This window comes from Phyllobates terribilis, unplaced genomic scaffold, assembly GCF_046119375.1.
Source record: "Phyllobates terribilis strain yellow unplaced genomic scaffold, ASM4611937v1 Scaffold_11__3_contigs__length_659146591, whole genome shotgun sequence".
Classification (NCBI taxonomy): Eukaryota; Metazoa; Chordata; class Amphibia; order Anura; family Dendrobatidae; genus Phyllobates; species Phyllobates terribilis.
In genome coordinates, this window is record NW_027362771.1 from 166,111,942 (window position 1) to 166,256,120 (window position 144,179).

Consider the following 144,179-nt stretch of genomic DNA (forward strand, 5'->3'; position numbering starts at 1 on the left):
TGAATGGTTGCTTTAAAATCACACTATGTTGATTGATTAGGGATTAATTTACTAAAAAAATACATATATATATTTTTTTGTGTGTGTGTATTTATTTTCTTTATATGATTGGAAGCCTTGCCTGTATTAATATAAGTGAAATCTTCAAATGATCAAGTAACATTGACAAAGAGATACAAGCCAGACACTTGCATGCTTGAGTTACCCTGTAATACCACTTGTCATCTCCCCAAGAAGTTCTAAAGACTTTTAAATGAAATTACTCCAGCTTCCATATACAAACACTTATCACTTTCTTTTCTTGCTATACATTTTCCATTTTACTAATTACACTTGAAGCTATCAGGAGCCTTTCCTTTTTCTCTTTCTTTTCTTTGATTTTCTGCACTGTTCTCGAGGAACTGCCGTTCCTCCAACCTATTCAATTAGTGATAACAAATCTGCTTCTTACTATTACTGCACATATTATACAGCATCAGACTGAAATGGAAACTTATCGATAAAAAATAATTATATACAGTGTTTACCAACTGAGCTCTCTGCCCTAGAATATTAGATTACCAAAGGCTTTAGAAAAAAACATACTATGTTATAGTCACAGTAGAGCAAAAGTCAATCTTATCTGTACTCCATTCCCACAAATTATATCTGTTCTCAAGCCAAAGTGCAAGCTAATCAAGAGTGTTCAGGGATAACAGCCTAGATGATTATGTGATTAGCTATAGTACCCCTTTACAACTTATTAGGTCCACCAATACTTGGTGGGCCCAGACCTAAGTATTTTATTATGAACGCATTGGTATCTGGAGAACATATATATATATATATATATATATATATACATACATATATATGTGTGTGTGTGTGTGACAGGGTCACTGGCGATGTATGTGAGGGGAGATATGTATCACGAAGATTGCTATCTTCCGTGATGTGAAACCCAGGAGTTTCTCTCCAGCATGTTATGTGCTGAGAGAGGTTAATCAACCATGATAGGCTTGAGTTTTTTGTGAGTGGCTGTAACAGATGGGTGGGATGGCTACTCACCATATCTCCTCCTCAAGGGTGTGGTTGGGGAAGTTAAATGTCCAGCTACTGAGTTATTTTTCTCTGTTGTGTGTTTGGAGACAAGTAAGTCTCCAGTCTGTGTGTCTAGAGGCAAGAGAGCTCCATAGAAGTGTTTAGGTGAACTTTGTTGTTGTACCCGGAGCAGGCGGAACCCTGCTGGCCTTTGGACTGTGCTATTCATTATTTTTTGTTTCTCGTTATGCCAGAAAGCCCATGTTTATTTTGTTGAATCCTGAGTTGGTTTATGCCATGTCCTAATAAACCAGCAGGAGACTAACCCAAGAAGCGCTCCTGTGTCTACCTCTGTGAGAGCCGAGTGAGTTGCATTACCCAATACATATAGATAAATATATAAATATACACTGCTCAAAAAAATAAAGGGAACACTTAAACAACAGAATATAACTCCAAGGAAATATAACTCCAAGTAAATAAAACTTCTGTGAAATCAAACTGTCCACTTAGGAAGCAACACTGATTGACAATCAATTTCACATGCTGTTGTGCAAATGGAATAGACCATAAATGGAAATTATTGGCAATTAACAAGACACCCTCAATAAAGGAGTTGTTCTGCAGGTGGGGACCACAGACCACATCTCAGTACCAATGCTTTCTGGGTGCTGTTTTGGTCACTTTTGGTAGCATGAGACGGACTCCACAACCCACAGAAGTTGCTCAGGTAGTGCAGCTCATCCAGGATGGCACATCAATGCGAGCTGTGGCAAGAAGGTTTGCTGTGTCTGTCAGCGTAGTGTCCAGAGGCTGGAGGCACTACCAGGAGATAGGCCAGTACACCAGGAGGCGTGGAGGGGGCCGTAGGAGGGCAACATCCCAGCAGCAGGACCCCTACCTCTGCCTTTGTGCAAGGATGAACAGGAGGAGCACTGCTAGAGCCCTGCAAAATGGCCTCCAGCAAGCCACAAATGTGCATGTGTCTGCACAAACGTTTATAAACCGACTCCATGAGGGTGGTATGAGGGCCCGACGTCCACAGATGGGGGTTGTGCTCACAGCCCAACACCGTGCAGGACGCTTGGCATTTGCCACAGAACACCAGGATTGGCAAGGTCGCCTCTGGCGCCCTGTACTCTTCACAGATGAAAGCAGGTTAATACTGAGCACATGTGACAGACGTGATAGAGTCTGGAGACTCCGTGGAGAGCGATCTGCTGCCTGCAACATCCTTCAACATGACCGGTTTGGCAGTGGGTCAGTAATGGTGTGGGGAGGCATTTCTTTGGAGGGTCCTCCATGTGCTCGCCAGAGATACCCTGACAGCCATTAGGTGGCATGAGATCCTCAGACCCCTTGTGAGACCATATGCTGGTGCAGTTGGCCCTGGTTTCCTCCTAATGTAGGATAATGCCAGACCTCATGTGGCTGGAGTGTGTCAGCAGTTCTTGCAAGATGAAGGCATTGAAGCTATGGACTGGCCCGCCCGTTCCTCAGACCTGAATACGATTGAGCACATCTGGGACATCATGTCTCGTTCCATCCACCACCACAGAAAGTCTCGCTCCATTGCACTACAGACTGTCCAGGAGTTGGCGGATGCTTTAGTCCAGGTCTGGGAGGAATTCCCACAGGAGACCATCCGAAACCTCATCAGGGGCATGCCCAGGCATTGTAGGGAGGTCATACAGGCACGTGGAGGCCACACACAATACTGAGCCTCATTTTGACTTGTTTTAAGAACATTACATCAAAGTTGGATCAGCCTGTAGTGTGTTTTTCCACTTTAATTTTGGGGGTGACTCCAAATCCAGGCCTCCATTGGTTAATAAATTTGATTTCCATTGAAGATTTGTGTGATTTTGTAGTCAGCACATTCAACTTTGTACAGAACAAAGTATTCAATGAGAATATTTCATTCATTCAGGATTAGGTAACAGGAGGCAGATAATTAACTCCTAGGTCCAGGTCGAGGAGTCTATCAGCACAAAATGACTGTTCAAACCAAACACATGCTCACGGTGCAGCTTTGGAATGACCAAACAGTTCAGTGCATCTTAATACCTACTTATTTTTAATCTATCTTTGCCCTCCTATGGATCCTTTAACCCCTTTCCGGCCAAGGCATACTAATACGTATCTGTGTCTTGGGCCTTATGGGCCAGATATGTATTAGTACGCCTTGGCAATTTCACCCCACACAAGCACATTAACCCCCGAAATACTGTGATCGAAATCGATCGCAGCATTCCGGTGGCAAGAGTAGGTAAGCGCGATTCTTACCTTCTCTGCCAGCGTCCCGCGGCGTCTGAGTCCGGTAACGGATGCTGTCATGGTGACCCGATGTCATCATGACAACATCTGTGTCACCAGGAGGCAGGAAGTTACTTTCGTCATGTGCAGTGCACGACCAAAGTAACTTCTCCATATGCAGCGCTGACAGGCTGCATAGCATAGGGAGCTGCTGCTCTCTATGCTATACAGCCGATCAGGCTGCTAAAAGTGAAAGTCCCATAGTGGGACAATGTGCAAAAGTTATAAAAATGTCAGAAAGTGAAAAAAAAATTGCAAAAATATTTTAAAAAAAAATGAAAAAAAATAATCAAAAAAGAATATATATATATTGTACCCATAAATAAATAATCTTATGGAAATAGAAATAAACCAATAAAAGTACACATATTTGGTATCGCCGCATCCACAACAACCTGACCTATAAAACTGTCCCACTAGTTAACCCCTTTAGTGAACACGGTAAAATAAAAAATGAAAAACTAAACTTAAAACGATGCTTTATCATCATACCGCCAAACAAAAAATGGAATAAAACGTGATCAAAAAGACGAATGTAAATAAAAATGGTACCGCTGAAAATGTCATCTTGTCCCACAAAAAAATAAGCTGCCATACAGCTCCAACGGCCGAAAAATAAAAAAGTTATAGCTCTCAGAATAAAAAAAATTCTTATTTCCATAAAATAGTTTTTATTGTGTAAAAGCGCCAAAACATAAAAAAAAAATATAAATGTGGTAACGCTGTAAATGTACTGACCTGAAGAATAAGACTGCATTATCAATTTTACCACACGCAGAACGGCATAAAAAAATAAAAAAATCAATTCCTGAATTGTTGGTTTTTGTTTATTCTGCCTCCCAAAAATCGGAATAGAAAGCGATCAAAAAATGTCACGTGCCCAAAAATGGTACCAATAAAAAACGTCAACTTGTCCCGCAAAAAACAAGCTGTCGCATGACTCTGTCAGCCGAAATATGGAAAAATGATAGCTCTCAAAATATGGCGAAGCAAAAACTAGTCTTTACAAAAACAAAAAGCGTTTTTTAATGTGTGACAGCTGTCAACCATAAAAACCCCATATGAATCTAGTATCACTGTAATTGCACCGACCCGAGGAATAAAGTTGTCTAATCACTTATACCGCAGGAGGAATGGCGTAAAAAATAAACTCTAGGGTTAGGGTTATGATAGTGTTAGGGTTGTACTAGGGTTAGGGTTGTGCTAGGGTTAGGGTTGGGCTAGGGTTAAGGTTGAGCTAGGGTTAGGGTTGAGCTAGGGTTAGGGTTGGGCTAGGATGAGGGTTGAGCTAAGGTTAGGGTTGGTCTAGGGTTAGGGTTGGGCTAGGGTTAGGGTCGGACTAGGGTTGGGCTAAGGTTGGGTTGGGCTAGGGTTTGGTTAGGGTTGGGGTTATATTAGGGTTGGGGTTAGGCTCGTGTTGGGGTTGGGATTTGTTCAGAAGTAAAGAAAAAAAATGATGACGATATGGCAACTAATGTTGAGCGCAAGTGCTCGTACTTGAGTTTGCATCGGGTGCATAGCGGGTGCTCGAGTAACATGCTCGAGTCTCCGCCCCAAATGTTTTGCTTGCAGCTGTTATACAGCCCAAAAAAACTTGCGGGGATTGCCTGCCATGCATGAGCGATAGCCGCATGGTTTTTTTGGGTGTCTAATAACCGTGAAACATGTGGGCGGGGACTCGAGCATGTCACTTGAGCACCCGCGATACTTGGTGTATGCCCGAGTACCCGATGCAAACTCAAGTAGCGAGCACTTGCACTCAATACTAATGACAACTTATTGAATATGATGACCTAATGTTATCAAATTCTGTGTCGTACCTCTAGGTTCAAAATGTTCACTATACCCCTTGATAAAATCCTTGAGGGGTGCAGTTTCCAAAATGGAGTCACTTGGGGGGGTTTCCACTGTTTAGGCAAATCAGGGACTCCCCAAACGCAACATGGCGTCCGCTAATTATTCAAGCAAATTTTAAATTCAAAAAGTCAAATGGTGCTCCTTCCCTTCCGAACTCTGCCATGCTCCCAAACAGTGGATTTCCACCACATATTGGGTATTGGCTTACTCAGGAGAAATTGCACAACAAATTGCATGGTGCAATTTCTCCTGTTACCCTTATGAAAATGCAAAATTGGGGGCTGAAAAACATTTTTGTTGGAAAAATGTGAAAATTTTATTTTTACAGCTCAATGTTCTAAACTTCTGTGAAGCACCTGGGGGTTCAGTGTGCTCACCACACATCTAGATAAGTTCCCTCGGGGGTCTAGTTTCCAAAATGGAGTCACTTGAGGAGGTTTCCACTGTTTAGGCACATCAGGGGCTCCCCAAATGCAACATGGCATCCGCTAATTATTCAAGCAAATTTTACATTTAAAAAGTCAAATGGCGCTCCTTCCCTTCTAAATGCTGCCGTGCGCCCAAACAGTGGTTTTCCCCCACATATGGGGTATCAGCGTGCTCAGGAGGAATTGCACAACAAATTTTGGGGTTCATTTTTTAATGATACCCTTGCGAAAACAAAAAATTGGGGTCTAAAGAAACATTTTTGTGAAAAAAAATAAATGTTAATTTTTTTCTTCCACATTACAAAAATTCCTGTGAAGCACCTGAAGGATTAATAAACTTCTTGAATGTGGTTTTGAGCACCTTGAGGGGTGCAGTTTTTAGAATGGCACCACTTTTGGGTATTTTCTGGCATAAAGGCCCCTCAAAGTCATTTCAAATGTGATGTGGTCCCTCAAAAATTGGTTTTGTAAATTTTGTTGTAAAAATGAGAAATCACTGGTCAATTTTTAACCCTTATAGCTCCCTAACAAAAAAAAATTGGTTCCAAAATTGTGCTGATGTAAAGTAGACATGTGGTAAATGTTATTTATTAACTATTTTGTGTGACATATCTCTCTGATTTAAGGGCATGGAAATTCAAAGTTTGAAAATTGCAAAATTTTCACAATTTTTACCAAATTTCCATTTTTTTCACAAATAAACGCAAGTGATGTCGAAGAAATTTTACCACTATCATGAAGTACAATATGTCACAAAAAAACAATCTCAGAATCAGGGGAATCCGTTGAAGCGTTCCAGAGTAATTACCTCATAAAATGAAAGTGGTCAGAATTGTAAAAATTGGCCTGGTCATCAATGTAGAAAACTTGCAAGAAAAAATATACGACGTATAATACCACAATATAAAAATATAAATCTTTATTAAATATTTATGAATAAAAATCCATGAAATTACATACAGAGTATGAAGACACAAGAAGTCATGTGCACGATTGAAAAAACAAGGAACACCACACAAATCATGCCCCCTGAAGAAGGTTCGCCGAAACGCGCGTTGGGGTGGACACCTATCCTCTGGCCCTCTGCTGGTACTGTATACCAAGGTATCGATGTGTGTTAATATAACCTTTCTTATATATGCTGCCTAGATTGTGTAGCCCCTATCTCACAGGAACATGTGCTCTGATTAAATAGACTTTGTATTCATTGTTGTACTTAGCACTTTTTCAGTACAACTTATATGATCCTGAGCCTTGTCCAAACTAGCCCTAGGTTTATTTCTTGCCTGCGTTAGTTTCCCTTGGTAATTCAACTATCAGCCATAATAAATTATATATTAATTGATGATCATGTTTTGGGAATTGTCCCTTTCTGATACAAATAATTATATAAAATGATGACTTTGTCACATGATCTCATCTAGTACTTTTACTCAATTTTTGTTGGGTTATACCTATTGGGGATTTTTGTGGTGTCCCTTGTTTTTTCAATCGTGCACATGACTTCATGTGTCTTCATACTCTGTATGTAATTTCATGGATTTTTATTCATATATATTTAATAAAGATTTATATTTTTATATTGTCGAATTATACGTCGTATATTTTTTCTTGCAAGTTTTCTATGTTTAGTTTGCGATGCCCACCCTCTGACTTTCCATAAGTCCTCCTACTGTGGCCTGACACCAATGATATGATGTGGACTTCTCTGTGGTATAGTATTTGTTCTGGTCATTAATGTGCAAAACACCCTCGGGGGTAAAGGGGTTAAAGTAAAATCTGTAAATCAAGGAAGAGGAGGATGGAGATAGATGGAAAACAAGTCGTTGTGCAATTACACTAAACCGCTTGGGTGCACTGAGCGCCTGTGCTTGGTTTGAACTGTCATTTCATGCTGACAGACTCTCTTTACATTGGTATTCCTTTCAAAAAACATTCATCACCTTTCCACTTGAAGTAGTGATTTTAGATTATTGTGGGTGCAATAACTTAACCCTCAGTTAAGTTTCTAGATTGGATTGACTCCATAATAACCCCTCAGCTGCTCAGGCATGGAAAGGAGGCATATAAATGAAGTGGCGGTTGAGCATGTCTGCTGCCACCCTATATCAACAAAAAAATAAGATAACTATCCATAAAACTGCGTTACTGCCAAGTACATTTTAAAGATGAACTCCCCAAAGTCACTTTCTTTCATTTTACCGATGGTTAAATTAATGGTGGTCAGCCTACAATGGGTCTAATTTATTGAACCAGTCTAATAGAGAAACTCCCCTTGTTGCCCTCAGAATCTACACAAAGTACATAAGTCGAGGACATGAAAGATGAGCCCTGATTGGCTTCTATGGTGAACAGGGCCATATTTGATTAGTCTCCCCCATATGTTTTCTGAATGGGCAAACCTTTAAAGACCATACATGCCATTTGTAACTTACCCTATGTCCTATGTTAGAGTCATTCTTTCCTGCATGCTTTATTTCTTGGAAAGTTTCTGGGAGACCAATGTTTTAGGAAATTTTTATAAACCAGGAAGGATTCGATTTCTTTGTATAGAATAAGTTTTCCCATTTCAGCGTTTCCCACAACACTGATATTTTCAGAATAGTCATGAACTAGACACACTTTTCACATTTCTGTCTACAGATTATTTTGATTATTGGATTCAGGACCACACAAGTTGTCTGTTTGTTATTATGACTTCAGTCACATTCACTTCATGCAAATTCACTTGCTAATTAGATGAAAACCAGTTCATTCCTGTTAATTTTATATATATATATATAATGCATCTTATCACAATGTTGCAATATTTTTTTTTTAATCAATTGAAAGACATAAGTTATTTTAAGAGATGTGTATTCTTTGAGAATTACACTCATAATTAGGAGCTGTTCATATCCTGGAATATCCTATTTTATAGCACTTTATTCCCCCGGTAGGTAATGAATGTTGGATTGATTGGGCTCCACCACTGAGTACAGTGCACTCCAGTCCCTCATTTCTCAAAGCCAGCAAGTTCAACCTGCGCTCCATAAATCACCTTCTTACCATGGTGGTGCTACTGCAGAAGGGGGACTATAGACTATTGGTCACGTGAATGTGGGGGGCTCAGTGGTGGGGACTGCAGTGAACCTCAAAATGATACATTTTGTTGGGGAAACCTCTTTAAAATAATAAATGTTACCTCTACTTTTTCAATCTAACCTTTTGTATTGCCTGTTATAAAATGTCAGAGTGACCATTTCTTTTTCTAGCATTATGTAGTGCATATATGTTAAAAAAAATCCCTGATAATACAAAATATTATAAATTTTGCTCAATCATTTATATCTGTTTCTAGGATGGTGAGATGGCTGCAAATATTGGCACCAAAATAACTACCAATAGGTTTATCATTTATCTATGTTATAAGGAGGGGGAGGAAGGGTGCTGGAGAAAATACAGTCCAATTTGCAGGCAGCATGTTAAAGAGCAGGGGAGCTGAACAGATTGATATATAGAGAAAAGATTCAGGAGAACTTGTGTTTTATTCATTAACCTTCTGCTCTTTCTGGGATCTTCAGTCCAGTTGGCGGTCCCATCAGTGATTGACAGCTTTCTATGTATAAATGTACATCCACAGGTAGCTGTCAATCACTGATATAGTAGTTCTCCTGACACATGTACAATGCCAAGCAAGCATTACAATTACCAGTACAGCTCAATTTCTATTCGGTGACATCATATTAAAACCAGTGCTCTAGCCCCCATAAGGATGTGTGTATTCTAGTGATGTCTGCTGTCAAAGCATCACACCAATTTTGCACTTAGTTTCCACATACTGTATGATAGGTAGAAGCATTCTCTTATTTGGCATTGTAAGACATTCTCAAGGACAAACTGGGCCCCTTCATTCCTTCATGACATCATTGTTTATAGGCCATGCTTTAAACTGTAAAATGTCTGCATTAGTAAAGGTTCACTTGCAAAGCATATTTATCAAACACATTTACATTAGAAATCCCTTGGTGTGAATCACTTATCCATATTTCTTCACGTTCCCTAGTTTTCTGTGGAGCATAAAGTATATATTTGTATGTGATTGAAATGCAATGTATATTTTGGTATAGGTTTTATCTGCATAATCTGTTTTTACAGAGAGAATATCATGTCATGTCCATTATAAATATTTTCTCAGTGGTAGTTTAGACCTTATGAGACGAAGCAGGCAATCAGTACAAGTTTAGGATGCATCAAAAATGCAGTAAATATGAACTATTTAAAGGGAACCTATCAGGTCATATATTGCCACTATAGCATTATATATGCCAATTTCTATATTTTAATAAGTAATTTTTATTCCTTACTAATGCTGCTGTCTTTTAAAAATAAACTTTTATTCCGCAACTCAGTATATGCAATGAATCAGGATTAGTTTGGTGAAGTATAGCTTACACAAGACTAGTTCTGCCTTTTCGTCCTCTAATCACGCCTCCCTTGTCCCCCTACACACGCACGCGTGCAAGGAGATGCCGCTGGGGTCCGAGGCACACAGGAGACTAGTTGCATAGGAAGATATTTGGCTTTTAAACTATGCTTTATTCTGACTTTGGGAGTAAATGAACCTGGCTGAAACTATGCAGTGTCTGATACATGCTGCCCGTGACTAGGGCAGCATGTATCTGCTCTCAGATTCCCTTTAAGTAGGTCAATCATATACATCTGTACATTGCGATGGGTCAGTAGCAAAGAAACTTGGACACTTTACATACTAAAACCTACAAACCAAGGGTTACCTAAATAATTACCCAATGATGACCCCATACATAACTTACAGAACCCTGATACATAAATCACCACACTACATTCATATTTATATTACTAATATGAATGCTTCCATTATAACTACAAGCTGTCTAATGTTATAAAAAAAATGTATAAAAACAGCAAGGCTGGAGGAGGGAAGCCAATGTGAAAAATAAAAAAGGAAACATACCATATACAGCATAATACTTACAGTAGACATGGTGCCACTGGAACTCAAGCAGATTAGCCAGAAGTGGAACACGGTTCAAATTCAAGTAATTACACAAATACTGTAAAAACATAAATTAGCACAAGACAGTGGTCACCAACTCAGATCCTGACATGAGATTTGCCGGATGACTCCTGTGTACCAGATGGCTATGCAAGGCATGGTGATGAAGGTCAACCCTGTCTAAGGTGTTAAGCCTGTAAAGGTTATAATACTTAAACAAATCAATACTGACTGTATTAAAATAGGAACATTTTCAATATTTGTTTCACAGACTGGTTCAATTCTATCTGCCAAGAGTAAAAATGAATATACAGAAAGCCTCTCATCTCTATAATCCAAAACTGAAACCCAACTCAAATATTGGAAAAAATAGGGTCGTAGGTGGTAAAACATGTACTGGTGGTAGGTCTCACGTCTGGTCAAAATCTGGATGTCATCCATGAAGGTTCCTAAGGAGCTCTCCAGTTTGTCTATGGATTTTCTTAAATCAGGCTCATTGCAAAAGTTGTACAGTAAAAGTATTTTATCAGGTAATGAACAGGGGAGGTCCAGGTATGTGTCTGTCCAGTAGCTTGCCCAGTCATGTGATTCTTTGGAGTATATTTAATGAAAATAAAAACAGATCATGGTTTATTAGTTGTTGTATTAGTAGCAGAAATATTATTTACCTCTCCCTGAGCCGGCAACGATTTCCTGGCAATTGTGCATCTCCTGTTTCTAGTCGTAACTGGATGCTGTTGCAACTGGTGCACACAAATGATAGTAATCCCAGCAGCCTATTTTAAATGGAATCCACCCTGATAGCAATTTACTATTGTATTTGTAGTTCATCTCCTAGTCTTGACCTCTGACCTGTCTTTTGAGTATGCCTCTGTCGGATCATTTAGCTTGTTATATCCTGACCCCATTCCTAGTGATGAACTCTGGCTTTAATCCCAGCTTTGTCTACTTTTCTGTGAAATTTGACTTAGAAAATCCATACCTTTCTTGGTCAGGGTTTCAGAGATTCCACAGGCTACACACCTCAGTTTAGTTAGTGTCACACAAGGTACGTTTCAAGGGTCTGCCTTTCTAATACGAATTGTAAGAGGTACAATTTCACAATGAACATTCAGAGACAAAATATATGCATATTCGGGATCAAAGTGCTCCCTACCCTCAATAAGTCCAGTCCACATTGCCACAATATCTCCACACTAGCAAAATCTACAAGGTTAATTAATATAGGTGTATGTAAATACAGTATATGCCAGGATACATGTAAACTAGCTATAACTGAGCCACCAGTCTTTATGGAATTGTTGTGGAGTCCCCATCAAACAAATCCAGAGAAAAACTGTTCTGGACACTGGTTGGAAGTATTAAAGGGGTGGTCCAAAGTCCAAAGTAATTTTCATCCTAAATCCCTATCTATTTAGTGCCAAAATCTCAACTATTTTCTAATCAATAACTGCATTATATAACTGCTCCTTTTTCACCTTTTTTTACTCAGTGCATGCTGGGATACTCAAACGAAGCATCATAAGAGCACAGAGGCTTCGGTCACTGATGCAGCCCCTGCTCACTCCCTGAAACAAAGTGTCATCGGAGACACTTGTTTCAGGAGCTGGGCTAGCCCCATGTGCACTATGCAGTGTGCACAATGACAGTACGCTCTCTGTTACCGGCTCAGATCAGTAGTAATGAGTCAGTAACAGAGCGTATTGTAAGAAAACTCAGCGTGCAGAGACCAGTGACGTCACATGTGGTGGTAGTGCTGGTCTCTACATGCTGGGTATTCTGACAATGCACTGTGTTGCCGCTTCATTACTGATGATCTGAGCCAGCAACAGAGAGTGCGCTGTCATTGTGCACATTGCGCTGGGACAACCAGCCCCTGAAAAGAGAGTCACTGATGACAGTTCATCTCAGGGAGGGTTCAGGAGCTGCAATGGACCTATGACCGCAGCCTCTGCCCCCTGATGACTCTTCATTTGAGTATCCTAGCATGCACTGGGAGTCTGAAATGAACCGTCATCAAAAAGGAAGTGAAAAAAGCTAGAAAAACAGTTAAATAGTGTAGTGAGGGAAGGATAGTGAATTTTTAATTCAAGTATATTAGAAAATAGTTTAGATTATGGCACAACATAGATAAAGATTTAGGAGGAAAATTACGGAATTCGGACCTGCGCTTTAAGTATTGAACAATAAGTATGTAGAAGGCACAAAAGCTAATTTAGGATATATTAACACACAAAACATAAGATGGCACATTACATAATACAACCTATTCATTTCATTTCATGTAAATGTGGAGCACTTAATCCAGAGAAGGCATGGGCCAAGATCACCAAGCATAAAGATGCAAATCTGTTAAAATGAGCTATTTTGACATTTTGTAATGCTGCTCCACAAAAGAAAATTCAGCCATTGGCAAAATGTCAACTAAGCAAACTTTCACTGATTTGCTAAAAAAAATGAAAAGGGTTGTTTCATAAAAACAACTCATGCCCATATGCATTATAAAGGAAAATGAACATCATGGAGAGAAGTCCTTTGCCCATGACCCCACTCGATGAGCCAGGATGGAGAGCTGAATGGACAGTGCCCGATAATTCAACAACTGCCTTGTGCGACAACCCGTTTAAAGAAAAAATATATGCAGAAAAGGCAGGAAAAAGCACGAAAAAAATCTTCTTGATTACAGCATGTCCAAAAAGAACCATATATTCGTCAAAATTCCACAAATATTGAGGAAATACAGTTAATTAATAAAAATCATGTGTTTGTTGCTTGCTAATACAATTAATGTAGCTGGAAATCTTCTAGGATATGATGACAAACGGCTTATATCCGCAGTGGTGTTGGTGTGAATTGATGGGAACCATTGGCATCCCAGTGATGTAACGCTCAGTGAGTGATTAGAGTACACGATCTTGCCTGCCATGTCCATTACAAAGGAAAACAGTTGATACATTAAACACAGTTGTTACATTCTTCCCTGAGTGAGCATTCAAGAAGTCTCTTTGATGTGCTGAAATCAATTGAGCAATCTTTACATATCGTCAAAGGAAAAAATATGAATTGTAGAAATGAATGAGCATATATTACTATGTCAGATTTGTACAGTTGACCTCTTTTGCACTAACAGAGGAGAATCCTATATAAAGCTTTACTAGATTCAGCATTTTTAAGTAAAATTATTACATCATTCTTGTACTATTTATTAGTTGGCAATAAGGAGTATGTGCTAAGGATGAGGCAAAATGCTGAGTTGCCAAAAACTATATAAGTGCCCTAATCCGTAATCAAATGACAAAGCTGATGGTAAAATAAAAAACTTATGGACATGCATCACAAAGAAATAACCTATTGTGCCATATTCACAATAGTAATAACCTGATCAGTCCAATAGTAAAATAATAAAAATACTTTTGAAGCATTTATTGATTAAAAATAATAACACAATAATATTCATCTTTCAGAGCCCCAACATATCCAGCTCAGGCCACACGCGAGATCTGCAATGACTCCAAATGCAGTGTTCGGCCCCATTTAGTAGACACAGAATTGATTCAACCTGCAATTGGCCACAGCGAAAGGGGCGCACCGTCAATGGCGGCAGGCCATGCCACTGCTATGGGGTCCGTGAGCCGGAGGGCCCGCACCAAGCCCTCACCGCACTGGGCCCTCACCGCACTGGGCCCTCACCGCACCAGGCCTCGCCTCCGCCCGTTAGCATGCGCACTGCCCAGCCGCCCACACAGAATGATGGGGGTCAAAGGAACCATTGATGCTCCCTCCTCCATCATCATTGCTTGCGCTGACGGCCGGAGGAGGGGCCCAGTGCGAGCAATGATGATGCAGGATGGAGCGTCAGCAGACTCTTCCACCCCCATCATTCTTCCTCGGCACCTGATGTGTCAGAGTAGTGTGCCCGATGATGTCATTACAGGGTGCCCACTGCTTTGAGATGTCTGGCGCTTCATACCGCATGCTGAGGGGACTGGAGCATCAGGTGGAGCCAGGAGAGGTGAGTACTGTACTTATTTTTTTTAAATCAGTGACCGGTGGCCATAATACAGTATGGGAGATGCATTATATTGGGTTGAGGACCATGGGGGAGTGCATTATACTGTATGGAGGATCATGGGGGTGCATTATACTGTATGGAGGACCGTGGGGGTATATTATACTGTATGTAAGACCATGGGGGTGTATTATGCTGTATGGAGAAACATGGGGGTGCATTATACTGTATGGAGGACCATGGGGTGCATTATGCTGTATGGAAGACCATGGGGTGCATTATACTGTATGGAGGACCATAGGGGTGCATTATGTTGTATGGACGACCATGGGGGTGCATTATGCTGTATGGAGGACCAATGGGGTGCAGTATGTTGTATGTAGAACCATGGGGGTGCATAATACTGTATGGAGGATCATTGGGAGTGCATTATATTGTTTGAAGGACCATGGGGAGAGCATTTTATTATGTGGAGGACCATGGGGAGTGCATTATATTTTATGGAGGACCATGGGGAATGCATTATACTATATGGAGGATTATGGGGGTGTATTATACTATATGGAAGGCTATGTGGGGCCATTATACTGTATGCAAACAATTATACAGTGTGAAGGTTTGTGTGGGTCTATCATACTGTGTGGGGGCCATTATACTGTTTGGAGGGCTAGTGCGGGCCATTATACTGTACGTAGGCCCATTAATGTGCATAGAGAGCTGTGTGGAGGTCACAGTTGGGGGATCATACTGTGTTGGGGTCACCATACTTTGCCTTGGGAGTTGAGGTGGGGTACAGTAGGGTCATTATACTGTGCATGTGGAGGTTAATGTGGAGGAATTCACCATGGGGGTATCATACTGTGTTTGGGTGGGGAGCACTTTTGTTTGCACAATACTTTATGGGGGCAATGAAAAAGGAATCTTGGACTTCAAAATTACTATGTAAAGGCTGGAAAGTTGTGAGATTTGCTCTTCTGTGACCCCGTCAATTTTTTTTTTTTGGGGGGGGAGAGGGCAATTAAAACTTCTGCTATGGGACCCCATGATTTCTATGTACACCCCTGCTGCAGCGGTCAGATTAGGAGAGCACATGATGGTATGTTCCTCTGGTGACATGTTCTTCTAGTCATCTGACTGCTGCAGCCAGTAGGTGCTGTGACTTCTAAAAGGGGTAGACAACGCTTCCAGAGCTGGGGCATAACTCTGGAGTAGATACACGACTCAGTGATTCAGAGCTGTTTTACCAGCACAAGGAGGACCCAACATAGTTTTAGGCAGATTTTGATTGCTGATCAGTGGTAGTACTGGTCAAGAGTTTGGACACCTGATCATTCTTTGGTTTTACTGCTTCCTATTGGAAAATGTGCATTGTAGATTCAGAGTGAAAGCAGCAAAACCACAACTGAAGACATATGGAAACAAGGAGTAAAGAAACATATGTGAAACAAGCCAAAATATATGTTAAACCTTAGATTTCTCAAAGTACCCCCTTTTTACTCAGATAGCTTTACGCACCATTGTCTCAAGCAGATTCATCAGGTAGTCACCTGGAGTGGCTTCCAACGAACAGGTATGCATTCTCAAGATTTCACTTCTGGAATCACTGGCCTTCAGAGAGTGTTTGCGACTATCAGGTGTGTTTTGCAGAATCAGTGTTGGTATACAGATCCATACAATGGTATGCCCTATTCTACAAGTGTTCTAAACCAGAATGCGACATGAACTACTCAACTGAAAAATGACACTCCACCATTACTTTTAGACATTAAGGTCAGTCAATCTGGAAAATTGCTAGAACCTTGAAGGTATCCTCAAATACAGTCATAGAAACCATAAATCACAATGATTAAACTAGCTCTCATGAAGACCACCATAGGAAAGGAAGACCAAGACTTACCTCTGCTGCAGAGGATAAGTTCATCATAGTTACCAGCCTCGGAAACTGCAAATTGACAACACCTCAGATAACAGCCCTCATAAATAATGGATAAACAGCAAGTTGCAGACATACATCAACAATGTATGGTCATATTGTTGCAAAAAAGGCAATAGTGAGGACCTCAAACAAGAAGAAGAAACTTCTTTAGGCCAAACAACACAAGTATTGCACATTAGATCAGTTAAAATCTGTACTGTGGTCTGATGAGTCAAAATTTAGTATTTTTGGTATCAAGAGCCATGTATTTATGACACCCATAAAAAATGTGCAAATAGTTTTTACATTTGTCGTGTTAACTTTGAAGCAAGGCGGGAGGAGAGGGAGGGGGTGACGGACTGGGGGTGCTTTGCTGATGACACTGCTGGTGATTTTTTCCAAATTGAAAGCACAGTTACACAGCATAGCTGGCACAGCATTCTGCAATAACATGCCATCCCATTTGGTTTCCACTTAGAGGGACAATCATCTATGTTGCTACAGGAGAATGACCCAAAACACACCTCCATGTTATTTAAGAGTTATGTGACTAAGTAGGAGAGGGATGGAGTGCTGCTTCAGATGACATGGCCGCAATCACCCAGCCTCAAACCTAATTGACATAGTTTGGGAGAAGTTGGACAGCAGAGTAAAGAGAAAACAGCCAAGTGCTCAGCACCTCTGGAAATGCTTTGAAGACTGTTGGAAAGCCCATTCATGTTACATGAAGTTGCTAGAGAGAATGCCAAGGGTGTGTAAAGCTGTCATAAGAATAAAAGGTGGGGACTTTGATCAATATAAGATTATAAGATGTTAAGCTAGTTTGTTCTGGAGGAAAAGAGCTGAATTAACAACTGCATCAAAAACTGTCGGAATCCAGTCGTAATCAAACACACACCATGTGAAAACAAGAACCTTAAGTAAGTAATGTAATTATTTTCTGTAGTCAAGATTTTTCCCTTAAAGGGGATTGCACAGGGATTTGAATATGAATTTAGTACGGTTGTGTGCCACAGTGAAGTATCAGTTGAGACAAATTAGGTGTGTGTAAATGGAGATAAGTGAAGAACATCTAAAGACTTTCAGTCCTTAGAAGCTCCTCGCATATCCCCATTGAAGAAAGAGCATATGGAAAAATAGAAAATATTTGTCTGATGAAGTGGGAGAATATACAAAAGAGAAATGTATTGGCAAGCATCTGGTAGCTGCATGGAAAGAATGAAGTCTTATGCTGATAAAAATATGAAAACTGACACCAAAGAAGTGTTTGAGAATAGCGCCATCGACATGAAAAATTATTTCAAGCAGTAGTCACTTATATCGTATAAAAATATATATTACTGAAACAAGCATACTAAAAGAAATGAAAACACACTGGCCACTCAAAGAAGAGAAGACGTGGATGGACAACCTGGTATTAGGGGTACAAGTAAAGAAATACAGGATAAATCACAATAATAGAGAATAGAAGGACAAATCCACACAATGCTACAATAGTAAGGAAGTAACATAACTAGTAATAACCAGGTAATATCCAGATTACAGCCCATTTCTTTACTCATTTTGAGTAAACTTGTTCTTTAATATATTTGTTTAAAAAAATAAATACTTTTGATAGATTTTTCATGGTTGTTGGTGTTTTGTTCTATGCATATTAGGCTAGTTATGTTGCAAGGCTATTTAATTGATTGGATTCATGCTGTCAAACCACAGAACCTGGCGGCACGACTGCAGCCATGTACATTTTTCTCTGAAATGCTGGAGCATGTTATAATATATTTCAGAGACCTGGCCGGGGACTAAAGTCAGAGATGAGAGTAGTCCGTCTGACTTCTCGCAGCCCCACTCAAGGTCTCTCTCATAGCAAGAGACCTGTCAATCACCTCTAGTGGTGCTGGGAAATGGGAACAGTACTGGAGTAGTCTCATCTCAATAGTCTCCGGTCAGATCTCCTAAATGTACCTTATCTGAAATGCCAGAGCATTTTAGAGAAAAATATACATGGCTGCAATCAGTTATTCGGGCTCTGAGTCATGCTGCCCATGGTTTGGGGCCGGGCAGCATGAATAAAGTGACAGATTGCTTTATATGGTGTTTGAGCATGCTTTTTATCAGCCTAAATTTGTGGCCAGATGGCAACATTTCTGCCCAACTAACAGCACTTTCTCCACTGTTGAGAGCACTGTTTCTTGGAAGATTGCTCTCTATCCTATATAACTGAGATCATTGGGGACAAAGCAATGAAATCCATACATCTTACTGTAGTATATTCAACCTTCGAGGTCATTTCTGTCTTTTTACAGCTTTGATCTAGTACAGTTGTAAAGTGAAAAGAAACATTATGTGTGGTGGAAAAATGAAGGGAGTGGACTAAAATGTAACATATTATGAATGATAAGCCTCCTGCCATACAGATAATTTTTGCTGGATGTTTTCAATGAGCTCTTTGTTTGAAACAGAAGAAAAAAACAACTCAGCTCTCCAATGTGTTAATCTTTACAGCACATGAACTGCAGGTACAGTGGAGTTTAAAACAATATAATTACCATTAACTCCCAGATTTCCAAATAAATGTCAGCGTATTACCCATAAATACTAAGTTATTCTACATTCATTAGGAAAATCTGCTTTCAGATGGCCATACACCTTAGATAGCTGTTAGCAGAACAAGCTCGCTCAGCCAACTGACTCCCTCCTGCACATGAACACTTTGATGGGCATGTGTTTTCACGAGGGAAAGGGACTAAAGCCGCCTCCAGAAACCTGTCAGTAGTCCATCACCCATGAAAACAAAAGGATGGCACATTTACATTTTAGCCTACTGACCCTTCTCAGCCCGACATAATTGGGAAGGCCCCCATACTCATCAGATGGTTGACTGGGAACTACCAACATTTACTTTATACCCAACGCTTATCTGGTAGTTCAAGATCTCAGTAAATATTACTCAATTGCATTTTGGTTTAACTTTTTTTACAGGGAGAAACGGCCCTTTTATGAGCCTTGTGACTCATAAAAGAAGTAGGTACAAACATCACTGAGGACGCCTGCTAACACCCTATTAACATTGTAATGCGATGCATTGGTAAATATACTGTAGCTTGGAAGCATTTTTGATTTTCCTTTTTAGCCACTAGGTGGTGTAGAGTTATTGCAGTGTAATACCATCTGACGACACATAGCATGGTAGGTAGGCATCTGGAAGAAAATTATTTAGACATTTTCCTATGAGAATAGCTGTTTCTACTGCTTTGGATGTGGAGAGTGACATCTGACAGAAGTCATCCACCTAGACATCCTATTAGGCCCTGCTCCTGGAAAAGTCTAATAAGTACATTAAAGTGGCAGCCAGGTTAGCCATTGGTATAACCATGACGTCATGGGGAAGGGGGCGCAATGGAATGACAGAAAGAGTCCACCTCTCTCTATGTAACCATTTAGATACCGCTATTGACTTAGGATTGAAGCTTGCTTTGTTCTCGGCAGTGGCATCAGGAATAGAGCTTCATATAGCAGTCCTGATCCTGCCTTGGAACCTTAAGGCACCTGCTATGTCAGTATGATGAAAATTTGGGAACCATCAACCATGACTTACATTTTTGGCACAGATTGGAAAAGGGTTAATTTCCATTTACTATAGAACTTTCTATTATACATATTCCTAAAAGGGGTTGTTTAGTGCCAAAAATCTATCTCAAAGTTCCCATTTGTTAAAACTATTCATATAAACTAATGTTATTTAAAATTCCCTGCAGTTCCCCAAATATCCCCATTTCTGTTTTTATTAATTATTTTCAGGTTCATTTAATGTTTTATTTGAAAATCCCTGCATGCATAGCGGAGTCTCAAATAGAACGTCATGAATGACATCTTCTCCATTGGCTGCTGTTTCTTCTGCTCCTCCTTCCTCTTAAAGGAGTTGTCCCCTATTCAGACAAATCCTTCTCAATCATCATGCTTTTCCCTTTGCAAAATAATAACACTTATACTCACCTCTGGTGTCGGCGCCGTTCCAGCGATGTCAGCAGCGGCTCTCCCCGGGTTTGAGTATTCCATATATCCAGAGGATGTGAGCACTGCTGCTCTCATATTTCCTTTGGATTTCTGTGATACGTCCAAAGATGGGGAGAGTGAAGCGAGCTCCGAATGGCCGCAGGGATCGCGTGACATAACAATGTTACATAATCCTGGGGAGAGCCTGTGCTGACACCGCTGGAACAGTGCTGGTATCAGAGATGAATATATGTTATTTTTATTATTTTATTATTTACTGTTATTTTATTAATTTACAAGTGGAAAACATGAGGATTGAGAAGGGGTTACCCGAGTAGTGGATAACCCCTTTAATAGTCGACTTTTCTTTACTGAGGATGCGGGGGTAAATGCCATTGCAGCATGTGTAAGGTGCGCAGAGTGGTAGTGATGGGCGAGGGGCTGCTGTGTTCTCATACCCTGGCACCCTCAAGTAGATAATGTCCCGTTTCCCTGGAGATGTGTGTACGTGATAACACTCAAGGTTTGGCTTGAAGCCTTCGCTGACTCCTCAATTTCGGATTCTGGATTAGCCACACATTGAACAGGAGACACGATCATTTTCAAACAAATTAACTTTACTGAACAGTTCAAACTCCATCTTAGTCACAGCAAAGTAAAATATTGCAGACACTTCTTTTTCAGCCTGAGTTATCCTTTTCTGGTCTGGCACCCCTTGCCCTTGAAATAATTTATCCAGCTCTCCAGCTCCCATGGGTTCCGACCCGGCTTTCTGACATGGTTTCCCATCCAGCTTCCCATTCTGGAAGGTGAACAAGGCACTCTCTTCTGTACCTAATTCGGGCCATAGGTCCCTGATGTTCAGGGAGGGCCCACTGAAGTTAGTGGAGGCCGTTGGCATGCTGCCCAAAAGTTCATACTTTCCTGTGCTTCTCAGCCCTCTGGCCTAATCACTTTTTCCATCTAATCTCTCATCTCTATCTGACTAAAACCAAGAAGTCCTCTTTCTTTTAATTACCCCTGACCCTCCCATACTGGGGCTGTTCCTGAATATTTTAACTGTTTCTGTGTTATACTTATCTATTTCCTGATTATATTGTGCCCTCCACTACACTAAACCTATATCCTATGTCCTATACTTTCCCTATACTTACTACAATAACACTTTATACCTTTATCAAAATATATTTGAGTCATCCACATATTAAATACTTATAATATCCTATAAAATTGTACGTACTATGTCATTCACATTACTACACTTGAACTGTTCACATTAGTGTTCGTAATGTTCTATGCACTAGAAATACACAAAAAGTTCACCCGTTTTAGTAGTGAGGGAAGAAGAGTATGTTTGTCCCCGACCTACTCTTACACATGCTCAGCAAAGAAAAGTACTCTGATTGCCATGCCAGCTCACTGAGAATCGATGGGCGGAAAAAACATCAGGAAGTGGATATCATTGATAACGTTCCATTTAAGAATTTTCTTTGTTCATTTGGGGAATCGTAGGGAATTTTAACCCCTTGGTGACATCCGTCATACATTTAGGCAGATATACACATTTGCTGTATACAGTTGGCTCAAGAGATGTTTAATACACCCAACAAGAACTTTACAGAGGGCCAAATTCAAAAGATAAAAAATAAATTTTTATTGAAATATTTAAAACACATAATCAAAACATATAAAAAGTGAGATAAAATACACAAAAAGGCACATGGTGGGCATACCCAGCTAGGGAGGCAGAAAGTGATCAGAAATAGCTACAACAAAGTAATTTAAGTCAAAGCAAGTCAAGAGACTGAGAATAATTAGTGCTGCTATCACTGTGCATACAAAAAATCTCAATCAATGTATTTTACAACTTGGTATAAGTCACGTAGAAATCACCAGCATGTTGTAAACATAAGGATACATGAATTCCACATTACCTCTCTTATGGTTTCTGTGGTCCCACCACACCCGACGCGCGTTTCGCTTGAAATGCTTCGTCCAGGGATTATTTATTCAAGAGCTGTTTAAGCCAAGAGGAACTGTTGGTGTTCTGGACTTCATAGAGGATTGTCAACTGTCAATTATACAATATGCTACCACTCAACAGTATTGCAGAGAAGTGTATAGGCAATCAAGTCTATGGCAATAGGAAATCAAGCCAACGGTTCAAAACCATTCAGGGAACTAATTAAAAATGTTAAAAAAAGCATGCATAATAAAAATCTTTATAAAAAACAAAAAAATATATAGAAAATATATTTTCCCAAATGTAAATAGCAAAATCTAATTTAAAAAAATAATATATTTGGTATTGTTGTGTGAGTAAATGTCCAAGTAGTTATCCCATATAGAGAATGCTGTATTATCACACTCAGTGAGTGCTTTCATTTTTAATCCACTATATGGTAAAATGAATTATATCATTCAAAACTGCAACAAACAAGCCCTCAATGTCAACAAAAATAATAAAAACTATCGATTTTGAAAGGCAAGAAAAATGAAAGCGAAAAAATAAAAAGAGAATAAACAAATTCTAAAAATGCATAGTTTTAACAAATGGGAAGTTAGAGATATCAGACAACCCCTTTAATAAAACATAAAATCTAGTGATAACAAACATATATGATGAGGGTTCAACTTCTGGGATCCTCATGGATCATGGAAATGAAGGGGAAGTAGCCTTGATTCAGCACTGAAGCCCCTTTTCCCCAAGTGGTAGTCCCAGAGGCCAGGCCATCACTTTATAAAATGGGAATAAACATTTAGGCCCCATTCAGACGTCACTGTTTTTTACGTACGCAAAAAAAAATGGTGCGGGTGTCATCAGTGTTTTGGATCCATGTGTCATCAGTGTTTTGTCAGTGTGCCATCAGTGTTTTGTCAGTGTGCCATCAGTGCTTCACGTATGGATAAATAAATAAGTTAATGAATAAATAAATTACAAAGCTTCTCCTATCCTTTGCAATGTTAATCATGGACGGCACACTGATTACACACTGATGTCACCCATGTGTTGTCTGTGATTTTCACGGACCTGTAGACTTATATTGGTACTTTTCATCCAAGCTGCCATTAAAAATCGAACATGTCTCCAAGAGTTTGCTTATCACGCACTCTTAGAAAGACCTGCACTGATGTATTCACATTTGCAATAAAGACCACTTGACCAAACCTACATCATATCAAATATCAACAAAACAAGCAAAGCAAGCAGAATTTTTCACTTATTTCAAGAGCACAGATTAAAAAATAATTGAATTTCTCAAACACATTCCAAGTTATGCCTGAGTGACAACAGATTTTGCCTCCTGAAATTTATTTTAACAATCATCCATACTCTCAATGTAAGGATTTTTATTTTCTCGTTACATGAAGAAAAAACATACAGCATAGATTGTATATATAAAAAAGTTTTCCAACAATTATTTCATTTCTCTGCAGCACCAATTACGATACTGTTTAAACATGGTTTTAAAAATACAACATCTTTGGCTCATTGGCAAAATTAAACAGTCATCTGTATCGCACTGTTAAAGAGTAATGGGGCGTACAGCAATTATAGCAGAGATCTGAAAACAAGCTAGAATAGAAAGAAAATGTAGATTTACACCTATGGGTGAAGGCTAGCCTAAGGTAAAATCCGTTTTAGTGACACTGCTTCACTGAAAACAAACTAACTTAATATACAGATGTTTCTAAATGATTTATATAATCAAGTGACGCAATTACAGTGGGTACGGAAAGTATTCAGACCCCTTTACATTTTTCACTCTTTGTTTCATTGCAGCCATTTGGTAAATTCTAAAAAGTTCATTATTTTTCTCATTAAAGTACACTCTGCACCCCATCTTGACCGAAAAAAAACAGAAATGTAGAAATTTTTGCAAATTTATTAAAAAAGAAAAACTGAAATATCACATGGTCATAAGTATTCAGATCCTTTGCTCAGTATTGAGTAGAAGCACCCTTTGAGCTAGTACAGCCATGAGTCTTCTTGGGAATGATGCAACAAGTTTTTCATACCTGGATTTGGGGGTCCTCTGCCATTCTTCCTTGGAGATCCTCTCCAGTTCCGTCAGGTTGGATGGTGAACGTTGGTGGACAGCCATTTTCAGGTCTCTCCAGAGATGCTCAATTGGGTTTAGGTCGGGGGTCTGGCTGGGCCAGTCAAGAATGGTCACAGAGTTGTTCTGAAGCCACTCCTTTGTTATTTTAGCTGTATGATTAGGGTCATTGTCTTGTTGGAAGGTGAACCTTCGGCCAAGTCTGAGATCAATTGCAACTAGTCGTCCTGTCCCTGCAGATGAAAAACACCCTCATAGCATGATGCTGCCACGACTATGTTTTACTGTTGGGATTGTATTGGGCAGGTGATGAGCAGTGCATGGTTTTCTCCACACATACCGCTTAGAATTATCACCAAAAAGTTCTATCTTCGTCTCTTCAGACGAGAGAATCTTATTTCTCATAGTCTGGGAGACCTTCATGTGTTTTTGAGCAAACTCTATGTGGGCTTTCATATGTCTTGCACTGAGGAGAGGCTTCTGTCGGGCCACTCTGCAATAAAGTCCCGACTGATGGAGGGCTGCAGTGATAGTTGACTTTGTGGAACTTTCTCCCATCTCCCTACTGCATCTCTGGAGCTCAGCCACAGTGATCTTGGGGTTCTTCTTTACCTCTCTCACCAAGGCTCTTCTCCCATGATTGCTCAGTTTGGCTGGACGGCCAGGTCTAGGAAGACTTCTGGTTGTCCCAAACTTCTTCCATTAAAGGATTATGAAGGCCACTATGCTCTTAGGAACAGTGAGTAAGGCAGAAATTCTTTTGTAACCTTGGCCAGATCTGTGCCTTGCCACAATTCTGTCTCTGAGCTCCTTGGGCAGTTCCTTTGAGCTCATGATTCTCATTTGGTCTGACATGCACTGTGAGCTGTGAGGTCTTATGTAGACAGTTGTGTGCCTTTCCAAATCAAGTCCTATCAGTTTAATTAAACACAGCTGGACTCCAATGAAGGAGTAGAAAAATTTCAAGGAGGATAACAAGAAAATAGACAACATGTGACTTAAATATGAGTGTCTGAGCAAAGGGTCTGAATACTTATGACCATGTGATATTTCAGTTTTTCTTTTTTAATAAATTTGCAAAAATGTTTACATTTCTGTCTTTTTACAGTCAAGATGGGTTACAGTATACTTTAATGAGAAAAAAAAATAACTTTTTAGAATCTACTAAATGGCTGCAATGAAACAAAGAGTGAAAAATGTAAAGTCTGAATACTTTCCATACCCACTGTATATAAAAACCACACCAATCTGCCATGGTGGAACAATGACTTTGTGCATATTTTCAGTTAAATTGTATCTTATATTTGTGTTTAATAATTTAGACTTAATATCAAATTAATATTATTTTAATTTATTTAGCGCAGATTTATGGGTATGCTGAATTTTTTTTTTACATTTTACATGCTCTGTAAGTTGCATTTTTCTTTTTACCATGGATATCACCTATTGTACTTCAATGTAACACTTTTGGTGAGAAATCCATGGCAAAATCCACATCAGACTAGACCAGGGATGTCAAACTGAAATACACAGAGGGTCAAAATTTTAAATTTGGATAAAGTTGCAGGTCAACCTTGATATTTATTAAAATATATGGACCCCACATAGTCCTCCATACAATAGAATGGGCCCCACAATGACTCCCATGCAGTATAAAGGGCCTCACATAGTCCTCCATACAGAATAACTGGCCCACACATAGTCATCCATACAGTATAATGGGCCCCACATAGTGCTCCATACAGTATAAAGGGCCACACATAGTCCTCCATACAGTATAAAGGGCAACACATAGTCCTCAGTACAGAATAATAGCCCCACATAATCCTCCATACAGTATAAAGGGCCCCACATAGTCCTCAGTACAGAATAATGGCCCCACATAGTCCTCCATACAGTATAAAGGGCCCCATATAGTCCTCCATACAGAATAATGGCCCCACATAGTCCTCCATACAGAATAATGGGTCCCACATAGTCCTCCATGCAGAATAACAGGCCCTATATAGTCCTCCTCACAGAATAGCGGGCCCCACATAGTCTTCCATACAGTATAATGGGCCCACATAGTCCTCCAAACAATATAATAGAACCCATATAGTCCTCCATAGAGTATAATAGGCCCCACATAGTCATCCATACGAAATAATGGTTTCACATAGTCCTCCATACAGAATAATGGCCCCACATAGTCCTCCATACAGTAAAATGGGCCCAACATAGTCCTCCATAAAGTATAATGCATCCTACAGTCCTCCATACAGTATAATGCACCCCATTATCCAGCATGCCGATACAGTTGAAAGGCAACGTGGGCCAAATAAAATGCAATTTGTATAGCCTGAATGTGCTACAATGGGGTACAGAGTCTTCCATCATCGATAATATCTGGGACGTCATTGATTGGCAATTGCAAACATAGCTGCCAGCAGCGGATCTTGATGATTTACGTATCCAATTGCATTCAGTGTGGCAGAACTTTATTAATAACCTATTATGCAAACAAACCAATGCAAGTTAATGTGATAGTTGACATGAACATTTATACACACAGACCAATGATCCGCATGTAAATCGCAGCATGGTCTACTTTTATCTGTATTCTGGATCAGACTCACCCATTAAAAGTCAATTGGTGCATAAAAAAGTGATCACATGTGGTTTACTATCCATACGTCATGTGTTTTTCATGGCTACATTACAATTATTACCAGAGGAAGCTGTATTTGATCTTTATTATTTGTTGAATGTAACAAATGTAAAAACTAGTGATGAGCGAGCATACTCACAAGTACTCGGTACTCGCCCAAGCATCTTAGTACTCGAGATGCTCGGGCGGATGCTCGGGTCACTTCCCTGCATGTTTGGTGCTCTTTAGTGCACCAATCAACATGCAGGGATTGCCTGCCACTCACTGGTGGTGCCAGCCATGGTGGTTGCGGCATTACAGTGATTGGCTGGCCGCACAGCTTCATCAGGTCTATATCAGACCTGGCGCCGCCATGCTCGTCACAGTCACTCCGGAATCAGGCAGTGTAGGGAGAGGTGCTGCTGAGCTAGGGAGAGATTTGGTTGTTTATTAGGTAGTGTAGGGAGAAAACCTGTACATTACACATATCCATCTTAACAAACAGTCCTTCTGAGGACTAATCCATCTGCAGAGATATCAGGCAGGCAGGGTGTATAGGCAGGCAGGGTATATAGCAGACTGCAGTGCATATAGCACAAGAGGCTCCATTCCAATTCTGCCTTCTGCTGCTGTTAGATATTTCTAGACAAAGGCCCAGGTCTCAGGGGCCAGGAATACATTTTTTTGGATCTTAATCCTCATTATTTGCTTAAAAAGCAATCCAGAGAACACCGTTTTTCTGCGCTTTTTGCTTGTTGGCACTGCAGAATACAGCCAGGTCCTTTCCATATTACAGCGCTAAAAATCCAGCTATTTAAAACTGCGTTTTCTCTGTCTCACAGATCACATATACGTTTTCAGAAAATATTGCCATTTCTAACCTCCATTAAAAATTTGTTTCAGTGTGTCAGTGAAGCAATTGACACCAGTTTGCTGTTCAAAATAGTTACCTACAGGCCAGGTATTTAAAACTGTGGTTTCTCCGTCACACGGATCACATATAAGTTCGCTCCAAATTCAGTCATTTGTAGTAAGCGTGGAAGATATTGTCCTCCATTTAAAATGGGCAAGGCATGTGGCAAGGGATGGGGAACTGGACGTGATGGTGATGGTGCATGCAGAGGCCGAGGACAAGGCAGTGGGCAAGCTGAAATTGTGCCACAACAAACACCCACATCTTCTCGCCCGACCTTCCTGTCCCAATTCCTAGGGGACCGCAGCACACCACTATTGAACCCAGAGCAGTGTCCAAAGGTTGTTGGTTGGATAGTGGATAATGCATCCAGTCACTTAGCCACCACCACCACCACCACCACCCTGTCTTCCACACGGTCAAGTCTCAGTAGCCGTGAGTCTGGACCGCATATTCCTCACCCTGATCCTCCTTCCTCCCACCATGCCGAGTGCCCGGAGACAAATGATCCCACACTTGGACACTCTGAAGAGCTGTTCACTTTTCCATTTATGGATTCGGGCCTCTCGCCCGGTCCACTTGAAGCGGGGCAAGAGGGGATCGCACGTAGCGATGTCCAAATATTTGAGCAGCCACAGTCATACAAAGGTGATGGTGGGAAAGTGTCACAAGAGGTGGATGATGATGAGACACAATTGCCAGAAAGTCAGGAGGAGGACCAGGGTGCGGAAGTGGAAGACTAGGTGGTGGATGATATAGTAACTGACCCAACCTGGCAGGAAGACATGCAGAGCGAGGACAGCAGCACACAGGGGGAGGGAGGCAGAGCACCCCAACAGGCAGGAAGAAGCAGTGTGGTAGCTGCAGACAGAAGGCAGGCAACCATTCCCCTTAACACCAACACGAAGGGAGTTGCCAGTGCAACTGTTCGGTCTTCCCGAGTCTGGTTGTTTTTGAAAGACTCTGCCGATAACCCCAAAAAGGCCATTTGCACCACCTGCCAGGTCAGCATCAGCAGGGGTGGTAAAACTAGCAGCCTGACCACCACCAGCATGATCAGGCACATGGCAGCAAAGCACCCGACTTTGTGGGCCGAACCCCAGTGTCTGCGGGTGGCACCATTGCTTCTTCCGCTGTTGTGCATGCAAGCCAATCTCCTGTCCATGGTGCATGCGAAGATGCCTCCTGCCCTGCACCTGTCATTGCACATTCTCAAGTAGCAGCATCAGGAAGCACCTCCACGTCATTGTCCCAGTGCAGCGTTCAGTTGTCCATACCCCAGTCCTTGGAATGCAAGCGCAAATACGCAGCCAACCCCCCACAGGCCACACTACTAAATTCTCATATTTCAGGACTGCTTGCGCTCGAAATGTTGCCTTTTAGGCTCGTGGAGACGGAAGCATTCCGAAACCTGATGGCGGTGGCCGTCCCTCGGTACTCGGTCCCCAGCCGCCACTATTTCTCCCAATGTGCAGTCCCCGCATTACACAAGCACGTGTCCCAAAACATTAGCCGTGCCCTCAACAATGCAGTTACCGGGAAAGTCCACCTAACCACGGACACGTGGACAAGTGCTTGTGGGCAGGACGGTACATCTCGCTGATGGCACACTGGGTTAACATAGTGGAAACCGGGACCCAGTCGGACCTTGGACCTTGGGACGGAACACGTCCTCCCGACTCCAAGGATTGCGGGACCTAGGTCAATTAGGGGTGCCCCCATGGTCTACAGCTCCTGCACCTCATCCTCCTCAGCCTCCTCCTATTCAGCCTCCATCTCTGAAATGACCACATCAGTCACAAGCTGGAAGCACTGCAGCACTGCGGCCAAGCGGCAACAGGCTGTGCTGAAGCTAATATGTTTAGGTGACAAACCACACAATGCTGACGAGATGTGGACAGCTCTAAAAGAGCAGGCAGATCTGTGGCTCACACCGCTGAACCTACAGCCAGAAATGATCGTGTGTGACAATTGCCGGAACCTGGTGGCGGCTCTGAGGCGAGACGAGTTCACACTCGCACCATGCCTGGCCCATGTGTTTAACCTCGTGGTTCAGCGGTTTCTCAAATCTGACCTGGAGCTGCCGGATCTGCTTGTTAAAGTACGCCGCCTGTGTGCCTATTTTAGAAAGTCACCTACAGCTTCCGCCGCCCTTGCCGTGTTTCAGCAGCGTTTGCAGCTTCCGGCTCAGAGACTGGTGTGTGATGTCCCCACGCGTTGAAACTCTACACTGCAGATGTTAGGAAGGATTTGCGAGCAGAAGAGGGCAGTTGTTGAGTACCAGCATCAACAAGGCCATCGGTATTCAGTTCAGACTCCACACATAAGACCTCAGGAGTGGACATGGATGTCAGACTTATGTATCATCCTCCAAAATTTTGAGGTCTCCACCAAGATGGTGAGCGGCGATGACGCCATAGTTAGCGTCACCATCCCGCTTCTCTGTCTTCTGAAATGCTCTCTGCTCACAATCAAAGAGGATGCATTGCAGGCGGAGCACAATGAGATGGAGCAAGGAACCATACATGGTGATTACACACAGCCCAGCCTCATCTCATCCCAACGTGGATTGGGTGACAATGAGGAAGAGGAGGAGGAGGAAGACCAGGAGCTAGTTTCATGCGCTATAGACGGTACTACCTGCACAGCTGTCATACTGTCTGTTCAGCGTGGATGGCCAGAGGACAGAGAGGAGGAGGAGGAGGAGAGCATGGTCAGTCATCCTCTTGGTCAGGACACGGAAGTCTTGCCTGTTAGTAGTCTGGCACGCATGGCTGAGTTTATGTTGCGCTTCCTTTCCCATGACCCTCGCATTCTCAAAATTTGGGGTGACAGTCATTACTGGTTGGTGACACTTCTAGACCCACGCTACAAGGAGAACTTTATATCTCTTATTCCTGAGGCGGACAGGTCTGCAAAAATGGGGCTGTACCATGAGGCCCTTGTTGAGGAACTATTAAAAAAAATTCTGAAAACGCTAGCGGCAGAGGTCACACTTCTTTGGACAACCAAGGAGTACAGGCGAGAGAGACACAACTTCAATCGAGCAGAGGCAGGGAAACACTGTCAAAGTTCTGGGAAAATTTTCTCAACCCCTCCCATCGCAGAAGCCCTGAGGCGTGGGGTACTCTCACAAGGAGTGCAAAGTTTGGGAAGATGCTGAGGGAGTCTTTGCCAACCGTACCAACGTCCTCCGCGATTCCTTTGTGCCTTATAATTATTGGGTATCCAAGCTGGATACGTGGAATGAACTGACTCTCTATGCCTTGGAGGTCCTGGCCTGCCCTGCCGCCAGCGTTTTATCAGAGCGGGTTTTTAGTGCCACTGGTTCAATTATAACTGATAAGTAGTGTTGAGCGAGCACTAAAATGCTCGGGTGCTTGAAGCTCGGGCCGAGCTCACCGTGATACTTCGGTGCTCGACCCGAACAACGAGCCCAATGTTAGTCTATGGGAGACCTGAGCATTTTTGCGACGGCACCCCCGCAGTCTGTAGAAAGCCTAAAAAGTGCCCAAAACGATAGTGACAGTGCTCAAAAGACATAGGGACAGCATGGGGATCACCCCAGGAAGCATTTATCACCCCCAGGTCACTGCTGTCAACAATGTGGTCAGAGGTATTAAGCCACTTTTACGGGCTCACAATAAAACGTTCAAAAACGAAACTGAAACGGTTTTCCTGTGAAATATGTTAAGGAATTTCCTTTCCAGGGTAAAGACTTGTGTATAAGGTAAAATAAATAACCAAAAACAAAAATACTCCTCTACACCTTGGGCTATGTTCACAAGTAGCATTTTTTATGCATTTTTGCACTTTTGTATTGCTTTCAACCGTGACAAATGCATTCACCGGGAAATGTCATTTTAACATTTTACAACCTTATCTGGCCATGTGCTGTGTGACACATGCATACAGCGCTGAAAAGACATGGGAACAGCATGGGGAAGACCCCTGGAAGCATCTCTAACTCCCAGGTCACTGCCTAAAAGTGTGCCCATCAGAAGTGATCCTTGCCGCATCAGAAGATGCAGACTTGCAACTATCCCCGTGCAAGTCCTTGTCCCAGGGAAGTGTTCAATTGTACCTCCCCCATTCCTTGTAATGCAAGCGCAAATATGCAGCCAACCACCCACCCGCAGGCTGCAATACCATATTGCTAGCTTGCACTTGAAATGGGGCCTTTTAGTTTGGAGGAGGCCGAAGCTGGCCACTACCTCATGGCTGCTTCGGCAGCGAGGTATCCATACTCAGTCCCCAGCCGCCCGGCGACCGGGTGTCCACGCTCGGTCCCCAGCCGCCAGGAGGCGGCCGAGTGTCCATACTTGGTCCCCAGCCGCCCCGTGGCCAGGTGTCCACAGGTCGCAGTAGCTTAACAAGACGGTTTTAATGCCCCTTGGAAAAGTGGTGGAGGTCGCAGTAGCTTAAAAGATGGTTTTAATGCCCCTTGGAAAAGTGGTGGAGGTCACAGTAGCTTAACAGGATGGTTTTAATGCCCCTTTGAAGAGATGTGAAGGTCACAGTAGCTTAACAAGGCGGTTTCAATGCCCCTTGGAAAAGTGGTGGAGGTCACAATAGCTTAACAAGACGGTTTTAATGCCCCTCGGAAGAGACGTGGAGGTCGCAGTAGCTTAACAAGACTGTTTTAATGCCCCTTTGAAGAGATGTGGAGGTCACAGTAGCTTAACAAGACGGTTTCAATGCCCCTTGGAAAAGTGGTGGAGGTCGCAGTAGCTTAACAAGACGGTTTCAATGCCCCTCGGAAGAGACGTGGAGGTCGCAGTAGCTTAACAAGACGGTTTTAATGCCCCTTGGAAAAGTGGTGGAGGTCGCAGTAGCTTAAAAGACGGTTTTAATGCCCCTCGGAAGAGACGTGGAGATCGCAGTAGCTTAACAAGATGGTTTTAATGCCCCTTGGAAAAGTGGTGGGGGTCACAGTAGCTTAACCAGACGGTTTTAATGCCCCTTGGAAAAGTGGTGGAGGTCACAGTAGCTTAACAAGACGGTTTTAATGCCCCTTGGAAGAGACATGGAGGTCACAGTAGCTTAACAAGATGGTTTTAATGCCCCTTGGAAGAGACGTGGAGGTCGCAGTAGCTTAACAAGACGGTTTTAATGCCCCTCGGAAGAGATGTGGAGGTCGCAGTAGCTTAACAAGATGGTTTTAATGCCCCTTGGAAGAGATGTGGAGGTCGCAGTAGCTTAACAAGACGGTTTTAATGCCCCTTGGAAGAGACGTGGAGGTCACAGTAGCTTGACAAGACGGTTTTAATGCCCATTGGAAAAGACATGGAGGTCACAGTAGGTTAACAAGATGGTTTTAATGCCCCTTGGAAAAGTGGTGGAGGTCGCAGTAGCTTAACAAGATGGTTTTAATGGCCCTTGGAAAAGTGGTGGAGGTCATAGTAGCTTAACATTATTCCCATTATTGGGGAATGGGTCTCCCATAGTCTTTTCTTACGCCTTCCAAGCAAAAGCTGCCAAAAATTAGGACGGAGTAACTTGCAATGCCCCTTACAAGAGCCATGCAGTACAGCATATAACAAACATTATTCCCATTATTGGGGAGTGGGTCTCCCATAGTCTTTGCTTATGACTTCCAAGCAAAAGCTGCCAAAAATTAGGATGGAGGAACTTGCAATGCCCCTTACAAGAGCCATGCAGTACAGCATATTACAAACATTATTCCCATTATTGGGGAGTTGGTCTGCCATATTCTTTGTTTATGCCTTCCAAGCAAAAGCTGCCAAAAATTAGGACGGAGGATCTTGCAATGCCCTTACAAGAGCCATGCAGTACAGCATATTACAAACATTATTCCCATTATTGGGGAGTGGGTCTCCCATAGTCTTTGCTTATGCCTTCCAAGCAAAAGCTGCCAAAAATTAGGACGGAGGAACTTGCAATGCCCCTTACAAGAGCCATGCAGTACAGCATATTGCAAACATTATTCCCATTATTGGGGAGTGGGTCTCCCATAGTCTTTGCTTATGCCTTCCAAGCAAAAGCTGCCAAAAATTAGGAGGAAATGCAATGCCCGTTGGAAGAGTCGTGGAGGTTAGAGTTAAATAAAAACAACAACTCAATGCCCCTTGGAAGAGCTGTGGAGTTCAGAGTGGTTTAACAAGACGCTTTTAATACCCCTTGGAAGAGACGTGGAGGTCGCAGTAGCTTAACAAGACGGTTTTAATGCCCCTCTGAAGAGACGTGGAGGTCGCAGTAGCTTAACAAGACGGTTTTAATGCCCCTCAGAAGAGACGTGGAGGTCGCAGTAGCTTAACAAGACGGCTTTAATGCCCCTTGGAAAAGTGGTGGAGGTCGCAGTAGCTTAACTAGACGATTTTAATGCCCCTTGGAAAAGTGGTGGAGGTCACAGTAGCTTAACAAGACGGTTTTAATGCCCCTTACAAGAGCCATACAGTACAGCATCTTAAAAACATTATTCCCATTATTGGGGAGTGGGTCTCCCATAGTCTTTGCTTATGCCTTCCAAGCAAAAGCTGCCAAAAATTAGGACGGAGGAACTTGCAATGCCCCTTACAAGAGCCATGCAGTACAGCATATTACAAACATTATTCCCATTATTGGGGAGTGGGTCTCCCATAGTCTTTGCTTATGCCTTCCAAGCAAAAGCTGCCAAAAATTAGGACGGAGAAACTTGCAATGCCCCTTACAAGAACCATGCAGTACAGCATATAACAAACATTATTCCCATTATTGGGGAGTGGGTCTCCCATAGTCTTTGCTTATGCCTTCCAAGCAAAAGCTGCCAAAAATTAGGACGGAGGAACTTGCAATGCCCATTACAAGAGCCATGCAGTACAGCATATTACAAACATTATTCCCATTATTGGGGAGTGGGTCTCCCATAGTCTTTGCTTATGACTTCCAAGCAAAAGCTGCCAAAAATTAGGAGGAAATGCAATGCCCATTGGAAGAGTGGTGGAGGTTAGAGTTAATTAAAAACAACATTTCAATGCCCTTTGGAAGAGCTGTGGAGGTCGCAGTAGCTTAACAAGTCGGTTTTAATGCCCATTGGAAGAGACGTGGAGGTCACAGTAGCTTAACAAGATGGTTTTAATGCCCCTTGGAAAAGTGGTGGAGGTCGCAGTAGCTTAACAAGATGGTTTTAATGCCCCTTGGAAAAGTGGCGGAGGTCACAGTAGCTTAACATTATTCCCATTATTGGGGAGTGGGTCTTCCATAGTCTTTTCTTACGTCTTCCAAGCAAAAGCTGCCAAAAATTAGGACGGAGTAACTTGCAATGCCCCTTACAAGAGCCATGCAGTACAGCATATTACAAACATTATTCCCATTATTGGGGAGTGGGTCTCCCATAGTCTTTGCTTATGACTTCCAAGCAAAAGCTGCCAAAAATTAGGACGGAGGAACTTGCAATGCCCCTTACAAGAGCCATGCAGTACAGCATATTACAAACATTATTCCCATTATTGGGGAGTTGGTCTCCCATATTCTTTGTTTATGCCTTCCAAGCAAAAGCTGCCAAAAATTAGGACGGAGGAACTTGCAATGCCCCTTACAAGAGCCATGCAGTACAGCATATTACAAACATTATTCCCATTATTGGGGAGTGGGTCTCCCATAGTCTTTGCTTATGTCTTCCAAGCAAAAGCTGCCAAAAATTAGGAGGAAATGCAATGCCCGTTGGAAGAGTCTTGGAGGTTAGAGTTAAATAAAAACAACATTTCAATGCCCCTTGGAAGAGCTGTGGAGTTCAGAGTGGTTTAACAAGACGCTTTTAATGCTCCTTGGAAGAGACGTGGAGGTCGCAGTAGCTTAACAAGACGGTTTTAATGCCCCTCGGAAGAGACGTGGAAGTCGCAGTAGCTTAACAAGACGGTTTTAATGCCCCTCAGAAGAGACGTGGAGGTCGCAGTAGCTTAACAAGATGGCTTTAATGCCCCTTGGAAAAGTGGTGGAGGTCGCAGTAGCTTAACTAGATGATTTTAATGCCCCTTGGAAAAGTGGTGAAGGTCTCAGTAGCTTAACAAGACGGTTTTAATGCCCCTTACAAGAGCCATACAGTACAGCATCTTAAAAACATTATTCCCATTATTGGGGAGTGGGTCTCCCATAGTCTTTGCTTATGCCTTCTAAGCAAAAGCTGCCAAAAATTAGGACGGAGGATCTTGCAATGCCCTTACAAGAGCCATGCAGTACAGCATATTACAAACATTATTCCCATTATTGGGGAGTGGGTCTCCCATAGTCTTTGCTTATGCCTTCCAAGCAAAAGCTGCCAAAAATTAGGACGGAGAAACTTGCAATGCCCCTTACAAGAGCCATGCAGTACAGCATATAACAAACATTATTCCCATTATTGGGGAGTGGGTCTCCCATAGTCTTTGCTTATGCCTTCCAAGCAAAAGCTGCCAAAAATTAGGACGGAAGAACTTGCAATGCCCATTACAAGAGCCATGCAGTACAGCATATTACAAACATTATTCCCATTATTGGGGAGTGGGTCTCCCATAGTCTTTGCTTATGACTTCCAAGCAAAAGCTGCCAAAATTTAGGAGGAAATGCAATGCCCGTTGGAAGAGACGTGGAGGTTAGAGTTAATTAAAAACAACATTTCAATGCCCCTTGGAAGAGCTGTGGAGGTCGCAGTAGCTTAACAAGACAGTTTTAATGCCCCTCGGAAGAGACGTGGAGGTCGCAGTAGCTTAACAAGACGGTTTAGTGCATGTGAATACTAGTGTTGAGCCACCCCGTAGTGTTCGGGTTCGGTTCGGTTCGTCGAACACCGGGATGTTCGAGGAACTGTTCGTCGAACACCTTAGAACACCGTCGAACACCGTTAAAACCAATGGCAGGCAAACAAAAACACATAGGAACACATAGAAAACACCTTCAAAGGTGTCCAAAAGCTGACAAACTGCTCAGAAGACGCTTTCTTTAAAAAAGCAAGCCGGCAATTCAGCAGCGGCATACACCGGTACCCGACAATTTAGACATGAAGGAATAGAGCATCACACATAGATTAGATAGATAGAAACATGTCAGTCACATATATATGAAGTACAGTGACAGTGTTGCTTACTGTACTTGTCATTTAGTGTAAAGGATTTATTAAAAAATATAATAGTGTTTTCGTGCACCGTCTCTTTAAAAAAGCCGGCCGGCAATTCAGCAGCGGTACCCGACAATTTATAACAGACAGAATAGAGCTTCACACATAGATTAGATAGATAGAAACATGTCAGTCACATATATATGAAGTACTGTGACAGTGTTGCTTACTGTACTTGTCATTTACTGCAAAGAATTTATTTAAAAAAATAATAGTGTTTTCATGCACCGTCTCTTTAAAAAAGCCGGCCGGCAATTCAGCATCTGTACCCGACAATTTAGAATAGAAGGAATAGAGAATCACACATAGATTAGATAGATAGAAACATGTCAGCCACATATATACGAAGTACAGTGACAGTGTTGCTTACTGTACTTGTCATTTAGTGTAAAGGATTTATTAAAAAATATAATAGTGTTTTCGTGCACCGTCTCTTTAAAAAAGCCGGCCGGCAATTCAGCATCTGTACCCGACAATTTATAACAGACAGAATAGAGCTTCACACATAGATTAGATAGATAGAAACATGTCAGTCACATATATAATAAGTACAGTGACAGTGTTGGTTACTGTACTTGTCATTTAGTATTAAAATAAAGGATTTATTATTAAAAAAAATTGGCGTGGGGTTCCCCGTAATTTTAGTCTCTAGCGGAGGTTAAGCAGACAGCTGGGGCAGATGTTTGAAGCCTGGGAAGGGGGTAATACCCACGGAGCTTCCCAGGCTACTAATATCAGCCCCCAGCTGAATACCTAGCCTTTACTAGCTATTAAAATGGAGGACCCCCCCAAAAAAATGACGTGGGGTCCCCCCTAATTTAATAGCTAGCAAAGGCTAGGCAGACAGCTGGGGGCTGATATTAATAGCCCAGGAAGGGAGTCATGAATATTGGCCCCCTCCCAGGCTAGAAACACCAGCCCTCAGCCGCCCCAGAAATGGCGCATCCATAGGATGCGCCAATTCTGGCACTTAGCCTCGCTCTTCCACGCTGCCCTGGTGCGGTGGCAGGGGGTAATAGGGTTGGGGTTGATGTCAGCTTATAATGCCAGCTGACATCAAGCCCAGGTTAGTAATGGAGAGGCGTCTATAAGACACCCCCATTACTAACCCCATAGTCAAAGTTAAAAAAAAAACACAAACACCCAGAATAAAGTCCTTTAATTGAAATAAAGACACAATTCTTTATTGTTCTAAATTAAACCATACTTACCATCACGCCCATTCCAGCTGAAGCCAACGATCTCCTGCAATAAAAGAAAAATAATAAAGCAACCTCATCCTTACCTTTCCATGGTTCCCAGGACAGCTCCAGCTCTGCTACATCGAGATGACAGGCTGGACCGCAGCAGAACGCTGCCATCCAGCTTGCCATGCCGCACACACTGAGAAGCGCAGGCATGCTTGCGCTCCTCAGTGTCTGACTGTGACGGCATCCAGATGAGCCGACAATGAACTCGGCTCACCTCATGTACGTCACTGACAGCGTGGGAAAATTCTCCTGCACTCAGCGCTTCAGCGTGAGAATTTTCCCACGCTGTCAGTGACGTGTATGAGGTGAGCCGAGTTCATTGGACATGACCTCGGCTCATCTGGATGCCGTCACAGCCAGACACTGAGTAGCGCAAGCATGCCTGCGCTTCTCAGTGTCTGCGGGATGACAGGCTGGATGGCAGCGTTCTGCTGCGGTCCAGCCTGTCATCTCGATGTAGCAGAGCTGAAGCTGTCGTGGGAGCCATGGAAAGGTAAGGATGATGTTGCTTTATTATTTTACTTTTATTGCAGGAGATCATTGGCTTCAGCTGGAATGGGCGTGGCGGTAAGTATGGTTTAATTTAGAACAATAAAGAATTGTGTGTTTATTTCAATTAAAGGACTTTTTTCTGGGTGTTTGTGTTTTTTTTAAATACTTTACTAGAAATTCATGGTGGTCATGTCTAATATTGGCGTGACCCCATGAATTTCGGGCTTAGGGCCAGCTGATAATGCCAAGCTGGCCTTAACCCCTTTATTACCCAGTGAGCCACCGCACCAGGGCCCTGGATGAGTTGGGTACAGCGCCAGAAGATGGCGCTTCTATGAACGCGCCATTTTCCGGGGCGACTGCGGACTGCAATTTGCAGCGGGTGGGGCCCAGAAAGCTTGGGCCTCCCTGCGCTGCAGATTCCAGCCCCCAGCTGCCTAGTTGTACCTGGCTGGACACAAAAATAGGGCGAAGCTCCACGTATTTTTTTTTTAAATTCATGAAATTCATGGAATAATTAAGAAAAAAAGGGCTTCCCTATATTGTTGTGTCCAACCAGGTACAAATAGGCAGCTGGTGGTTGGGCGCAGCCCGTTCCTGCCTGCTGTACCTGACTGGACACAAATATAGGGCGAAGCCCCACATCAATTTTTTTTTCATTATTTCATGAATTTCCTGAAATAATTTAAAAAAAATTGACGTGGGGCTTCACCCTATATTTGTGTCCAGTCAGGTACAGCAGGCAGGAACGGGCTGCCCCCAACCACCAGCTGCCTATTTGTACCTGGCCAGACACAACAATATAGGGAAGCCCTTTTTTAAAAAAATTATTTCATGAAATAATTAAAAAAAAATTGACGTGGGGCTTCGCACTATATTTGTGTCCAGCCAGGTACAGCAGGCAGGGACGGGCTGCCCCCAACCACCAGCTGCCTATTTGTACCTGGTTGGACACAACAATATAGGGAAGCCCTTTTTTTCTTAATTATTCCATGAATTTCATGAAATAATTTAAAAAAAAAATGCGTGGGGCTTCGCCCTATTTTTGTGCCCAGCCAGGTACAACTAGGCAGCTGGGGGCTGGAATCTGCAGCGCAGGGAGGCCCAAGCTTTCTGGACCCCACCCGCTGCATATTGCAGTCCGCAGCCGCCCCGGAAAATGGCGCGTTCATAGAAGCGCCATCTTCTGGCGCTGTATCCAACTCATCCAGCGCCCTGGTGCGGTGGCTCACTGGGTAATAAAGGGGTTAAGGCCAGCTTGGCATTATCAGCTGGCCCTAAGCCCGAAATTCATAGGGTCACGCCAATATTAGACATGACCACCATGAATTTCTAGTAAAGTATTTAAAAAAACACAACACCCAGAATAAAGTCCTTTAATTGAAATAAACACACAATTCTTTATTGTTCTAAATTAAACCATACTTACCGTCACGCCCATTCCAGCTGAAGCCAATGTCTTCTGCAATAAAAGTAAAATAATAAAGCAACCTCATCCTTACCTTTCCATGGTTCCCATGACAGCTTCAGCTCTGCTACATCGAGATGACAGGCTGGACCGCAGCAGAACGCTGCCATCCAGCCTGTCATCCCGCGGACACTCAGAAGCGCAGGCATGCTTGCGCTCCTCAGTGTCTTGCTGTGACGGCATAAAGATGAGACAAGCTCATGTCCAATGAACTCGGCGCACCTCATGCACGTCACTGACAGCGTGGGAGAATTCTCCTGCACTCAGCACTTCAGCGTGAAAATTCTCCCACGCTGTCAGTGACGTACATGAGGTCAGCTGAGTTCATTGGACATGAATGAGCTCACCTCATGCACGTCACTGACAGCGTGGGAAAATTCTCACGCTGAAGCGCTGAGTGCAGGAGAATTTTCCCACGCTGTCAGTGACGTGCATGAGGTGAGCTCATTCATGTCCAATGATCTCAGCTCACCTCATGCACGTCACTGACAGCGTGGGAAAATTCTCCTGCACTCAGCGCTACAGCGTGAGAATTCTCCCACGCTGTCAGTGACGTGCATGAGGTGAGCTCATTCATGTCCAATGAACTCAGCTGACCTCATGCACGTCACTGACAGCGTGGGAGAATTCTCACGCTGAAGTGCTGAGTGCAGGAGAATTCTCCCACGCTGTCAGTGACGTGCATGAGGTGCGCCGAGTTCATTGGACATGAACTCGTCTCATCTTTATGCCGTCACAGCCAGACACTGCAGAGCGCAAGCATGCCTGGGCTTCTCAGTGTCTGCGGGATGACAGGCTGGATGGCAGCGTTCTGCTGCGGTCCAGCCTGTTATCTCGATGTAGCAGAGCTGAAGCTGTCGTGGGAACCATGGAAAGGTAAGGATGAGGTTGCTTTATTATTTTTCTTTTCTTGCAGGAGATCGTTGGCTTCAGCTGGAATGGGCGTGACGGTAAGTATGGTTTAATTTAGAACAATAAAGGAATGTGTCTTTATTTCAATTAAAGGACTTTATTCTGGGTGTTTGTGTTTTCTTTTAACTTTGACTATGGGGTTAGTAATGGGGGTGTCTTATAGACGCCTCTCCATTACTAACCTGGGCTTGATGTCAGCTGGCATTATAAGCTGACATCAACCCCAACCCTATTACCCCCTGCCATCCTATGGATGCGCCATTTCTGGGGCGGCTGACGGCTGGTGTTTCTAGCCTGGGAGGGGGCCAATATTCATGGTTCCCTTCCTGGGCTATTAATATCAGCCCCCAGCTGTCTGCCTAGCCTTTGCTAGCTATTAAATTAGGGGGGACCCCACGTCATTTTTTGGGGGGGTCCCCCATTTTAATAGCTAGTAAAGGCTAGGTATTCAGCTGGGGGCTGATATTAGTAGTCTGGGAAGCTCCGTGGGTATTACCCCCTTCCCAGGCTTCAAACATCTGCCCCAGCTGTCTGCTTAACCTCCGCTAGAGACTAAAATTACGGGGAACCCCACGCCAATTTTTTTTAATAATAAATCCTTTATTTTAATACTAAATGACAAGTACAGTAACCAACACTGTCACTGTACTTATTATATATGTGACTGACATGTTTCTATCTATCTAATCTATGTGTGAAGCTCTATTCTGTCTGTTATAAATTGTCGGGTACAGATGCTGAATTGCCGGCCGGCTTTTTTAAAGAGACGGTGCATGAAAACACTATTATTTTTTTTAATAAATCCTTTGCAGTAAATGACAAGTACAGTAAGCAACACTGTCACAGTACTTCATATATATGTGACTGACATGTTTCTATCTATCTAATCTATGTGTTAAGCTCTATTCTGTCTGTTATAAATTGTCGGGTACCGCTGCTGAATTGCCGGCCGGCTTTTTTAAAGAGACGGTGCACGAAAACACTATTATATTTTTTAATAAATCCTTTACACTAAATGACAAGTACAGTAAGCAACACTGTCACTGTACTTCGTATATATGTGGCTGACATGTTTCTATCTATCTAATCTATGTGTGATTCTCTATTCTTTCTGTTCTAAATTGTCGGGTACCGGTGTATGCCGCTGCTGAATTGCCGGCTTTTCATGTTTCACTGTGAGCACTGTTCCCATCGATTTGGGCAATTACTGTAATGCCACAACCACCATGGCTGTGGCATTACAATGAGTGGCAGACAATCCCTGCATGATTGGTGCTCTAAATAGCGCCAGACATGCAGGACACGCTTTTGGTGCACGAACAGTTATCGAACATAACCTCGAACAGCCGAATTTTTTGCAAATCGTTCGGGTTCGTCGAACAACTCGAACACCGCCCAAAACAGCTCGAATTTGAGATTGGCGAACAGTTCTAGTCGAACACCGCTCATCTCTAGTGAATACACCTCCCGAAATAACACAGTGGATTTGACTTTATGTTACTCTGCTGTCAATTGGTGGTAATGAGAAGTCTGGCCCAATCCAGCCCTTGTTCATTTTGATAAGTGTCAGCTTGTCAGCATTGTCAGTTGACAGGCGAGTGCGCTTATCAGTTATAATTCCCCCAGCGGCACTAAAAACACGCTAGCGGCAGGGCAGGCCAGGACCTCCAAGGCGTACAGAGCGAGTTCATTCCAAGTGTCCAGCTTGGATACCCAAAAATTAAAAGGCACAGAGGAATCACGGAGGACGCTGGTACGTTCGGCAAGGTAATCCCTCACCATCTTTTGAAACTTTCCACTCCTTGTGAGAGTACCCCGCGCCTCAGGGCCTATACGCTGGGCGGGTCTCAGAAAACTGTCCCAGAACATTGACAGTGTTCCCCTGCCTCTGCTGGACTGGAGTTGCATCTCTCTCGCATGTACGCCTTGGTTGGGCAACGAACTGTGACCTCTGCCGCTAGCGTGTTCAGATGGGAATTTTTTTAACAGTTCTGCAGCAAGGGCCTTCTGGTACTGCCCCATTTTTGTAGACCTCTCCACCTCAGGAATAAGAGAGTGAAAGTTCTCCTTGTAGCGGGGGTCTAAAAGTGTCAACAACCAGTAATGACTGTCACCCAACATTTTGACAATGCGAGGGTCACGATTAAGGCAGCATAACATAAAGTCAGCCATGCGTGCCAGACTGGTAACAGGCAAGACTTCCGTGTCCTCACCAAAATGACGACGGACCATGCTCTCCTCCTCCTCCTCCTTCTCCCCCCTGTCCTCAGGCCACCCACGCTGAACCAACGGTATGACAGTTGTACAGGTACTACCGTCTACAGCGCATGATACCAGCTCCTGTTCTTCCTCCTCCTCCTCCTCTCCCTCATTGTCCCCCAATGCACGTTGGGATGAGATGAGGCTGGACTGTGTGTAATCGACCACTACGGCTTCTTGATCAATCTCATCATACTCTGGCTGCAATGCCTCCTCTTTAATTCTCTGCAGAGAGCGTTGCAAAAGACAGACAAGTGGAATGCTGACGCTAATGATGGCGTCATCGCCACTCACCATCTTGGTGGACTCCTCAAAGTTAGTCAAGATGGTACATATGTCAGACATCCAGGTCCACTCCTGAGGTCTTATGTGTGGAGTCTGACCTGAATATCGACGGCCTTGTTGCAGCTGGTACTCTACAACTGCTCTCTTCTGCTCACAAATCCTTTGCAACATGTGGAGGGTAGAGTTCCAACGTGTGGGGACATTACACACCAGTCGGTGTGCCGGAAGCTGCAAACGCTGCTGCAACACAGCAAGGGCGGCGGAAGCTGTAGCCGACTTGCAAAAATGAGCTGACAGGCGGCGTACTTTGACGAGCAGATCTGGCAACTCGGGGTACGATTTAAGAAACCGCTGAACCACGACGATAAGCTCATGAGCCAGGCATGGTACGTGTGTGATCTCGCCTCGCCTCAGAGCCGCCACCAGGTTACGGCCATTGTCACACACGACCATGCCGGGATGTAGGTTCAGCGGTCTCAGCCACAGATCTGCCTGCTCTTTCACAGCTGTCCACAACTCACAAGCAGTGTGAGGTTTATCACCTAAGCTTATGAGTTTCAGCACAACCTGTTGCTGCTTGGCGGAGGCAGTACTGCAGTGCTTCAAGCTTGTGACTGATGTGGTAATATCTGAGTTGGAGGCTGAACATGAGAAGGAGGAGGAGGATGATGCGCAGGAGCAGTACACTGTGGAGGCAACTCTGACTGACATAGGGCCCGCAATCCTCGGTGTGGGGAGGATGTGTTCGGTCCCAAGGTCCGACTGAGTCCGGCTTCAACTATGTTTACCCAGTGTGCCGTCAGGGAGATGTACCGTCCCTGGCCACAAGCACTTGTCCACATGTCTGTTGTCAGGTGGACTCTCCCAGTAACTGCGTTGTTGAGGTCACGGCAGATGTTTTGGGACACGTGCTTGTGTAGTGCGGGGATGGCACACCGGGCAAAATAGTGTCATCTGGGGACCGAGTACTGAGGGACGGCCACCGCCATAAGATTGCGGAAGGATTCCGTCTCCACCAGCCTAAAATGTAGCATTTCCAACGCAAGCAGTCGTGAAATGTGCGAATTTAGGACTGTGACCTGTGGGGCGTTGGCTGCGAATTTCCGCTTTCGTTCAAAGGTCTGGGATATGGACAATTGAATGCTGCGGTGGGACGTGGACGTGGACGTTGATGCTGTTTCTTGAGAAACTGCCATAACAAGTGAAGACTGAGAGGAGGGGGCATCTTTGCGTGCAATATGGACAGAGGATTGCCTTGCACACACAACAGGGGGTTCTATTGCCCGCACAACAGCGGAAGAAGCAGTGGTGACACCTGCTGACACTGGTCGTGGACCCTGGGGTTCACCCCACAAAGTCGGGTGCTTTGCTGCCATGTGCCTGATCATGCTGGTGGTGGTCAGGCTGGTAGTTTTGTCACCCCTGCTGATGCTGGCATGGCAGGTGGTACAAATGGCCTTTTTGTGGTTATCAGCAGAGTCTTTTAAAAAATTCCAGACTCTGGAAGACCTACAGGTTGTACTGGCAACGTCCCTCGTGTTGGTGTTACGGGGAACTGTTGCCTGCCTTCTGTCTGTGGCCACCACACTGCTTCTTCCTGCCTGTTTGGGTACTCTGCCTCCCTCACCCTGTGTGCTGCTGGCCTTGCTCTGCATGTCCTCCTGCCACGTTGGGTCAGTTACTAGATCATCCACCACCTCCTCCTCTTCCACTTGCGCACCACGATCCTCCTCCTCACTTCCTGGCAATTGTGTCTCGTCATCGTCCACCTCTTGTGACAAATTGCCAGCGTCGACTTCTTGTGGCCGTGGCTGTTCAAATATTTGGGCATCGCTACATGGGATCTCCTCTTCCACCACTTCAAGCGGAGCAGGCGAGGGGCACAAATCTAGAAATGGACCAGTGAACAGCTCTTCAGAGTGTCCAAGTGTGGGATCAGTTGCTGTCTGATTACACTCGGCATAGTGGGAGGAAGGAGCATCAGGGTGAGGAGGAGCATGCGGTCGAGACTCACGGCTACTAAGATTTAACAGTGTGGAAGACAGACCGGAGGTGGTGGTGCCCATGTAACTGGAAGTATTATCTGCTATCCAATTAATAACCTGTTCACACTGATCAGTTCGCAATACTGGTGTTGTTCTGTGCTTCCCTAGTAATTCGGTCAAGAACTGGGAGTGAGAAGATGTGGCTGTTGGTTGTTGCACACTTTCACCTTGGCCACGGCAACGTCCTCTGCACTCACCATCACCAGAATATCCAGTTACACTTCCCTTGCCACGCGCCTTGCCCATTGTAAATGAAGTAAAATAGCTTACACTCGCACTATCAATAGAAAAAGGGTAATAAAAAGGAGATTAGAACCGTGGAAGAGGAAAACCACAGTTCTATTTCTCTGGCCTACACCAGACTCTTTTAAACAGATATATTTGTGTCTGAACTGTCACAGACACACTTTTTTTTGTGTGGGGGGGGGGGGCGGGGACACCAAAAGGTTAATAAGATGGGTATTTGTACAGTGTGAAGGAGTAAAAAAAAAAAAAGAGGATTTAGATGGAAATAAAAGGATTTTTGCTGGCCCCCGAGACCTGGAGCTAATTCTAGCAATTTAAGCAGCACCACACAGGACTGTGATGCAGCGTTTGCTGGTATAACCACTGCGTCTCCTATACAGCCTGCCTGCCTGATATCTGGGATGGATATTAGTCCTGAGAAGTACTGTTTGTTTGATTTGGCAGGCTTTAGAGACCCTACACTACCTATTTTGCACTATAAATCTCTCCCTAGCTCAGCAGCACTTTCCCTACACTAGCTGATCCCGGCCGTCTGTGTCCAAGATGGCGGCGCCTGGTTTTAAATACTCGAGGTGACGCTGTGCGGACAGCCAATCAATGCAATGCCCACAACCAACATGGCTGCGGCATTACAGTGACTGGCTGCCAATCCCTGCATGTTCATTGGCTCTGTAAAGAGCGCCAAACATGCAGGGCGGAGACCCGAGCTCCCGCCCGAGTAACCCGGAAATGCTCGGTGCTCGCCGAACATCCTGAGTAGCGTGATGCTTGGGAGAGTACCGAGCAGTGTCGAGCATGCTCGCTCAACACTACTGATAAGTGCATCCGCCTGTCAACTGAAAATGCTGACAGGCTGACTCTTATAAAAATGAACAAGGGCTGGATTGGGCCAGACTTCTCAACACCACCGAATGATAGCAGCGTAACATAAACTCAAATCCAGTGTCTTTTCTTGGGAGGTGTATTCCCATGCACCTTTTCACAACCACACATGGGTATACGCTTCCTGATTTTGTCTATTTGCTTTTGTCCTCCTCCTTCTCCTCATCCTCCACCACCATATCACCAGGGTGACCGTGGTCCGTGATGCAAAACCCACATAATTTTTTTAAAGGGTGTTTATTATGCCCGTAAAAAAAAATGTATACAGTATGTTCATGTATACCCCCCAGGGGTAAATGTTTGTCAGCCCATACACTTAGTGCATGGGCATTAAAAGTATAGGAGGCCCGCTCCTTTCTAATGGGAACATTTTTTATGAGGTCCTCCTCCACATCTCTTCCAAGGAGCATTGGAGTGCCTCCAAATTTTTGGCAACCTTTGCATTCACTGCATAGGTAAACACTATGGGAGACCCACTTCCTAATAATGGGAACATTTTTTCATGAGGCCCTCTACGTTTCTTCCAAGGGGCATTGGAGTACCTCCAAATTTTTGTCAATACTTGCATTCACTGCATAGGCAAACACAATGGGAGACCCACTTCCTAATAATGGGAACATTGTTTTCAGGAGGCCCTCCTCTAAGTCTCTTCAAAGGGGTATTGGGGTGCATCTAAATTTTCAAAGTGGTATTGGGGTGCTTCCAAATTTTGGGCAGCCCTGCCACTCACTGCATACCCAATAACAGTATAGGAGACCCACTCTTTAGTAATGGGAACAATAAAACATAGCCGGCTGATGGCTCTCTAAGAATAGTGAGGGCCAACTGCTGGCCCTTTAAGAATAGTAAAGGTCACCTGATGGCCCTATAAAAATAGGCTTTGTGACTTTCAGAGTGTCTCCATCATAAATGAAACACGATGTGTCTGATAATATCTCACACACCACATGGCCAGATAAGGTTGCAAAATGTTTAAATGACATTTCCTTGTGAATGCATTTGTCACGGTTGAAAGCAATGCAAAAGTGAAAAAAAACGCATCAAAAACGCTACGTGTGAACATAGCCCAAGGTGTGGAGGAGCATTTTTGTTTTGGGTTATTTATTTTGCTTTATATACAAGTCATTACCCTGGAAAGCATGTTCCTTAACATATTTCCCAGGAAAATCCATTTTGGTTTCATTTTGGTATGTTTTATTGTGAGTCCGTAAAAGTGGCGTAATAACTCTGACAACGTTGTTAACAGAAGTGACCTGGGAGTCAGAAATGCTTCCAGGAGTTTTCCCCATGCTGTCCCCATTTCATTTGAGCACTGTTCCCATCGATTTGGGCAATTTTTAGGCCCTCTGCAGACCGCCGGGGGGAGCCGCCTGAAAAATGCTCGAGTTTCCCATAGACTTACAGTACATTGGGCTCGTTGCTCGGGTCGAGCACCCGAGTATTCCAATGTGCTCGACCCGAGCATCGAGCACCAGATGCCTTAAGGATGTACAAAATGGATACACAGATGGACAACATGGATTGCACATGGATGTAAAAAACGGACACACACATGGCATACGGATTGCATATGGTTGACAATACGAATAAAAAATTGTCATTTTTTTTGTGGACATAAAAAAAATGAATTTGCGTATGCTCGTGCGAATTCAGTCTTAATGGGGTTTCCCCACGAACAAAAGTTCATTTTAATCAGTAGATCTTGGAATAATAATAATTTCCACAATTGGATGTGTTTAAATAAAATGTTCCTGTGCTGAGATAATCTTATAAATGTGCCCCTGCTGTGTACTGTGTAATGGCTGTGTCTGACCATGCAGGAACATGGTCTGATCATACCACATCTCCTGGGCAGGGGAGGAAGCAAAAGAATATACAGACATTACAGCACGGGATCACAGCTTATTCTTTTTGTGAGATGAAGCATTTAACTACCTGTTTTTTAGCAATGTTTTACTTCAAAGAAAGAATCAGCTGCAATCCACTGCTGTAATGTCTGTATAGTCTTTTCCTTCCTCCCCTGCCCAGGAGATGTGGTATGATCAGACCATGTTCCTGTATGTTACAGACTCCCTAAGGAATATCTAAAAAAGCCCAACTGCTATATGACATATGACGCGCCCCTGGGCCTGTGTCGCGCTGCGTTGCGCACGCGGGAGCTTACCCGGAGCCAGATCTCTTGAGGGTTGTAGTCTCGTGGCGGTGATCCGGTCCGTGCCCAGGGAGTCAGACTAAGTGGCGCTGTATTAGCGGTAGATGTTGGACGACTACGCCACCCGTTGAGTACAGCTAAGGAGCTGCTGCTGCAGGGCAGACCGCTGAGGCCGGTGGTGGGATTGTGCAGCGTGATAGTATAACCCCCAACGGGAGGGGTATGGCCTCAGGGCAGCCGACGTGGATGATGGGGGTAGCAGGAACCACTCGGAGACGGTACGGTGTAGTTCAGGGTCTTTACTGGTGACAAAGATAGACCCTCCCGGAGTACTGGCTAGCGATTGGGGTCTGGTCAGTCCTTGAGCAGATGGGATCTCCCCTGGCCAGGCGGAGTTGTAGGCCTCCCAAACTAACGATACTCTTCCGGCTACCTTGCTAGAGGCGGGTATAAGTAGCCCACGTCCCTGAGTGTACCGTGTGGTGCTCACCCGTATGGCCGGTGACTCGGGGCCTTTTAGTAGCTTCCGCTCCACGACGGCGGTGCTGGTCCCACGCGTGTGACCGTGCCTTCGGGTTTCTGGGCCAGAGGACCTGCAATCCCCTGCCGGTCGGTTTCTGCTGCTGGGCCTGGGTTAATCCCCACAGCCTCGGACTCCGGGTCCGGTGATAACTTCTCAGTCAGGGCGAGCTCTGCAGCTGCCAGCCCCTGACTCCTTGTAGCACTGCTCCCACAGAGCTCCTGATGTTCTTTTCCTATATCTGCTTCTCTGTCTCTACTTCTTCTCTACTCACTCACCCTGCCTCAGCCCTAGGTTTATATAGGGGAAGTTCTTCCCCTCCCAGGACTGGGCAGGAGGTGTGGCATGCACAGGATCCCTGACCAAGAGACCTCCCACCTGCTCTCAGACATAACATTGCCGTTACTGTGGAAACCAGACCCCTGGGGTGCCACATTCCCCCCTAGTGAAATTTAGTACTCCGGGACTAAACATATTTTTAAACATAACAAGGTATAAACAATAATGGTACAATAAGAAAAACACATAAAGATGGTTACGGCGTGTCCGCAACCGGGTGCAGTTTTTGAAGAAAAGCAAGGTGTCCATTTCACCAAAACAGGGAGACGTAACCAGGTAGGGGTCTGTCCTGCCCCGAGTCCTTAACAGTCTTTAGTCCATTCCTAGGTTACGCTCCAACCATGTACAAGGATTCCCGGTAAATCCACCAAGGACTCCTAAAAATAACTAGAAACACATAATTATACACAAGCAACAAGAAAAACAGGTAACCACAAATAAAACAATTTATACACTTCAAATCCTCCAACGTGCGGGTAACTGGCCTCTAGTGGCCCTAGTGGACCTACGGAGCTGACTGTCTAGCCCTGAACTACAGGGTGTAGGAGCTGTCAAGGGTAAACTGGGCAGCTGTCTACCGGCTCTTTGACTCACTAGGGGTACGGCAGGCTCACTATAAGCAGAGGGTTGATCCTCCTCTTCTGCTTGTGTGGAGTCTTCTGCCTCCTGGACCGGCTGCTCTTCCAGCTCTACCTGTTGCTCCGTAGGCACTTGGGATGCTGGTTGGAGGAACGTGAGGACGGGTACCACAACTGCACCATTGACTTGAGTCCAGGACCGAGGGAAGTCTCCGAGCACAGTACTAACCATATCTTCCCTTTCCTCTACGGGTCGATGGTCTTCCTGTTCCTCTTCAGGGTTCCGTAGCTGTTCAGGACACTTCTTCAGGTGATCCCGGGATACAATGGCTATGGTCTCCCCTCCGTCTTTACTGATGGTACAGACTTTCGGGTTCTCGTGGCTTGAGGGCAGTACGGTGTACGGGTCCTTCTCCCACTGGTCGTCCAACTTGTGGAGCCGTCTTTTCCTCTTCAAGACCTGCTCTCCGGGTACCAGGGGAACAGCGGGAGCATACTGGTTGTAAGTTTTCTCTTGTCTTTCCCTAGCCTGACAGAGACTTCGCTCCACGCTCTCCTGTACTTTCCGGTACTGCTGCTGCCTCTCTGTGTCCCAGTCTGCTTCTGGTGAAGTGTCCTCGGGTGTCAGGACTCCCATTTCCAGGTCAACAGGTAACTTACCAGGTCTCGCCCTCATTAGGTAAGCCGGGGTACAGTTGGTGGAACCTACCGGGATGTGGTTGTATAGGTCCACTAGATCGGGCAGCTTCTCAGGCCACAGACTGCGTTCTTCCAGGGGCAACGTTTTCAGGAGATCCATTACCACCTGGTTCATTTTCTCACAAAGTCCATTAGTTTGCGGATGATAGGGTGTCGTCCTTATCTTCCGGCAGCCATACAGATTGCAGAATTCCTGGAAGACCTCCGCTTCAAAGGCAGGTCCCTGGTCCGTCAGCACTTGGTCCGGGTACCCGTGTGGACGGCAGAAGTGCTGCTGGAAGGCTCTAGCTGCTGTTTGAGCCGTTAAGTCCTTAACGGGGACGACAACCAAGAACCGGGAGTAATGATCCACAATGGTTAACGCGTAGACGTAGCCACTTCTGCTTGGGGTCAGTTTTACATGATCCAAGGCTACCAGTTCCAACGGCTGCCGGGTGACGATGGACTGCAGGGGAGTCTTCTGGCTGGCACGGTCCTTCCTTCTTAGGTTGCACGGGCCACAGTCTCTGCACCACCTCTCGATGGTTCCCCTCATGCCTACCCAGTGGAACCGCCCACGCAGCAGGAACTCCAGCTTCTTCCATCCGAAGTGTCCAGCCCCGTCGTGGTATGCCTCCATCACCATGGCTGCGTCTCTCCGTGGCACCACTACTTGCCAGATTAGTTCATGCGTCCGGGAGTTAACCATTCTGCGGCACAACTTCCCCTTGTAAAGGAACAGTCGACTCTTCTCAGCCCACAGTTGCTTGGCTTCCTCCGGAGCGTCTGGGTCAAGGCGAGCCTCTGGCCGAGTCAGCATCTCTTTTACCAGCCGGACGGCAGGGTCACTGTCTTGCGTTTCCTCCCAGTTGTAGTGAGGCAAGGGGTTAAACGTAGCGGCTTGCTTACTCCTTACCCGATGGGAATACTGGATAGTCCCATGACGGTGGAACGCGGGGAGTTCGACTTCTTCCAGTCCCTCTGGATCTTCTCCTACGTCCGGTAGGTTTGGCATCCTGGACAGGGCGTCCGCGTTGGTATTGGAGCGTCCTGCCTGGTATTTGATTGTAAACTCGTAGTTGGACAGACGGGCCATCCATCTCTGCTCTAGGGCACCGAGTCGTGCCGTGTCCAGGTGTGTCAACGGGTTGTTATCCGTGTACACGGTGAACCGGGAAGAAGCGAGGTAGTGCTTAAAGCGTTCGGTGACTGCCCACACCACTGCCAGGAACTCTAGCTTAAATGAGCTGTAATTCTCAGGGTTTCTTTCGGTGGGTCGCAGTTTTCGGCTAGCGTAAGCGATTACTCGTTCTTTCCCCTGCTGGATCTGGGACAGTACGGCTCCTAGCCCGATGTTACTTGCGTCGGTGTAGAGGATAAAGGGCTGGCTGTAATCAGGGTACGCCAGGATTTCATCCCCCGTGAGGGCCATCTTCAGCTGGCGGAAGGACTCTTCTTCTAACTTCTCCCATTTGAAGGGCGGCTTCTGGTTCTTGGCCTTCCGGGACTGGCCTATCAGGAGGTCCTGCATAGGAGCTGCCTTTTTGGTGAAACCGGGGATGAATCTGCGGTAATAGCCTACCAACCCGAGGAACTGCCGCACTTCCTTTACACTGGAGGGACTTGGCCATTCCTTAATTGCGGTGATCTTATCAGGGTCGGGAGCCACTCCATCAGCGCTCACCACGTGTCCCAGGTACTGCACCTTTGGTTTCAGGAGGTGACACTTGGAGGGTTTCACCTTTAGGCCGTAGCTTGCCAGAGCTTCGAACACTTCCGCCAGGTGTTTCAGGTGGTCCTCATACGTCTTGGAATATACGATGACATCGTCCAGGTACAGCAGGACCGTCTCGAAGTTTCTGTGGCCCAGACAGCACTCCATTAATCGTTGGAAGGTTCCTGGTGCGTTGCAGAGTCCGAATGGCATGCAGGTAAACTCGCTAAGTCCCATCGGGGTGGTGAATGCGGTCTTCTCCCGGTCCGCCTCTGCTACAGGAACCTGCCAGTACCCACTAGTGAGATCCAAGGTAGAGAAGAAGTTAGCAGATCTTAAAGCAGCCAAAGACTCCTCTATCCTTGGTAAGGGGTACGCATCCTTGTGTGTGATACGGTTGATTTTCCGGTAATCTACACACATCCTCATGGTGTTGTCTTTCTTTTTGACTAAGACTAGTGGAGCTGCCCAGGGGCTACAGCTATCCCTGATCACCCCAGCCTCCTTCATGTCTCTAAGCATCCCCTTGGCGTGTTGGTAGTGTGCAGGGGGTACGGGTCGATACCTCTCTTTTATGGGAGGATGGTCTCCCGTGGGGATGTGGTGTTCTACCCCCTTGACTCGCCCGAAGTCTAACGGGTGTTTACTAAACACTCTCTCGTACTCTTGAACCACCCGATAGACTCCCTGTTTCTGGTGTGAGGGAGTGGAGTCAGTACCCAAATGTAGTTGCTGACACCAGTCCTCCATTGTTTTCTGAGAGCCGTTACCTTCCTCCGGGGAAGATGGAGGCAAGGGTTCTACGGACTGTATGGAATCTTGATTGATGGTATACAATTTGGCTAGCGTGGCATACCGGGGCAGGTACACTTCCCTCTTCCCGATATTTATTATGCGAACGGGCACCCTCCCATGGCGTACATTGACCACCCCCCGTGCTGTCAAAATGGTGGGCCTACTGTCTGAGTAAACTGGTTCTACCATTGCCTGGTAATCTCTACCTCTCAGACCAATAGCTGCCCGGCACCAAATCATCATTTCACTTTTCGGGGGCATGGCAATAGGGAAAGGGTCACACATTCGCACACTACCAATCTCACCACCGGAGAGTTCTAGCTGTTGCCGTCGCATCAGTGCCCGGATCTCTTTCTGGAGCACTCGCTGCTGGCCGGAGCTGGCGTTCTTGGCAACCTGCTGTAAAAGGAAAATCACCTCTGCAAGACAATTTTCAATTACATTAGTTCCTAGAGTTATCTTTGGGTGACTCTCGTGTTTGTCAATGTCTACAATGATCAGTCCCTGTGCTGCCAGTTCGACTCTACCGATTTTAATGGTCACCTCTTTAAATCCAATCTGTGGCACGGGCTGACCATTGCTGGCGATGATACTCAAGTCGTCGTCAGGGTAGCGGGTGATATCCGAGTCATTCCAGTACTGCTTGAAGAGCACGTACGGGATAGTGGTGACCTGTGACCCGGTGTCCAATAGGGCACTCATAGGGATGCCATCCAGTACCACAGGCAAGACTGGACGTCCTCCCACATATCTGTCGCGCCAGTTCGATGGGCCTGATGATCTTTTTCCTGGGGGTTGGCCCTCTACCCCAGGTTGTGCCAGTTTAAAGGACAGTACCTTGCCATATGTCCGGGTTGATTGCAGCGGCGGCAGATGGGTTGTCCGTCCTCGTTGTATCGGTCGCTGGGTCTTCCTCTGGCCGGTGGGGTCCTCCTTGGTCGACGCCACGGGATGTCCTCCGGTCCGGATGCCAGCTGGATCTTCCCTGGAGTGGAAACCTGTAAAGACTGCACAGTTCGGGTTAGCGCAGCAACGCTTTTAGCTAGCTCTTGGACCTGATGGTGCAGGTCTGGAGCCGGGTCATTGTTCAAAGCCTGCGCATCAGCTCCCACAGGCCCTGCCGACAAGGGCGCCGCCTCCTGGTGGTAAGTGGTAGTGGGGCATCTGTGGGTCACAACGCCACCTGGTGCTGGTTCTCGGAGCACCCGGATGGCTCTGTCCTTGAACTGTGCAAATCCCAGATGAGGGTCCTGTAAGGCCATTGCCCGCAACTGGGTTCGGTGGGCATTGCAATATAGTCCCTCTATAAATTGTTCGGTCAACAGCCTGTCCTCGTTTCCCACGCCGTCAGGGTCGGTCTGCTTAATGGCTCTCAGGGCCTCTTGTAGGTTCAGGGCATAGTCCCTTATACTCTCATGTGCCCGCTGTTTGCACCCGTAGAATCTAAGCTTGATCTCGGCTGAGGTGCGGGTATCAAAGGTGTCCCTCAGCCGGGTTAGTATCCCTGCGACAGTCCTCCCCCCAGGTGGCCAGGACTTTACCTCCCTTTGGGCTGCCCCGGTTAATTGGGCCACCAGGATGCTCACTTTTTGCTCCTCTGTGAGGGGGTACACCTGGAAGAGGCTATCCAGCTTTTCTCTAAAGTCATGCAGGGTATGTGACTCCCCTGAGTACTGGGGTAGCCAGGCTGCCCCCGGGATATAGGGCATGGTGAAAGGCATGACCGCAACAGCGGTGGCGCTGGCGGGGGTTGAAGCGGTGAAGCTCTCCTCCGTATCCGACATCCTTCTCCCCCCTAGTGGACCGTGGCCTACCTTGCGATGATCCTCTTCCGTAGGCCGCGGCTCCGCAGTGGATCGTCAGGGTTGAGGACCTTCCGTCGCGCTCCTGTGACGTCGGCGTCTGCTGGGCTCCTTCCAGGACCTTACGCAACGTCCGGACGTGAGGCGGGGCTTCAGTTTCTCGCGCGCTTTTGGAGTCCACGCCCCTCTTCTTCCCGCGCGGCGTCCTCAAGATGGCGTCCAATGGCGGGAAAACTCCACGGCTGGCGGGAAGAAGGCCGAAGATGGCGCCGAATGGCGGGAAAACTCCACCGATGGCGGGAAGGAAGCGGAAGGTGGCGCCGGATGGCGGGAATCTTCACCACAGGTAAGTTTGAACAGTCTTTTTCAGGCACGCAGTACCCGGTGGTTGCGGGCACGAAATCCTGCCGACTACGCCAAAAGTTGACGCGCCCCTGGGCCTGTGTCGCGCTGCGTTGCGCACGCGGGAGCTTACCCGGAGCCGGATCTCTTGAGGGTTGTAGTCTCGTGGCGGTGATCCGGTCCGTGCCCAGGGAGTCAGACTAAGTGGCGCTGTATTAGCGGTAGATGTTGGACGACTACGCCACCCGTTGAGTACAGCTAAGGAGCTGCTGCTGCAGGGCAGACCGCTGAGGCCGGTGGTAGGATTGTGCAGCGTGATAGTATAACCCCCAACGGGAGGGGTATGGCCTCAGGGCAGCCGACGTGGATGATGGGGGTAGCAGGAACCACTCGGAGACGGTACGGTGTAGTTCAGGGTCTTTACTGGTGACAAAGATAGACCCTCCCGGAGTACTGGCTAGCGATTGGGGCCTGGTCAGTCCTTGAGCAGATGGGATCTCCCCTGGCCAGGCGGAGTTGTAGGCCTCCCAAACTAACGATACTCTTCCGGCTACCTTGCTAGAGGCGGGTATAAGTAGCCCACGTCCCTGAGTGTACCGTGTGGTGCTCACCCGTATGGCCGGTGACTCGGGGCCTTTTAGTAGCTTCCGCTCCACGACGGCGGTGCTGGTCCCACGCGTATGACCGTGCCTTCGGGTTTCTGGGCCAGAGGACCTGCAATCCCCTGCCGGTCGGTTTCTGCTGCTGGGCCTGGGTTAATCCCCACAGCCTCGGACTCCGGGTCCGGTGATAACTTCTCAGTCAGGGCGAGCTCTGCAACTGCCAGCCCCTGACTCCTTGTAGCACTGCTCCCACAGAGCTCCTGATGTTCTTTTCCTATATCTGCTTCTCTGTCTCTACTTCTTCTCTACTCACTCACCCTGCCTCAGCCCTAGGTTTATATAGGGGAAGTTCTTCCCCTCCCAGGACTGGGCAGGAGGTGTGGCATGCACAGGATCCCTGACCAAGAGACCTCCCACCTGCTCTCAGACATAACATTGCCGTTACTGTGGAAACCAGACCCCTGGGGTGCCACACATACTATGACAAACCTCAGTATGTATATATGTACATGAATCGCCCTACGTACATACATTACTAAGAATATATAAAATAGTAATTAAGTGGTTAAAACATAACTAGTGTAACTAATTAAATAATAGTCTACAATATTAACATACTTTCTAGACATGAAATTAACTTATAGATTAACTAAAGGCCCATACATCTGTTTACATGACATCCATCTTTAGGCCTGATGTGAGCGCATACCGCGCATGCGCTGCTACGTCTCCTGGGGAGAAGTGCTCCGACACTGAGACGCGTCGCCACGGCAACGGTTCTGATCACATGACCGTGTCACGTGGACGTGGTGACGCGGGCAGAGCGCGTGACTCCCCGGGATGACGCGGCAACATGGCGGGGATGCGCTGCCAATACATATCAGACCAATCACAAGTAAGCCACACATATAAAACCCTGACACCATGCATTCAACACCTCCTGACGAAACTGCGGCAGCGGTGAAACGCGCGTCGAGGGAGCAAGTGAGCCCACTAGCTAAGGCTACACCTAATGTCTACAGGTAATGTACCTTTCTAATTGTATCTTTGAGACACCTATAGACCTAACCAAATATACTCCTACAGCCGACTATTAAAATTAGACCTATTATATTAACTATAAGGTAGTCTCTTATATCTATTCCATGTCCATTATTATAGAACTTAGACTTAGGGGAGAAGTAATCTTGTAGTCCAGCCCACTGGTCTCTCATAAACTCTTGTACAAAGTTATATCCTATTTCTATGTATATGTAAAAAAATCTATGTTATTACCTTTTTAAAACTCTTTGATATAATAAATTTCTGAAATATAAATCACTTTGATCTATTGCTCCCTCCATTTTTTTTATTATTGGTGATGTTTATGCTGGAGGGGATCTTTCCCACCATTTAAGGCAGCCTCTCTTAGTACATTACACAGTACACAGCAGGGGTACATTTATAAGATTATCTCAGCACCGGGACATTTTATTTAAACACATCCAATTGTGGAACTTATTATTATTCCAAGATCTATTGATTAAAATTAACTTTTGTTGGTGAGAAAACCCCTTTAACCCCTTTAAAGCCCATGACGTACTAATACGCGTCAGTGCCCTGGGCTTTAAGAGCCTGACCCGTATTAGTACGTCATCGCGATCGCGCGCGCACACAGGCTGTGCGGGCGCGATCGCCGCCGGGTGTCAGCTGATTGTCACAGCTGACACCCGGTACTATGTGCAGGGAGTACATCGTAGATCCAAGTCGATCGCAGCATTGCTGTGGCAAGGGGAGGTGATCGCAATACTCACCTCCTCTTCCGGCCTCCAGCGCTGTCTGCCGCGGCTTCCCGGGTGTTGCCATGACGACCCGATGTCGTCATGAGAACATCCGGGTCACCAGACAGCAGGAAGATTGTTTGGACATGCGCAGTGCATCTCCAAACTATCTTCTCCCTGTCCAGCGCTGACTGCCTGCATGGCACAGGGATGGTGCTCCATCCCTATGCTGTGCAGACGATCAGAATAAAAAAATTGAAAGTCCCATAGTGGGACAAAGTAAAAAAGTAAAAAAAGTCCCAAAAAGTGAAAAAAAAAATTTAAAAAAATTGTAAAAATATTTTAAAAAAAATAATCCACTAAAAATAAAAATATAATGTACCCATCAATAAATATTATTACGAAAAAAAACAAACAAACAATAAAAGTACACATATTTGGTATCGCCGCGTCCGTAACGACCTGGCCTATAAAACTGTTCCACTAGTTAACCCCTTCAGTGAACACGGTAAAAAATAAAAATAAAAAACAAAGCAAAAAACAATGCTTTATCATCATACCACAAAAAATGGAATAACACGCGATCAAAAAGACGAATATAAATAAAAATTGTACCGCTGAAAATGTCATCTTGTCCCTCAAAAAACAAGCCGCTATACAGCTCCATCATCCGAAAAATCAAAAAGTTACAGCTCTCAGAATAAAGCGATGCAAAAGAATAATTTTTTCTATAAAATAGCTTTTACTGTGTAAAAGCGCCAAAACATAAAAAACTATATAAATGTGGTACCGCTGTAAACGTACTGACCCAAAGAATAAAGCTACTCCATCAATTTTACCACACCCGGAGCAGAATAAAAAAATGTAAAAAAAACAATTCCTGAATTGTTGGTTTTTGTTTATTCTGCCTCCCAAAAATTGGAATAGAAAGCGATCAAAAAATGTCACGTGCCTGAAAATGGCACCAATAAAAACGTCAACTCATCCCGCAAAAAACAAGCCATCACATGACTCTGTCGGCCAAAATATGGTGATGCAAAAACTAGATTTTACAAAATATGTGTCTTTTAGTGTGTGACAGCTGTCAACCATAAAAACCCGATATGATTCTGGTATCGCTGTAATCGCACCGACCCGAAGAATAAAGTAATCTCATCACTAATACCAAACGAGGAACGGCGTAAAAAATAAACGTTAGGGCTGGGGTTGGGGTTGTGCTAATGTTAGGGTTGGGGTTGTTTTTCTTTTTCAAAAGTAAAAAAAAAAAAAAAAAAAAGATGACGATATGGCGACTAGTGTTGAGCGCAAGTGCTCGCTACTTGAGTTTGCATCGGGTGATCGGGTATGCACTGAGTATCGCAGGTGCTCAAGTCTCCGCCCCATATGCTTCGCGGCCAAAAAAAACTCGCGGGGATTGCCTGCCATGCACGAGCGATCCCCGTATGTTTTTTTTGGGGTGTCTAATAACCGTGAAACATGCGGGCGGGGACTCGAGCATTTCACTTGAGCACCCGTGATACATGGTGCATACCTGAGTACCCGATGCAAACTCAAGTAGCGAGCACTTGCGCTCAAGAGTAATGACAACTTATTCAATATGATGACCTAATGTTAACAAATTCTGTGTCGTACCTCTGGGTTCACAAATGTTCACTATACCCCTTAATAAAATCCTTGAGGGGTATAGTTTCCAAAATGGGGTCACTTGTGGGGGAGCTCCACTGTTTAGGCACATCAGGGGCTCTCCAAACGCGACATGGTGTCTGCTAACAAATTGAATGGAAAATCAGCTAACAATTTGAGCCGATTTTCCATTCAATTTGTTAGCGGACACCATGTTGCGTTTGGAGAGCCCCTGATGTGCCTAAACAGTGGATCTCCCCCACAAGTGACCCCATTGTGGAAACTAGACCCCCCAAGGCACCAATCTAGATTCATAGTGAGCACTTGGAACCCTCAGGTGCTTCACAAATTGATTCGTAAAAATGAAAAAGTGGAAAAAAAAATACTTTTTCATTTTTACGAATCAATTTGTGAAGCACCTAGGGGTTCCAAGTTCTCACTATGCATCTAGATAGGTGCCTTGGGGGGTCTAGTTTCCAAATGGGGTCACTTGTGGGGGGTTTCCACTGTTTAGGCACATCAGGGGCTCTCCAAACGCAGCATGGCGTCCGCTAATTATTCAAGCAAATTTTACAATCAAAAAGTCAAATGGCGCTCCTTCCCTTCCGAGCCCTGCCGTGCGCCCAAACAGTGGTTTTTCCCCACATATGGGGTATCTGCGTGCCCAGGGGAAATTGCACAACAAATTTTGCGGTCCATTTTTTCCTGTTACCCCTGCGAAAATAAAAAAAATTGGGTCTAAAGTAACATTTTTGTGAAAAAAATTAAAAGTTCATTTTTTTCTTCCACATTCCAAAAATTCCTGTGAAGCACCTGAAGGGTTAATAAAGTTCTTGAATGTGGTTTTGAGCACATTGAGGGGTGCAGTTTTTAGAATGGTGTCACTTTTGTGTATTTTCTGTCATAAAGGCCTCTCAAAGTGACTTCAAATGTGATGTGGTCCCTAAAAAAATGGTTTTGTAAATTTTGTTGGAAAAATGAGAAATCGCTGGTCAACTTTTAACCCTTATAGCTCCCTAACAAAAAAAAAATGTTGGTTCCACAATTGTGCTGATGTAAAGTAGACATGTGGGAAATGTTATTTATTAACTCTTTTTTGTGACATATCTCTCTGATTTAAGGGCATAAATATTCAAATTTTGAAAATTGCAAAATTTTCAAAATTTTTGCCAAATTTCCGTTTTTTTCACAAATAAACGCAAGTGATATCGAAGAAATTTTACCACAGTCATGAAGTACAATATGTCTCGAAAAAAACAGTCTCAGAATCAGCGGAATCCGTTGAAGCGTTCCAGAGTAATTGCCTCATAAAGTGACAGTGGTCAGAATTGTAAAAATTGGCCTGGTCATTAACGTGCAAACCACCCTCGGGGGTAAAGGGGTTAAGGTTTGTGAAATAGTCAAAGCTAAGAGAAGTTCCTAAATCACGAAAAGTAAGGTTTGACTTAAATGTCTACAATTTTTTAATTCAGTCCTGGGTTTGGATAAAATAAAATATCTGTATAAATAAAGGCACCAAACATTGCATGTGTAAATCTTAGTTTATGCTCTTGATAATCCGATAGTTTGTGTACAAAAAAAAAAGCGTGCTAGAGAGAGAGTAAAAAACTAAATTCCAAGTTCATTTTCCCACCCGGATTCCATTACTCATGACTGACGTATGGAAAAGATATCCCATCTATCACTAGAGAGATCCATGTCTGCCTCCTGTGCCTGCACACATAGCACGCCACAGACAGAGAGCATGTCAGTACATACTATTCTCCTACATGAAACAGTCAACTTGAATGCTACCATCCATGACATCATGAAGGGTAGTAACATGGTGTGGTTGGTTTATTTGTTGATACACTGTGTGAAGAAGACGTTCAAACCTGGCAGTGTCACGCTATGTCATAGCAGTTTAACTTTCAGCCTAGAACCAGTGAAACAATTTGTTTCATAAAAATGGAAACCGTGGTGATCCACACAAATATTCACTATAATCCTTTGAAGTTTTATTTGCTTAGTTTACAAGTAAATTTTTCTATTAGTTTTGGCTACTGCGAGGCCATTCAAGCAAATGAAAAGGTTTCTTTTTTACTTGCATATATCATCAACAAAAGTAAACATTGCGAGATGGGAATCACATTTCCTGTGTTTGAAGATGGAGATTGGGAATGCTGGTTGGTTACCAATGTACTGTATATATACATACAATTGTTTGACTTCAAACAAAGCCTTTCTTTTGATTGATTTTGCTCTGTTATGTTCGAAACTAATTCACTGAGCGTTTATAAAAAATTAATTCAGACAAGGACGGCAAAAAGCGAGTTTGAAAGATATGACATGTCCAAACTTCGTCAGAAAAATAGTAACTAAATATGAAATGTGGTTAGTTACTCATATCAAAAATTCCTGATGTTAAAATGGATTCAGACGTACCAGTTGATGTGTTTTATTTCAGGTATCACATAATCCTATACTCAATAAACAGGGCAGCACAATACTCAGGACACTAGATTTAACTCTCACCTATGGCAACAATTCCTCCACAACTTCAAAACTCACTGAAAAGTTAATTAAGGTGATAGTCTGGAGTCAGATGCTCCTGATTCATTAACGAGAATCAATAGTGCCTTTTTTACAGCATACTGGAAGGCTTTACTTCTGGGTCATTGGCGTTCTTTGGCCTTTCCCAGCACATGCGCACTACAGTACTTTGCTCTGCCCACGGCAGGGAAAAGCAGAGTCCGCCAGTGCAGGAGTGCGATGGGGGACATTACGTGGATGATGTAGGATGTGTCATCGATACGAAGGAGAGAAGAAGGACAGAGAGAGGAGGTGTCTGATCAAGACCAGAGACGCCCTTCGGACCGCACTGCCCTGTCTGTAAGTAGTATAAAAGCTATTTTTTGGGATCTGCAGATTGGATTGGGCAGTTCTTTACAGCATTCCAATATGCTGCTTAAAAGGCCCTAATGGTGGTGGCCGTACGTTATACAGACAAAACCTGGTGACATTTTCCCTTTAAAAGGCGTTTGCCTCTTAATCAATCAGGAGCATCCAAGAAGTGGCGTGTGCCACTACACAATTCTTACTACGGTAAGGATGTAGAGTAAGATTTTTGGTACAAGGTACGTCATGAATTAGACAAGTTGTGGTGTCAAGCTCCCGTCCTAGCCCAGCTTCATCCGTTTTGGCATAGTTGGGTGAAACTGGCATGAAATCGCCAACAGTCACAATGTTTTTGAGTGACTAGCTATAGCACAAAAAGTTTGTGAGTTTTCAAAGCAATTTATGCCAGAATTCTGGCATTATTGCTTTGAAAAATTAGACCTATGAGCCAGGTTCATGATTTGCAATTTTTTAAGGCACTTTTCTTTTTTAGTTTTGGTGTATTGGATTCTGTTTTTAGCACAAAATTCTTCAAAATGGAGCACCTAGGTTGATGAATTTTGTGCAAATTTAAAAAGGCTCTTTATTTTTGTCTCTAACTATTTTTGCAACGTTTTAGAGCAAAAAATTTGAATGACGTGTTAAAATGTCACACACAACTATCACATTTTCCTAAAAATTTCTGGAATACAAAAAAATCATTTCAACGGAGGACTGCAGGACATTTGTGCAAAAATATAGCGATTTTTAAAAAGTTGCAAATAATGAATCGTCTGTAAATATCTGGATTACAAATACCATGCCTACAAAGGCGAAAAGAGAAAAAAAGACAGACATGTAGAAGAAAAACTGCAAAATAAGCACAACTTAAACAAAGAATTTTAGCACAAAAATCAACAAAAAATAAGTGTAAATGCATTATAAATCAAGTCCTATATTAGGGTGACAATGCGTTCTATAGAAAAAAATAAAAATTAGTTTTATTCAAAGTCTCACCCTCTATAATTGTTACACACAATGATCTGTAATATCCATTAAAACATTGCTTCTATTGGTTGTGTTTAAAAGGTGTCTCAATGTCAGCCCTTGAACACTTAATAGTCCTTACAATAGGATTTGGGTAGTTTTAATATAGAGAAGCAATAACGGCTCCACCACTCCTTGAAACTCCCTCCAATTTACTTATTTGTAATTTGTACAGAATATTTAATATAATTAATATTAGTTTATATTTCCTGTTCCAAAGTAAATTTGCCAGATTACAGACAGCATTCAGTATTATTCACTATTTTAGGTCAATTTAATCTCTAAATATTACCACAGCAGCCTACACCATTCCCATTGTATCTTTTAGTGCCTAATTTAATTTTTGCTTGAAATTCCCTTGCTTTAATTTATAATAGTAATTTACAAATTTTGATGAGCGATATTAGGGTGATTTGCAGCAACTAGGGTAGGGATGAGCGAATCCCTGTGTATACAACTTCCACCACATTCGGCCGCTGTCCAGCCTGCTCTGGAAGTGAATGGTGCGAAGGGCAAGCTTGCGCAGTAGCTCACTCGCGCTCCGTTCACCGTCCCAGACAATAAAGTTTGTTGAAAGGCTGAGTGCAGGGCGGCCAATCAACAAACTTTGCATCGGTAGCCCCTCCTCCAGTCATTAGCATAGGTTGCAAATGGCGAAGGAGAAGGTGCAGAGCCGAATACACAGGGATTCACTCATCACTAGCAGCAATATATCAAATGTTATTGCAATGTGGTTTTATGTTTGCTATTTAGGCCTGCCACAGATTTAGTCACTGTTGTCAGAAAAAATGGCGTCTTCAAATTGCAGTGTTAGAGGAATGTGGTTAATGGGAGGGACAGCAGGCAGTATTACCGGTTCTAAGCGGCAGTTCAATAGGCTGGTGTTTCCTGCATTGTACATGTTTTATTTCCTGCACTGTCCAGTATCGCAACCAATATGTACCATTACTACCGTCGCAGCCAAAGAAGTACTTCTGGGGAAAAGCGAGAATCTGAAAAGGCAACAATATCACGTGATCAATAAGGTGATCAATCGTGAATGATGCCTCCGAACACTCCATTGCACTCATGAGTACATTCAATTCATCACTGAGCACTCAAGAAGACCAGAAAAAATGTATTCTCCAGTGTGTGGAGAAGCATCGCCATGACTATCCTGAACCAAATAAAGCGTGTTTCATTAAAAAAAATGAAACTACTGTAAAATTGTACATTTACTTTACTGCAAGACATTTATTACAAATAATTGTTAGTTTTGTGATGATTGAGCCACCAGTAAACAATGTTGCAATGTTACGAAATTTTGTGTATGTTACAATCACACCAAAGGGAATTATTCCCAAGGGTGAGACCTAAAAATTTGCACAAAAATTTTTGACTGTCATCCTATCCTATCTGCACCACATTCAATTAAAAGTCTGTTTGCAAAGGGTGATATTCAGCAAATGAATATTCATAAGAATGTTCATTGACAGTCACCAGTCCTTTTAAATATAGAACTTTTTCCACTTTTAATATCACCCATAATCTGCACAATTCAATTAAAAATGAACTGAAATATTTTTGGGTGGAAAAATAAACATGTGAAGATATGATATGAAGATAAAACTAAAATATTGTGGTGGCATAAATATGCACATCCTTAAACTAATTCTTTGTTGAAGCACCCTTTGAATTTATGACAGCATTCAAAGTCCATACAGAGTCTATCAGCATGGCATAGCTAGAATAGTCAATCTTTGCCCACTCTTCCAATTCTGTCAGATTGCAAGGGCATCTCCTTTGTACAGCCCTCTTGTGGTCATCCACAGATTTTCAATTCAATTCAGGTCTTGGCTCTGGCTGGGCTATTCACAAAACTTTAATCTTCTCGTGGCAAAACCTTTCTTTTGTTGATTTAGAGGTATGTTTAGGGTTGTTGCCATGCTGAAAGGAAAAATTCTTCTTATTTTCCAGCTGAAGCCTCAAGGTTTTGTTGCAAAATTGACTGATATTAGGAACTGTTAATTATTCCCTGGCACATTGACTAAAGCTCCAGTTCCAACTGACAAAAACAGCCCTAAAGCATAATGCTGCTTTCGCTATGCTTCTGTTATAATCTGCAACGAGGACTAAGGAAAGATAGGGGAAAGCTGTCCCTACAGTAAGACTAAGCTGAATCCCTACGATGTAGCGGGCTGCCTGTTGCTAGTGAACAGACCCGCCTTCGTCCTCGGCTAGTCTGAATGAAGACCTATAGCATAAAGGGAGGGGTCCCTAAATGAACTAAAGACTGGGACAAAAATGGGACACCGCCTAAACAGAGAAGTTGTTGCAGAACACATAAAGACAAACTGACAAAAATGTACTACAGGTCCCAGAAGGACCAAGCGAACTGACAGAGATAGGCACCGAAGCACCAGGCTAGAGAAACAGTCAAACACTGAAGTCCAGCACAGCCACAAGGGCGGAGCTGGAATATAAAGGCAGATGGTCACGTGACCGTAAAACACAAGATGGAAAAAACAAACAGGAGGGTTCTAACAGCTTCACTGCGGCTTTGGTATTCTTTTGCGATGCGCAGTGTTGGCTTTGTGCCAAACATACATTTTGGAATTATGGTCAAAAAGTTCCACTTTGGTCTCATCAGAACATGTTTTCCCACATGCTTTTTGAAGACTTGATGTAGATTTTGGCAAAACAAAGCCAAACTTGGATGTTTTTCTTTGCAAGAAAAGGCTTACATCTTGTCACTATTCCCCCCAAGCCAGACATTTCAAGAATACAGGAGATTGTTATCACATGCAGTACCCAACCAGTACTTGCCACAAATTCATGTAGGTTTTTTACTGTTACTGTATGCCTCTTGGCGGCCTCCAGGACCAATTATCTTCAGGCATATGTGGAAAAAATTGTGACAAAGTCAGAATAATTTCAAAAATAGAAATGTTAATGCTTTATTTTTATAGACTGAGCACAGCTAACAGGACACATGGTAGTTATAGTATATCAGCAAGGTCTCTCCCAGGCAATGATTTTATAACAGATTAAGCTCTTTTGAAGACGCACCAAGAAAAGGGCAATATTGAGGAACGTAGATGCAGTGTTCTGCAAAGGTAATTCAGTGTAGCAGACGAAAAACACAATATGCTTACTTGCCTTCGAAATAGGAAGATACCCTGCAGTGCCATAAGCTCAGATCTGGCAGCAACCAGTGGTACTTAAGCACACCCATCCACTGTTCAGAGAAATTTGGCCAAAAAGCCATTCCTTTGACACAGAAACAAAGCCAAGTGACTTAACTATGCATGAAAACATAGGAACTGGGGAAAGGGTGACAGAAAAATTGCTATAGGTGCTTTGGACTGATGAATGAAAATTTGAAATATTTAGCCAAAGAAGAAGACAGTTTGTTCACTGAAAGACCGGAGAGGGATATATTAAAAACTGTCTGCAGGCACCTGTGAAGCATGGTGAAGGTTCCTTGAAAGTTTGGGACTGCATTGCAATTTTTGTCAGCATTCATGATGGTTTTTATGCTGAGATATACAGGTAGGTACATATCCATCATGCAATACCATCAGGGAGGCAAACAACTTTACTTAGTTGACTGGTTCTTGCCATATTCTGACTTAGAACAATTGTGGAATAGGGCTCATCATTGAATGGAACTGTGTGTCAACACTGCCTCTGCAAAACACAAGGGTTGCAAACACTTTCCACAAATAAATAAAGCTAAATACAAGGCAATCCTGGAAGAAATCCTGTTAGCGGCTTCAAAAGACTTGAGACTGGGTGGTAGCTTCAACCTTCCAGCAAGACAATGACCCTAAACAAACTGCCAGAGCTACAACGGGTGGTTTTGATCAAATCATATTCATGTGTGTGAATGACTCAGTCAAAGTCCAGGCCTAAATCCCATTGAGAATCTGTGGCAATACTTGAAAATTGGTGAAAATTGGTGTTCACAGACTCCTCCATCCAATCTCTCTGAGCTAGAGCTAGTTTGCAAGGAAAAATGGGCAAAAAATTTCAGCCTCTATATGTGCAAAGCTGGTAGAGACATACCCCAAAAGACTTGCAGCAGGAATTACAGTGAAAGATGGTCCTACAAAGTATTGACTCTGGGGGGCTAAATACAAATGCATGTCATCACAATTTTCAGATTCTTAGTTTTAAAATATTTAGAAAACCATGTATCATTTCCGTTATACTTCAAAAGTAATGATAATCGGTTATTTCTATTGCACACAGAAATTAAAATAAAATGTTTTCTTCTCTCTTAGGTACCCACTAGTCCAGGAAAAAAAAATCACTTAAATAGGCCACGATTCCCGGGAGCTACATTCATTTGAATAGGAACTGCCGAGGAGTGAACATCAAAATGGAAAAAAACGAGCTCAGAGCTGTCATCAAATACCTCTGCTTGAAAAAAATGACTACCAAAGACATACACAGCGACTTGGTGGAAACATTGGGGGACTCTTCTCCTCCATATTCTACAGTTGCACGCTGGGCCAAGGAATTTAAGATGGGAAGAACATCGACGGAAGATGAACATCGTGAAGAACGCCCATCCACGTCCCTCAATGAAGAAAACGTGAAAAAAGTTGAAGAACTTGTATTGGCCGATCGAAGAGTGACTATCAGGCATGTAGCTGAGGTCACAGGGATCTCATATGGCAGTATTCAAAGAATCCTTGCAAAAGAATTACATATGAGAAAGGTCTCGGTGCGTTGGGTGCCAAAAATGTTAACCGACATGCAAAAGAAGAAACGAGTTGACATTTCAATAGCAAATCTCGAAAAGTTCCAAGCAGACAAGGAGAATTTTTTGTCACATTTTTTGACCATGGACGAGACCTGGATCCACCACTTTGATCCCGAAACGAAACGACAATCAATGACATGGAAACGACCCAGCGAACCGACGCCGAAGAAATTCAAAGTGTGAAGCTCAGCAAGGAAGGTTATGGCGTCCGTTTTTTGGGACGCTGAAGGAATTATTATGGTGGACTATTTGGAGAAGGGAGCCACTATTACGGGCTCCTACTAAGCAGAACAAATAAGAAGATTGCGGGAGGCTATCAGGGAGAAAAGGCGCGGCAAACTGCGGGCTGGAGTGCTGTTTCACCAAGATAACGCGCCGGCTCACAAAGCTGCAGTTGCCATGGCTACCATTCAAGAAGCGGGCTTTGAACTGGTGGAACACCCCCCCTATTCGCCAGATCTAGCCCCCAGTGACTTCTTTCTCTTTCCTCGGCTCAAGGAACACCTCCGGGGCAAGAAATTTGACGACAATAGCGACATGATAACCGCTGTTGGGGATTTTTTTGAGGGTCAAGATCAAGAATTTTTTTCGAAGGGAATTCTAAGTTTAGAAAAGAGATGGACTAAATGTATAGACTTGTTAGGAGACTATGTAGAAAAATAAAATTTTTGTTTGACTATATTCATTGTGTTTAGTATTGATTATCAATACTTTTGGATCGCCCCTCGTATATATGATTCACACAACAAAAGAGATGAGAAGTAATAATCATAAAGCAATTTTTTTTTAATATTTGATCTCTACATTTATTATCCATAACTGATCAAAAACGAACAAGCCAATTGTAAATTGTAGTAAAGCCCTTGTAGAAGGACTCTTAACAAGATTAAAAAGATAGTATAAGAACATTTTCAAGATTAGATAAGATACTTCAACTCAAGCGCAGGAAAATGAATTGCGAAATGGGACACCTGTTCAAGTAAAATAGATTAGTTATTACACATGGATAAGTGGCTCATGGTCAGAAAACAGCAATGCAAACTTCTAGGAAAGAAAAAAGGGAAAAAAATACTTTAAATACCTTTGACAGGAGCTGATCTGCTGGACCGGCCACTGACAGCTGCGGTGTTTTGTTCTGTTATTCCTCATATATACACATTGCAGTATATTTTGAAAAGTTACCAGAAATGACAGGTACACTTTAAAGAGGTTATCCTTTTAATATTGATGGCTTATCCATTACATAGGCTATTGATATGCACGTTCCACAATATGCTGTTTGACGAGACGTATGTGAGAGCTGCAGCCTCTTCAAAGTTTATAGCAACTCGCAGGCTACATTGTACTTTTCTGCATCATACAATTTTTAGTGGTTGTTAAAGATATTAGAGTGTAGTTCCATTGAAGTGAATAGGGAAACATTGCAATACCTTGCATCACCAATGTAAAAAGTACAGTGTGAACGATCCTGCAAGCTGCTATAAACATTGAAGAGGCTAATATTGATGGTCCATCCAAGGGTGGTCCATCCTAGGGATAAGTTGTAAGGGAGTGAATGGAACGGTCAGGTGCCTCTCTTCATCCTTGAGTGTGCACATGTTAAGGTATTTTGTGTTTATCTGGTAAACATGTACATGACCTACTAACGGACATGTTAGTTACAGGGAGAGGGTAGTTATAAGTATAGATAGGATTTGGGCAGTGCAGAAGTGGGCACTTTAAAATAGGAGATAGTTAGGAAATAGTTAAAAAATCAGAAGTTGCTTAGTGTGGGAGGAGCAGGACATTGTGGACTGGGGGAAGTTCCTGTTTGAGAGGAGTAGTTGCAGGACCAGGAAAAGAGCAGCAGCACAGTCGGTCCAGCAGCAGCCTGTAAATCGGACAAAGGCTTTCCCATCACGTTCGGGACCTACGGTCTAGAAGAGGTGGCAGTGTGGCTTCCTCCAGGGGCGTACGTAGGAATCATGGGGCCCCATAGCAGATGTTCTAATTGGGCCCCCCCCCCCAAAAAAAAAGAAAATAATTGTCCGGGTCACAGAAGAGCAGATCTCACAACTTTCCAGCCTTTACATAGTAATTTTTCTCCTGCTGAAGTCCTAGATTCCTTTTTCATTGCCCCACAAAGTGTGATGCCAACAATGCCAACCAAAGTGTCCCCAAACACAGTATGATACCACCATGGTGAATTCCTCCACATTCACAGTATAATGACCCTATTGTACCCCACCTCAACTCCCAAGGCAAAGTATGGTGACGCCAACACAGTATGATCCCCCAACTATGACCCCCACACAGCCCTCCATGCAGTATAATGGGCCTACATACAATATAATGGCCCCACACCTCTCCACACTCCACATAGTATAATGCTCTCGCCATGGTCCTCCATACAGTATAAGGCACTCGCCATGGTCCTCCACACAGTATAATGCACTCACCATGGTCCTCCACAGAGTATAAGACACTCGCCATGGTCCTCCACACAGTATAAGACACTCGCCATGGTCCTCCACACAGTATAATGCACTCGCCATGGTCCTCCACACAGTATAAGACACTCGCCATGGTCCTCCACACAGTATAACACACTCGCCATGGTCCTCAACACACTATAAGACACTCGCCATGGTCCTCCACACAGTATAATGCACTCGCCATGGTCCTCCACGCATTATAATGCTCTCGCCATGGTCGTCTACGCAGTATAATGCTCTCTCCATGGTCCTGTATGCAGTATAATGCATTCGCCATGGTCCTCCACACAGTATAATGAACTCCCCATGGTCCTCCACACAGTATAATGCACTCCCCATGGTCCTCCACGCAGTATAATGCACTCCCAATGGTCCTCAACACAGTATTATGCACCCCATGGTCCTGTACGCAGTATAATGCAGCCCCCCATAGGGTAAAATGCAGCTAACCCCCACCATAGGGTAAAATGCAGCCCCCAGTCCTCCAGTTTTATCAGTACTCATTGATTTATAAATAAATACATACTTACCGCTCCTCGTTCCCCGCTGCTTCAGTCTCTGCAGCGCGTCTCTGTCATCACCTCTGCAGCTGCCAGCTCCACTGTCTGACAGAGCGTGGAGCGTCATCATGCTGCTGCGTCAGATGCAGAGGAAGAATGATGGGAGAGAGAGTGTCACATGACGTTCCCTCCTCCATCATTGCTATCAACAAGGGCCGCGGGCAAAATAGTCTCAGTGGGCCCTTTAATACATACCAACATTCATGATGCACAGATACGGTGGAGAAATATAGATATAGATACACAGGGCCCAGGCTGTCCCCTCATCCTTCATATATGCAGACATGCACACAGTTCGCAGACACGCACACACACACATTACACAGACACGCACACACACAGTACTCAGACACGCACACACACAGTGTGCAGACATGCACACCGACACAGTACGCAGACATGCATACACACACATTACGCAGACATGCACACACACAGTATGCAGACACGCACACACACAGTACGCAGACATGCGCGCACACACAGTATGCAGAGATGCGCACACACAGTACGCAGACATGCGCACACAGTACGCAGACATGCACACACACAGTACGCAGACACGCACACACACAGTACGCAGACACGCACACACAGTACGCAGAGATGCGCACACACAGTACGCAGACATGCGCACACACAGTACGCAGACATGCACACACACAGTACACAGGCACGCGCACACACAGTACACAGACATGCGCACACACACAGTACGCAGACATGCGAACACACACAGTACGCAGACATGCACACACACAGTATGCAAACATGCACACACACAGTTTGCAGACATGCACATGTGGCACCCTGCTGCGCATTGGTGCCACAGAACCCAGAAGGGTGCATGGATGGACTTCTCCACAAGAGGCCCTCACTACATTCATACACCTCCACCTTCCACCTCAGATCAGCAGAGGGAGCCCGTTAGGGACATACATAGGGAAGGTGGAGCTAGGCAGCCCAGTTGTCTTTAGTCACAGTCAGTGTTGAGATAGGAACAGAGCATGTGTGTTGAGTGTGGTCGACGGCGAGAGGAAAAGGAAAGTGGAGCTAAGGGGGCAGAGGAGCATAGTAAGCTCACCCCGATTTATATACCGGACACCGGGTCCGTGCCTACAGGGACTCCTTATACCCAGTAGGAACCACTGGAAACCCTGGAGTACTACAAGTCCCAGGTTCACCAAACACTGACTAAAGTACAAGGGCTAGGAGTCACGGAGGTCCCAGCATCCAGGGAGAGTGATCTCCAAAGAGAAGGCCCTACCACCAGGTCAGCAGGTGCAGAGAGAAAGAGAGTAACCAAGCTAGGCCCAGCTCCAGGCAGGCCAGACGCTTAGAGAAATAAGCAACAGATCAGGAAGCCCTATACCCACTCACTGGGGAGAGTCCCGAAGTGCGCCCTGCACCTGGAGTACCCTGGACCGTGCCAGCAGCATCACCAGTAAAGGTACTGAAGTTTACCCCCATGTGAGTGTCCGTCCTTCCTCCGGGACCGTCCTGCTGTCTCTCCCCTGCACCGCCATCCAATACATCCCCCACGCTGCCCTGAGGCCCGCTCCACCTGTGGGGAGCCATTCCATCACAAGTTGCCCTACCATCTGCCTCAGAGGACTGCTGCAGCACTGGTGATCCTCACCAGACACCACAGGTGGCGTCACGACAAATCCCCTATAAATATATCCCCCCTTTTTGCACTGACCGCCCGGGGTCACGGACCAGGCCAGCCACCGTGATCTCCCCCTAAAGCAGCCATAAGGCCCGGCTGCCGAGTACCCCATGGCCCTGGGGGCGCGTCAGCTTTCCTGGCATCACGAACAGGATCGCGTGCCCATTGCCACCGGGTACTGTGCGCCTTAAAAGACTGTGTTACTTACTGTGGTGAAGTTTTCCCGCCATATCCGCCATTTTTCCTGTTGCCGCGCGGGAAGAAGAGGGGCGTAACTGCTGGAAGCGCGCGAAGTCCAGGACACGCCCCGCCCCTGACGTCGAATCAGGAAGCGTCAGGTCCTGGAAGGAGCCGGAGGACGCTCTGACGTCAGACGCGAGCGATGCAAGGTCCTGGAAGAAGACCGTCGCCCGCGGAGCTGCGGCCTAACTGTTGAAGAAGGTAGGCTCCGGTTCACTAGGGGGGCGCAACAATGGCCGACGACCAGCAAGCCGCCGGAGCACCGGTTAACGCTCCTGATGTCCAACCTGCGCCCGGCACTGCACAGGCCGGAGCGGTCCCTCCACCAGCAGGGGTCATAACTCCGTTGATACCTATGGCCCTGCCATATATCCCTGGAGCAAAGTGGTTCCCCCAGTATAATGGTAAACCGGACACACTGTCCGGATTCAAGAGGAAAATATGCGGCATACTGGATATGTATTCTATGACTGGCAAGCAGAGAGCCGCTGTAGTGTTAGGACAATTGACTGGTGCCGCTGAACGAGAAGTTGAATCCTGGCCAGCCGCAGACCAAGAATCAGTGTCCATCATCTTTAAAAGATTGCAAACAGCGTTTGAAAACCGCACTGAGACAGATCTCCGGATGAGGTTCTACCAGTGTGTCCAGAAACCCGAGGACAGTATCCGGGACTATGCCTGGCGCTTACAGGAGGCCCTGCGGGCCCTGAAACAGGTTAGTCCAGCCAGCATCCATAAGGAAAATAAAATGCTGATGGAACAATTCATCCGGGGGTTGAAGTCCCAAGAAGAGAGCAGAACTGTACGGTGGTGGGCCTTGGACCATCCAGATGCCACCTTTGACACCGTTAAGGACATGGCTATAAAGGGCCTGCAGCCCCTGGAAACAACAGACACTGCTATCCAGCGTTACCAGGGTGGGGCGACCCCAGTGCCCGCAGCACCCACTGCTCCTCCATTGACGGCTGAAACAAGGATGCAAACAGTGCCCCCTAACGAGCTGGACAGCTTACGCTCTGAAGTGCGCCAGTTAAGTAAAACCCTGGCCACTGTCATGAGCACCCTGCAGCTACGGACGGAGCCTGAGCCGGAAGGAAGGATCCTGCTAGCTGATAGCCCTGAGGATGTCCCCTGGATGAGAAGAAGAAGGATGACAACGCCACCCCGTAGGAGGACAACGCCACCCCGGAGGAGGACAACGCCACCCCGTGGGAGGACCAACGACCAACGGCGCCCTCCAGAAGACTTCATCTGCTACCGCTGCCATAAAGCAGGCCACACCACACGGACCTGCCATTTAAACGAGGAAACCCTGGGGCTGAGGGCCGACACCCAGGAGTAGACCAACCAGGCCCATCAAACTGGTACCGCCGGTTCGTGGGAGGAAGACCTTTGCTGTCCATTGTGCTGGACGGCATCGCGACATCTGCCCTGCTGGACACAGGATCTCAGGTAACCATCATGCCTGATGTCCTCTACAAAAGGTTCTGGTCCATAGACGAACTTCACCCGCTAGATCCAAACCTTTCCGTGTATGCCTCTAATGGCCTCCCCCTTAACCTAGTCGGGGTTAAGGATGTGGCAGTAAAGGTTGGAAAAGTGGAACTGAAGGACCAGGGACTAATTGTAGTAGAGACTAATCCTGATGATACAGACTTGTATATGGTACTTGGCACAAATATTGTTAGTAACTGTTTGGGAGAAGTGTTGTTCTTGCTCCAACAGATGGCTGACACCGCCAGACCAGGGCAGCGGAGGGTGCTCCAGAAAGAGATCCGAGTCCTTATGTACCAGCAACAGGTGGTGAAATTGGTAATGTACGGGTGACAGACCCGATACCCATTGTGATTCCCCCGATGAGTGAGATGCTGATCTGGTGTAGAGCAGCAATAGGTCTCAAAGGACGGAGCTACCAGGCGGTAGTAGAGCCCCTTAGCTCGGAGCATAGACCTACACTCTTGACTGCCAGAGGGGTAGTGGATGTACGCAATGGGAGGGTGTCCATACGCCTCCTAAACTATGGGGAGGACGAGATTAGATTACCACGCTATGCCACTGTTGCCAAACTGTACACAGTAGATAACAACTCCATACACACGGCGGAGTCCTTAACCTCACCAGACGAAGTGGAGGATAATGACCCGGGAACCCAGGTGGAGGATTGGTGTCCACAGCTCCATGTTGGGACAGACACCACTCCTGCCCTTTAGAAGCAGGGTGTACACCGGGTGGTTCAGGAATATGAGCAGGTATTCAGTAAACACCCACTTGACTTTGGTAAGATTAAAGGGGTACAACACCATATACCCACAGGTGACCATCCACCCATCAAAGAACGTTACAGGCCTATACCACCAGCACACTACCAGAAGGCGAAGGAGATGTTGCACGACATGAAGAAGGCAGGGGTAGTAAGGGATAGCTGTAGTCCCTGGGCAGCTCCCCTGGTCCTAGTCAGGAAAAAGGACAGAAGCATGAGAATGTGTGTAGATTACAGACAGGTAAATCGCATAACACACAAAGATGCATACCCTTTGCCCCGTATAGAGGAATCCCTGGCTGCATTAAAGTCTGCAAATTACTTCTCCACCCTTGACCTCACTAGTGGGTACTGGCAAGTAGCTGTTGCTGAGGAGGATCTGGAGAAGACGGCCTTCACTACCCCGATGGGACTCTGCGAGTTCAATAGTATGCCGTTTGAACTCTGCAACGCCCCTGGAATGTTCCAGAGATTGATGGAGTGCTGTTTGGGACACCGAAACTTCGAGACCATATTGCTGTACCTGGATGACGTGATAGTGTACTCCAAAACGTACGAGGACCATTTGAAGCACCTGGCAGAGGTATTTGAGTCGCTGTCCCGGTATGGGATGAAGCTGAAGTCCTCCAAGTACCACCTGCTCAAGCGAAAGGTACAGTACCTGGGGCACATCGTCAGTCCAGAAGGAGTAGCAACGGACCCGGAGAAGGTCACTGCCATCCAGAAATGGCCGGAGCCGAAGAGCCTCAAGGAGGTACGTCAGTTCCTGGGACTAGTCGGGTATTACCAGAGGTTTGTGAAGGACTATACCAAAAAAGCGGCGCCTTTGCAAGATCTCCTGGTAGGACAGTACGGGAGAGGCAGAAACCCCCCGTTCCAGTGGGGTAAGGAGCAAGCTGACTCCTTTGAGGTGATGAAGGAGATCCTGACCGGCGAAGAGATCCTAGCCTACCCTGACTACAGCCAACCGTTCCTGCTGTACACTGAGGCCAGCAACGAGGGATTAGGAGCTGTGTTAAGTCAGAAGCAGAATGGCAGAGAGAAAGTGATCGCCTATGCAAGCAGGAAGCTCCGCCCGCCCGAGAGGAACCCAGAGAACTATAGCAGCTTCAAGTTGGAGTTCCTGGCCCTGGTCTGGGCCACCACCGAGCGGTTCAAGCACTACCTAGCCTCCAGTAAGTTCACTGCCTACACTGATAATAACCCCTTGACTCATCTAGAAACAGCCAAGTTAGGAGCCATGGAACAACGTTGGATGGCTCGGCTGTCAAACTACCAGTTCACCATTAAGTACCGGGCGGGCCGCAAGAATGCCAACGCCGATGCCCTATCCAGGATGCCTCACCTGTCGGACACTGAAGAAGAAGTGGATGACCTGGAGGAGATTGAGCTACCTGCCTTCCACCGTAATGGAGTGGTCCACGAGCAACGAGCCTCCAGGAGGCATCGCGGTAAGACGTTAAACCCTTTGCCTCAGCACAGCTGGAAGGAGATCCAGGACAGCGACCCGGTTGTCAGTCATATCAAAGAACTGATAACCCAGGAAGATTCCTCCCTGGAGAAGGACGCGTCTCCACAAGCCAAGCAACTGTGGAATGAGAGAAGCCGGCTGTTTATCTATAGAGAGAAGCTGTGCCGAAGGTATGTCAACCTGAAGACCCATGAGATGGTATGGCAGATCGTAGTGCCTAGGACGGACATCCAGATGGTGTTGTAGGCCTACCATGATCAAGCAGGGTACTTTGGCTGGAAAAAGCTAGAAACCCTGCTGAAAGGTCGGTTTTATTGGGTTGGAATGCGCGGTTCCATAGAGAGATGGTGCCGGGATTGTGGACCCTGTAGCCTCAGAAGAAAAGACTACAGCAGCCAGAAGGCACCCCTGCAACCCATCAAGACAACTCGACCCTTGGAGATCGTGGCCCTGGATCATGTCAAGCTGTCACCCAGCAGGTCAGGATATTCCTATGCCCTGACCATGGTGGATCACTACTCCCAGTTCCTGGTGGTCGCCCCCGTCAAGGATCTGACGGCAGAAACTGCGGCGAAGACGTTTCAGGCGTACTTCTGCAGGCCCCATGGATACCCGGAGCAGGTGCTGACAGATCAAGGCACTGCCTTCGAAGCCGAATTGTTCAAGGAGTTCTGCCATCTGTACGGGTGTAAGAAGATCCGAACTACACCGTACTACCCCCAAACCAATGGGTTATGTCATTGACCTGTTGAAGACCTTACCGCTAGAAGAAAGAAACCAGTGGCCCGACAAGCTACCTGACCTGGTAGATTTGTACAACCACATACCTGTGAGTTCCACCAATTGTACTCCAGCATATCTCATGCGAGCAAGACCCAGAAAGTTGCCCATGGACCTGGAGCTTGGTGTAGTAGAACTCAAAGCAGATATGTCCACTGAGGACTGGGACACGGCGCGACATGAGCAGTACAGGAGAGTACAGGCCTGTGTCGAAGACAGTCTGAATAGGGTAAGAGACAAGCAGGAAGCACAGTGCAACAACAGTGCACCAGCAGAACCATTTTCACCTGGAGAAGTTGTGCTAAAAAGAAAGAGAAGAAACCACAAACTTGATGACCAGTGGGAGAAGGAACCCTACACTGTGTTAAATTCAAGATTTGATAACAGGAAGACCTGTTTGATTACCAAGGACGGAGGAAGAACAACTGCAACGGTATCTAGAGACCATCTGAAGTTGTGTCCAGCTCTGCCAAAGCCCCAGGAAGAAGTGCCTCTCATCGTACCGGAGGAGCCTAAAGAAGCAGTGATACATACTGAATTAGGAGATTTCCCGGTAGATTGGCCCCAACTAGGAGGAGCAGTAATAATACCTGTGATGCATTTCTACCAGCAGCCAGAAGACCCTCCACAGCAAGTAGAACCTGTAAGTGCCCCAGAAGAGCCTGCTCAAGAAGAATCCCCGTAAGAAGGATCCCCGGCTGGAGCAGAGCAAGAAGGCCCAGCCAATGGTACACTTGCCAGTCCTATAGAGAGGTTAAGGCAGTTTTACAATCTACCCACACGTAGAACTGACAGGGTAGCAGACGGTGCAGACACAGATACCATCCACACTCCCGTACTACCCAGATCAACACGTAGCACCAAAGGCCAGGCCCCTGTCAGGTTCAGTGAATAAGTAGAAATACCTATAGTATAAATAGTTGCCCCTGGGGTATGTCCCTGTGTTATTTATGTATTTATTTATTGGTTTTAGCTTATAGTGGACAATTTATATGAACATTAGTTATCCGTAAGGGTATATATATAAAGGACTCAGTGGCTGAGGACTGTGAGCAGCCCAAAAACAATCCTGTACATAGTTGCACTCCCTGGAGTGCCCTTTTAAGTGACTACTGAACAAAAACCCGTTTGGCGTGGCCGAAGACGTGGTCCAGCACCTGGATCACCTATGCCATGTAGCCACGCCCAGGGCCTACGTTGAGGGTTTTCAGGCGGGTCCCTCATGTGCCTCATGTTCTTTCACTGGTGAGATGGACACCATTAACTTGTAAGACTCTGAGGACGCTCAATATTTGTATATATTTATTATGTTTTTACACCTGTAACGTTCAAGAGATGTGCCTCCCATAAAGGGAAGAGTTATTGTTTAACCTGTTTTTGAAAAATGCTTCAGTCCAGGAGTACTGAGTTTTACTAGGGGGGAACTTGGCGCCCAACTGCGCATTGGTGCCACAGAACCCAGAAGGGTGCATGGATGGACTTCTCCACAAGAGGCCCTCACTACATTCATACACCTCCACCTTCCACCTCAGACCAGCAGAGGGAGCCCGTTAGGGACATATATAGGGAAGGTGGAGCCAGGCAGCTAAGTTGTCTTTAGTCACAGTCAGTGTTGAGATAGGAACACAGCTCTGAGTGAGCAGAGAGCGTGCCGACGCTCAGAGAGTGGTGAAAACGCAGCACGCCAGCTGCCAAGTAGTGAGGGCCCCGAGTGTGGTCGACGGCGAGAGGAAAAGGAGAGTGGAGCTAAGGGGGCAGAGGAGCATAGTAAGCTCACCCCGATTTATATACCGGACACCGGGTCCGCGCCTACAGGGACTCCTTATACTCAGTAGGAACCACCGGAACCCCTGGAGAACTACAGGTCCCAGGTTCACCAAACACTGACTAAAGTACCAGGGCTAGGAGTCACGGAGGTCCCAGCATCCAGGGAGAGTGATCTCCAAAGAGAAGGCCCTACCACCAGGTCAGCAGGTGCAGAGAGAAAGAGAGTAACCAAGCTAGGCCCAGCTCCAGGCAGGCCAGACGCTTAGAGAAATAAGCAACAGATCAGGAAGCCCTATACCCACTCACTGGGGAGAGTCCCGAAGTGCGCCCTGCACCTGGAGTACCCTGGACCGTGCCAGCAGCATCACCAGTATTTATTATGCAACTTTGCTTTACATTTATATATAATTATGGTAGGGTATGAGATATATTTTTGTCTTGCTTCTTTTTTGCTAGTGTGAACATGCCTCTGTTTCTTCTATGTCTGCCATCTTAGACCTCAGTTCACATTGTCTGGTTTTTTGACTTGTTTGCATTCTGTGCAATTTAAGGGTGTGGCATGCCCTTTGTTGAGCTGATTGGTATATATGTAGCTTACCACGGGCCTAGGTGGTCTGGAGTTGGGACCCGGTCCTATTTGTCTACCCTTTTATATGCATTACTTCAACTTTGATATACAGTAAGGTTTTTAATATAGGCAGTATAGGTACCGTCCCAATTTAGGGTCACCTTGCCGCTGGTGGGACGGCTTGTATACTTTTTTTGATCAAAAATAGTTCACTAAGTACCCTATATTTATTATGCAACTTTGCTTTACATTTATATATAATTATGGTAGGGTATGAGATATATTTTTGTCTTGCTTCTTTTTTGCTAGTGTGAACATGCCTCTGTTTCTTCTATGTCTGCCATCTTAGACCTCAGTTCACATTGTCTGGTTTTTTGACTTGTTTGCATTCTGTGCAATTTAAGGGTGTGGCATGCCCTTTGTTGAGCTGATTGGTATATATGTAGCTTACCACGGGCCTAGGTGGTCTGGAGTTGGGACCCGGTCCTATTTGTCTACCCTTTTATATGCATTACTTCAACTTTGATATACAGTAAGGTTTTTAATATAGGCAGTATAGGTACCGTCCCAATTTAGGGTCACCTTGCCGCTGGTGGGACGGCTTGTATACTTTTTTTGATCAAAAATAGTTCACTAAGTACCCTATATTTATTATGCAACTTTGCTTTACATTTATATATAATTATGGTAGGGTATGAGATATATTTTTGTCTTGCTTCTTTTTTGCCAGGTCAGCAGGTGCAGAGAGAAAGAGAGTAACCAAGCTAGGCCCAGCTCCAGGCAGGCCAGAAGCTTAGAGAAATAAGCAATGGATCAAGAGGCCCTATACCCACTCACTGGGGAGAGTCCCGAAGTGCGCCCTTCACCTGGAGTACCCTGGACCGTGCCAGCAGCATCACCAGTAAAGGTACTGAAGCTTACCCCCATGTGAGTGTCCGTCCTTCCTCCGGGACCGTCCTGCTGTCTCTCCCCTGCACCGCCATCTAATACATCCCCCACGCTGCCCTGTGGCCCGCTCCACCTGTGGGGAGCCATTCCATCACAAGCTGCCCTACCATCTGCCTCAGAGGACTGTTGCAGCGCTGGTGATCCTCACCAGATATCACAGGTGGCGTCACGACAAATCCCCTATAAATATATCCCCCCTTTTTGCACTGACCGCCCTGGGTCACAGACTGGGCCAGCCACCATGATCTCCCCCTAAAGCAGCCATAAGGATCGGCTGTCGAGTACCCCACGGCCCTCGGGGGAGCGTCACACACACACAAAGTACGCAGACATGCACACACACACAGTACGCAGACATGCACACACAGTTTGCAGACATGCGCACACACACAGTACGCAGACATCCACGCACACACAGTACGCAGACATGCACACACACGGTACACAGACATGCACGCATATGGTACGCAGACATGCACGCACTTGGTACGCAGACATGCACGCACACGGTAAGCAGACATGCACGGACATGGTAAGCAGACATGCACGCACATGGTAAGCAGACATGCACATGGTACACAGATATGCACATACACAAACAGATACACAGATAAGTACACATATAGGCATACGTTTATATTTGAACACATTCTTAAAAACACATAAAACAGACATAAATATATATATATACACAGTCATACACACTGACATACACACAAGACACACTAGAAATATATTTAATATGGGGATTGGGGAATCTGGCGACAAGCCTCACTCACCTGCCCCTTGGCCTGTGTCCGGTCCAGCTGTGCAGGGCCGCCGGCTTGTCTGATGGCCATCACAGGCCCTGGACCATCAGAGGGGCCACTCCTGCCAGTCCTGCAGAACATATAAGAGATCAGAGCACGGTTATATATGGTGATTTACAGCTGACGTTGTTTCTGATTAAATTGTTCACTTTTCCCGTCTTTTCCATCTGGCCCAGACTGTCACGGCGACTTCTCCAGCCAGGACTCAGACTCTCAGGTCTGCAGAGATCACAACAAAGACACATTTGGCTCCTTACATTTCAGACCCTGTTCCCATCTATTTCCATCCTGCACAAACACCTCATTCTGCTGATAATCCAATACTGAGGCTCTGCTGCCGTATGTGTCCCTATTACTGCACCTACTGTGTGCCCTCTAGATGGTAAAACAACCCTCTAGAATAAAGTAATGCCGTGTGCAAGTGCCCTAGAAAACAGAGCCCACATTTTGCCCCCTAGAATGTAATAGTGCCCTCTGTGTGCCCCTTTGACAGTCATAATAACCTGAGTTCCCCATAACAATAAGTGCCCACTTAACATTTAATAATGTCCTGAATCTCCCCCCCCATGTACAGCTCCCCTCTACACAGTATGATGCCCTCTTATACACAGTATAATTCCCTCTCACTATATAGTACCCCCCACACACAGTATACTGACCCTTTAGCAGCCTCCAAACTGAAGGCTCCCACACTGTATGATGGCCCCCACACTGTGCAAAGACCCCACATTATCTCCCACACTCTATGATGGCCCCCACACTGTGCAAAGACTCCACATTATCTCCCACACTGTATGATGGCCCCCACACTGTGCAAAGACATATTATCTCCCACACTGTATGACCCTAACTGTAATCCCCACACTGTATAAATAGCCTACATATAGTATAATGCACCAGATAGTCCTTCATATAGTATAATGCACCCCCATAGTCCTTCATATAGTATAAAGCACCCCCATAGGCAGAGTCTGTAGTATAATGCACCCCCATAGGCAGAGTCTGTAGTATAATCCCCCCCATAGGCAGAGTCTGTAGTATAATGCTCCCCCCCATAGGCAGAGTCTGTAGTATAATGCTCCCCCCATAGGCAGAGTCTGTAGTATAATGCTCCCCCCATAGGCAGAGCCAGTAGTATAATGCTCCCCCCATAGGCAGAGTCTGTAGTATAATGCTCCCCCATAGGCAGAGTCTGTAGTATAATGCTCCCCCCCATAGGCAGACTCTGTAGTATAATGCTCCCCCCATAGGCATGCCGATACAGTTACACTGGGGTAGCTCCAGGTGGTCCCCCTCAGAGCCTCTGACCCTCCAGTAGCTACGCTACTGGAGTAAGGGTTTACAACTCTTTAATATATAGCTGCCTTTTTGTTTAAGGGACCAAAACTAATTGAACAACTATATCAAAAGCACTGGGGTGCATGGACTATTCCCTCATTAATCCATCATCAATTAAGCAGGTAAAAGGTCTGGAGTTGATTCCAGATGTGGCATTTGCAGTTTTAAGCCATTGCCGTGAACCTATGAAATGGAGTCAAAGGAGCTCTCAATGGAAGAGGAACAGACCATCATTAGGCTGAATAAATAGAAGAAATCCATCAGAGAGAGAGCAGAAATGTTAGGAGTGGCCAAATCAACAGTACATTCTGCAAAAAAAAATGGAGTGCACTGGTAAGCTTGGGAACTCAAAAAGGCCCGGAAGACAACAGTGGTGGATTCTTTCCATTGTGAAGAAAATCCCTTTTACAACATCCACCCAAGTGAAGAACACTCTCCAGTAAGTAGGTGTCTCAGTATCTAAGTCTACAATAAAAAGAAGACTTCATCAGAGCAAATACAGAGGGTTCACCACAAGGTGCAAACCATTAATCAGCCTTAAAAATAGAAAGGCCAGAATAATCTTTGCCAAAAGAGCATCTAAAGAAGCCAGCCCAGTTCTGGAAAAGCATCTTTAGACAGATGAAACTAAGATCAACCTGTACCAGAATGATGGGAAGAAGAAAGTATGGAGAAGATTTGGAACGACTCATGTTCCAAAGCACACCACATCATCTGTAAAACATGGTGGAGGCAGTGTGATCATGGACATGCATGGCTTCCAGTGGCATTTTTTGTCTCTTTTGTCATGTTTAAATAAAACTGCTTTGTTTTTACTTTCTGCTATTTGACTTTGACAAAATGTTATTGACACAGTCTTGTGAGGACTACATACGTTCTTTTACCTGTGGGTTTTCCATATCTAATGCAATTCTATGGGGAAAATTTGCACCTAAATCTCAGCGTACCCACAAGAAAAACTGATATGTTGCAGATTTCAAACACGCACCACAGGTTTGTTTACGCAACGTAAAAAAAAAGCACAGTGGGCATAAAATTTGCATAAATCTCAAGCCATTGAAGTGAAGATGACACTCTCAACATCATGAAAAAATCTTTATTATTTCATCACAAGCAATAAGATGGGGAGAGCAGGCTACGACCATTTTGTGTCTACTGACTCTTCTTTTGAGGCCCACAGAAGTGTTCAGTGACTTTTTGTATAATGACAGAGCACCACTGATTATCACAATAGCTAACTATGTGTATGGACTATACATATGTATATCATTGTGCATTTATGGGAGGAAGATGGTAGTGCCAAGTGTTTTTTTCTTTTTTTTTTGCATGTTTCTATAAATCTCATCTACTTTGCTGGAACTGTAAGGCACTACGTTTTCACAAAGAAAAAATACCCAGAGTCAAAAACATACCAAAAACTCAACAGAGGAACTTCAAATTACCATTAGACCATGGTGCTGTCCACAACTGTGTTTTTTTAATGGCCACACAATGATGAAGATCAAAATCACCCATATAATTCTATGGGTCTATGAAAATCACTCACAGCACAAATTGTTACCTGTGTTCTGTCTGTTTTTAGAATTGTAATGTGTAGGAAAAGTGTTGCAATTTTTTTTTAGCATTGGAGAAATTACTGATGGCAAAAACTGACACACTAACTAAAGACCAATCAATAACTTATCCAGCACCCTGATAACAATCAGTTCATTTGTTTCATGTCTGAATGAGGCCTATGTCTAATACAATGACTACTGTTGTATACATCAGTCTTAATGAAGGGACTTAGTGAGGTATAATGTTGCAAATTCATTAAGAGGTGCACATCACTTAAATGTGTTGTCCAGGTTTGGCACAAAAGTCTGCACTCCGTGACTGCTGACTTGTGAATCTTCACAGCACGCCTGGCGCGCACTGTCAGTATTCTGCGGTGGCGGTGGCAAGACCGGACAGTCATTTGACCACAAGTATGTGATATGCATACTTCCGGCTACATTCCGAATAAATGTGTGTGGACATTTTGAATAATTCTAGTAATGGTAGGGGTAGGATAACTAATGACTTGTCTATTAGTAGAGCTGTTGCCTTTTTTTGCAAAGGATTTGATAAAAAATTATTTGGAGCACTGTGTCCAGTGGATGAATCGCTCCCCGAGCTAGTGAAATTGTGATATTTGTAAGTGTAAGTGGGACCTCTGCTCTCATTAGAATAATTTTGCCATCTGAAAACCATGTTATTTATGTAGTATTCTGTGTACCGCCTGAATTTTCTCTTTTTTATGTTGTTAAATAAGCTTTTATTGTTCTTGAGTGATCTTATCGGTTTTGGATTTGAGGTTGTCCTAGTCCGATGGTGCCAAATATGTGGATAATTAGGTCTCACTCGCTGTGATCTTCTGCTTGGTCTTGGAGATGGATGTCTGCAGAAATTCAATAATAAGTAAGATGATATCTAGGGAACATTTGTTCAGAATCTTCTGGAAGCTGTCATAGTTTTGCAAATTATCGGAGAAAAAAATAGTCTGTAGGTGGCTTCTTAATCTTTGGGAATCTGGCTTTGTTTATGGTATTCTGCTAATGTAGCACAGTGGAGATTATGAGAAAAAAGCTGATGTCTTGTACTTTCATAGTCTCTTGTGCGAATATCGTTCGCTGGAGTTTAGAAATTCACCGGAAATGGTCACTTGCGAAAAGATTATACAATCTTACAAAGCAAATGATTATAAAATCTTTTCTTTGACACCTTGTAATTTGTGTGTATATTGTATATACATGTTGTCCCTGTAGGTCTGTTTGTAACCTCAATCTGTATGTAAATTGGAGCAGGTACACAGCAAAAAAAAAACAAATAATAATACTCACCTCAGTGCTGACCTCTTTGTCCGCCCCGCTGCTTGCTGCCTGTCAAGTCATATTCTCTCCACCGCCACCACGTGCTGCATCTTCAGCCTCTTCATTATAAACTGAGACCTGGATGCGGCTGGAAGTCCTAGCCTACAGTGAAGCCCAGAGATACGGCATGTGATGGCGGAAGAAGAAGACCCGATGGCAGGCATCAAACAGCAGGGCAGCCGGAGAGGTGGTTATTAGTTTTTTTTTTTACCAATACTCACCTCACCATTCACCTTTCCAGGAGCTGCGTCGCGGTTTTCATCTTTCCTCCTTCATGAAATCCATCTCTGACTTCTTCACTATCGCCCAGGACTTCTGGCTAAATCCAGGCCTCAAAGGTCACTGCACAGCCTAAGGTCGCGACACACATCTTGACATTGTGACCTGACAATGCGCAAAGACTTTCGAGGCCAAGATGCAGCCGGAAGTCACGGCCTATACTAAAGAGGCCAGATGTATGGCATGTGAGGGCGGAAAGAAGAAAACCTGATGACACACAGCAAGTAGTGGGGCAGGTGAAGAGGTGAATGATTAGGTGAGTATTTGTGTTTTTTTGTTTGTGGTAGACATCTTAGGTTCATAACTATGAGTCGGATGTTTGTAAGTCTCGGACTGCCTTTATGTATATATAGCTATATATGACAGCTTTTATACAGTACATTCATCCATTACTGCATATTGTTACTATATAGCGATTCCCATGAGCAAGATCCCTGAGGCTCAAAACGCCAAGTTTTTGTTGGTCACTGAGAATACCGATCATTTGCTGAAGTATTCATTTATGGGCACGACTGTGAAGTGAAGTATTTTACAATATAACATCTAACACTTTTTGCATCAAACTATAAAGTATGCAGTAAATCTTAGCAATAGCTACTTTGGGTCAGGGATGTCAAATTCAAATACAGAGAGGGCCAAAATTAAAATCTAGGACAAAGTCGCAAGCCATCCTTGAAATTTATAAAAAAAACATGTCTACCATTGAGGAAGTTTTTCCTTACCATCAAATATAATGATGAACCTTTTCATATGGAAACAATTTTAATGGGGTCGTTCCACGAACAAAGTACATTTTAATTAATAGATCTTGGAATAAAATAAACACATAATCACAAAAGGGGCATACTGGAATACTGGAATAATATAATATGTTATGTATGAGCACTAAAAGCATTTGGCTCAATGACCTAATTTAAATATATAATAACAAAGGATGAAAAACCCTGCATAATACAGATAATAAAGTATGATGCCAACAAAAGAGCCTCCACAGTACCTTTTGCACACACAGTATTACGACCTTACTGTACCCCCCATGTACAGTATAATGGCCCCACAGTTCTCCATACTTTATAATGGATCCACATAGTCCTCCATACAGTATAATGAGCCCCACATAGTCCTCCATACAGTATAATGGGCCCCACATAGTCCTCCATACAGTATAATGAGCCCTACATTACCTTCCATATGATATAATGGCCCCACATAGTCCTCCATACAGTATAATGGATCCACATAGTCCTCTATACAGTATAATGGATCCACATAGTCCTCCATACAGAAAAATGGCCCCATATAGTCCTCCATACAGAATAATGGCCCCACATAGTCCTCCATACAGTATAATAATAATAATATTTATTTTTATATAATGCTAACATATTCCGCAGCGCTTTACATACATTATTGTCGCTGTCCCCATCGGGGCTCACAATCTAGATTCCCTATCAGTATGTCTTTGGAGTGTGAGAGGAAACCGGAGAACCCGGAGGAAACTCACGCAAACACAGGGAGAACATACAAACTCCTTGCAGGTGTTGTCCTTGCTGGGATTTGAATCCAGGACCCCAGCGCTGCAAGGCTGCAGTGCTAACCACTGCGCCACCGTGCCGCCCGTATAATGTATAATGAGCCCTACATTACCTTCCATATGATATAATGGCCCCACAAAGTCCTCCATACAGTATAATGGATCCACGTAGTCCTCTATACAGTATAATGGATCCACATAGTCCTCCATACAGTATAATGGATCCACATAGTCCTCCAGACAGTATAATGGATTCACATAGTCCTCCATACAGTATAATGGATTCAGATAGTCCTCCATACAGTATAATGAGTAGTGTTGAGCCACCCCCGTAGTGTTCGGGTTCGGTTCGTCGAACACCGGGATGTTCGTGGAACTGTTCGTCGAACACCTTAGAACACTGTCGAACGCCGTCGAACACCGTTAAAACCAATGGCAGGCAAATAAAAACACATAGAAAACACCTTCAAAGGTGTCCAAAAGCTGACAAACTGCTCAGAAGACACTCTCTTTAAAAAAGCCGGCCGGCAATTCAGCATCGGTACCCAACAATTTAGAACAGAAAGAATAGAGCATCACACATAGATTAGATAGATAGAAACATGTCAGTCACATACACAGTACAGACCAAATGTTTGGACACACCTTCTCATTTAAAGATTTTTCTGCATTTTCATGACTATGAAAATTGTACATTCACACTGAAGGCATCAAAACTATGAATTAACACATGTGGAATTATATACTTAACAAAAAAGTGTGAAACAACTGAAAATATGTCTTATATTCTAGGTTCTTCAAAGTAGCCACCTTTTGCTTTGATGACTGCTTTGCACACTCTTGGCATTCTCTTGATGAGCTTCAAGAGGTAGTCACCGGAAATGGTTTTCACTTCACAGGTGTGCCCCTCAGGTTTAATAAGTGGGATTTCTTGCCTTATAAATGGGGTTGGGACCATCAGTTGTGTTGTGCAGAAGTCTGGTTGATACACAGCTGATAGTCCTACTGAATAGACTGTTAGAATTTGTATTATGGCAAGAAAAAAGCAGCTAAGTAAAGAAAAACGAGTGGCCATCATTACTTTAAGAAATGAAGGTCAGCCAGTCTGAAAAATTGGGAAAACTTTGAAAGTGTTCCCAAGTGCAGTTGCAAAAACCATCAAGCGCTACAAAGAAACTGGCTCACATGAGGACCGCCCCAGGAAAGGAAGATCAAGAGTCACCTCTGCTTCTGAGGATAAGTTTATCCGAGTCACCAGCCTCAGAAATCGCAGGTTAACAGCAGCTCAGATTAGAGACCAGGTCAATGCCGCACAGAGTTCTAGCAGCAGACTCATCTCTTCAACAACTGTTAAAAGGAGACTTTGTGCAGCAGGCCTTCATGGTAAAATAGCTGCTAGGAAACTACTGCTAAGGACAGGCAACAAGCAGAAGAGACTTGTTTGGGCTAAAGAACACAAGGAATGGACATTAGACCAGTGGAAATTTGTGCTTTGGTCTGATGAGTCCAAATTTGAGATCTTTGGTTCCAACCACCGTGTCTTTGTGCGACGCAGAAAAGGTGAACGGATGGACTCTACATGCCTGGTTCCCACCGTGAAGCATGGAGGAGGAGGTGTGATGGTGTGGGGGTGCTTTGCTGGTGACACTGTTGGGGATTTATTCAAAATTGAAGGCATACTGAACCAGCATGGCTACCACAGCATCTTGCAGCGGCATGCTATTCCATCCGGTTTGCGTTTAGTTGGACCATCATTTATTTTTCAACAGGACAATGACCCCAAACACACCTCCAGGCTGTGTAAGGGCTATTTGACCAAGAAGGAGAGTGATGGGGTGCTACGTCAGATGACCTGGCCTCCACAGTCACCAGACCTGAACCCAATCGAGATGGTTTGGGGTGAGCTGGACCGCAGAGTGAAGGCAAAAGGGCCAACAAGTGCTAAGCATCTCTGGGAACTCCTTCAAGATTGTTGGAAGACCATTTCCAATGACTACCTCTTGAAGCTCATCAAGAGAATTGCAAGAGTGTGCAAAGCAGTCATCAAAGCAAAAGGTGGCTACTTTGAAGAACCTAGAATATAAGACATATTTTCAGTTGTTTCACACTTTTTTGTTAAGTATATAATTCCACATATGTTAATTCATAGTTTTGATGCCTTCAGTGTGAATGTACAATTTTCATAGTCATGAAAATACAGAAAAATCTTTAAATGAGAAGGTGTGTCCAAACTTTTGGTCTGTACTGTATAAGAAGTACAGTGACAGTGTTGGTTACTGTACTTGTCATTTAGTGTTAAAGGATTTATTAAAAAAAATAATAGTGTTTTCATGCACCGTCTCTTTAAAAAAGCCGGCCGGCAATTCAGCATCAGTACCCGACAATTTAGAACAGAAAGAATAGAGCATCACACATAGATTAGATAGATAGAAACATGTCAGTCACATATATAATAAGTACAGTGATAGTGTTGATTACTGTACTTGTCATTTAGTGTTAAAATAAAGGATTTATTTAAAAAAAATTGGCGTGGGGTTCCTTGTAATTTTAGTCTCTAGCGGAGGTTAAGCAGATGGCTGGGGCAGATGTTTGAAGCCTGGGAAGGGGGTAATACCCACGGAGCTTCCCAGGCTACTAATATCAGCCCCCAGCTGAATACCTAGCCTTTACTAGCTATTAAAATGGGGGACCCCCAAATAAATGACGTGGGGTCCCCCCTATTTTAATAGCTAGCAAAGGCTAGGCAGACAGCTGGGGGCTAATATTAATAGCCCAGGAAGGGTGCCATGAATATTGGCCCCCTCCCCGGCTTGAAACACCAGCCGTCAGCCGCCCCAGAAATGGCGCATCCATAGGATGCGCCAATTCTGGCGCTTAGCCTCACTCTTCCCACTGCCCTGTAGTGAGTCCAATGAACTCAGCTCACCTCACGCACGTCACTGACAGCGTGGGAGAATTCTCCTGCGTATGCGGTGAGCATGAGAGAATGCTCCTGCGCTCACGGCAAGCGCAAGCACAGGAGAATTTTCCCACGCTGTCAGTGATGTGCATGAGGTGAGCCGAGTTCATTGGACATGAACTCGGCTCATCTGGATGCCGTCATAGCCAGACACTGAGGAGCGCAAGCATGCCTGCGCTTCTCAGTGTCTGCGGCATGGCAAGCTGGATGGCAGTTTTCGGCTGCGATCCAGCCTGTCATGTGAATGTAGCATAGCTGGAGCCATCCTGGGAACCATGGAAAGGTAAGGATGATGTTGGTTTATTATTTTACTTTTATTGCAGAAGACATTGGCTTCAGCTGGAATGGGCGTGATGGTAAGTATGGTTTAATTTAGAACAATAAAAAATTGTGTGTTTATTTCAATTAAAGGACTTTATTCTGGGTGTTGTGTTTTTTTTAAATACTTTACTAGAAATTCATGGCGGTCATGTGTAATATTGGCATGACCCCATGAATTTTGGGCTTAGGGCCAGCTGATAATACCAAGCTGGCCTTAACCCCTTTATTACCCAGTGAGCCACCGCACCAGGGCCCTGGATAAGTTGGGTACAGCTCCAGAAGATGGCTCTTCTACGAGCGCGCCATTTTCTGGGGTGGCTGCGGAATGCAATTTGCAGCGGGGGGGGCCCAGAAAGCTTGGGCCTCCCTGCGCTGCGGATTCCAGCCCCCAGCTGCCTAGTTGTACCTGGCTGGACACAAAAATAGGGTGAAGCCCCACGTATTTTTTTTTTAATTATTTCATGAAATTCATGAAATAATTTAAAAAGAAAGGGCTTCCCTATATTGTTGTGTCCGGCCAGGTACAAATAGGCAGCTCGTGGTAGGGTGCAGCATCATTTTTTTTGGGGTCCCCATTTTAATAGCTAGTAAAGGCTAGGTATTCAGCTGGGGGCTGATATTAGTAGCCTGGGAAGCTCCGATTTTAGCTATGTATCACTTACTGGGCTGCTTGCTACTTTTTATTAAAATCCCTGTTTTTTCTGCTGCAGATCTACCAGTTCTCTGAATGCTGAGCTCTATATAACCCCAACCACAATACTGATAGACTGCCTTCTGTGTGTGCAGTGCATAGGCAGAAAGCTATAAGTGGTGGGGGTGGGGTCACACAAAGCTTATGAATATGAAGAATTACCTAGCAGTGCGTTTATTAGGTCTCTAGTGAAAATCTCCCACTGATAAAAGTGATTTTATCAAAACTACAGCAAGCAGCCAAGTAAGTGACATATCACTGGAATCAGGGTCTCTGTCTTTACACTATGCTGCTCTCAGGGGGGGGGGTAGCAAAAACCTGGTGACAGATTCTCTACAAATGCTTAGTGTAAGAATTATGTGCCAAATTTAAGAGAATAAATTTTATATTACTGAATATCTGAAATATCTACCTAGCCTGTTGAAATAAAACAACATTTTTAGAATGCCCTTTTTAACCCCTACATCAGCAAAGCCATACAGCAGATGTGGATAAAAATTAATAGCTGGATGTGATTATAGGTATTATTTTTAAATGCATTTAGGATGTTTTGAAGACTTCCCTGGTGAAATTACAGCCCAAAGTGGCCTGACATAATTTTAGCAGAGTTGACAGAGTACGATTCAAGATGCATGCAATCCCTTGTACTATAATTACAAGTGAGGTCATGGAACTTTAGAAAGACATTTATTTGTGATTTAATGATAAATTGAAAGACAGAAACATTTTGACAATTGCCTCAGACCAGGTATATTTTCACTCATAGGCTCTTGTTTTGGCTCAAATAGCATTTATTCGTGCATTTAAAAACTCTAGATAAGAACACTGTATGAAGAAGAACTGTGCACATTACTTTTCAACATTCTTTTACAGTAATTTTCAATATAGTTTCAAGTGTAATTTTTTTCCCTTTCAATGGCGTTACTCTCCAGTAGCCTACCAGTCCTTTGTGTGTGTCCATGTATTATAGCTAACAAATAAAGTAGCACTATAACATGCGAACATGAAATATGACATTTGAAATGCATTACTGTTCTAGAAAATAGGAAAAAATTGAGAATACTTAGCGCATAAATTGGCCAATTCATGTGTACCCAGCAGCCACAATAAGGCGATTCTTATTGCTGTGAACCTATGTAATGTGAATCCTCTCTTAGGCTAAAGTCTACATTTATATGGGAAGGTAGGATCCTGCTGTAATTAAAACCGCCTGAAGCTGAGGGGTGGAGTGCTCGGTCAGAGAGTCTATGTATACAAATATCAAAAGACTTACCGTCACGTCCAAGCAGAAAACAGGTGTGTACAGGTGCTTACTAACAGTAGCTTTGTCATTTTGCTGTAATTATTATACGTTATGTATTCGACTGATTTTGATTTTATTGCATGTTTACTATTCTTTATGTGTATTTTAAATGGCTGGTCCATTTGCTCACCAACCACCCATGACGAAATATTTGCGAAACGTGCGTCGGGTGTGGTGGGTGAGTTTTCCTCACTAGTCATTATACTCTGCATACGATATTGTTCGTTATGTGTATCTGTAGGCTATACTGTACATAATTCTTCTTTGTCCACCTCCATATGGTCATAGTCGCAGGGTGACTATTTGTATACTATATACTCTACTTAATCAATATATTTTAACTATATAACTATATATTCATATATGTCATAAATGTGAATCTTTACATCACTGGGTCTCCTACAGCAGCTCCTCCACCATTTTGTTTGTGTGTCTGTAACTTGGGATTTTATTATGTTTTTACGTACCTGTATTCAATAAAGTTTGTCAATTTTTTAATCAATTATGTTATTATTTAGTTCTGGCACATTTTTTTTTTGCCATTTTTATGGCAATGGTGACCATGACCTCGAGAGAACCAGGAAAAGCCCTTTAGAGCATTTTTATTGAAACCATATTATTGTCAATGGAATTAGACATTGTATCATTGTATCTTACATATGGTGTAGTAGATCTTGCGGAGCTGAATTTCTTCATTTCAGCCCCCCTAATCCTTAGCATGTGTGAAACTCTTAGCATGTCTGAGAATAAATGCAAGATCATTGCTCAACCAGGTTTTTGACCTGGGTAGAATGATATTCTCATATGTTCTTCATTACTTAATATCATTACAAACAATTACCTTATCACACCGAATAGACTGATCATATTAATATCTCAAGGCTCCTTTATATTGTTCTAGGCTTCCAGCATAGTTTGGATCTTTTTCCCATCTTGGGTAATGAGAAGCTTTGACTAATGATTGTTACCAACATTCCTATATCAGCCCCTGAGAAATAAGTGCATAACACACAAAAAGTTTAATTCCATGAAGTCATATATGCAATTTATCAAAGTCTTATAAAGTTCTGTAAAGTAAATGTGTGGTTTTGATATGCAGCAACAAATTCCAAACCTTGTCACAGGATCCTGCAAATATATGTATTTTGATCACACTACATTGCGTAATTAAATATTTAGGCCATTGGTATGTACTGGGATTCACAGCAATAGAGAAAGTGCATACAGAATTTTACTATTGGTCCATTTACATTGGCCAACTACCAACATTTTCTAATTTTTAAGCAATCAAAACCATAATAGGCCAGTGTGATTGCAGGAAAAGAGCAGTAATAAGTATTAAAGGGAACCTGTCAACTTCAAAACTTGATTAAAACTACTTATACCAAGGGTGCCCAACCTGTGGTCTGGGAGACATAAGCGGTCGTCCATGCTATTCTGTGCAGCCCCTAAACATCTGGCCACAGACATGCTTGTCTATTTCTATTGGCTTCTGGCATGTATATTACTTACCAGAGAGAAGAGTTGTGGTGTAGTACAGAGCAAGTACCAGTGGTATAACTAGAGTCCTATGTGCCCAAGTGCAAAATTTGGACCTGGGCACCCACCACCATGTTGGTCAGATGTATGAGCCCCTATAATAATTTCCTTTGTTCTGGCCCCTTGCCTATAACAATAATAATGTCACCCAACCTGGAATGTTCCCCTTACTGGCAACTTTCTTTAATAATTTCCCCTGTCCTGGCCCCTATTCTGTAATAATGTCCTCCGTCCCGGCCCCCTTCTTGTAATAATGTCCCCCCATGCTGTAATAATGGCCCATGTCCTATAATAGCATCCGCCCATCCTGGTCTCCATCCTGCAATAATGTCCCCCATTTTGGCCTCTATACTGTAATAATGAAGAGAGGATCCTCCAGCAATGATGGCTAGGTATAAAACTTGACGTATATTCCATATAACATTCAAAGCACGAACAGCACAAGCAAAACCACAAGGATCTAGCAAGACCTATGCGTTTCGGCGTAATGCCTTATTCGGCATAGATTTTGCTTGTTCCTTGCGGATTTGCCTGTGTTGTTCGTGCTTTTCATCCTATATGAACACTCCTATACCCTATTTCCTCATAGATTGTAAACTTGCAAGCAGGGCTCTCACTCCTTTTGGCATCTGTTGAGTTATGTGTTATTCTGTAATTTCTTTATTGTCTGTACAAGTCCCCTATAAAAAGTGCTATGGAATAGGTTTGCGCTATAGAAATAAAAATGATTATTATTATTATTATTATTATCATTATTATACCCGCAATCCATCAAATTAAGCCAAAAAGCATATTTATAAACAAGTCCCTAAAGAATAAAGACTTTTCTTTATGACTAAAAAGATATTTATTAATATCAAATATATTAAAAAACATATACAGTACATGAAAGTATATAAAAGTAAAAACGTAATATTTAGGGGTTTTTTTTAGTAATAAAGTACTAATTGGTAAGACACAGATATATGCTGCAAACAAGTAATACGTATAAAAATACACATGACCCGTGTGTATTTTTATATATTACTTGTTTGTAGCATATATCTGTGTCTTACCAATAAGTACTTTATTATACTATTTTCCAGGTATACCTACCCTTAACCTTATCTGTGTTGTGCTATTTTACTTTTATATACTTTAATGTATTTGATATTAAAGATCTTTTTAGCCATAAAGAAAAGTCTTGTTTCTTTAGGGATTTCTTTTTAATGTTATATGGAATAAACGTCAAGTTTTATACTTACCTATCATCGCTGGAGGATCCTTTCTTCAATGCTCTTCTTATTACAGCCCTGACCAGGGCGTCTCCATGTGATTTTCTTCAGCTGCAGCTTTAGCTGTTTATTATTTCAGTGAGCAGACTCTCCTGTCCCATTCCCCTGCTGTTTGACTTATACTGTAATAATATCCCCTATCTTGGCCACCATTCTGTAATAATGTCCCACATCCTGGTATAATGTCTTTGATCCTGGCCCCCATCTTATAATAATGGCCCCCATACTGTTATAATGTCCCCCATACTGTTATAATGTCCTTCGTCCTGGTCAATATCCTATAATAATGTTCCCCTTCTTGGCCCCTTCCTGTAATAATATCCACAGGCCTGGATCCCTTCACAAATAATATTCTGTCCTGGGCTCCTCTTCTGTAACAATGTCGCTGCCCAGGGCCCCTTCCAGCATTAATATCCCTAGGCCTGAGTCCCTTCCCGTAATAATATCCTGTCCTGGGCTCCTCTTCTGTAACAATGTCCCTGCCCAGGGCCCTTTCCAGTAATAATATCCCATATTCTGGGCCCATTTCTGTAACAATATCCCCTGTTCTAGCACTTTTCTGTAATAATGTCCTCTGTCCTTATACTCTTCTCCAACACTTTTTAGAAAAAAAAAAAATCTTCTTACCTTCCACGCTCCCACGGCGAGCAGCTGGGGCAGAGGGCAGGCAGTGCATGACAGTAACATCATGATCTGCCCGTAACAGGAAAAGAGTCGTCAACTGCCAGCCACTGATTGGCCCGATGGCTTGTATAGCTATTGGAGGGAGGACGCACATTCAGCTGGAAACAGTGCTGGCATTGGTGGGTCACCTGATTCCACGTGCCTGGAGATACCCTTGATCATTTTGCCCCTAGCAAGTACCTATGGTTCACCATGTGCCCCTCTCTGGAACCCCCAAATTTTAGCAGAATTGGGGTCTCCTGACCAATGTGTAACATTCCAGAAAGGAGTTGATGACTTGGAGAGGTTTCCATGCATGAATAAGGTTCCCTTCACACAGCTCATCCTACTGCATGTCCTCTGAGATCTAGGATAGGGTGTGATTGAGGATAACTGTCATCTTGGATTCCTGACAGAGTATAGTAGATAAATTAAACCTTTTTGCTATATAAAGGTATTATGAAAAATGTTTAATATTTAAATATGTATTATTTATTATATTTATTCATTTTAATACATTTCTCGGAGAACTTCATTAACCCCTGTAAAAATAATCGTGTGTTATAATTTCTATTTGCTTAATTTTTCAGTAAAAGCATTTTATTTGTTGTGCAAATGAGGGAGCTTGGGTGCATCTTTGGCCTCCTTGGAGGCCAAGTGCTCGTTGAACTATTCTGCTCACTCAATCACTATGCCGTTCACCTTCCCTTATGCTGACTGAAAGTGCTCACTTGTCCAAAACAAGTGTTGCTGGAACTGAACCCATGACCTTGTGTGTGCACTCTGACACTGCAGAAGCCCAGTGAGAGTGTGCAGTGTAGCATACTCTCATCCCTATCTCCTGTCTTCTGCTGCCACTTATTACAGATACATTGAGCGGCCGCTGCAGACAGTAGAGAGGGATGAGAGTGTACCCGCACTGATACTGTGTGCATGCGCTCATTGGGCTCTTTCAGTGTCAGTGCGCACATGCAGGGTCATGGATTCAGTTCAGGCAGTGCTCACTGTCATTTAACATAAAGGAGGCACGTGGCATGGTGACTGAGGTGGTGGAACGATGCACGGAAAATTTGATCAGGCAAAAAGCGCATTGAAGCTCCCATATTTATATGACAAATAAAACACTTTTACTAAAAATATAAGCAAGTAAAAGTATACTTCAGGGATGATTTTTATTAAAATTAGTTTAAATCAAGTTTTGGGAGTGGTGTGAAAAAGTATTTGCCCCCTTCCTGATTTCTTAATCTTTTGCATGTTTGTCACACTTAAATGTTTCAGATAAAAAAACAACTTCAATATTTGACAAAGATGACACAAGTAAACACAAAATGCAGTTTTTAAATGAAGGGCTTTATTAAGGGAAATAAATCCAAACCTACAGGACTCTGTGTGAAAAAGCTATGTAGATTTCCCTTGTTTGTTCTCAAGAGTTAAAATCTCCAGCTTCCACAATCATCTTCACAAGGTCTTTTGCTTTTGTCCTTGGGTTGATATGCACATGTAGGACCAAATCACGTTCATCTCTGGGACACAGAACCCGTCTCCTTCCTGAGCAGTATGATGGCTGGACATTCCCATCTTGTTTGTACAGATGAACAAGGCACCTTCAGGTATCTTGAAATTGTACCCAAGGATGAGCCAGACTTGTGCGAGTCCACAATTTTCTTCCTGGTATCTTGGCTGATTTCTTTAGACTTTCCCATGATGCTACACAAAGAAGCAGTGTGTTTCAGGTGTGCATTAAAATACATCCACAGGTGTGTCTCTAATTAACACAGATGTTGCCAAAAAACCTATCAGAAGCTTCCAAACACATGACATCATCATATGGGCAGTCGAGAATTGTTTAAAGGCATAGTAATCTTAGTGTATGTAAACTTTTGACTTTGCAGTAAGTAATTATTCTGGCATTTGGCAAATACTAAAAATTATGGTAATCCTAATTGACCTAAAACAGTAAAAGTTTATTCTGATTTCATGTCAGATATTGAGAAAACATTCATATGTGTCTTTTTATATAGTGTACGTAAACTTCTAGTTTCAACTGTATGTCTATTATCCATGCTGATAAAGTTTAGTGCACTACCCTTTGCTTTCTATGGGTGAAAAATGCTAAAAAAACGCTGACAGAAGTGACATGCTACATTTTCAAAAATGCAGCTCTTTAACAAAACAGTTAGGAAAAAAAACAAGGTGTGTGTATGAGATTTCTGAAACCTCAGACTTTGCTGGTACTGTAAAACACAGCTGAAAAATTGCATAAAAAAAAAGCATAAAAAAACCAGCAAAAACGCAACGTGTAGACATAGCCTTAATTTGAATGCTTGGGTTTTTTCATTGTGTTTTTGAGTGCATTTTTTTACATGCATTCTTATCACCTTTTTGACTCTGCCATCTCTTGTTGGTGTGTTATGTTTTAAACAAAGCTGTTTAGTTTTTGATACTTCCTGGTATTTGGCTCTGATTATTAAACATTATTGATAGTCATTTGCCCATTACATGCATTTCTTATGATTTTCCTCTGTGTTCTTTCCGCATCAGAATATCTATGGGAAAAATCTGCACATAAAACTCAGCGAATCCTGCAAGAGAAATTGACATGTTGGGAATTTGAAACACATCGAGAGCAAGAAAAGCACAGTGGACATGAGATTTCTATAAATCCCATCCACTTTACTGGAACTGGAAGACGCTGCGTTTTTGATGCAGCAAAAATCCGCAGCATCAAAAACTCATCAAGAACTCATCATGGGAACGTAACATTAAATCCAGAACAAACAAGGTAAGCAGGGATACATTTTTAACCCCTTTAAAACCCAAGGTGGTTTGCACGTTAGTGACCAGGCCAATTTTTACAATTCTGACTACTGTCACTTTATGAGGTAATTACTCTGGAACGCTTCAACGGATCCCCCTGATTCTGAGACTGAATTTTCGTGACATATTGTACTTCATGATTGTGGTAAAATTTCTTTGATATCACTTGCGTTTATTTGTGAAAAAAACTGAAATTTGGCGAAAATTTTGAAAATTTTGCAATTTTCTAAATTTTAATTTTTATGCCCTTAAATCAGAGAGATATGTCACACAAAATAGTTAACATTTCCCACATGTCTACTTTACATCAGCACAATTTTGGAGCCAATTATTTTTTTATTAGGGAGCTATAAGGGTTAAAAGTTGACCAGCGATTTCTCATTTTTCCAACAAAATTTACAAAACCATTTTTTTTAAGGACCACATCACATTTGAAGTCACTTTGAGGGGTCTTTATGACAAAAATACCCAAAAGTGACACCATTCTAAAAACTGCATCGTTCAAGGTGCTCAAAACCACATTCAAGAACTATATTAACCCTTCAGGTGCTTCACAGGAATTTTTGGAATGTGGAAGAAAAAAATGAACAATTAACTTTTTTCACAAAAATGTTACTTTACACCCAATTTTTTTTATTTTCGCAGGGGTAACAGTAAAAAATAGACCCCAAAATTTGTTGTGCAATTTCCCCTGGGCACGCTGATACCCCATATGTGGGGAAAAAACACTGTTTGGGGGCACGGCAGGGTTCAGAAGGGAAGGAGCGCCATTTGACTTTTTGAATGTAAAATTTGCTTGAATAATTAGTGGACGCCATGTTGCATTTGGGGAGCCTGTGATGTGCCTAAACAGTGGAAACCCCCCACAAGTGACACCATTTTGGAAACTAGACCCCTCATGGAACTTATCTAGATGTGTGGTGAGCTCCTTGAACCCCCAGGTGCTTCACAGAAGTTTATAACATTGAGCCGTAAAAATAAAATTTTCACATTTTTCCCACAAAAATGTTTTTCATCCCCCAATTTTGCATTTGCATAAGGGTAACAGGACAAAATTGCACCATGCAATTTGTTGTTCAATTTCTCCTGAGTAAGCAGATGACCCATATGTGGGGGAAAACTACTGCTTGGGCACACGGCAGGGTTCAGAAGGGAAGGAACACTATTTGACTTTTTGAATGTAAAATTTGCTTGAATAATTAGCGGATCTGCCACTGATGTGCCTAAACAGTGGAAACCCCCCACAAGTGACACCATTTTGGAAACTAGACCCCTCAGGGAACTTATGTAGATGTGTAGTGAGCACCCTGAACGCCCAAGTTCTTTACAGAACTTTATAACATGGAGCCGTGAAAATAAAAAAATCTAACTTTTTCCACAAAAATTATGTTTTAGCCCCAGTTTTTTTATTTTTACAAGGGTAAGAGGAGAAAATGGACCCCAAAAACTGTTGTGCAATTTCTCCTGAGTACGCCAATACCCCATATGTGGGGAAAATACAGTGTTTGGGTGCACGGCAGAGTTCAGAAGGGAAGGACTGTGTGGCTTTTTGAACGCAAAATTGTCTGGAATCTAGAGCGGACGCCATGTCGCGTTTGGAGAGCCCCTGATGTGCCTAAATAGTGGAAACCCCCACAAGTGACCTCATTTTGGAAACTACACCGCTCAAGGATTTTATCAAGGGGTATAGTGAACATTTTGAACCTAGAGGAACGACACAGAATTTGATAACTTTAGGTCATCATATTGAATAAGTTGTCATTAGTCTTGAGCGCAAGTGCTCGCTACTTGAGTTTGCATCGGGTACTCAGGTATGCACCATGTATCGCGGGTGCTCGCCCGCATGTTTCACGGTTATTAGACACCCAAAAAAAAACATGCGGGGATCGCTCATGCATGGCAGGCAATCTCCATAAGGTTTTTTTGGCCGCAAAGCCTATGGGGCGGAGACTCGAGCACCCGCGATACTCAATGCATACCTGAGCACCCGATGCAAACTCAAGTAGCGAGCACTTGCGCTCAACACTAGTTGCCATATCGTCATTTTTTTTTTTTTTTTTTTACTATTGAAAAAAATCCCAAACCTAACCCTAGCCCAACCCTAGCCGAACCATAGCCCAACCCTAGCCCAACCCTAACCCAACCCTAACCCTAACCCTAGCACAACCCTAACCCGAGAGTTTATTTTTTACGCCGTTCCTCGTGCGGTATAAGTGATTAGACGACTTTATTCTTCGGGTCGGTGCGACTACAGAGATACCAGAATCATATCAGGTTTTTATGATTGACAGCTGTAGCACACTAAAAGACGCATTTTTTTGTAAAATCTAGTTTTTGCATCGCCATATTTTGAGAGCTATAATTTTTCCATATTTTGGCTGACAGAGTCATGTGATGGCTTGTTTTTTGCAGGATGAGTTGACGTTTTTATTGGTACAATTTTCAGGCATGTGACATTTTTTGATCGCTATCTATTCTGATTTTTGGGAGGCAGAATAAACAAAAACCAACAATTCAGGAATTGTTTTTTTTTTTTTTTTTTCATTCTGTTCCGCGTGTGGTAAAATTGATAAGGCAGCTTTATACTTCGGGTCAGTACGTTTACAGCAGTACCACATTTATATAGTTTTTCTATGTTTTGTCGCTTTTACATAATAAAAGCAATTTTATAGAAAAAAATATTTTTTTGCATTGCTTTATTCTGAGAGCTATAACTTTTTTATTTTTCGGCTGATGGAGCTGTATGGTGGTTTGATTTTTTGCGGGATGAGATGACGTTTTCAGCGGTACCATTTTTATTTATATTTGTCTTTTTGATCGCGTGTTATTCCATTTTTTGTTTGGCGGTATGATGATAAAGCATTGTTTTTTGCTTTGTTTCTTTTTTTGTTTTTTTACCGTGTTCACTGAAGGGGTTAACTAGTGGGATAATTTTATAGGTCAGGTCGTTCCGGATGCGGCGATACCAAATATGTGTACTTTTATTGTTTTTTTTTCATAATTATATTTATTGATGGGTACATTATATTTTATATACATTTATATTTTTATTTTTCGTGGATTATTTTTTTTTATTTTTTTTATTTTTTTCCAATTTTTTATTTATTTTTTTGCAGTTTCTGACATTTTTTTTTTACTTTTTTACTTTGTCCCACTATGGGACTTTCACGTTTTTTATTCTGATCGCCTGCATAGCACAGGAATGGAGCACCATCCCTGTGCTATGCAGGCTGTCAGCGCTGTACAGGGAGAAGATAGTTTGGTCATGCTCTGCGCATGACCAAACTATCTTACTGCTGTCTGGTGACCCGGATGTTGTCATGATGACTTCGGCAGACAGCGCTGGAGGCCGGAAGAGGAGGTGAGTATTGCGATCACCTCCCCTTTCCACCGCAATGCTGCGATCGACTTCGATCGCAGCATTGTGGGGGTTAATGTGCCGGGAGCGGTGTGGGACCGCTCCCTGCACATGGTACTGGGTGTCAGCTGTGACAATCAACTGACACCCGGCGGCAATCGCGCTCGCAAAGCCTGTGTGCGGGCGCGATCGCAAAGACGTCCTAATATGTATCAGGCTCTTAAAGCCCAGGGCGCAGATACGTATTAATACATCTTGGGCTTTAAAGGGGTTAAGTTACCTTTTCATTTTTCTTTCATTTTTCTTTTATTACATCTTTGAAGATATAAGTTTCCTTAAAATATGCAAATTAAAAGCACAGAGCATGACATTAGCATCCACCCTACTTCTTAAATTTGCATTTATAATTGACATGTATAATGTGCTTTTCAGCTCTGACATTTGCCCATTATGTTTGAGAATTTTGAACTCTTTGGATTCTTGGTTTTACATATCTGCCAATGGATGCTTCTGATGTTAAAAAAAGGAAAGATTCCAGCCACCACACTATAAACACATGTTCAAAAATGTCAATTCATATTTTAGTCTACTTAGAAAATATTTTATTGCCATATGGATTGATTTTCGTTCGTAGCAGTTTAGTGTGTGCTTGGACAAACTTGTTTTATCTTTTATTTTTGATGTCTTGTGGTTTCAGCACTGGCAGTACCCTTAGTCAGAATTTTTTCACAACAGATTTTTTTATTTTTTTATATTTTCTCTAACTCCTCTTACCCTCAAGAGTTACAATCCAAAATATGTTCAAATTATACTTTTTGCATCTTTGTAAGTTAATGAGTGACAGAAAGAATCATTTTTATTTTACTGATTTCTCTTTTCCTAGTTAATGAGCAAAAAATTCTGACCCCTCAAAAAAATCACAGTACCCCACACATCTAACAGACTTTACCTACAACCTAAATGCTAAAGTAATAATATTATCTACTAATGGTAAATATTCTTAATATTCATATATTTGACACGCACAAATTAAAAACTGTTGTTCAAATTCAATAAAAATTTCCGATTATTGTCAAAAATGTCCCAGACTAGAGAAAAAGCTGGGACGTCCTTTCTAAACAGTGACATTGTTAAACCCTGTGGCCCCGATTCATTAAGACTAGCGTTTTTCACACCAGTCTTGATTAGGGGGACGGGTGGGTTGAGAGGCACCTGATTCATTAAGAGGAGGACGAGGCTTAATGAATCAGGTGAGGAACTACCGTAATTGGCGTGCACATCCGTATGCACCTCTCCACAAATTTTACTCCAGTAAGGGACTGGAGTAAGATTTAGGGCTCGCTCAAACTAATATATAAATCGGACGAGTGCAATGCGAGAAAAAAATCGGATTGACCTCGGACAAATGTTATTAAATGAGGCAATGCAGGTCTGCATATTTTTTTTCAACTGTATTTGGCATGAGAGAAATCCGAAATCTGAAGGGTGTGAGAAAAAAATCGGATGCCATATGGACCATCATTCTTACGGATACATTACAGTTCTGTAACATAGGAAACTGCAAATTGTCTTGTAAGTGATTATTAGCTGCTGAGTAAAAAAAACGGATTGTATACGGACAGCACACAGATGACAAATGAAAATAATCCTAACACTTTTCTAGATGAGAATGGGACCCATTTTTTATACCCTCATGTGAGTGTACTCTAATGGTGTAAGGAACGCTTCTGGTTATCATGAATTTAACCAGCAGGGGCCACTACGCCCCATCTGGATGAAAATGGCATGAAAATGCCAAAAGTCTAAAAATGTTGGTGCTTTTTCAAAGTATTTTACACATGAAAAGTTTGATGAATCGAGGCCTAAGAATATATGGTAAAAATTATTTAAAGATTATTTTTATAGGATATTAATAATGTAATCAATATTAAAATGAACTCTGTTTTTAGAGAAAAATACACTATAGTGTGTTGTATTCTTTAGCAACCCTGTTTATTAGACCAGTGACAAGCATACCATATTCCCTTTGGTGCAGACAAACAATATTTTTTTAATTAGGGTTATAATTATATTTATTTGATGCTTCATTATGACTTCCCATGAATAAATACATTTGTCCCAATAGGATGAATAAATCATAACGTTTAATTATTTATTGTTCATGTTTGAAACTCCTGGACTGATATTCAACACTATGGTTCCGATTCATCATTTCCTTTGCACCTATTTTTTGTGTGCTTTGTGCTCAATTTATTATTTTATTTGTGCTTGCCTGTGTGTTTTTTCTGCTTTGTGGGCAGTGATTCCAGATGTTTTTGCTATTTATCAATTGAGACTTTTTAAAAAGTTGCAAATCTTTACTCCAGCCTTCACCCTCCACAATGTATTTTCAAATCCGCTCAAATTTTGGTGCAATTTCAATGACTTTTGGTGACAAATTGCGACTCTTGGCACCAAAAGTTGCAAAAACAGGTCAAGACAGAAAAAAAGCACAATTGTGACTTTGCACCAAATTCATTAATATCGTGCACCGTTTTAATGAATTTTGCTCCAAAAATGGCAATTAATATCAAAGATCAAAAAAGTAACGTAACTTAAAAAGAAACTGCAAATAATGAATCGGAGCCTAAAAGCCTTAAAAGACAATCTGTCACTAGGTTTTTTCTCAGAGCAGCATGGTGTAGGTGCAGAGACCCTGATTCCAGCAATGTATAACTTACTGGGTTACTTGCTGCAGTTTTGCTGTTTTATCTGTTGTGAATCAACCAGTCTTCTGAATACTGAGCTCTTTATAACCCCACCCACACCACTGATTGACAGTTTTCTGTGTACACTGTGCATAGGACGAGAGCTGCCAATCAGTTGTGGGGGTGGTGTTATACAGAGCTCATAAATATGAAGGACTACCTGGCAGCAGGTTTACTAGTCTTCTACTGATAATCTCCTGTTAATAAAACTGTTATTTTATCAAAACTCTAACAAGCAGCCCACTAAGTGATACATCGCTGGAATCAGGGTCTCTTTCTCTACATTATGCTGCACTCAGATTAGGTGTAAAAAACCTAGTGACAAATTAACTTTAACCCCTTCACCACCCGGCCTGTTTTCACCTTTCTGACCAGTCCATTTTTTTCAATTCTGACCAGTGTCACTGTTGTAAAACTATGTAACGCTTAAACATATCCCAGTGATTCTGAGAATGTTTTATCATGACATATTGTACTTCATGTTAGTGGTAAATATTAGTTGATATAATTTGCGTTTATTTATAAAAATATCCAAAATTTGACATTTTTTAAAATTTTTACATTTTTAAACTTTGAATTTTTATGCCCTTAAACCAGATAGTTATATCAGACAAAATGGTTAATAAATAACATTTACCACATGTCTCATTTACATCAGCATCATTTTTGAAACATAATATTTTTTGTTAGGAAGTTAGAAAGGTTAAATGTTTTGCAGCAATTTGTCAATTTTCCAACAAATTTTACAAAATCTATTTTTTAGGGACCACATCACATTTGAAGTGACTTTGAGGGGTCTATGTGACAGAAAATACCCCAAAGTGACACCATTTTAAAAACTACACCCCTCAAAGAGCTCAAAACCACATTCAAGAAGTTTATTAACCTGTTGCTTTAACCCCAAATTTTGCATTTTCAAAATTCCGAGGTGCGTCACAGAAGTTTATAACATAGAGCCGTGGAAATAAAAAATCCAATTTTTCGCACAAAAATGTTCTTTTAGCCCTAAATGTTTTATGTTCACAAGGGAAACAGAAGAAAATGGACCCCAAAATTTGTTATGCAATTTATCCTGCGTACACCGATACCCCATATGTGGTGGAAAATTACTGCTTGGTTGCATGACAGGGCTCGAAAGGGAAGAAGCAACATTCCACTTTTAGAGTGCAAAATTGGCTGTAATAGCATGTCACGTTTGGAGAACCCCTGATGTGCCTAAACAGTGGAAACCCCCCACCAGTGACCCCATTTTGGAAACTACACCCCTCAAGGAATTTATCTACAGGTGTGGTGAGCACCTTGAACCCGCAGGTGCTTCACAGAATTTTATACGTTGAGCCGTGAAAATGGAAAAAAAAATATTTTTCCCACAAAAATGTTGCTTCAGCCTCAAATTTTTACTTTTCACAAGGGTAAAGGGGAAAACGGAAGGTACAATTTGTTGTTCAGTTTCGACTAACTACACTGATAACTCATCTGATGTGGAAAACTACTGTTTAGGTGCTAGGAAAGGAAGGAAAGGAACACCGTTTGACTTTTGGAGTGCAAAATTGACTTGAATAGATAGCAGATGCCATGTCGCATTTGCAGAGCCGCTGATGTGCCTAAATAGTGGAAACCCCCACAAGTGACCCCATTTCTACACCCCTCAAGTAACTTATCTAGAGGTGTAGTGAGTACCTTGAAGCCACAGGTGCGTCTCAGAATTTTATAATGTTGAGCCATAAAAATGAAAAAATACGTTTTCCCTCAAAAATGTTGTTTTAGCCCCAAATTTTTCAGGCACAGTGCAAAGCTCAGAAGGTAAGGAGCGCCATATTGGAGTTCAGATTTTGCTGTAATGGTTTATGGGTGGTATGTCACATTGGCAGAGACCCTGAGGTGCCAGAACAGCAGAAACCCTGCATAAGTGACCCCATTTTACAAACTACACGTCTCAATGAATTCATCTAGGGGCACAGTGAGCATATTAACACCACATGTGCCTCACAGAATTTTATACCATTGGGCATTGAAGAAAGAATAATTACATTTTTACAACTAAAATGTTGTTTTAGCCCCAAGTTTTTAATTTTTATAAGGGCTAATAGGAAAAAATGAGCCTGACAATTTGTTTTGCACACCGTGAGCATAATACCACTTAGACAACACAGGGTGAGGGTAAAACAGCGTGGCAACACTTTATTGAACCACAAAACAGACAATAAACACATAGAACAGTCCCAGCATAAACCCAAGATGGTACATTACACAGTCTCACCCTCCCGCTCCGCCTGCCTGGGATAGAACAGTTGCGACTTTGGGACTTCCAGGGCCAACTACTTCAACCAATGGCCCCCTATTTCTGATGGGTCCCCACAGAGAGAAGGTAGCAGCAAGCTTAGGAAGCTAGCAGTCCATCGAGGTACAAGGCTAGGAGACCCGTGAGTCCCACCCTGGCCTCTCCGAGAGTTTCCATGGGGCAAGATGACTTGCTGGTACCAATCTGGCTTCTACGAATGTCTCCATGGGTTCCAGGTCACCAGAGGGTCCCACCTGGCAACCCCAAACAACATATCCATGGGGTCAGGTGACTTCATCGTCCCAACCTGGTCTCCCCAAATATATCCATGGGCTCTCTGATGGTCAATGGAGCAGATCCGTATCTTTCTAGTCAGGGCCATATACCCTTAAGCTGGATTCATGTAGAATCCAAATTTGTGTCTCTTTGGGCAAAGCTATGCTACCAAGCTAGCTGATGGTTTGAGAGAGTCTGATCTTTGATTCTCCTTGTCAAGTCTCTTTCAATCCTCTGTTTCCAATCTGCCTGCTACAGAGGCATATCTTCCTTAAATAGTTCACATTTGTTATTTCAAGTAGTAAGTACATATCCACAGGGCAAGAGTAAGGGAGGGTACATATTCCACAGGGCTCAGGTCTGATCCCATATTTTACATTTTCACAGGGGGGAATGTGTAAAAATGGCACCAAAATGTGTCACACAATTTCTACTGAACATGGCAATACCTCATATGTGGCTGTACAGTCTTACTTAGCCACACGGCATGGCTCGGGAAGAAAAGATCGCTATTTGACTCTTGAAGAACAAATTATTGTGGAAGTTTGCGGAGTCCGTATACAGAACCCCTAAGTGCCAGAAGAGCAGAATCCCCCATCAAGTGACTCCATTTTGGAAATTACAACCCTCTGGGAATTTATTCATGGGTGTAGTGATGATTTTGACTCCATGGGTGTTTTCCAGAAACAAGCAGCAGTTGATGTTGCTGAGTGAAAATTGCAAATCTGCAATTGTAGTGTCCGTACATTGTAGTGCTCAGTACTTTGTAGCGCCCATAAATTGTGCCCAGCTCGTGCTTCTGGAGACATGGACCTAATAAATTAAGTGGGCTCTCATCGCTACAGAAATGCCAAACATGTGGCTGCTAAATGTGGTTTAGGCACACTGTGGGGCTCAAAAGGGAGAGGGACATTTGGTTTTGGGATCGCAGAATTCTCTGGATTTTTTTGGAGGGAGACCAGGAGCCATAGTTCTTTGTGCTACCAGTAACATAGAAGTCCCCTATATTTCCATTGACGGATCTGATTGAGGGCTTGCTTTTTTTGCTCATTGAGTTGAAGCTTTTATTGGGAACATTTTAAATAAAAATCTGGATCACATTTATCCTGTGTTCTACGCTGAGCACTTACATTGGCTTACTTCTAAGGCTATTGTCACACTATCAGTATTTGGTCAGTATTTCACATCAGTATTTGTAAGCCAAAATCAGGTCAGGAACAATCAGAGAAAAAGTATAATAGAAGCCTGTGCACCAATTCTGCACCAGTTTTGCAATTTTGACCCACTCCTGGTTTTGACTTACAAATACTGAAGTGAAATACTGACCAAATACTGATGGTTTGATTGTAGCCTGAATCTCCAAATGATGTAATTCAAACTAAACCCCGACTGATCCATTAACTGTAATGAGGCAGCAGAGTTACTCTGGACTCCATCTGTCCTCGGTTCAGCAGTGTACTTCTTTCCAGATTTGCACAAAACTGTGGCATTCTTAAAAAAAGGGACACCTCTGGATCAAAGGCAAGAAGGCATCCACAATGTCTCCATCTGCCTTATTATAGTGTGAGCTGAGCCTTACTGCGATCTATGAGAGGCAGAGTGAACAAATCAACAGCAGGTCAAGAATTTGTTCTATTTATTTTTTATGCTGTTTCTCATGTAGTCTAAGTGATTAGAATACTTTATTCTTCTGGGTTGTGCAATTACAGCGATACCAGATTTATATCGTTTTTTTATGTTTGGCTTTTATTACACACAGTAAAAAATGTTTTTTTTTTGCAAAGACTAATCTTTTGCAACGCCATATCTTGAGTGCTATAATTGAAGGCTTGTTTTTTGTAGGACGAGTCGATGTTTTTATTGGTACCATTTTCGAGCACGTAACATTTTTTTGATCGCTTTCTTTTACGATTTTTTGGTGGTAAAATGTACATAAAACAGAAATTCAGGAATTGTTTTTTTAACTTTTTTTAATGCCGTTCCGCGTGTGGTAAATTTGATAAGGCAGCCTTATACTTCGGATCAGTACAATTACATTGATACGATATTTATATAATTTTTTTTTGTTTTACCACTTTTACACAATAAAAACTAATTTATAGAAAAAGGATTTGGTTTTGCATCGCTGTATTCTGAGAGCTATAGCTTTTTCATTTCTTTGCTGATGGAGCTGTACGGTGGCTTATTTTTTGTGGGACATGATTACATTTTGAGCAATACCATTTTTATATACATTCGAGTTTTTGATCGCGTTTTACTCCACTTTTTGTTTGGCGGTATGATGAAAAAGAATATTTTTTTTGCCACTTTTATAAATCAGGTTGGTTCAGATGTGCCTGTGCCAAATATGTGTACTTTTGTTGTTTGTTTGTTTTTCATAAATATACCTATTTATTGATATATTTTTTCATTTTTTTATTATTTTGTGATTTATTTATTTTTTAAAAGATGTTATGTGTTATTTTCTGCAGAGACAATTCCTGGCTGCAAGAAATGATGGCGGTCTGTGCCAGATGAAGTAGAAAAGGACTTCACCTAGAGACATCACTGGTAAGTGAGAGTGTTACTTGTACACTGACACTATATACTATGTAGCGTCGGCGTCTCTGCCTCCTGCTCGGCAGACACGCCGTTCCCCTCACCGCCGCGGTCCCGGTCCGGTGTCCTCCAGCTCCCCTGTTGCTGCCCGGGGTGCGCGCATCGCGCGCAGCTTCCCGGTTACTGTGCTTAGGGCATGCGCATGCTCCTTCCCTCTTAAAGGGGCCGCGCACACCGTCCTAAATAGTCCCCGGCCAAAGGCGGAGGACCACGCCTATTTAAAGCACCTCCTCCAAAATGGAGGTGCCTGTGCAAGGTTGCTGCACTTTGAACTCCTGGCACACCAGTCCACCTCCAACCGGGCTAAGATGGTATTCATCATGTCTCACCTCACTGGAGTAGACGTTGGTGTGACTTAACCCTCTGAGGGAGAGAGGGGATCCTCTGGTGTCCGATCTCCATGCTTTCCTCGTGGCTTTCCGGAAGGTGTTCGATGAGCCTGGACGAAAATTTTCTACTGCCTCCTCACTCCTCGTTCCAATCCTCCAAAGTCTAGTCTCGCAACCAGCACTCCCCCGGGTGTCTTCTCCAGAGCCTATGCAAATTGACCAAGTTAAGATGGTCAGGTCTCGCCAGGAGACCCGCCGCGCCGAGGGGAGTTGCTTCTACTGTGGCAATATTGAGCATCAGATCCGCTCCTGCCCGGGAAACTCCAGTGTCTAGAACCGCTCGGAGAGGTTGTCCTAGGCAAGAGTTCTTCCCCTTGACTCTGCCCGTTTCTGTTACCAGTGGTGAGACCCGCTTCTTTGAGACTGCCCATCTGGATTCCGGAGCCGCTAGGAATCTCATTCAACAAGCCGTTGTGGAGCGTTTTCAGATTCCTACCATCCGTCTGGCGGATCCTGTTTCCTCTGTGGATGGAAAGTTTCTCCCTAAAACCATCTTGTTGGTCACTGAGCCGGTAACTCTTCAGGTGGGAATGCTGCACTCGGAGAAGATCTCCTTTTATGTACTGTCCGGTCTCTCTCATCCACTTTTGCTTGGTCAACCTTGTTCACAGAGACATGAGCCCGTCCTGAATTGGAGCTCGGGTGAGGTGCTCCGTTGGGGTCAGGAATGCCATAAGACCTATCTGGTTTCGGTTCGTCCTGCTTGACCTCCGTCTACTCCGGCTAACCTACCTGGCCTGCCAGCACCCTACTGGTCCTATGCGGTCTTTGATAAAAAGGTGGCAGAGACACTACCATCTCATTGACCGTATGATTGCCCCATCGACCTAATACCTGGTGCTTCACCTCCTCGCGGGCGAATCTACCCCTTGTCGCTGAATCCGTGCCATGTCTGAATACATTGAAGAAAATCTTGCTAGGGGATTTATTCAGAAATCCACCTCTCCGGCTGGAGCAGGATTCTTCTTCGTCAAAAAGAAAGATGGCTCTCTTCGTCCTTGTATCGACTATAGGGGCCTAAACCAGATTACCAACAAAAATAAGTACCCCCTCCCTCTCATCTAGGAGCTGTTTGCCTAAAAGACTCAAAGATATTCACTAAGCTGGATCTTCGTGGGGCATACAATCTGGTCCGGATTCACCAGGGAGAAGAGTGGAAGACGGCATTCAACACTCGGGATGGTCACTACGAATACCGCGTGATGCCCTTTGGTCTCTGTAATGCTCCAGCCATCTTCCAAGAGTTAGTAAATGACATCTTCCGAGATCTCCTGTATTCCTGCGTGGTGGTGTACCTGGATGATATCTTGGTGTTCCCCCTGATCTGCCCTCTCACTGGAGGGATGTTCGTCAGGACCTGCTGAGGCTCCAGAAGAATTGCCTATATGCTAAGTACGAGAAATTCCTCTTTGAGCAGACCTCCCTACCATTTCTGGGGTATATCATCTCTGAGACCGGACTGCGGATGGATCCCGAGAAGGTGTCTGCCGTCTTAAAGTGGCCCCGACCTGAGGGGTTGAAGGCTATGCAGTAGTTTTTGGGATTCGCTATTACCGCCTCTTCATTCCTCATTTCTCCTCCCGGACAGCTCCCATCTCTGCTCTCACCCGAAAGGGAGCAAATCCCAGGGAGTGGACTTCCGAGGCGGAGAATGCCTTTGTCTCTCTTAAACAAACCTTCTCCTCTGCTCCAGTACTACACCGTGCGGATTGCAATAAACAGTTCTTCCTGGAGGTTGATGCCTCTTCCTCCGGGGCCGGAGCAGTGCTCACCCAGAAATCCTTGTCCGGGTGAATGGTGACCTGTGGTTTCTTCTCCAAACTCTTCTCTCCGTCCGAGCGCAATTACTCCATAGGAGATCGAGAACTGCTGGCCATCAAATTAGTGCTGGAGGAGTGGCGCTACTCACTTGAGGGGGCCCTGCACTCGGTTGTCATCTACACTGACCATAAAAACCTCGCTTATTTGCAGACTTGCCCAAAGACTAAACCCGCGTCAGGCCAGATGGTCTTTATTCTTTGCTCGATTCTGCTTTACTCTTCATTACCGCCTGGCAGACAAGAACATTAAAGCCGATGCTCTTTCCCACTCATTTCTGTCTACCGACCAAGAGGAGGAGCCTCTACACATCATTGACCCTTCCACAATAATGACTGTTGCTCCGTTCAACCTGTCTCATCTACCTCCTGGTAAGACCTTTGTAGCGGCTCAGGATCAGAAGAGGGTCTTACTCTGGGGTCCAAACTGGCTAGCCATGCCGGCCAGAGGAAGACGCTTCTGCTCGTTGCCCGGCATTATTGGTGGCCCACCCAGCACAAGGATGTTGTGGATTTTGTCGCAGCTTGTTCCTCTTGTGCCCGTAACAAGATACCTAGGCACCTTCCAGCCGGTCGTCTTCTTCCTCTTCCCGTGCCTTCCACTCCGTGGCAACATATTGCAATGGATTTCATCACGGATCTTCCTGTACCGGCCGGTTGTACTGTCATTTGGGTGGTCGCCGACCGCTTCTCCAAGATGGCTCACTTCATCCCTCTGCCTGGTCTTCCGTCTGCTCCTGTGCTGGCTAAGGATTTCATCCGTCACATCTTCCGTTTCCACGGCTTACCCCTCCACATTGTCTCTGACTGAGGATTTCAGTTCACTTCTCGCTTCAGGAAAGCCTCCGAGCGGATGAAGAAGCGTGCTGATAATAGACGTCTGGATCCGCCTCAATTCCGTTCGGGAGACAAGGTCTGGCTTTCCTCCAAATATGTCCGCCTCAAGATATCATCATGCAAGTTGGGTCCGCGGTTCATTGGTCCATTCGAGATTCTGAACCAAATAAATCCAGTGGCTTACAAGCTGAAACTCCCGGCCTCCTTACGGATTCCCAACTCCTTTCATGTGTCTCTCCTCAAGCCGGTTGTCCTTAATTCTTTCTCTGATGATGCAGGTACCACTCCAGCTCCAGTCTCCGCTGAGGACGTCTTTGAGGTAGAAAACATTTTGGCCATCAAGAGGGTAAGAGGAAAGACTTTCTTTCTTATGGATTGAAAGGGGTTTGGTCCTGAGGAGAGGTCTTGGAAGCCCAGGGAGAACATTCATGCCCCTTGACTTCTAGAAAAATTTCTTGCGGGCCTAGTGAAGAGGGGGCTTAAAGGGGGGGTACTGTAGCGTTGGCGTCTCTGCCTCCTGCCGGGCAGAAACGCCGTTCCCCTCACCGCCGCGGTCCCCGTCCGGCGTCCTCCAGCTCCCCTTCTGCTGCCTTTGGTGTGCGCATCGCGTGCAGCTTCCCGGGTGCTGTGCTTAGGGCGCGTGCGTGCTCCCTCCCTCTTAAAGAGGGCGCGTGCACCGTCCTAAAGAGTCCCCGGCCAATGGCCGGAGGACCACTCCTATTTAAACCACCTCCTCCAAAATGGAGGTGCCTGTACAAGGTTGTTGTTTGTGTGCTAACACTCTCTTCAGCCCTCAGGCTCCAGTGCCCACCAGGCCGTCTATCAGTCGTGCCCGCCTGCCTGTCTATCAGCCGTGGCCGCCGGCTTGCCTATCTGCATCACCTGTCAGTTTACCTGCCGTGCCCGCCGACTTACCTACCCGGATCACCTGTCAGGCTACCTGCCATGCTTGCCTGCTTGCCTACCCGCATCACCTGTCTGTCTTCTAGCCATGCTCATCTGCTGTACCAGTCACCTGCTCTCACACAAGGTCGGTCCCAGAGTGGCACCAGGTTCACCTTTCCGGTCTCTCCTTGCTCTCCCAAAAAAGAACCCAACCGCCACAGGAGACTTAGAGGATCTTATGTGACCTGCAGCTAAACTAGTCTGAAGGTATTCTTTCAAAACCTCCCTTTCGGGAATTGTCAGATTAAACAACCGACTCTTTGGGAGCTTAGCATCAGGGACGAACTCAATAGCGCAATCGTAATCTCTATGAGGTGGTAAAGCTTTCGACTCCACCTCCCAAAAAACCCTCCAAAAATCCTGAATGGGTTCAGGTAACTCCCCCTTCACAATAGCCGCAATGTGAACATTACAACACTTACCATAACACCCCTGACCCCAGGATCTTATGGAACCAGACGACCAGTCCAGCAAAGGATTATGCACTTTTAACCAGGGCAACCCCATGACGACCGGGGAAGGCAATTTAGCAAGTACAAATAAGTCAATCTGTTCCTGATGTTCCATATTCATAGTAAGCGGAAACCCAGTGACCTTTCGAAGAATGCTCCCATGCTCCAGGGGAGTATTATCAATCGCCACCACAGGAAAAGGAGACGACAAAGGTTCAGAACCGAACTTATACTTTTCAAGAAATTGTGAATCAATCAAATTAAGTGCAGAACCACAATCCACCATTACCTGAAACTCAATCGAATGACCCTGACAGGTGGTATTACCAGGAAAAAACACCCCAGCAGAACGTAAAAACGCATTGCGAACGGGAGTTATTTCTACTGACCATTTTTTTTTCTTTCCTTGAGCGAGGCGCTCATCTCCCGGCCGGTACCAGCAGAAGGACCTCGACCGCCGGACCCATCTGAGGGACGGAGATGCAGCCGGGAGATGACCGGCGCGAGGCGCTCATCTCCCGGCCGGTAGCAGCGGAAGGACCCCGACCGCTGGCGCCACTGACCTCCATGCGGAAGGGGGGAGCGGCGCTGCGGGTCGGGATACTTCTGCTGCGAGCGCCCGCTCATGTCCCGGGTTCTCGCAGCGGAAGTATCCGCACAGGCAGCGCCGCTGACATCCATGCGGCTAGGGTGTGAAGGGAGGACCTGGGAGCGGCGCTGACATCCAATTGGTCGCGGCCGCTATTTAAAAGTGGCGCACAAATCGGTGATTGGTCGCGGTCTTGGCCCGCGACCAATCACTGATCTTGCCGCAAAAGTTAAAGACCGCTGTGCTGATTGGTCGCCGTCGGTGGGCGCGACCAATCACCGATTTGGGCGCCACATTTAAATATCGGCCGCGACCAATCTGCAATCTTGGTTCCACATTTAAACACCGCTGTGCTGATTGGTCGCGGACACTATTTAAATGTGGCGCCAAAATCGGTGATTGATCGCGGCCGATATTTAAATGTGGCGCCCAAATCGGTGGTTGGTCGCAGGCAGCGCCAGCGACCAATCAGCAATTTTTAACAAAAATGTCAGGACCTTTGTAACACCATGCAGATACTGTGGGGACATCAGTGGCTAGGGTGTGAAGGGAGGACCGGGGAGCGGCGCTGCGGGTCCGGATACTTCTGCTGCCAGCGCCCGCTCATGTCCCGGCTTCTCGGAGCGGAAGTATCCGCACAGGCAGCGCCGCTGACATCCATGCGGCTAGGGTGTGAAGGGAGGACCGGGGAGCGGCGCTGACATCCATGCTGCTAGGGTGTGAAGGGAGGACCGGGGAGCGGCGCTGCGGGTCCGGATACTTCTGCTGCCAGCGCCCGCTCATGTCCCGGCTTCTCGGAGCGGAAGTAGCCGCACAGGCAGCCGCTCCCCAGTCCTCACCAATACGATACGCTGATTGGTCGCGCCCTCCTGACGCAACCAATCAGAGATTTTAACGCTGAATTCAAACACACTGTCCGCTGCTTAGTAACACGGCGCGCGAGATTTAAAACCCGCTTCTCTGATTGGTCACGGACGCCGCCCGCGACCAATCACAGATTTTCGCGCCAAATTTAAACACGCTCTCCGGCCAATTAAAGCAACATTTCAAATATCTACGCCACCTTCGGGAGATAGCACGGCTAACTCCGCCCATGTGGTCATGTGACTCACAAAATGCTCATAACGTACTGAGCAGGTTTTCTCAGTCACACTGTGCGAGGGACTTCAGTCAGACTGTGCGAGGGACTTCTGTCACACTGTGCGAGGGACTTCTGTCACACTGTGCGAGGGACTTCACTCACACTGTGCGAGGGACTTCTGTCACACTGTGCGAGGGACTTCTGTCAGGTTTACTGAACACGTTCTGCCAGTGACAGCGCGCTGAAGAGATACTTCTTTACGTTTCCTGTTTTATAATGGGTCGTAAGTAGTGTTGAGAGAGCACTAAAATGCTCGGGTGCTCGAAGCTCGGGCCGAGCTCGCCGTGATACTCGGGTGCTCGACCCGAGCAACGAGCCCAATGTTAGTCTATGGGAGACTCGAGCATTTTTGCGGTGGCACACCCGGCAGTCTTTTAAAAGCCTAACAAGTGCCCAAAACGATAGTGACAGTGCTCAAATGACATGGGGACAGCATGGGGATGGCCCCAGGAAGCATTTATGACCCCCAGGTCACTGCTGTCAACAACGTGGTCAGAGGTATTAAGCCACTTTTACAGGCTCACAATAAAACGAAAGTGAAACTTTTTTCCTGTGAAATATGTTAAGGAACATCCTTTCCAGGGAAAAGACTTGTGTATAAGTTAAAATAAATGACCAAAAACAAAAATACTCCTCCACACCTTCGGCTATGTTCACAAGCAGCATTTTTTATGCGTTTTTGCACTTTTGTATTGCTTTCAACTATGACAAATGCATTCACCGGGAAATGTCATTTTAACATCTTACAACCTTATCTGGCCATGTGCTGTGTGACACATGCATAAAGTGCTGAAAAGACATGGGAACAGCATGGGGAAGACCCCTGGAAGCATCTCTGACTCCCAGGTCACTGTCTAAAAGTGTGCCCATCATAAGTGATCCTTGCCGCATCAGAAGATGCAGACTTGCAACTATCCCCATGCAAGTTCTAGTCCCAGGGCAGTGTTCAATTGTACCTCCCCCATTCCTTGCAATACAAGCGCAAGTATGCAGCCTGCCACCCACCCACCCCCAGGCTGCAATACCATACCGCTTGCTTGCTTGAACTTGAAATTGGGCTTTTTAGGCATGTGGAGGCGGAATCTGGCCACCACGTCATGGCTGTGTTGGTGGCCTGGAATCCATACTCAGTCCCCAGCCGCCCGGCGGCCGGGTGTCCATACTCAGTCCCCAGCCGCCCCGCGGCCGAGTGTCCACACGGTCCCCAGCCGCCTGGGAGCAGTCGGGTGTCCATAAACGGTCCCCAACCGCCCCCATTTCTCCTTGGAACATCCCCCCACACACTTTTCTTAGCCCGGCCTGCTTTAGGCAGCATTGGACGAGCCCACCAGAGAACCAGATTCCTCCGATGGGCCCTGACTTCTCCATCGGTGGAGTTGAGAGTGCCAAGGTGAGGAGCATGATGATGATGACAGAAGTTAGCATCTGCTATGTTTTCTTTTAATGCAAGTGTAAGTGTGCAGCCTGCCACCCACCCACCCCCAGACTGCAATTCATACTGCTAGCTTGTTTAGAGGAGGCCGAAGCTGGCCACTACCTCATGGCTGCTTCGGCAGCGAGGTATCCATACTCAGTCCCCAGCCACCCCTATTTGTCCTGGTGTGCCTTATACATAAGATTAAGCGCGTATACCAAAACATTACCTGTGCCCTCCCCAGTGCATTTAGTGGGAAGGAGAGCCTATTCCGCTGTAGTGTGTGCATGCCAAACCCCTGTTCATGGTACATGCGAAGATGCCTCCCACCTTGCACCTGTCGTTGCAGACTTGCAACTATCCCCATTCAAGTCCTTGTCCCAGGGCAGTGTTCAATTGTACCTCTCCCATTCCTTGCAATGCAAGCGCAAGTATGCAGCCTGCCACCCACCCACCCCCAGGCTGCAATACCATACTGCTTGCTTGCTTGCACTTTAAATTGGGCCTTTTAGGCATGTGGAGGCGGAATCTGGCCACCACGCCATGGCTGTGTCGGCGGCCTGGTATCCATACTCAGTCCCCAGCCGCCTGGTGGCCGGGTGTCCCCGCTTGCTCCCCAGCCTCCAGGGGGTGGCCGGGTGTCCATACTCGGTCCCCAGCCACCCCTATTTGTACCGGTAACCTTTCCCACACTTTTCTTAGCCTGGCCTGCTTTAGGGCAGCATTGGCCGAGCCCACTGGACTATCAGACTCCTCCGGTGGGCCCTGGCTTCTCCATCAGGGGAGTTGAGAGTGCCAAGGTGAAGAGCATGATGAGGATGATAGAAGTTAGCATCTGCTTTGTTTTGTTGTAATGCAAGCGCATGTATGTAGTAGCGGCTAGGCCTGAGGAGGTCAGCGTTTTGGCGCATATCCTACCTCCTCCGAGGATTGCTGGATGTTTTCCTGCTACTATCCAAGTTCTATGACTCCCGTTAAAACAAAGCTTCAGGTGATAAATGATGGATGAGGTAGTGGCAAAGGAGAAAGAGCAGGAGGAACAGGGACCATTCACATCAATATCAGGCCAGTCAACCAGATATGTCTTGTAGGATATGTTTCTGTAACAAAAGGAGCGGTTCGGCTACACAGTTATAGGGCATACAGTGAGTGCAATGCCTACCAAAAATTTCGAGGCACTCCAATGCCCCTTGGAAATGACATGGAGGTCAGAGGGCGTTAACTAAACCTTTTTTTCCATTTATAGCAACTGGGTCTCCTGTGCACTGTTGGCCTAAGCAGTGAATGGAATGCTTTCCAAAAATTATGAGGTACTGCAATGCCCCTTACAAGAGCCATGTGTGGCACCCCAGGGGTCTGGTCACCACAGTAATAGAGATTACGTCGGAGAGCAAGTGGGAGGTTTCCTGGTCAGGATCCCTTAAACATGCAACATCCTCCTGCCCCAGTCCTGGGAGGGGAGAATTCTGCCCTTATAAACTGGATCTGGGGTGGGGTTGAGTGAGTCAGAGAACAGAGAACAGTCAGAGTCAGTGAGAGCAAGGGAAAGTAACAGCAAGGAGCTCTGTAGGAGCTAGGAGCTAAAGACGAGGGGCTGGAAGCTGAGCAGAGCTCGCCCTGGCAGAAGACAATAGGAACCGGACACAGGAGTCCGAAGCTGTGAGGACTTATATATCCAGCAGCAGAAACCAGCCGGCAGGGGATTTCAGGTCCTCTGGCCATAGAAACCCGGAGGCTCAGTCACAAGCAAGGGACCAGCACCGCCGTCGTGGAGCGGAGGCTAACAGAAGGCCCCAAGTCACCAGCCATACGGGTGAGCACTACACTCAGGGACGTGGGATACTTCTACCCGCTTACAGCAAGGTAGCCAGTAAGAGTGCAGACAGACGGGGAGGCCTACAACTCCACCTGGCCAGGGGAACTCCTGCTTGCTCACAGACTGACCAGGCCTCTTATGCTAGCCAGTACTCCCGGGAGGGTCTACCTTATAATCATCAGTAAAGATCCTGAACTGCACTGCAAAGACTCTGAGTCATTCCTGCTGCACTCGTGCACCATCACCCTCATCATCCACACTCACTGCCCTGAGGCTATACTCCTCCCGAGGGGAGTTATCCCATTTTATGCTGCGCACACAACAGCCTCAGCGGTCTGCCTCGCAGCGGTGGTACTCCCTGACCGCAATCCACGGGTGGCGCAGTCGGACAATTAACCTCAAAACCTAAGAAAGATTGCCACTGGTTTGACCAGCCTGAGCCACGGGACCGGGTCACCGCCACGGAGACTACAGACCCCAGAGACCCGGCACCGGGTATCCCACACACGTGTACACACGGCCCAGGGGGCACGTCACATGCAGTACAGCATATTACAAACATAAGTCCCATTATTGGGGAGTGGGTGTCCCATAGTATTTGCTTATGCCTTGCAAGCAAAAGCTGCCAAAAATTAGGACGGAGCAACTTGCAATGCCCCTTACAAGAGCCATGCAGTACAGCATATTACAAACATAAGTCCCATTACTGGGGAGTGGGTCTCCCATAGTATTTGCTTATGCTTTCCCAGCAAAAGCTGCCAAAAATTAGGACGGAGCAATTTGAAATGCCCCTTACTAGAGCCATGCTGTACAGCATATTACAAACATAAGTCCCATTATTGGGGAGTGGGTCTCCCATAGTATTTGCTTATGCTTTCCCAGCAAAAGCTGCCAAAAATTAGGACGGAGCAACTTGCAATGCCCCTTACAAGAGCCATGCAGTACAGCATATTACAAACATAAGTCCCATTATTGGGGAGTGGGTCTCCCATAGTATTTGCTTATGCTTTCCCAGCAAAAGCTGCCAAAAATTAGGACGGAGCAACTTGCAATGCCCCTTACAAGAACCATGCAGTACAGCATATTACAAACATAAGTCCCATTATTGGGGAGTGGGTCTCCCATAGTATTTGCTTATGCTTTCCCAGCAAAAGCTGCCAAAAATTAGGACGGAGCAAATTGCAATGCCCCTTACAAGAGCCATGCAGTACAGCATATTAAAAACATAAGTCCCATTATTGGGGAGTGGGTGTCCCATGGTATTTGCTTATGCTTTCCCAGCAAAAGCTGCCAAAAATTAGGACGGAGGAACTTGCAATGCTGGCACCCTGGTGGTATAGTGGTGGTGGAGGCTGAGGATAAGGAGAAGAAGATTAAACAGCCGAAACGAGGAAGTGTATACCCATGTGTGGGTGTGAGGCGGTGCATGTGAATACACCTCCCGAAATAACACAGTGGATTTGACTTTATGTTACTCTGCTGTCATTTGGTGGTGATGAGTCCAGCCCTTGTTCATTTTGATAAGGGTCAGCTTGTCAGCATTGTCAGTTAACAGGCGAGTGCGCTTATCAGTTATAATTCCCCCAGCGGCACTAAAAACAAGCTCCGATAACACGCTAGCGGCAGGGCAGGCCAGGACCTCCAAGGCGTACAGAGTGAGTTCATTCCAAGTGTCCAGCTTGGATACCCAATAATTAAAAGGCACAGAGGAATCACGGAGGACGCTGGTACGATCGGCAAGGTACTCCCTCACCATCTTTTGAAACTTTCCACTCCTTGTGAGAGTACCCCGTGCCTCAGGGCCTGTAAGCTGGGCGGGTGTCAGAAAACTGTCCCAGAACATTGACAGTGTTCCCCTGCCTCTGCTGGATCGGAGTTGCGTCTCTCTCGCCTGTACGCCTTGGTTGGGCAACGAACTGTGACCTCTGCCGCTAGCGTGTTCAGATGGGAATTTTTTTAAGAGTTCTGCAGCAAGGGCCTTCTGGTATTGCCCCATTTTTGTAGACCTCTCCACCTCAGGAATAAGAGAGTGAAAGTTCTCCTTGTAGCGGGGGTCTACAAGTGTCACCAACCAGTAATGACTGTCACCCAACATTTTGACAACGCGAGGGTCACGGTTAAGGCAGCGTAACATAAAGTCAGCCATGCGTGCCAGACTGGTAACGGGCAAGATTTCCGTGTCCTCACCAAGATGACGACTGACCATGCTCTCCTCCTCCTCCTCTTCCTCCTCCCCCCTGTCCTCAGGCCACCCACGCTGAACCGACGGTATGACACTTGTACAGGTACTACCGTCTATATCGCATGATAGCAGCTCCTGTTCTTCCTCCTCCTCCTCCTCCTCTCCCTCATTGTCCCCCAATGCACTTTGGGATGAGATGAGGCTGGGCTGGGTGTAATCGCCCGCTACGGCTTCTTGATCCATCTCATCATACTCTGGCTGCAATGCCTCCTCTTTAATTCTCTGCAGAGAGCGTTGCAAAAGACAGACAAGTGGGATGCTGACACTAATGATGGCGTCATCGCCACTCACCATCTTGGTGGCCTCCTCAAAGTTTGTCAGGATGGTACATATGTCAGACATCCAGGTCCACTCCTGAGGTCTTATGTGTGGAGTCTGACCTGAATATCGACGGCCTTGTTGCAGCTGGTACTCCACAACTGCTCTCTTCTGCTCACAAATCCTTTGCAACATGTGGAGGGTAGAGTTCCAACGTGTGGGGACCTCACACACCAGTCGGTGTGCCGGAAGCTGCAAACGCTGCTGCAACACAGCAAGGGCGGCGGAAGCTGTAGCCTACTTGCGAAAATGAGCTGACAGGCGGCGTACTTTCACGAGCAGATCTGGCAACTCGGGGTACGATTTAAGAAACCGCTGAACCACGAGGTTAAGCACATGAGCCAGGCATGGTACGTGTGTGATCTCACCTCGCCTCAGAGCCGCCACCAGGTTACGGCCATTGTCACACACGACCATGCCGGGATGTAGGTTCAGCGGTCTCAGCCACAGATCTGCCTGCTCTTTCACAGCTGTCCACAACTCACAAGCAGTGTGAGGTTTATCACCTAAGCTTATGAGTTTCAGCACAGCCTGTTGCCGCTTGGCGGCAGCAGTACTGCAATGCTTCCAGCTTGTAACTGATGTGGTGATATCTGAGATGGAGGCTGAACATGAGGAGGAGGAGGAGGATGCGCAGGAGCTGTACACTGTGGGGGCAACTCTGACTGACATAGGGCCCGCAATCCTCGGTGTGGGGAGGATGTGTTCCGTCCCAAGGTCCGACTGGGTCCCGGCTTCCACTATGTTTACCCAGTGTGCCGTCAGAGAGATGTACCGTCCCTGGCCACAAGCACTTGTCCACGTGTCCGTTGTCAGGTGGACTCTCCCAGTAACTGCGTTGTTGAGAGCACGGCAGATGCTTTGGGACACGTGCTTGTGTAGTGCGGGGATGGCACACCGGGCAAAATAGTGTCGGCTGGGGACCGAGTACCGAGAGACGGCCACCGCCATAAGATTGCGGAAGGATTCCGTCTCCACCAGCCTAAAATGCAGCATTTCCAATGCAAGCAGTCGTGAAATGTGCGAATTTAGGACTGTGGCCTGTGGGGCGTTAGCTGCGAATTTCCGATTTCGTTCAAAGGTCTGGGATATGGACAATTGAACGCTGTGGTGGGACGTGGACGTGGACGTTGATGCTGTTTCTTGAGAAACTGCCATAACAAGTGAAGACTGAGAGGAGGGGGCATCTTTACATGCAGTATGGACAGGGGATTGCCTTGCACACACAACAGGGGGTTCTATTGCACGCACAACAGTGGAAGAAGCAGTTGTGACACCCGCTGACACTGGTCGTGGACCCTGGGTTTCGCCCCACAAAGTCGGGTGCTTTGCTGCCATGTGCCTGATCATGCTGGTGGTGGTCAGGCTGGTAGTTTTGTCACCCCTGCTGATGCTGGCATGGCAGGTGGAACATATGGCCTTTTTGGGGTTATCAGCAGAGTCTTTAAAAAAATTCCAGACTCTGGAAGACCTACCGCTTGTACTGGCAACGTCCCTCGTGTTGGTGCTATGGGGAACGGTTGCCTGCCTTCTGTCTGAGGCCACCACACTGCTTCTTCCTGCCTGTTGGGGTACTCTGCCTCCCTCCCCCTGTGTGCTGCTGGCCTCACTCTGCATGTCCTCCTTCCACGTTGGGTCAGTTACTAGATCATCCACCACCTCCTCCTCTTCCACTTGCGCACCACGATCCTCCTCCTCACTTCCTGGCAATTGTGTCTCGTCATCGTCCACCTCTTGTGACAGATTGCCAACGTCGACTTCCTGTGGCCGTGGCTGTTCAAATATTTGGGCATCGCAACATGGGATCTCCTCTTCCACCACTTCAAGCGTATCAGGCGAGGGGCCCAAATATGGAAATGGACCAGTGAACAGCTCTTCAGAGTGTCCAAGTGTGGGATCACTTGCTGTCTGACGACACTCGGCATGGTGGGAGGAAGGAGCATCAGGGTGAGGAGGAGTATGCAGTCGAGACTCACGGCTACTAAGAGTTGACCGTGTGGAAGACAGACCGGAGGTGGTGGTGCCCAGGTAACTGGAAGTATTGTCTGCTATCCAATTAATAACCTGTTCACACTGATCAGTTCTCAATACTGGTGTTGTTCTGTGCTTCCCTAGTAATTCGGTCAAGAAGTGGGAGCGAGAACATGTGGCTGTTGGTTGTGGCACATTTTCACCTTGGCCACGGCCCCATCCTCTGCACGAACCATCACCAGAACGTCCACTTCCACGTCCCTTCCCACGCGCCTTGCCCATTGTAAATGAAGTAAAATAGCTTACACTTGCACTATCAATGGAAAAAGGGTAATAAAGAGTAGATTAGAACCGTGGAAGAGGAAAACCACAGTTATTGTTCACTGGGGTATACCACACTTTTTTAAATAGAGATATTTGCGGCTGAACAGTGAGCGACACACTCAAACTGCTTTTTTTTTAGATACCAAAGGCCCAAAACTGGATAGTACAGCGATTTGACCCGTGGAACTGCGAAACCAAACTGGGATGTCGGGCCTACACAAGACTATTTTTAACAGATATATTTTTGTGTCACAACAGTCAGGAGACACTACTGTTTTTCTTTACGGAAAAAACGACCAAAACCTGAATAATAGAGATTTTTTACCGTGGAACAGCAAAACCACAGTTATAATTTACTGGTGTATACCAGGCTTTTTAAAATATATATATATTTGCGGCTGAACAGTGAGCGACATACTCAAACTGTTTTTTTAGATACATATGGCCCAAAAGTGGATAATACAGAGGTTTGTACCGTGGAACTGCAAAACCACACTTGTATTTCTCGGGCCTACACCAGACTATTTTCAACAGATATATTTGTGTCTGAAAAATCAGGGAGACACTATTTTTTTTTTTTTACAGCAAAAAATGCAAAAAGCAGGATAATAGAGATTTTTTACCGTGGAACAGCAAAAGCACACTTCTGTCTCTCTGGCCTACACCAGACTATTTTCAACAGATATATTTGTGTCTGAAAAATCAGGGAGACACTATTATTATTTTTATACAGCAAAAAATGCCAAAAACAGGATAATAGAGATGTTTTACCGTGGAACATCAAAACCACAGTAATAATTTACTGGTGAATACCAGGCTTTTTAAAATATATATGTATTTGCGGCTGAACAGTGAACGACACACTCAAACTGTTTTTTTTAGATACAAATGGCCCAAAAGTGGATAATACAGAGGTTTGTACCGTGGAACTGCAAAACCACACTTGTATTTCTCGGGCCTACACCAGACTATTTTCAACAGATATATTTGTGTCTGAAAAATCAGGGAGACACTATTTTTTTTTTTTTACAGCAAAAAATGCAAAAAGCAGGATAATAGAGATTTTTTACCATGGAACAGCAAAAGCACACTTCTGTCTCTCTGGCCTACACCAGACTATTTTCAACAGATATATTTGTGTCTGAAAAATCAGGGAGACACTATTATTATTTTTATACAGCAAAAAATGCCAAAAACAGGATAATAGAGATGTTTTACCGTGGAACATCAAAACCACAGTAATAATTTACTGGTGTATACCAGGCTTTTTAAAATATATATATTTGCGGCTGAACAGTGAGAGACACACTCAAACTGTTTTTTTTAGATACAAATGGCCCAAAAGTGGATAATACAGAGGTTTGTACCGTGGAACTGCAAAACCACACATGTATTTCTCGGGCCTACACCAGATTATTTTCAACAGATATATTTGTGTCTGAAAAATCAGGGAGACACTATTTTTTTTTTTTTACAGCAAAAAAAGCAAAAAGCAGGATAATAGAGATTTTTTACCGTGGAACAGCAAAAGCACACTTCTGTCTCCCTGGCCTCCACCAGACTATTTTCAGCAGATATATTTGTGTCTGAAAAATCAGGGAGACACTATTATTATTTTTATACAGCAAAAAATGCCAAAAACAGGATAATAGAGATGTTTTATCGTGGAACATCAAAACCACAGTAATAATTTACTGGTGTATACCAGGCTTTTTAAAATATATATATATTTGCAGCTGAACCGTGAGCGACACACTCAAACAGTTTTTTTTAGATACAAATGGCCCAAAAGTGGATAATACAGAGGTTTGTACCGTGGAACTGCAAAACCACACTTGTATTTCTCGGGCCGACACCAGATTATTTTCAACAGATATATTTGTGTCTGAAAAATCAGGGAGACACTATTTTTTTTTTTTTACAGCAAAAAATGCAAAAAGCAGGATAATAGAGATTTTTTACCGTGGAACAGCAAAAGCACACTTCTGTCTCTCTGGCCTACACCAGACTATTTTCAACAGATATATTTGTGTCTGAAAAATCAGGGAGACACTATTATTATTTTTATACAGCAAAAAATGCCAAAAACAGGATAATAGAGATGTTTTACCGTGGAACATCAAAACCACAGTAATAATTTACTGGTGTATACCAGGCTTTTTAAAATATATACATATTTGCGGCTGAACAGTGAGCGACACACTCAAACAGTTTTTTTAGATACAAATGGCCCAAAAGTGGATAATACAGAGGTTTGTACCGTGGAACTGCAAAACCACACTTGTATTTCTCGGGCCTACACCAGACTATTTTCAACAGATATATTTGTGTCTGAAAAATCAGGAGACACTATTTTTTTTTTTTTTTACAGCAAAAAATGCAAAAAGCAGGATAATAGAGTTTTTTTACCGCGGAACAGCAAAAGCACACTTCTGTCTCTCTGGCCTACACCAGACTATTTTCAACAGATATATTTGTGTCTGAAAAATCAGGGAGACACTATTATTATTTTTATACAGCAAAAAATGCCAAAAACAGGATAATAGAGATGTTTTACCATGGAACATCAAAACCACAGTAATAATTTACTGGTGTATACCAGGCTTTTTAAAATATATATGTATTTGCGGCTGAACAGTGAGCGACACACTCAAACTGTTTTTTTTAGATACAAATGGCCCAAAAGTGGATAATACAGAGGTTTGTACCGTGGAACTGCAAAACCACACTTGTATTTCTCGGGCCTACACCAGACTATTTTCAACAGATATATTTGTGTCTGAAAAATCAGGGAGACACTATTTTTTTTTTTTTACAGCAAAAAATGCAAAAAGCAGGATAATAGAGATTTTTTACCATGGAACAGCAAAAGCACACTTCTGTCTCTCTGGCCTACACCAGACTATTTTCAACAGATATATTTGTGTCTGAAAAATCAGGGAGACACTATTATTATTTTTATACAGCAAAAAATGCCAAAAACAGGATAATAGAGATGTTTTACCGTGGAACATCAAAACCACAGTAATAATTTACTGGTGTATACCAGGCTTTTTAAAATATATATATTTGCGGCTGAACAGTGAGCGACTCACTCAAACTGTTTTTTTTAGATACAAATGGCCCAAAAGTGGATAATACAGAGGTTTGTACCGTGGAACTGCAAAACCACACTTGTATTTCTCGGGCCTACACCAGATTATTTTCAACAGATATATTTGTGTCTGAAAAATCAGGGAGACACTATTTTTTTTTTTTTTACAGCAAAAAAAGCAAAAAGCAGGATAATAGAGATTTTTTACCGTGGAACAGCAAAAGCACACTTCTGTCTCCCTGGCCTCCACCAGACTATTTTCAACAGATATATTTGTGTCTGAAAAATCAGGGAGACACTATTCTTATTTTTATACAGCAAAAAATGCCAAAAACAGGATAATAGAGATGTTTTATCGTGGAACATCAAAACCGCAGTAATAATTTACTGGTGTATACCAGGCTTTTTAAAATATATATATATTTGCGGCTGAACAGTGAGCGACACACTCAAACTGTTTTTTTTAGATACAAATGGCCCAAAAGTGGATAATACAGAGGTTTGTACCGTGGAACTGCAAAACCACACTTGTATTTCACGGGCCGACACCAGACTATTTTCAACAGATATATTTGTGTCTGAAAAATCAGGGAGACACTATTTTTTTTTTTTTACAGCAAAAAATGCAAAAAGCAGGATAATAGAGATTTTTTACCGTGGAACAGCAAAAGCACACTTCTGTCTCTCTGGCCTACACCAGACTATTTTCAACAGATATATTTGTGTCTGAAAAATTAGGGAGACACTATTATTATTTTTATACAGCAAAAAATGCCAAAAACAGGATAATAGAGATGTTTTACCGTGGAACATCAAAACCACAGTAATAATTAGGCTTTTTAAAATATATACATATTTGCTGCTGAACAGTGAGCGACACACTCAAACTGTTTTTTTTAGATACAAATGGCCCAAAAGTGGATAATACAGAGGTTTGTACCGTGGAACTGCAAAACCACACTTGTATTTCTCGGGCCTACACCAGACTATTTTCAACAGATATATTTATGTCTGAAAAATCAGGGAGACACTATTTTTTTTTTTTTTACAGCAAAAAATGCAAAAACCAGGATAATAGAATTTTTTTACCGCGGAACAGCAAAAGCACACTTCTGTCTCTCTGGCCTACACCAGACTATTTTCAACAGATATATTTGTGTCTGAAAAATCAGGGAGACACTATTATTATTTTTATAAAGCAAAAAATGCCAAAAACAGGATAATAGAGATGTTTTACCGTGGAACATCAAAACCACAGTAATAATTTACTGGTGTATACCAGGCTTTTTAAAATCTATATATATTTGCGACTGAACAGTGAGCGACACACTCAAACTGCTTTTTTTAGATACAAATGGCCCAAAAGTGGATAATACAGAGGTTTGTACCGTGGAACTGCAAAACCACACTTGTATTTCTCGGGCCTACACCAGACTATTTTCAACAGATATATTTGTGTCTGAAAAATCAGGGAGACACTATTATTTTTTTTATACAGCAAAAAATGCCAAAAACAGGATAATAGAGATGTTTTACCGTGGAACATCAAAACCAGAGTAATAATTTACTGGTGTATACCAGGCTTTTTAAAATATATATATATTTGCGGCTGAACAGTGAGCGACACACTCAAACTGCTTTTTTTTTATACAAATGGCCCAAAAGTGGATAATACAGAGGTTTGTACCGTGGAACTGCAAAACCACACTTGTATTTCTCGGGCCCACACCAGACTATTTTCAACAGATATATTTGTGTCTGAAAAATCAGGGAGACACTTTTTTTTTTTTTTTTTACAGCAAAAAATGCAAAAAGCAGGATAATAGAGATTTTTTACCGCGGAACAGCAAAAGCACACTTCTGTCTCTCTGGCCCACACCAGACTATTTTCAACAGATATATTTGTGTCTGAAAAATCAGGGAGACACTTATTATTTTTATACAGCAAAAAATGCCAAAAACAGGATAATAGAGATGTTTTACCGTGGAACATCAAAACCACAGTAATAATTTACTGGTGTATACCAGGATTTTTAAAATATATATATATTTGCGGCTGAACAGTGAGCGACACACTCAAACTGTTTTTTTAGATACAAATGGCCCAAAAGTGGATAATACAGAGGTTTGTACCGTGAAACTGCAAAACCACACTTGTATTTCTCGGGCCTACACCAGACTATTTTCAACAGATATATTTGTGTCTGAAAAATCAGGGAGACACTATTTTTTTTTTTTTTACAGCAAAAAATGCAAAAAGCAGGATAATAGAGATTTTTTACCGTGGAACAGCAAAAGCACACTTCTGTCTCTCTGGCCTACACCAGACTATTTTCAACAGATATATTTGTGTCTGAAAAATCAGGGAGACACTATTATTATTTTTATAGAGCAAAAAATGCCAAAAACAGGATAATAGAGATGTTTTACCGTGGAACATCAAAACCACAGTAATAATTTACTGGTGTATACCAGGCTTTGTAAAATATATATATATTTGCGGCTGAACAGTGAGCGACACACTCAAACTGTTTTTTTAGATACAAATGGCCCAAAAGTGGATAATACAGAGGTTTGTACCGTGGAACTGCAAAACCACACTTGTATTTCTCGGGCCTACACCAGACTATTTTCATCAGATATATTTGTGTCTGAAAAATCAGGGAGGCACTATTTTCTTTTTTTTACAGCAAAAAATGCAAAAAGCAGGATAATAGAGATTTTTTACCGTGGAACAGCAAAAGCATACTTCTGTCTCTCTGGCCTACACCAGACTATTTTCAACAGATATATTTGTGTCTGAAAAATCAGGGAGACACTTATTATTTTTATACAGCAAAAAATGCCAAAAACAGGATAATAGAGATGTTTTACTGTGGAACATCAAAACCACAGTGATAATTTACTGGTGTATACCAGGCTTTTTAAAATATATATATATTTGCGGCTGAACAGTGAGCGACACACTCAAACTGTTTTTTTAGATACAAATGGCCCAAAAGTGGATAATACAGAGGTTTGTACCGTGGAACTGCAAAACCACACTTGTATTTCTCGGGCCTACACCAGACTATTTTCAACAGATATATTTGTGTCTGAAAAATCAGGGAGACACTATTTTTTTTTTTTACAGCAAAAAATGCAAAAAGCAGGATAATAGAGATTTTTTACCGTGGAACAGCAAAAGCACACTTCTGTCTCTCTGGTCTACACCAGACTATTTTCAACAGATATATTTGTGTCTGAAAAATCAGGGAGACACTTATTATTTTTATACAGCAAAAAATGCCAAAAACAGGATAATAGAGATGTTTTACCGTGGAACATCAAAACCACAGTAATAATTTACTGGTGTATACCAGGCTTTTTAAAATATATATATATTTGCGGCTGAACAGTGAGCGACACACTCAAACTGTTTTTTTAGATACAAATGGCCCAAAAGTGGATAATACAGAGGTTTGTACCGTAGAACTGCAAAACCACACTTGTATTTCTCGGGCCTACACCAGACTATTTTCAACAGATATATTTGTGTCTGAAAAATCAGGGAGACACTATTTTTTTTTTTTTTACAGCAAAAAATGCAAAAAGCAGGATAATAGAGATTTTTTACCATGGAACAGCAAAAGCACACTTCTGTCTCTCTGGCCTACATCAGACTATTTTCAACAGATATATTTGTGTCTGAAAAATCAGGGAGACACTTATTATTTTTATACAGCAAAAAATGCCAAAAACAGGATAATAGAGATGTTTTACCGTGGAACATCAAAACCACAGTAATAATTTACTGGTGTATACCAGGCTTTTTAAAATATATATATATTTGCGGCTGAACAGTGAGCGACACACTCAAACTGTTTTTTTAGATACAAATGGCCCAAAAGTGGATAATACAGAGGTTTGTACCGTGAAACTGCAAAACCACACTTGTATTTCTCGGGCCTACACCAGACTATTTTCAACAGATATATTTGTGTCTGAAAAATCAGGGAGACACTATTTTTTTTTTTTTTACAGCAAAAAATGCAAAAAGCAGGATAATAGAGATTTTTTACCGTGGAACAGCAAAAGCACACTTCTGTCTCTCTGGCCTACACCAGACTATTTTCAACAGATATATTTGTGTCTGAAAAATCAGGGAGACACTATTATTATTTTTATACAGCAAAAAATGCCAAAAACAGGATAATAGAGATGTTTTACCGTGGAACATCAAAACCACAGTAATAATTTACTGGTGTATACCAGGCTTTTTAAAATATATATATATTTGCGGCTGAACAGTGAGCGATACACTCAAACTGTTTTTTTAGATACAAATGGCCCAAAAGTGGATAATACAGAGGTTTGTACTGTGGAACTGCAAAACCACACTTGTATTTCTCGGGCCTACACCAGACTATTTTCATCAGATATATTTGTGTCTGAAAAATCAGGGAGGCACTATTTTCTTTTTTTTACAGAAAAAAATGCAAAAAGCAGGATAATAGAGATTTTTTACCGTGGAACAGCAAAAGCACACTTCTGTCTCTCTGGCCTACACCAGACTATTTTCAACAGATATATTTGTGTCTGAAAAATCAGGGAGACACTTATTATTTTTATACAGCAAAAAATGCCAAAAACAGGATAATAGAGATGTTTTACTGTGGAACATCAAAACCACAGTGATAATTTACTGGTGTATACCAGGCTTTTTAAAATATATATATATTTGCGGCTGAACAGTGAGCGACACACTCAAACTGTTTTTTTAGAAACAAATGGCCCAAAAGTGGATAATACAGAGGTTTGTACCGTGGAACTGCAAAACCACACTTGTATTTCTCGGGCCTACACCAGACTATTTTCAACAGATATATTTGTGTCTGAAAAATCAGGGAGACACTATTTTTTTTTTTACAGCAAAAAATGCAAAAAGCAGGATAATAGAGATTTTTTACCGTGGAACAGCAAAAGCACACTTCTGTCTCTCTGGCCTACACCAGACTATTTTCAACAGATATATTTGTGTCTGAAAAATCAGGGAGACACTTATTATTTTTATACAGCAAAAAATGCCAAAAACAGGATAATAGAGATGTTTTACCGTGGAACATCAAAACCACAGTAATAATTTACTGGTGTATACCAGGCTTTTTAAAATATATATATATTTGCGGCTGAACAGTGAGCGACACACTCAAACTGTTTTTTTAGATACAAATGGCCCAAAAGTGGATAATACAGAGGTTTGTACCGTAGAACTGCAAAACCACACTTGTATTTCTCGGGCCTACACCAGACTATTTTCAACAGATATATTTGTGTCTGAAAAATCAGGGAGACACTATTTTTTTTTTTTTTACAGCAAAAAATGCAAAAAGCAGGATAATAGAGATTTTTTACCATGGAACAGCAAAAGCACACTTCTGTCTCTCTGGCCTACATCAGACTATTTTCAACAGATATATTTGTGTCTGAAAAATCAGGGAGACACTTATTATTTTTATACAGCAAAAAATGCCAAAAACAGGATAATAGAGATGTTTTACCGTGGAACATCAAAACCACAGTAATAATTTACTGGTGTATACCAGGCTTTTTAAAATATATATATATTTGCGGCTGAACAGTGAGCGACACACTCAAACTGTTTTTTTTAGATACAAATGGCCCAAAAGTGGATAATACAGAGGTTTGTACCGTGGAACTGCAAAACCACACTTGTATTTCTCAGGCCTACACCAGACTATTTTCAACAGATATATTTGTGTCTGAAAAATCAGGGAGACACTATTTTTTTTTTTTTTACAGCAAAAAATGCAAAAAGCAGGATAATAGAGATTTTTTACTGTGGAACAGCAAAAGCACACTTCTTTCTCTCTGGCCTACACCAGATTATTTTCAACAGATATATTTGTGTCTGAAAAATCAGGGAGACACTATTAATTTTTTTATACAGCAAAAAATGCCAAAAACAGGATAATAGAGATGTTTTACCGTGGAACATCAAAACCAGAGTAATAATTTACTGGTGTATACCAGGCTTTTTAAAATATATATATATTTGCGGCTGAACAGTGAGCGACACACTCAAACTGTTTTTTTAGATACAAATGGCCCAAAAGTGGATAATACAGAGGTTTGTACCGTGAAACTGCAAAACCACACTTGTATTTCTCGGGCCTACACCAGACTATTTTCAACAGATATATTTGTGTCTGAAAAATCAGGGAGACACTATTTTTTTTTTTTTTACAGCAAAAAATGCAAAAAGCAGGATAATAGAGATTTTTTACCGTGGAACAGCAAAAGCACACTTCTGTCTCTCTGGCCTACACCAGACTATTTTCAACAGATATATTTGTGTCTGAAAAATCAGGGAGACACTATTATTATTTTTATACAGCAAAAAATGCCAAAAACAGGATAATAGAGATGTTTTACCGTGGAACATCAAAACCACAGTAATAATTTACTGGTGTATACCAGGCTTTTTAAAATATATATATATTTGCGGCTGAACAGTGAGCGATACACTCAAACTGTTTTTTTAGATACAAATGGCCCAAAAGTGGATAATACAGAGGTTTGTACCGTGGAACTGCAAAACCACACTTGTATTTCTCGGGCCTACACCAGACTATTTTCATCAGATATATTTGTGTCTGAAAAATCAGGGAGGCACTATTTTCTTTTTTTTACAGAAAAAAATGCAAAAAGCAGGATAATAGAGATTTTTTACCGTGGAACAGCAAAAGCACACTTCTGTCTCTCTGGCCTACACCAGACTATTTTCAACAGATATATTTGTGTCTGAAAAATCAGGGAGACACTTATTATTTTTATACAGCAAAAAATGCCAAAAACAGGATAATAGAGATGTTTTACTGTGGAACATCAAAACCACAGTGATAATTTACTGGTGTATACCAGGCTTTTTAAAATATATATATATTTGCGGCTGAACAGTGAGCGACACACTCAAACTGTTTTTTTAGAAACAAATGGCCCAAAAGTGGATAATACAGAGGTTTGTACCGTGGAACTGCAAAACCACACTTGTATTTCTCGGGCCTACACCAGACTATTTTCAACAGATATATTTGTGTCTGAAAAATCAGGGAGACACTATTTTTTTTTTTACAGCAAAAAATGCAAAAAGCAGGATAATAGAGATTTTTTACCGTGGAACAGCAAAAGCACACTTCTGTCTCTCTGGCCTACACCAGACTATTTTCAACAGATATATTTGTGTCTGAAAAATCAGGGAGACACTTATTATTTTTATACAGCAAAAAATGCCAAAAACAGGATAATAGAGATGTTTTACCGTGGAACATCAAAACCACAGTAATAATTTACTGGTGTATACCAGGCTTTTTAAAATATATATATATTTGCGGCTGAACAGTGAGCGACACACTCAAACTGTTTTTTTAGATACAAATGGCCCAAAAGTGGATAATACAGAGGTTTGTACCGTAGAACTGCAAAACCACACTTGTATTTCTCGGGCCTACACCAGACTATTTTCAACAGATATATTTGTGTCTGAAAAATCAGGGAGACACTATTTTTTTTTTTTTACAGCAAAAAATGCAAAAAGCAGGATAATAGAGATTTTTTACCGTGGAACAGCAAAAGCACACTTCTGTCTCTCTGGCCTACACCAGACTATTTTCAACAGATATATTTGTGTCTGAAAAATTAGGGAGACACTATTATTATTTTTATACAGCAAAAAATGCCAAAAACAGGATAATAGAGATGTTTTACCGTGGAACATCAAAACCACAGTAATAATTTACTGGTGTATACCAGGCTTTTTAAAATATATACATATTTGCTGCTGAACAGTGAGCGACACACTCAAACTGTTTTTTTTAGATACAAATGGCCCAAAAGTGGATAATACAGAGGTTTGTACCGTGGAACTGCAAAACCACACTTGTATTTCTCGGGCCTACACCAGACTATTTTCAACAGATATATTTATGTCTGAAAAATCAGGGAGACACTATTTTTTTTTTTTTTACAGCAAAAAATGCAAAAACCAGGATAATAGAATTTTTTTACCGCGGAACAGCAAAAGCACACTTCTGTCTCTCTGGCCTACACCAGACTATTTTCAACAGATATATTTGTGTCTGAAAAATCAGGGAGACACTATTATTATTTTTATAAAGCAAAAAATGCCAAAAACAGGATAATAGAGATGTTTTACCGTGGAACATCAAAACCACAGTAATAATTTACTGGTGTATACCAGGCTTTTTAAAATCTATATATATTTGCGACTGAACAGTGAGCGACACACTCAAACTGCTTTTTTTAGATACAAATGGCCCAAAAGTGGATAATACAGAGGTTTGTACCGTGGAACTGCAAAACCACACTTGTATTTCTCGGGCCTACACCAGACTATTTTCAACAGATATATTTGTGTCTGAAAAATCAGGGAGACACTATTATTTTTTTTATACAGCAAAAAATGCCAAAAACAGGATAATAGAGATGTTTTACCGTGGAACATCAAAACCAGAGTAATAATTTACTGGTGTATACCAGGCTTTTTAAAATATATATATATTTGCGGCTGAACAGTGAGCGACACACTCAAACTGCTTTTTTTTTATACAAATGGCCCAAAAGTGGATAATACAGAGGTTTGTACCGTGGAACTGCAAAACCACACTTGTATTTCTCGGGCCCACACCAGACTATTTTCAACAGATATATTTGTGTCTGAAAAATCAGGGAGACACTTTTTTTTTTTTTTTTTACAGCAAAAAATGCAAAAAGCAGGATAATAGAGATTTTTTACCGCGGAACAGCAAAAGCACACTTCTGTCTCTCTGGCCCACACCAGACTATTTTCAACAGATATATTTGTGTCTGAAAAATCAGGGAGACACTTATTATTTTTATACAGCAAAAAATGCCAAAAACAGGATAATAGAGATGTTTTACCGTGGAACATCAAAACCACAGTAATAATTTACTGGTGTATACCAGGCTTTGTAAAATATATATATATTTGCGGCTGAACAGTGAGCGACACACTCAAACTGTTTTTTTAGATACAAATGGCCCAAAAGTGGATAATACAGAGGTTTGTACCGTGGAACTGCAAAACCACACTTGTATTTCTCGGGCCTACACCAGACTATTTTCATCAGATATATTTGTGTCTGAAAAATCAGGGAGGCACTATTTTCTTTTTTTTACAGCAAAAAATGCAAAAAGCAGGATAATAGAGATTTTTTACCGTGGAACAGCAAAAGCATACTTCTGTCTCTCTGGCCTACACCAGACTATTTTCAACAGATATATTTGTGTCTGAAAAATCAGGGAGACACTTATTATTTTTATACAGCAAAAAATGCCAAAAACAGGATAATAGAGATGTTTTACTGTGGAACATCAAAACCACAGTGATAATTTACTGGTGTATACCAGGCTTTTTAAAATATATATATATTTGCGGCTGAACAGTGAGCGACACACTCAAACTGTTTTTTTAGATACAAATGGCCCAAAAGTGGATAATACAGAGGTTTGTACCGTGGAACTGCAAAACCACACTTGTATTTCTCGGGCCTACACCAGACTATTTTCAACAGATATATTTGTGTCTGAAAAATCAGGGAGACACTATTTTTTTTTTTTACAGCAAAAAATGCAAAAAGCAGGATAATAGAGATTTTTTACCGTGGAACAGCAAAAGCACACTTCTGTCTCTCTGGTCTACACCAGACTATTTTCAACAGATATATTTGTGTCTGAAAAATCAGGGAGACACTTATTATTTTTATACAGCAAAAAATGCCAAAAACAGGATAATAGAGATGTTTTACCGTGGAACATCAAAACCACAGTAATAATTTACTGGTGTATACCAGGCTTTTTAAAATATATATATATTTGCGGCTGAACAGTGAGCGACACACTCAAACTGTTTTTTTAGATACAAATGGCCCAAAAGTGGATAATACAGAGGTTTGTACCGTAGAACTGCAAAACCACACTTGTATTTCTCGGGCCTACACCAGACTATTTTCAACAGATATATTTGTGTCTGAAAAATCAGGGAGACACTATTTTTTTTTTTTTTACAGCAAAAAATGCAAAAAGCAGGATAATAGAGATTTTTTACCATGGAACAGCAAAAGCACACTTCTGTCTCTCTGGCCTACATCAGACTATTTTCAACAGATATATTTGTGTCTGAAAAATCAGGGAGACACTTATTATTTTTATACAGCAAAAAATGCCAAAAACAGGATAATAGAGATGTTTTACCGTGGAACATCAAAACCACAGTAATAATTTACTGGTGTATACCAGGCTTTTTAAAATATATATATATTTGCGGCTGAACAGTGAGCGACACACTCAAACTGTTTTTTTAGATACAAATGGCCCAAAAGTGGATAATACAGAGGTTTGTACCGTGAAACTGCAAAACCACACTTGTATTTCTCGGGCCTACACCAGACTATTTTCAACAGATATATTTGTGTCTGAAAAATCAGGGAGACACTATTTTTTTTTTTTTTACAGCAAAAAATGCAAAAAGCAGGATAATAGAGATTTTTTACCGTGGAACAGCAAAAGCACACTTCTGTCTCTCTGGCCTACACCAGACTATTTTCAACAGATATATTTGTGTCTGAAAAATCAGGGAGACACTATTATTATTTTTATACAGCAAAAAATGCCAAAAACAGGATAATAGAGATGTTTTACCGTGGAACATCAAAACCACAGTAATAATTTACTGGTGTATACCAGGCTTTTTAAAATATATATATATTTGCGGCTGAACAGTGAGCGATACACTCAAACTGTTTTTTTAGAAACAAATGGCCCAAAAGTGGATAATACAGAGGTTTGTACCGTGGAACTGCAAAACCACACTTGTATTTCTCGGGCCTACACCAGACTATTTTCAACAGATATATTTGTGTCTGAAAAATCAGGGAGACACTATTTTTTTTTTTACAGCAAAAAATGCAAAAAGCAGGATAATAGAGATTTTTTACCGTGGAACAGCAAAAGCACACTTCTGTCTCTCTGGCCTACACCAGACTATTTTCAACAGATATATTTGTGTCTGAAAAATCAGGGAGACACTTATTATTTTTATACAGCAAAAAATGCCAAAAACAGGATAATAGAGATGTTTTACCGTGGAACATCAAAACCACAGTAATAATTTACTGGTGTATACCAGGCTTTTTAAAATATATATATATTTGCGGCTGAACAGTGAGCGACACACTCAAACTGTTTTTTTAGATACAAATGGCCCAAAAGTGGATAATACAGAGGTTTGTACCGTAGAACTGCAAAACCACACTTGTATTTCTCGGGCCTACACCAGACTATTTTCAACAGATATATTTGTGTCTGAAAAATCAGGGAGACACTATTTTTTTTTTTTTTACAGCAAAAAATGCAAAAAGCAGGATAATAGAGATTTTTTACCATGGAACAGCAAAAGCACACTTCTGTCTCTCTGGCCTACATCAGACTATTTTCAACAGATATATTTGTGTCTGAAAAATCAGGGAGACACTTATTATTTTTATACAGCAAAAAATGCCAAAAACAGGATAATAGAGATGTTTTACCGTGGAACATCAAAACCACAGTAATAATTTACTGGTGTATACCAGGCTTTTTAAAATATATATATATTTGCGGCTGAACAGTGAGCGACACACTCAAACTGTTTTTTTTAGATACAAATGGCCCAAAAGTGGATAATACAGAGGTTTGTACCGTGGAACTGCAAAACCACACTTGTATTTCTCAGGCCTACACCAGACTATTTTCAACAGATATATTTGTGTCTGAAAAATCAGGGAGACACTATTTTTTTTTTTTTTACAGCAAAAAATGCAAAAAGCAGGATAATAGAGATTTTTTACTGTGGAACAGCAAAAGCACACTTCTTTCTCTCTGGCCTACACCAGATTATTTTCAACAGATATATTTGTGTCTGAAAAATCAGGGAGACACTATTAATTTTTTTATACAGCAAAAAATGCCAAAAACAGGATAATAGAGATGTTTTACCGTGGAACATCAAAACCAGAGTAATAATTTACTGGTGTATACCAGGCTTTTTAAAATATATATATATTTGCGGCTGAACAGTGAGCGACACACTCAAACTGTTTTTTTAGATACAAATGGCCCAAAAGTGGATAATACAGAGGTTTGTACCGTGAAACTGCAAAACCACACTTGTATTTCTCGGGCCTACACCAGACTATTTTCAACAGATATATTTGTGTCTGAAAAATCAGGGAGACACTATTTTTTTTTTTTTTACAGCAAAAAATGCAAAAAGCAGGATAATAGAGATTTTTTACCGTGGAACAGCAAAAGCACACTTCTGTCTCTCTGGCCTACACCAGACTATTTTCAACAGATATATTTGTGTCTGAAAAATCAGGGAGACACTATTATTATTTTTATACAGCAAAAAATGCCAAAAACAGGATAATAGAGATGTTTTACCGTGGAACATCAAAACCACAGTAATAATTTACTGGTGTATACCAGGCTTTTTAAAATATATATATATTTGCGGCTGAACAGTGAGCGATACACTCAAACTGTTTTTTTAGATACAAATGGCCCAAAAGTGGATAATACAGAGGTTTGTACCGTGGAACTGCAAAACCACACTTGTATTTCTCGGGCCTACACCAGACTATTTTCATCAGATATATTTGTGTCTGAAAAATCAGGGAGGCACTATTTTCTTTTTTTTACAGAAAAAAATGCAAAAAGCAGGATAATAGAGATTTTTTACCGTGGAACAGCAAAAGCACACTTCTGTCTCTCTGGCCTACACCAGACTATTTTCAACAGATATATTTGTGTCTGAAAAATCAGGGAGACACTTATTATTTTTATACAGCAAAAAATGCCAAAAACAGGATAATAGAGATGTTTTACTGTGGAACATCAAAACCACAGTGATAATTTACTGGTGTATACCAGGCTTTTTAAAATATATATATATTTGCGGCTGAACAGTGAGCGACACACTCAAACTGTTTTTTTAGAAACAAATGGCCCAAAAGTGGATAATACAGAGGTTTGTACCGTGGAACTGCAAAACCACACTTGTATTTCTCGGGCCTACACCAGACTATTTTCAACAGATATATTTGTGTCTGAAAAATCAGGGAGACACTATTTTTTTTTTTACAGCAAAAAATGCAAAAAGCAGGATAATAGAGATTTTTTACCGTGGAACAGCAAAAGCACACTTCTGTCTCTCTGGCCTACACCAGACTATTTTCAACAGATATATTTGTGTCTGAAAAATCAGGGAGACACTTATTATTTTTATACAGCAAAAAATGCCAAAAACAGGATAATAGAGATGTTTTACCGTGGAACATCAAAACCACAGTAATAATTTACTGGTGTATACCAGGCTTTTTAAAATATATATATATTTGCGGCTGAACAGTGAGCGACACACTCAAACTGTTTTTTTAGATACAAATGGCCCAAAAGTGGATAATACAGAGGTTTGTACCGTAGAACTGCAAAACCACACTTGTATTTCTCGGGCCTACACCAGACTATTTTCAACAGATATATTTGTGTCTGAAAAATCAGGGAGACACTATTTTTTTTTTTTTTACAGCAAAAAATGCAAAAAGCAGGATAATAGAGATTTTTTACCATGGAACAGCAAAAGCACACTTCTGTCTCTCTGGCCTACATCAGACTATTTTCAACAGATATATTTGTGTCTGAAAAATCAGGGAGACACTTATTATTTTTATACAGCAAAAAATGCCAAAAACAGGATAATAGAGATGTTTTACCGTGGAACATCAAAACCACAGTAATAATTTACTGGTGTATACCAGGCTTTTTAAAATATATATATATTTGCGGCTGAACAGTGAGCGACACACTCAAACTGTTTTTTTTAGATACAAATGGCCCAAAAGTGGATAATACAGAGGTTTGTACCGTGGAACTGCAAAACCACACTTGTATTTCTCAGGCCTACACCAGACTATTTTCAACAGATATATTTGTGTCTGAAAAATCAGGGAGACACTATTTTTTTTTTTTTTACAGCAAAAAATGCAAAAAGCAGGATAATAGAGATTTTTTACTGTGGAACAGCAAAAGCACACTTCTGTCTCTCTGGCCTACACCAGATTATTTTCAACAGATATATTTGTGTCTGAAAAATCAGGGAGACACTATTAATTTTTTTATACAGCAAAAAATGCCAAAAACAGGATAATAGAGATGTTTTACCGTGGAACATCAAAACCAGAGTAATAATTTACTGGTGTATACCAGGCTTTTTAAAATATATATATATTTGCGGCTGAACAGTGAGCGACACACTCAAACTGTTTTTTTTAGATACAAATGGCCCAAAAGTGGATAATACAGAGGTTTGTACCGTGGAACTGCAAAAAAACACACTTGTATTTCTCGGGCCTACACCAGACTATTTTCAACAGATATATTTGTGTCTGAAAAATCAGGGAGACACTATTTTTTTTTTTTACAGCAAAAAATGCAAAAAGCAGGATAATAGAGATTTTTTACCGTGGAACAGCGAAAGCACACTTCTGTCTCTCTGGCCTACACCAGACTATTTTCAACAGATATATTTGTGTCTGAAAAATCAGGGAGACACTATTATTATTTTTATACAGCAAAAAATGCCAAAAACAGGATAATAGAGATGTTTTACCGTGGAACATCAAAACCACAGTAATAATTTACTGGTGTATACCAGGCTTTTTAAAATATATATATATTTGCGGCTGAACAGTGAGCGACACACTCAAACTGTTTTTTTAGATACAAATGGCCCAAAAGTGGATAATACAGAGGTTTGTACCGTGAAACTGCAAAACCACACTTGTATTTCTCGGGCCTACACCAGACTATTTTCAACAGATATATTTGTGTCTGAAAAATCAGGGAGACACTATTTTTTTTTTTTTACAACAAAAAAGGCAAAAAGCAGGATAATAGAGATTTTTTACCGTGGAACAGCAAAAGCACACTTCTGTCTCTCTGGCCTACACCAGACTATTTTCAACAGATATATTTGTGTCTGAAAAATCAGGGAGACACTATTATTATTTTTATACAGCAAAAAATGCCAAAAACAGGATAATAGAGATGTTTTACCGTGGAACATCAAAACCACAGTAATAATTTACTGGTGTATACCAGGCTTTTTAAAATATATATATATTTGCGGCTGAACAGTGAGCGACACACTCAAACTGGTTTTTTTAGATACAAATGGCCCAAAAGTGGATAATACAGAGGTTTGTACCGTGGAACTGCAAAACCACACTTGTATTTCTCGGGCCTACACCAGACTATTTTCAACAGATATATTTGTGTCTGAAAAATCAGGGAGGCACTATTTTCTTTTTTTTACAGCAAAAAATGCAAAAAGCAGGATAATAGAGATTTTTTACCGTGGAACAGCAAAAGCACACTTCTGTCTCTCTGGCCTACACCAGACTATTTTCAACAGATATATTTGTGTCTGAAAAATCAGGGAGACACTTATTATTTTTATACAGCAAAAAATGCCAAAAACAGGATAATAGAGATGTTTTACTGTGGAACATCAAAACCACAGTGATAATTTACTGGTGTATACCAGGCTTTTTAAAATATATATATATTTGCGGCTGAACAGTGAGCGACACACACAAACTGTTTTTTTAGATACAAATGGCCCAAAAGT

At 43.3% G+C, this 144,179-nt stretch overlaps 1 protein-coding gene across 1 annotated transcript; it reads left to right on the forward strand.

Annotated features, from left to right (window-relative positions):
- The first annotated feature begins 17,370 nt into the window (after positions 1 to 17,370).
- On the forward strand, positions 17,371 to 69,212 carry LOC141165051 (protein GVQW3-like). The gene is made up of 2 exons (XM_073650698.1): positions 17,371 to 17,482; positions 68,162 to 69,212. Exon 2 carries the CDS (start codon positions 68,260 to 68,262, stop codon positions 68,827 to 68,829), a length of 570 nt encoding a protein of 189 aa, XP_073506799.1. The 5' UTR covers positions 17,371 to 17,482; positions 68,162 to 68,259; the 3' UTR covers positions 68,830 to 69,212.
- Positions 69,213 to 144,179: the final 74,967 nt, after the last annotated feature.

Bases quoted from the DNA above. Each gene is read 5' to 3' on its own strand.
- LOC141165051 (XM_073650698.1), top strand. From the start codon at position 68,260: ATGGAAAAAAACGAGCTCAGAGCTGTCATCAAATACCTCTGCTTGAAA.